Raw genomic sequence first — 124,180 nt, forward strand, 5'->3', positions numbered from 1 at the left:
GGAAAATTAAAAATCTCCAACTGCTGGACTTGAATGCAGTTGAATACACTAAATACAGTAATCATGATACAGAGTCAGATATTGATCCAGATAATAACTTTCTTTCCTCCACTAACACTAATTGTGGCTGTTATATCAATGAACAATATAATAATTTAGATACTTGTGATAAATTGTCAATTTTGCACTTGAACAGTAGAAGTATGTTCAAACATTTTGATGAAATTCAGAACTATTTACAGACGTTTAAAAATCCTTTTAGTATTATTGCTGTATCAGAAACTTGGTTTAAAGAAGAAAAGGGAATTTGTTTTGACATAGACAATTACAACCTCAGCTGTATAAATAGATGTAATAAAACAGGTGGTGGCACATGTGCATAAAACTATCAACTACTCAATTATTCAGAGTTTATCAAAAGTAGTGGATAATGTAATTGAATGTGAACAATTGAGATTAAAATTGAGAAGAAAAAGAATCTTATTATTAGCTGTGTTTATAGGTCGCCTGGATCTAGTGTGAACATTTTCAGGGATTTAATGGAGATTTTTTGGCATGAGATTAACAATAAACCCTTATTTATATGTGGGGATTTCAATATTGACCTTTTAAATCTAAAACATCATAAACCCACCAATGAATTCATTGACAGGATGTATAGTATGTCTTACCAACAATTACCAAGCCTAGTAGAATTACATCATGCAGAGCAAATTGACAATATTTTTACTAATAACTTGAAAAATAACGCAGTCAATGGTCTGCTTATTTCTGATATTAGTGACCACTTACCAGTCTTTACAATATATGACTGTAATGTCTACAAATTGAAAAATCCATGTAAAGTAAGTTATAAACGGTTACGTAATGATGAGACCATTAATGCCTTAAATGAAGAGTTAAAGTTACAAAACTGGAACACTATTTGTGGAGTAATAGATACAGAAAAAGCATGCAATAGTTTTTTTTTAGAAACTTTCATGGCACTTTATAATAAGCACTGTCCCAATAGAGTAGCAAAATAAATATTTATAATGCCCCTGATCTCCAAAGGGCTGCAAAATGCTTGCAAAAAGAAGAATAACCTATATAAATCATTTCTTAGACTAAAAACTAAAGAAGCAGAGGATAAATACAAGTTGTGCAAAAATAAGTTGACAGATATAATAAGAAATGCCAAAAAGTTTTATTATAAAAAACTGTTACTCAATAACAAATCAAACATGAAAAAGACATGGGACATATTGAACAATATTATTAAACAAGGGAAAGGAAAAGACAATTATCCAGATTATTTTGTTGATGCAAATGGAGAAAAATATGATATGAAAAAGTGTGGTTAATAACTTCAATAATTTCTTCACAAATATTGGCCCAGAATTTGCTGCAAAAATTCCAAAGCAAAATATGGAAATGAATTTTGAAAGAATCAATAATACAGTTCTACTTTCCGCAGTAAACAAGAGGGAAATACTATCTGTTGTTCAAAAATTTAAAAGCATTGCTGGTATTAATCTGTTTGCTGTAATCTACCCTTGTGGTATTCCCTTTACCATTGTTGGTATTTAAAATTGTATATCATTAATTATGAAATGCGTATGTAAATATTTAAAATATGTTTTTTTAAGTCCATGAATATATAATACCATTTCTGTTGTTAACGAGGATCTGTTTTATTGAGAAGATTCGTAGAAGCAGTTTTTGTTCAAAGTTTTTCCCTGAGAAAGTAGGGGTGGGGATAAATAAGGCTGTCGTCCCCGACTCCTTTTCAAACATTTTCTTTTTTCTTTTTTTCTTTGTTTGACAAATGCAGTAATATGTACAGTTCAAAATAAAGACAGACAAACAATTAAGCAATAACACCAAGTTATTTCACCCATTCTATAAATTCACCATAAATCAGCAAGTTTTCTTTTTTTTTTTTTTCTTTGTGCATGTAGTAAGTGCATAAACACACACATTTAAAGGCATTATCTCAGAGTTGGTGTGCAAAAGCTGATTTCCCACTTAGGTTATGAACTGGATCTGTTCAACATGAGGTCATTTTGTATTCATGGCCGATAAGAAAACTCAAGACATACATTTAATGTAAAGATTATACCGTGATTATCGTCCCTCCGTGATGTCCTGCTCAGTCGCTCCGGTGACATAAACTGTATATATCCAGATTCAATATTACTTATTTAACTTTATTCTGTCAATTGACATTTTAACTTATATGTACTGGTAGTGTTTTCCCATGATGCTTAGTGCCATGCCATGTCTCCTCTGCTGTGTGCAAATAATTCGGAGTGTGTCTGTTGTGTGTGTGTGTGTGTGTGTGTGTGTGTGTGTGTGTGCGCGCGCGCGTGTGCGTGCGTGCATGCGTGCATGCGTGTGTGTGTGTGTGTGTGTGTGTGTGTGTGTGTGCGTGCGTGTGCGTGTGCGTGTGTGTGGCATATACTGATTGATGGTGCGGTTTTTATTCTTTTGTTTTTACTGTTCAGCACTTTGCATTGTTTTTATAAATATGAAAAAGTGCTCTACAAATAAAGTTTGATTGATTGATTGATTGATTGATTGATTGATTGATTGATTGATTGATTGATGTTATTTATTCTGTGTTAATTTGTATGTTGAGCTACAGAATATTACAAGAATTCCCTCTGGGATTAATACTGTATTTCTGTTCTATAAGCTATAAAACAGCAAAGCAAATGTGCTGTCATCCTTCGTCTGTACACTAAAACTGATACATTTCATGTTGCTCACCTTTTACAAAAACATTGAAGCCATTTATGGCAGAATCCAAACTCCTCCAGAGTCTGAAACGACAACGTACCGGCTTCAACTGTTCAGGTGTGAATAAAGATGTGGGTCTATTTGAGAAAGAGCCTCCATCATTTTTTTAAGAGCCTCTCCTCCTTTGTTCCGCACCATGTCGATCAGTGCAGTTGCTGCACGGCTTGTCGGCGCCACGTCTCGAAGATCCTGGTATTCCCGGTCATTTATTACACACGTCTGCAGAAGTTCGTCCATCAGTTGATGTAAATTAGACATGCTGATTGATTCAATAAACCCATTCCGAAAAGATAACAGCTTCTTCTTTGAGGTTTGCAGATCTCGTGTTGTTGAATCAGGACCTTCAAAATAAGACATCAAATAATTAATGTATTCATCATTCATGAACAGGAACAATATCTTAACTTTGAACATTGCACAAATGGAGAAGGTTGAATCACATCAGAAATGTAAAATTGTATGTGATCATTGAAAGGAGTGGAACCTTTGCACATGTCCTTTAGGCTTGGTTCCCTCCTTGCAGTACTTTTTTAATGAGTGCTGAGTAAATAAAACTCAAACTCAAGTCATGTTGGCAACTTGTCCACTAAACAAAGAATACCCTGAAACTAAATTAAACATCAAAAGACCTCAAGCTCTTCTCCGCTGCTGATATTGAATCCTGTTTTAAGCTTCTTGTGAACCCAGAGCATGCAGAGTGATAACGTCAGTCTGGGCGGGCTGCACAGTAACCCCTGACCTGTCACGTCTCAGCATCACCATCGGGTCCAGTAACACCGGGGTCAGCCATACGTGCAATACATCCTGGAGGAATGTTGGAATCAGCAGTGAGTCCAGATTCTGCCTACAGAACATGGACTGTAGATGTGATGTGTGGAGAAGACAGGGAACACTCTGCAGGCTGCCGTCTGCAGGCGGATGAAGAGTGATGGCGTGGGAAAACACCTCGGCCACTGAACAACCAGGCTTCCTGCAGTCAGTCACAATGCAGAGAGATACTGAGAAAAAAAAAATCTCTGCAGCCACAGTCTGGGACCAAACCTAATCCTCTTCATATGGATGCTCTTCATAGATTTCAGCTCGGCCTTTAACACCATTATCCCGGACGTCCTTACATCTAAGCTGGCTGACCTGGGCTTACCCCCACCACAACCGCCTGGATCAAAGACTTCCTCACTGACCACCCACAATCGGTGAGAATTGGTAACAGTTCATCCGCCCCGTCGCTCAGTACCGGCTCTCCTCAGGGCGGCGTGCCGAGCCCTCTCCTGTACACCATCGGCACACACGACTGCTCACCCATACATCCATGCAACACCATTATCAAGTTCGCTGACGACACCACTCCGGTAGGGCTGATCACTGAGGACGATGACTCAGCCTACAGGGATGAGGTCCGGCGGCTAACTGAATGGTGTGACGCGAATAACCTCACCCTGAACACCTGCAAAACGAAGGAAATGGTCATGGATTTTCGCAGGCGCAAATCTGACCCTCCTCTCCTCCGCATCGAAGGTGTCAATGTGGAGAGGGTGCCCACCTTCAAGTTCCTCGGGGCCCACATCTCGAGGGACCTGTCCTGGGCGGCCAATACAACATCTCTGGTCAGAAAAGCCCAGCAGCGCCTCCACTTTCTGAGAGTCCTGAAGTGGACCAGGCTGCAGACGGACCTGCTGGTCTCTTTCTATGGGGCTACAATAGAGAGCGTGCTGGTGCATGCCATCTCTGTGTGGTCTGCTGGCAGCACAGTGGCTGACAGGAAAAGACTGCAGCGGGTCACAAGAACAGCTGAGACGGTGATCGGTTGTCCGCTGCCCCCCCCTGGACACGATCGCCAACTCCAGGTGCCTTACCAGAGCCAAGGCCATCATGAAGGATTTCCACCACCCCAACCACCACCTGCTCTGCTTGCTGCCTTCTGTTAGAAGGGTCAGATCCATCAAGAGCAGAACAAACAGGCTCAAAAACAGCTTCTTCCCCTGGGTAATTATAACACTGAACTCAACATGAACATCTACATAAATCACTGTGTATCATTTCCCACGTGCAACATTGACACCACCACCTATGCACCCATATTACCATGTGCAATACCTGCTATCTTATTTTCCAACTATTTATATTTCCTATGTGCAATGTGACATTATTACTCTGTATATAGTCCCTCTCCCTCCTCACCCATCATCGAATACTCTATTAAAGCTCGTGTCCGGAGTTTTGAAAGAGAGAGTTTTTTTTTAATCCAACGTCTGGAGGCTCCGCCCTCCCTCTGCTTTCATGAGCGACCAAGCCACGCCCCTTTAATTGTGCACGCTATTATCCGTCGGGTGAAAGTGAGAGCCTCCGAGTCCTACAGCATCCTCCATGTTCAGCTGTTTACGGTGGATGTTCAGCAGACAGTGGATATATCCGAGGTGAGCGCGGCGGCTGCTGCAGAGCTAACTCTCCTCTGCTGGGCGAGCGGCCGTGCGCTCTGGCTGCATCACATGTTGATTGACGGCACGACAAGGCGGAAGCTGGAAATCTATTGGCTGAAGCTGACCGGCGCTTTTTCGGACAACATGGGGGCCTATGAGACGAAGGCGGGGCTCATAAATAAATTTTTATATTGCTTTATGCTAATATTATATTGTAGTATCGAACCAGACTGACACATTTAAGCTCTGTTGAAAAATGATACATACAATGGAAACGAACGGAAACTCCGGACACGAGCTTTAACTATTGTCGATTTTTCTCACTCGTGTCTTATTTGCTTGTTATATTGTAGAACTTTTATGAATGTTATGCACTATAGTGGATCTGCTGTAATTTCGCTGGCCAATGACAAATAAAGAATCTTGAATCTTGAATCTTGAATATCCATGAAGAAAAGGCTCAGCGTCACAGAGCACAGTATTTTAAAGGCTTCTTTCATCGTATGAGGTTGAAGAGAATGGAGCCACAGTCTTTCAGACTGCAATCCACCTAACAAGACTCAGCAGTGGAAAAAGTTGTTTGGCAGTCAAAGAAAATATTAAAATGTGGCTATGCTGCTCATTCCACAAAAAAAAAAAAAAAAAATCCCAGTAGTGAAAGATTTATGGAAACGAAGCTCCGTCACAGCATTAAGATCACCTGGTTTAATTACAGGTTTGCACATACTGTTAGAAGTGAGAGCCACACAGGCGTTTTGCCATTTAAAGAAAAATGTGTCTTGCTCTGAACAGCGTTTTCTCACCTGAGACATCAGCTCGAAGAGGGGCCAAGGAGGGATCATTGGCTGGAGGTTGGGCTGACTGGGAGGTGGAGCTTGAGGCTGAAGTCCCTCCTGAGCCTGATGCAAAGGGTGAGATTCCAGACTTACCACGTACACTCAGACATTTTCACAAGTCATGCTGATGTAATGCTAACATAGTTTTTTATTACATCATTAGGAACAGTTAAACCAGAGAACGAAGATTTAAAAACCAACAGTAAGGGAGTCAAACTTTCTTTACCAGTGAGTGTCATGTAATATTCCCACGCAGTGGTCCCATCCTGGCCTTTAACCACCACAGTGCCGCCCTTGGTTGTCCGCTTTAGGTGAATTTCAAAGTTCGGGTGGTCTACTGTTTCAAAGCTTGAGTAAAATTTTGAATTCTGTCAATTGTAGCAGGGTGATAAATTAACTTTTGAGCTTACAAATAATTATGTACAAATAATGAAAAATAAAGAGGACTACACCCCTAATGATGCTTTTAGCATGTTACAGTCACACATCTTGGAGAATGTGTTATTACAGGTCAATTTATCATAATGAGTTCATCTACATTTGGAAAGAATTCATTCTTGAATTGTTTTGTGCCATACAGCCAGTGACTTAAAGCTATAGTGTGTAACTTTTAAATGTCTATGAGTGTCCGTTTTAGCCAAGCCACTAGTGGAGATGACAACATGCAGATTACTGTAAGCCGATCGGCTCCTCTAACATGTTGCGGGATTTTTCTATATATATAATTCTTGCTTTGCGTGTCGACCGGTGACATTCTCGCGCTGGCGCGCAGGAAATTACGCATTTTACGTCACAACAAGAAGGGAGGGGGAGGACGGGAGGGTCTCATAGCAACAGGCAGAGCTCAGGCAGAATGGGGAAGCGGCATGGCGGATAATCCAAAGAAACGGCCGAGAAAGAGTCCTGAAGTGGATCCTACCACCAAAATATAAAAAGCCTGGATGGTCGGCAGAAGAATTGCTGGTGAAGAGGGAAAGTGACCGACGGAGAAGGCAAACGAGGATTTGTATTGGCGTGGCTTTTCCTCGGTGGACAGCGTTGACAGCAGAAATTGGGCAGACACAGATGTGGCCTTGCTGCTGTTGGATAAGTAAGTGACTTGGTTTATAATTATATAAGTACTTTATTATTTTTTGTAAATGGTGCAATGAACATTATGTTGTAATGTTAGCAGCCTGCTAACATAATGTCACACGGTAATAATCACACATTCGCAAATCCACTAACCGTTACAAATTAGCAGGCACCTTGTCTCCTGTTTGTAATAAGCTCTCTGCTTGAACAGAAGCTTTCTGCGGCTTTATTGTTGTAAGAACGCACAATTCCGCTAGAGGGCGACCAAAGTTACGTACTATAGCTTTAAGTCACTGGCAGTCTGAGAGCACATCTGCCAGTGATGTGCTGCAAATACTCACCTTAGGTTGTACCAAGGTTGACTCAGGACAAGCCAGAGTGTAACAGTGGTTTTCAATCAGTTCACAGAGAGACGTGGCGTCAATGTACTCTGCATTTCTCTGTTGAGATTTTGCCTTCAAAAGTAAGACAATGCTTTAAACAGGATACTCCATTCAGAGTGTATAATCATCTTTAACTTACATTCACTTTTCAGTCATCAAACTCCACAGTAACCTTCTTATAATTCAAATGTGTTTGACAAGCAGCAGCAGCAAAAGGCAGAACAACAGCAAAATCTTCACAGCATGTGTGTGTGTTGAGCGCATCGAGAGACTGGAAATTGTTAAGCTGACTTGAGACACAGCAACTTGAATGACTTGAGTGTCGTTGATTTCCTGTTTCTTTTTTTGACATAAATCAAATTCATACCAAATATTACCTGATATGAGCGCAGGCTGAGAGGCGTTGTTATGACTAGCTCAATACCCTGTCTGTCAGTCCTCTGTCTATACTTACATCCCACACTCTGTCTGAGGAGAGGGGCTTTGTGGTACAGAAGCTAAAAATGTGGTTTAAACTAAGTAACCGCAGTCAATCAGGTTTTCAAAGTCGATTGAACAATATTTGAGATGGAATAAATGAAATACTGATTCAAATATGGAGTAGTTACAAGCTAAAATACTCCCGGTATTGCTTAAAAACAGATAACGGTGTAAACATGGCTTTAAAACTCAACAAAATTGAGCAGATACAATTTAAAATAGGATAACTATAAATAAAAACAGAAAATGAAAATAAGCTGACTTGACCGATCATGGGACTACACTTGCCTTCACTTGCACAAGAAAAAAATGACTTATGTCTTCTTTGAGACTTAAAGGGTTGGCAATCCTGTTAAACACGTTTTGTTAGACTGGGTGAAATGGTCTTTCCTACCTGAAAGTCATCAATCCATTATGTATTTATCAATAAAACAGAAAAGAAACACACTGCCGAGAGAGCAGCAAGCCTGTAAAAACTCTGACCAATCCTTGCCATTAGGTCTGAATGGAAAGACTCCTGCTACCCCCCCCAAAAAATCCATCCATCCATCCATCTTTAAAGGTTGAGACTTTCACATGTGTGATTTAGCCCATGTCTCAAGAGGGCAACGGGTCAATTATTACTTGACAGTAAAGAAACTTCTAAAAACAAATATAAGGAGCAGGAACACTTCCATATTCCTGTTGGGAAAAAGTTGCCAGATTCATTCTTATGAACTGACAGTGCTCTCTTACCTCCTCCAGAGGAATGTTTTTTGGCAGCAGGAAGACATTGACTTTTTGGAGGTCCTCAGTCCAGGTCGGATGGTGGAACAGCAGTACCTGGCTTCTTATTGGTCTTTTAATGATATCTCTGAAGAAATTTATAACCAGGCCAAAGGCAGAGAAGTGACTGACATCCACAACAACATGGGTATCGTTTATCTTCAGTGGTTCAAGGATGTTCATTCCCTCCTCGACCATGTGGGCCACAGACAGACCATTAGAACATGCTGCAAATACAAAGAGACCTGAAGTCCAAATCATGTGAAATCCCAAATGTTTTCACACCATGTCATTCAAATAATTCAAGGATGCAGGTTTTCTATCGCCAACCGAGACAGACTTACCGGGGTTTGGTTCACAGTGCAGGAGGTGCAGCTGGGAGACAGCGTTGGTCGTACCTTCAATCTTAAACAGGGGACCTGCAGGGACTTTTCCAGCCGCTTGGAGGAGTTCCTCGTCCCACTGGATGATCCTGAACAATAACTCTCCCTGTCGAGTCATTGTAAAGCCCAGTCCAGTCAGCTGACACAGGAATACACCGGGACCCAGGCCTGTGAACCTGTGCAGCACAAGCCAAGTGTTAAGCCTAGATCTGTGCGTTTGTTAGTTCGCCTGTCCTCGTCAGTGATAAGAACATTGTTGGGGACACATTAATGGAAATATTAATGGGAAAGATCCAGCTAAGACATGACCCGGAGTCATGTTGTCTGCGAATACTGTCCCCCGTCACAGAGGAGACATGACCCCCGCTGTAGTGGAGACGCAGCAGACTTTGAAGCTCTCGAGAACAAAACAGAGGAACTTCTTCCCCCAGCAGGAGGGCCAGCACCATTTGATGGTCCACAGAGCCTCAAAATGGCTGCCCATCTCCTCCACCATGTGCTCAGAACAAAGAAACCCTCAGGTAATGGCCGCTCATCTCTCCTCACAGTGGAAGAAAACCAGATAAGGGTGCAATACCACCGCCAACCTCACGAGGGCGCTTGTGAGGCTCCTCCCCAGAGCAGAGGACGGAGGACCCAGATCACCGTCTGATTGGCCAAGCAGACCCTGGGGGCGGGAGCTCCACCCGCCAGTCAAACAGAGTCACCAGATGCGCCATCTTTAGTTCAACTTAAGTTTCTGTCTCGGTAGGACATGCGCAACACGTCTCTCTCACGGACTAAACCCGGTACCGAACTGACCGCTGGCAGGGACTTCTTGGGCCCATCTTTCCTTCACCGGTGAACCCCTTTTCCCAGCGGAGCAGAACGGCAGGGACTCCCCTGGAGTGGACCGAAGACACCAGCAAGACTGCACCGCTACAGCTCCTCCATTCTCCTCCCACTGCAGCCGACCAAGAACCAACCAAGGGCCCGGACCGGAGAACCGGACGCCTCTTTTCCTCCACGTGGATGCCAGGGTTCTTCTGGACGCAGAGAACCCGATTGAGATCAGAGCGATGGGTTCTCTGCGTCCAGAAGAACCCTGGGCTCTTGGAGGGGTCCACGTGGAGGAAAAGAGGCGTCCGGTTCTCCGGTCCGGGCCCTCGGTACACGGAACCACAGCAGGCCCCACCGGGCCACGCTCCGAACGGGTTAACACTTCCTCCTCCTCCTCGTGCGTCTCCAGGCGCGCGCGCGCACACACACACACACACACACACACACACACACACACACACACACACACACACATACACACACACACACACACACTGCTTGCAAGTTGAATATGTTCTGTTTTGTTGATCATGTGTTAATTAGTAATAGACATTGTTAATAAACACTCATTAACTGAACTGGACAATTCATTCTTGTGTGTTTTGTGACAAATGTCCTGGTTGTATCAGCCTGAGCTCGATCTAACACCTTCTCTGATAATTTAACGGTGTTTATCCAAAGATTAACCACCAGCTTAAATTATTTTTCCATCTTTGAGACTGAAAATTGGTAATGAATGTTCCTCTGACGAGGTGGTGCCCCGGAATTATTAATTAAATAACCCACAGGTTTATATAATGCGTAATTCACAACTTCCCTCAGCTCATTTTCTGTAAATTACCCATTTCCAGTAAATAATAATTTGTGGCATTATCGATTAATTAATAGCACCTTGTTAATCAATAATTTGCTGATTATTTAACATTATTAATGAATAAATGACAGTTTATTCTGATTAATAATAATTGATGTTGGGTTAAATTACTTGGTGCTTCACTTTAAACAGTTTATTATGCTGTAAGTCATTGTTATTGGTGATCCACTGTTAATGACCTGCAATTATTAATTGGTAAATGAAAATTTACTCAAATTAATAAGTAACAAAATTACTTAAAGTAATCAATTACTTCCAGTAATCAATACTTTAGCAATTTATTCCCAATTACCAATCATAAACCCCAACAACGTGCTTCCTCTCATGGCACATTTTTTGGGCTCGTGATGATATGCATTCCATGCAAGCGCGCTGATCCACACATCCCCAGAGACAGACAAGCAATGTGTCGTGGTTGTTGATAAATTTGTAAGGCACGGCGATTCATCATTCTTCAATTTCAGTGTGTTGATAAAACAGACAGTGATGGGCGACCTTAAATTCACCCCAAATGGCAGCCATTAAATAATAGTTTAATTTCATATCATTCAGTAATTTCAATCAATGATTGGTTGTATTGCTACTAAGACCCGCCTCCTCGGGGCAACTATGTCTGGCTCCAGAGTGATCACGGAGATACTTCTACTTCTGTCGGGAGGCCTTCTCATCCCTGCATTGTCCGGTCTAATTTTTTTCACCATCTGGATGTCTTTGTAGTTCTTCAAACCAGGAGTATAAAGATGGGGGTATTGCCTGATGCTTCACAGTCGCTCTTCATGGTTGGCGTCCATCTTTGTTTGCCATGGTGCGTGCTACACGGAGGGATCTGCGCAGATACTGGTGGACAGGAGTTGATGACGATCTTTACCTCACATGGACCAATGTGGTCCGTGCACACACTCGGACATGGGAAGCATGAAGGAGCATAAGGAGGCTGACACAGTCTCTGCTTTTCAGGCTAAAAACTTTTCAATTTGATAAAGCTAACAGTTAAGACTGCTTCAGGACACCCTGGACCATTTTCTAGTGAGGCTGCTGTAGGTTTAGGGCCCTTTCACACCAACCCTGTGAAATCCAGATTTTAGACCAAATGAGGACGTTCTGGGAAAATCCTTATCATTTATGCATGTTTGAACGCTCCCCTGAACTCAGGTCAAGATCTTTCAGGCGAACCCCAGAGCCCCAGGATCGGCAGGCCTCGATCCAGATCTACAGACTGTCCAACCGCTGCAGTGAGAGGACGTCATGTGGAGCTCAATGCATTTGAACAGCAGAATAAACAAGATCAATGACGCCAGTCAGAAGAAACAGACGCATAAAGAAAGAGTTAGAAACTGTCGAGAGGTCAGAGGTCGGACATGGAGAAGTTAAGAAGAGCAAGTGCTTATTGATAGATGGTTAAATTATTATAAATCATGATTGTTTGTGGTTAGCCTTTAGCCGCTAACTGCTAGCTGGCAGCCGGGGCGGGACTTCCAGTTTCAGATTTCTTCTTCTGCCTGTCTGGTCAGTCTTCAGTTCGACCGACAGTGCCCCCAAATGAACAGCTGCTGTAATTGCATGATGTCGGTGTGTTTGGACCGTCGATGATCCGCTCTCAGAAGTGCAGTGTGTACACAAGCCCAACCAAATGAAGGTGGGATGATTCTTGCCCCCACACCTGCACAGGAGAGCCGAGTCCCAGACTTCCTGGGATGAAAGCAGCCTTAGACCGCTTGTGGACCTTCACTGAGCTTCTTCCTTTTCTCACTCAACATGTTTCACTATTACATGCTACTAACATTTGTCTCTCCTGTAGTCTGTGAGAAAACAATATTTGGATGAATGAAAGTGTCATTACCTGTAAGAGATCCTTCCATGCTCATCAAATTTATCCGACTGAAACTTTGAGGGGCCCTGAAGCTGAAATGTTCACGAAATCCCAAATTAGTTTTCAAAGAACGCAACATAACAGGTGTGTGTGTGTGTGTGTGTGTGTGTGTGTGTGTGTGTGTGTGTGTTTAATTTATTCTCAGATGACATTTTACAGGACTTTCCATTGCCAACAGGTTAGACAGGAAGCAGAATCATAGTTTGACATAGCACTCAACGGGTTCAACGGGTTCAGGAAGGCCATGAGAAGAGGATCATGAGGTGGCAGTCCAAGTTTTGAAAAAATAATGAATAAAAAGTGGGAGAGTGTCTGTAAATTTCAGAGCATTTCTTTTAAAAAAAACAAACACCTTAGAGTTCCACCTCAAGTTAAACCTTCAGCCTTTCAATTCCTCTCACATAAAAGAACAGACACTAACAGAAACTATCGGAAAAGGTGGAGACCATTGATCATGTCCTGAGATGTGCTGTAAGAAGAACTTCAGGAATAAAGGACTCCGCCAAAGGTTCGGGTTAGGGATTTTAAACACGTGAAAAATAGAGTCACAGAGGCTAGAAGAGTAGAACTCAGTATGAACACAATCTGGACACTCACCATGTTCACCTCTGTTTTCTCATCCTGTGTGTTTCCTCTGCTTGAAGCCAGTGTGAGGTGTGATTTGTCTGATGGAGGTTTATTAATGGGACCTGATAAAATAATTTCAAAATAATGAAAATCAGGGATGCAGTGATAGCTTTTTTTTAAAGGACGAGTACGAGTATTAACCTTTCGCCACTTCAGTATCGAAATGAGAACGTATTAATACAAAAGAGACTAATTCATACTCTATTTTACAAACAATACGTGAAGGCTATGCTTTGCTGCGAAGCACCTCACACAGGCTCTGCTACACACACCTCCAACAGCCATACAGTGGTCAGTCCCCCCGGCACGGAGCACAGCGTCTAGCGACACACTGCCTTGTGGGTACTGCAGACTGTAGACTGTAGACTCAGCTCGCTGTGTGAAGCACACACGCACCAGATCACTCCTGTGTGAGTGTATCAGTCACACCTAAATCATGTTCAGCATGCAGCATTGCTGAGTGTGAACCCCAAAACCCTTTAGCATGTAGCATGTAGCACAGTTCTCAGTTATGTACTTGAGCAGTTAAACTACTGAGAGTCATTCTGCTGGTCTACACGTCTCTGGTGACACTGGTGTTATAAGTTTTGTCTATAAAGCTGAATTGAATGGTCTGACTTTGTAGTGGGAAAACAGCTCTAAGAGAATCATTGCAAATCAATTCAAAAGCAAAACACATCTGAAGACAGAGGAAATGGAGAGACACCCAGGCACACCTGAGAGCAGCCAAGACCAGTCAGAGGAGGAGCGTGATACCGAGGTAAGAAGGAAGTACTTTACAGAAGTGTTTGCCCACCCTGGTCTTCTGGCCCTCCTGTACAACATGTTTGAGACGTTTCCCTCTTCCAACACATTCTGCAGAGCTTGATGATGGGCAGATCATTTGAATCAGGTGTGTTGGAAGAAGGAAACACGTAAAGCATGTTGGACAGAGGGGCTGAGGACCAGGATGGGGAAACACGGCACCAGAGCAGTGAGAGCACAGACTAAACCAGAGATACAGGTTCCTAGGATGGGGTAAGCAGTCTGCTGCTACTGTGCTCAGATGAGGAAAAACAAGCAGGAACGCCAAGGTCTTCTTGTGGGATTGCTGCACAGGGAGATCATGCAAACCGTACACAGAAAGGTCTGGCCTGGGTTCAACCCATAACCTAAGCATGTATGTTTTCAGTCAATACACACCTCTGAAATGGAGCTTGGTAGGAATCTTTATCTGCACAATGTGCCTGTGGGGTAAAAACTGTAAGTAAATACGCAAATGAACCAGCACAGCCACAAGCCAAGATAACAAAAAGCAAAAGAAGAAGAAAGATTAGACATCAACCACAACAAACATGCATCTGTCCATCACTCCCTCTGTCAGGCCTGTTTCAATATCAATTTCAACATTTCAAAATTAAAACTCTTCGTTATTTCTGTACCAATGCAGCTGACATTCACATCTCCCATTTTCTTCAGACATTAGCTTTTGCAGGTATTTAAATTTCACTGCAGCATTTTCAAAGAAACTTTCTGATCACAGTCAGCAGAACTTCTATTGTGTCCTCATCTTTGAAACCACAAATGAACGCTCCTGCACCAATCAGGGAGCTCACATAGCTTCACAATAAATTGCCAAAGGGATGATTATGCAAAGTACAGTTGTGCTGAATGCAGCTCACTTAAGCACTGTAGAAATAAATCTTGTTTACAAAGGGCCATGAAGGCAAATCATAGGGGCTCAATATAACACCATCAACATTTTGCATCTGTAAAAGACTTTTTGCATGTTACCAAGGGAAAATTAAACTAAAATGAGGGGTATGGGTCTATTCTACAATGCAAAACAAGAACTGCTTTGGGTGATGCTGTTTCTCCTGGTGGGGTTGGTGCTGTCACTTTAAGAGTACTGCAGGGCGAGACTCGGAGAGATCAGACTTCATGTGAGATTTTAAACTCACTGACAACAGGAGGGAAAAGAAAACGTGCGGATATCTGGAGACAGGAGGGGATTGAGGCGTGTGGGTTGTTATTTCACCAACAGGCTGAGGGAGCCTGAGCAACAGAACAGCGTGAGTGATGTCTATTAGTTTGTGGAGTTGAGACAATTTGTTCTGTATACCCTGTGATTGAAATGGTTGTGCATTGTGTTTTGTCAATTCAGAGGGGAGATTTGCTGTGTTGAGTTCCAGGAGTGTGTGTTCATGCACAGGTCAACCACAGGAGTGGAAGTAAGTTATTAATATTTTTGTTTTCACTATATTTGAAGACATGTTAATATGGTTACATTGTAGAGTTTGTGTTGTTTATGAAGTTATATTTCATGCATTTACTGAAATAGATGGATTATTTTGTTTGAAGACTCTCATTCTGTTGTATTATATCTGTGTTGTCTCTGTTTAGGAGAGGTAGTACTGCTGTCTATATTACTGCCACAGTCGCATGTGTTGGTTGGGTTTTACAACATTTCAGTAATTTGGCAGACAGGAGTTGATGACGATCTTTACCTCACATGGACCAATGTGGTCCGTGCACACACTCGGACATGGGAAGCATGAATGGGCCTTTTGAGGTGCAGAGAGCCAACCAGAGCTCCTCTCACTGGGACCAACTCCCACTCTCAATTAAGGAGGCTGACACAGTCTCTGCTTTTCAGGCTAAAATCTTTTCAATTTGATAAAGCTAACAGTTAAGACTGCTTCAGGACACCCTGGACCATTTTCTAGTGAGGCTGCTGTAGGTTTAGGGCTCTTTCACACCAACCCTGTGAAATCCAGATTTTAGACCAAATGAGGACATTCTGGGAAAATCCTCATCATTTATGCATGTTTGAACGCTCCCCTGAACTCAGGTCAAGATCTTTCAGGCGAACCCCAGAGCCCCAGGATCGGTGGGCCTCGATCCAGATCTACAGACTGTCCAACCGCTGCAGTGAGAGGACGTCATGTGGAGCTCAATGCATTTGAACATCAGAATAAACAAGACCAATGACGCCAGTCAGAAGAAACAGACACATAAAAGAAAGAGTTAGAAACTGTCAAGAGGTCAGAGGTCGGACATGGAGTGGTTAAGAAGAGCAAGTGCTTATTGATAGATGGTTAAATGACTATAAATCATGATTGTTTGTGGTTAGCCTTTAGCCGCTAACTGCTAGCTGGCAGCCGGGGCGGGACTTCCAGTTTCACATTTCTTCTTCTGCCTGTCTGGTCAGTCTTCATTTAGACCGACAGTGCCCCCAAATGAACAGCTGCTGTAATTGCATGATGTCGGTGTGTTTGGACCGTCGATGGTCCGCTCTCAGAAGTGCAGTGTGTACACAAGCCCAACCAAATGAAGGTGGGATGATTCTTGCCCCCACACCTGCACAGGAGAGCCGAGTCCCAGACTTCCTGGGATGAAAGCAGCCTTAGACCGCTTGTGGACCTTCACTGAGCTTCTTCCTTTTCTCACTCAACATGCTTCACTATTACATGCTACTAACATTTGTCTCTCCTGTAGTCTGTGAGAAAACAATATTTGGATGAATGAAAGTGTCATTACCTGTAAGAGATCCTTCCATGCTCATCAAATTTATCCGACTGAAACTTTGAGGGGCCCTGAAGCTGAAATGTTCACGAAATCCCAAATTAGTTTTCAAAGAACGCAACATAACAGGTGTGTGTGTGTGTGTGTGTGTGTGTGTGTGTGTGTGTGTGTGTGTGTGTGTGTGTGTGTGTGTCTGTGTCTGTGTCTGTGTCTGTGTCTGTGTCTGTGTGTTTAAATGATTCTCAGATTATATTTTTGAGGACTTTCCATTGCCAACAGGTTAGACAGGAAGCAGAATCATAGTTTGACATAGCACTCAATGGGATCAACGGGTTCAGGAAGGCCATGAGAAGAGGATCATGAGGTGGCAGTCCAAGTTTTGAAAAAATAATGAATAAAAAGTGGGAGAGTGTCTGTAAATTTCAGAGCATTTCTTTTAAAAAAAACAAACACCTTAGAGTTCCACCTCAAGTTAAACCTTCAGCCTTTCAATTCCTCTCACATAAAAGAACAGACACTGGAGTTAGCCAAGCCAATCCATCATGCATACCTGTACCGGAAAAGGTGGAGACCATTGATCATGTCCTGAGATGTGCTGTAAGAAGAACTTCAGGAATAAAGGACTCCGCCAAAGGTTCGGGTTAGGGATTTTAAACATGTGAAAAATAGAGTCACAGAGGCTAGAAGAGTAGAACTCAGTATGAACACAATCTGGACACTCACCATGTTCACCTCTGTTTTCTCATCCTGTGTGTTTCCTCTGCTTGAAGCCAGTGTGAGGTGTGATTTGTCTGATGGAGGTTTATTAATGGGACCTGATAAAAGAATTTCAAAATAATGAAAATCAGGGATGCAGTGATAGCTTTTTTTTTAAAGGACGAGTACGAGTATTAACCTTTCGCCACTTCAGTATCGAAATGAGAACGTATTAATACAAAAGAGACTAATTCATACTCTATTTTACAAACGATACGTGAAGGCTATGCTTTGCTGCGAAGCACCTCACACAGGCTCTGCTACACACACCTCCAACAGCCATACAGTGGTCAGTCCCCCCGGCACGGAGCACAGCGTGTAGCGACACACTGCCTTGTGGGTACTGCAGACTGTAGACTGTAGACTCAGCTCGCTGTGTGAAGCACACACGCACCAGATCACTCCTGTGTGAGTGTATCAGTCACACCTAAATCATGTTCAGCATGCAGCATCGCTGAGTGTGAACCCCAAAACCCTTTAGCATGTAGCATGTAGCACAGTTCTCAGTTATGTACTTGAGCAGTTAAACTACTGAGAGTCATTCTGCTGGTCTACACGTCTCTGGTGACACTGGTGTTATAAGTTTTGTCTGTAAAGCTGAATTGAATGGTCTGACTTTGTAGTGGGAAAACAGCTCTAAGAGAATCATTGCAAATCAATTTAAAAGCAAAACACATCTGAAGACAGAGGAAATGGAGAGACACCCAGGCACACCTGAGAGCAGCCAAGACCAGTCAGAGGAGGAGCGTGATACCGAGGTAAGAAGGAAGTACTTTAGAGAAGTGTCTGCCCACCCTGGTCTTCTGGACCTCCTGTACAACATGTTTGAGACGTTTCCCTCTTCCAACACATTCTGCAGAGCTTGATGACGGGCAGATCATTTGAATCAGGTGTGTTGGAAGAAGGAAACACGTAAAGCATGTTGGACAGAGGGGCTGAGGACCAGGATGGGGAAACACGGCACCAGAGCAGTGAGAGCACAGACTAAACCAGAGATACAGGTTCCTAGGATGGGGTAAGCAGTCTGCTGCTACTGTGCTCAGATGAGGAAAAACAAGCAGGAACGCCAAGGTCTTCTTGTGGGATTGCTGCACAGGGAGATCATGCAAACCGTACACAGAAAGGTCTGGCCTGGGTTCAACCCATAACCTAAGCATGTATGTTTTCAGTCAATACACACCTTGGTTTTGGGGCACGATAGGAATCTCGCTCCAGCGACTGGGCCTGTAGGGTAAAAACTGTAAGTAAATACGCAAATGAACCAGCACAGCCACAAGCCAAGATAACAAAAAGCAAAAGAAGAAGAAAGATTAGACATCAACCACAACAGACATGCATCTGTCCATCACTCCCTCTGTCAGGCCTGTTTCAATATCAATTTCAGCATTTCAAAATGAAAACTCTTCGTTATTTCTGTACCAGTGCAGCTGACATTCACATCTCCCATTTTCTTCAGACATTAGCTTTTGCAGGTATTTAAATTTCACTGCAGCATTTTCAAAGAAACTTTCTGATCACAGTCAGCAGAACTTCTATTGTGTCCTCATCTTTGAAACCACAAATGAACGCCCCTGCACCAATCAGGGAGCTCACATAGCTTCACAATAAATTGCCAAAGGGACGATTATGCAAAGTACAGTTGTGCTGAATGCAGCTCACTTAAGCACTCTTGAAATAAATCTTGTTTACAAAGGGCCATGAAGGCAAATCATATGGGCTCAATATAACACCATCAACATTTTGCATCTGTAAAAGACTTTTTGTATGTTACCAAGGGAAAATTAAACTAAAATGAGGGGTATGGGTCTATTCTACAATGCAAAACAAGAACTGCTTTGGGTGATGCTGTTTCTCCTGGTGGGGTTGGTGCTGTCACTTTAAGAGTACTGCAGGGCGAGACTCGGAGAGCTCAGACTTCATGTGAGATTTTAAACTCACTGACAACAGGAGGGAAAAGAAAACGTGCCAATATCTGGAGACAGGAGGTGATTGAGGCTTGTGGGTTGTTATTTCACCAACAGGCTGAGGGAGCCTGAGCAACAGAACAGCGTGAGTGGTGTCTATGAGTTTGTGGAGTTGAGACAATTTGTTCTGTATACCCTGTGATTGAAATGGTTGTGCATTGTGTTTTGTCAATTCAGAGGGGAGATTTGCTGTGTTGAGTTCCAGGAGTGTGTGTTCATGCACAGGTCAACCACAGGAGTGGAAGTAAGTTATTAATATTTTTGTTTTCACTATATTTGAAGACATGTTAATATGGTTACATTGTAGAGTTTGTGTTGTTTATGAAGTTATATTTCATGCATTTACTGAAATAGATGGATTATTTTGTTTGAAGACTCTCATTCTGTTGTATTATATCTGTGTTGTCTCTGTTTAGGAGAGGTAGTACTGTTGTCTATATTACTGCCACAGTCGCATGTATTGGTTGGGTTTTACGACATTTCAGTTATTTGGCAGACAGGAGTTGATGACGATCTTTACCTCACATGGACCAATGTGGTCCGTGCACACACTCGGACATGGGAAGCATGAATGCGCCTTTCGAGGTGCAGAGAGCCAACCAGAGCTCCTCTCACTGGGACCAACTCCCACTCTCAATTAAGGAGGCTGACACAGTCTCTGCTTTTCAGGCTAAAAACTTTTCAATTTGATAAAGCTAACAGTTAAGACTGCTTCAGGACACCCTGGACCATTTTCTAGTGAGGCTGCTGTAGGTTTAGGGCCCTTTCACACCAACCCTGTGAAATCCAGATTTTAGACCAAATGAGGACATTCTGGGAAAATCCTCATCATTTATGCATGTTTGAACGCTCCCCTGAACTCAGGTCAAGATCTTTCAGGCGAACCCTAGAGCCCCAGGATCGGTGGGCCTCGATCCAGATCTACAGGCTGTCCAACCGCTGCAGTGAGAGGACGTCATGTGGAGCTCAATGCATTTGAACAGCAGAATAAACAAGACCAATGACGCCAGTCAGAAAAAACAGACGCATAAAGAAAGAGTTAGAAACTGTCAAGAGGTCAGAGGTCGGACATGGAGTGTTTAAGAAGAGCAGGTGCTTATTGATAGATGGTTAAATTACTATAAATCATGATTGTTTGTGGTTAGCCTTTAGCCGCTAACTGCTAGCTGGCAGCCGGGGCGGGACTTCCATTTTCAGATTTCTTCTTCTGCCTGTCTGGTCAGCCTTCAGTTCGACCGACAGCGCCCCCAAATGAACAGCTGCTGTAATTGCATGACGTTGGTGCGTTTGGACTGTCGATGGTCCGCTCTCAGAAATGCAGTGTGTACGCAAGCCCAACCAAATGAAAGTGGGATGATTCTTGCCCCCACACCTGCACAGGAGAGCCGAGTCCCAGACTTCCTGGGATGAAAGCAGCCTTAGACCGCTTGTGGACCTTCACTGAGCTTCTTCCTTTTCTCACTCAACATGCTTCACTATTACATGCTACTAACATTTGTCTCTCCTGTAGTCTGTGAGAAAACAATATTTGGATGAATGCAAGTGTCATTACCTGTAAGAGATCCTTCCATGCTCATCAAATTTCTCCGACTGAAACTTTGAGGGACCCTGAAACTGAAATGTTCACAAAACCCCAAATTAGTTTTCAAAGAACGCAACATAACAGGTGTGTGTGTGTGTGTGTGTGTGTGTGTGTGTGTGTGTGTGTGTGTGTGTGTGTGTGTGTGTGTGTGTGTGTGTGTGTGTGTGTGTTTGAGGGGCGAGTCTCAGAATATAGGATTTCTGGTTGAGGCGGAAGATTATGGCCAATGACTCCGGTCAGAGAGTCGGGAAACAGGACAGAGAGATCAGAGTGTCTTCTTCTTCTTCTTTATTCTTATTCTCCTTTCTTTAACAGCAACACTATGCGTATTTATGCATGCTCACTGAGGTGATGGTTACTCCCCAGTAGGTGATCTAGTGCTAGCTTGAGCAGCGCAAAGTCGCTCTCCCGACCACTCTCGAACACTGGTAGGGAAGGCCGAGGGATTCCGAGGGCTGTGGCCATGAGTAACTCAGCTCCAGGTATTGGTGTGTACCCGAGGTAGGGAGCAGAGAAATCTGGACCAGTATGCTGCCCATGGTGAGTTGGGATGAGTGGTGGAGGTCTTTGGCTGGCATGCTGAGCACTGTATAGTGGCTCCACGGCTGGTTGACTGTAGCTGTAAGCGGGTTGGTACACCGTTGAAGATTGAGGCTCTGCAAGATTGGGAGGAGGTTGGATTAAGTCTGAACTCGCTGCCAGCGCTGGACTACTCGCTAGTTGTGAGTTAAGGGAAGATGCCACTTGAGGCGTTGTTTGGACCAGCAGTACTGAGGTGCTGACTTGCACTGAAGGGTGTGACACAGGTTGTATCACAGGAGGAGGTGCTGGGCCAGGTTGTGGTCTCATTGGTCTCGTGACCCTTGGTACCATGGGTATGACACCCTGAGAGTGTGTTGCCAGGTTTACTGGGAGTGCAGGTACTGCTGGGGTGGTTGTCGGCTGGAGAATTGGCTGTGCTCCAGCAGGAGGTGCTGTAGAGACTGGAGTGACCTGTTGCATCACTTGCGGAGGAGGAAGAGATGGGTGCACAGCAGAGGCAGGTCTCGGAGGTAACCGGGTTGAGGGAGAGGGCTGAAAGATGGATGAGAGCCCGCCAACCTGTCTGACCTGCACTGGGGTTGGTAAGTCCAGGAAGGGTCTGGATTCATCGGATTGGGCAGGTGAAGGTGGTCATGTCTCATTATTTGAGGAGAGCATCGAAGAGCGAAGCTTAGCAATCTCAAAGTCCTGTTCAGCCCTTGTTAGGCGCTGCTGTCTTTCCAGCCGCCGAGTGAGTGCTTCTCTAGCTTTGAGTGCCTCATCTTGGAGTCGCTGTGCTTCCTTGGCTTGTTCATCCAGCAATTTACATTCCAGGTCAGCTTGAGTCTCCTGCTCAATCTGGCGGCGGATGTCCTCCAGCTCCAACTGTCTTATTCTCTCTTCCATTACAGCAGCTTGTGCGGGTGAGAGATCCTGAGTGGGATACGTACCAACTGAGTAACATGTATGCTTACTGGATCTGCTAGTAGTATGTGAACTCCTCTTGGACAGCTTGCTCGGGTTGCCACTGTGGTGACTGTGAGAGCGGGACACAGTGGTAGGGGGAGCAGGGCGCATGGGTGGCCTGAATCCAATTTGGAAGTCCTCCAGGTAAGCCGGTAAGCGATGTTCTCTCTGTGGACGGCTCAGGAGCTCTGCGTCATCTGATGCTGCTTCAGCCATATCTTATTCATAGGTGCACTCAATCCGGCTCGAAGGACCAATGTTTGAGGGGCGAGTCTCAGAATATAGGATTTCTGGTTGAGGCGGAAGATTATGGCCAATGACTCCGGTCAGAGAGTCGGGAAACAGGACAAAGAGATCAGTAAAGGCAGCTCTCAGAGTCACCCTTAGAGAGCAGTCAGTGCCAGAGCCAGTCCTCTACACCCTTCTCGTCGAAGTGGAGGGGATTTTGAATGCTAAACCACTTGGATATGTCTCCGCTGATGCCGCCGATCCTGATCCAATAACACCACATGTTCTACTCATGGGACGTTGTGATTCCTCCCTGCCACAGGCGCTGTATGACTCCAGCAGCATTCTGGGGACACGACGATGGAGACACAGTCAGGTGCTAGCAGACAACTTTTGGACAACTTTCATCCGATGGTATCTGCCAAGCCTACAGGGGAGATCGAAATGGCAGACTGATGGAGACAAGCTGACCGTGGGCAAGGTGGTCCTCATCGTTGATCCACAACTCCCACGAGCACTATGGCCAGTGGGCAATGTTGTTATGATCCATCCTGGAGCAGACGGGAACATCAGAGCGGCCACTGTCCAGGTTAAAGACAAGATCTACGTGCGGCCTGTTGCCCGACTCATCCAGCTGCCCAAGATCAGTGACTCGGAGGATACCACAAGCTGAGGGACTTTCTCTTGGAGTTCAAATGTCCTCAAGACAGACATTTGGGGGCGGCTGTGTGAGAAAGCCCTAAAGATCCAACAGCACCGCCTTCTGGTGACTGGATAAATGCAGCCTGAACTAGTCTGGGCATGCCCAGTCACACTACAGCTGCAGGCCGATCCTGCAGGTGGACTTTATGGAGCTGTGTGGAGTTTTTGTGTGTTTTCCTGCCTTTTGTGTGCGTTCATGACGAAATACCACACACACATATATACACACATACACGCATGCATAAATATGCATAGTGTTGCTGTTAAAGAAAGAACAATAAAGAAGAAGAAGAAGACAATCTGATCTCTCTGTCCTGTTTCCCGACTCTCTGACCGGAGTCATTGGCCATAATCTTCCGCCTCAACCAGAAAACCTATATTCTGAGACTCGCCCCTCAAACAGTGTGTGTGTGTGTGTGTGTGTGTGTGTGTGTGTGTGTGTGTGTGTGTGTGTGTGTGTGTGTGTGTGTGTGTGTGTGTGTGTTTAATTTATTCTCAGATGACATTTTACAGGACTTTCCATTGCAAACAGGTGAGACAGGAAGCAGAATCATAGTTTGACATAGCACTCAATGGGTTCAACGGGTTCAGGAAGGCCATGAGAAGAGGATCATGAGGTGGCAGTCCAAGTTTTGAAAAATTAATGAATAAAAAGTGGGAGAGTGTCTGTAAATTTCAGAGTATATCTTTAAAAAAAACAACAAAAACAAACACCTTAGAGTTCCACCTCAAGTTAAACCTTCAGCCTTTCAATTCCTCTCACATAAATGAACAGACACTGGAGTTAGCCAAGCCAATCCATCATGCATACCTGTATCGGAAAAGGTGGAGACCATTGATCATGTCCTGAGATGTGCTGTAAGAAGAACTTCAGGAATAAAGGACTCCGCCAAAGGTTCGCGTTAGGGATTTTAAACATGTGAAAAATAGAGTCACAGAGGCTAGAAGAGTAGAACTCAGTATGAACACAATCTGGACACTCACCACGTTCACCTCTGTTTTCTCATCCTGTGTGTTTCCTCTGCTTGAAGCCAGTGTGAGGTGTGATTTGTCTGATGGAGGTTTATTAATGGGACCTGATAAAAGAATTTCAAAATAATGAAAATCAGGGATGCAGTGATAGCTTTTTTTTAAAGGACGAGTACGAGTATTAAAGCTCGTGTCCGGAGTTTCTGTTCGTTTCCAATGTATGTATCATTTTTTAACAGAGCTTAAATGTGTCAGTCTGGTTCAATACTACAATATAATATTAGCATAAAGCAATATAAAATTTTAGTTATGAGCCCCGCCTTCGTCTCATAGACCCCCATATTATCCGAAAAAGCGCAGGTCAGCGTCAGCCAATAGAGTTCCAGCTTCCGCATTCCCGTGTTGTCAATAAAAGTGTGCGCGCAGCGTCGCAGCCAGAGAGCACGCGCACTCACCCAGGCAGAGGTGAGTTAGCTACGCAGCAGCCGCCGCGCTTACCTCGGATATATCCACTGTCTGCTGAACATCCACCGTAAACAGCTAAACATGGAGGATGCTGTAGGACTCGGAGGCTCTCATTTTCACCCGACAGATAACTCGCGTGCACAATTAAAGGGGCGTGGCTTGGTCGCTCATGAAAGCAGAGGGAGGGCGGAACCTCCAGACTTTGGATTAAAAAAAAACCTCTCTCGTTCAAAACTCTGGACACGAGCTTTAACCTTTCGCCACTTCAGTATCGAAATGAGAACTTGTTAATACAAAAGAGACTAATTCATACTCTATTTTACAAATGATAGGTGAAGGCTATGCTTTGCTGCGAAGCACCTCACACAGGCTCTGCTACACACACCTCCAACAGCCATACAGTGGTCAGTCCCCCCGGCACGGAGCACAGCGTCTAGCGACACACTGCCTTGTGGGTACTGCAGACTGTAGACTGTAGACTCAGCTCGCTGTGTGAAGCACACACGCACCAGATCACTCCTGTGTGAGTGTATCAGTCACACCTAAATCATGTTCAGCATGCAGCATTGCTGAGTGTGAACCCCAAAACCCTTTAGCATGTAGCATGTAGCACAGTTCTCAGTTATGTACTTGAGCAGTTAAACTACTGAGAGTCATTCTGCTGGTCTACACGTCTCTGGTGACACTGGTGTTATAAGTTTTGTCTATAAAGCTGAATTGAATGGTCTGACTTTGTAGTGGGAAAACAGCTCTAAGAGAATCATTGCAAATCAATTCAAAAGCAAAACACATCTGAAGACAGAGGAAATGGAGAGACACCCAGGCACACCTGAGAGCAGCCAAGACCAGTCAGAGGAGGAGCGTGATACCGAGGTAAGAAGGAAGTACTTTAGAGAAGTGTCTGCCCACCCTGGTCTTCTGGACCTCCTGTACAACATGTTTGAGACGTTTCCCTCTTCCAACACATTCTGCAGAGCTTGATGATGGGCAGATCATTTGAATCAGGTGTGTTGGAAGAAGGAAACACGTAAAGCATGTTGGACAGAGGGGCTGAGGACCAGGATGGGGAAACACGGCACCAGAGCAGTGAGAGCACAGACTAAACCAGAGATACAGGTTCCTAGGATGGGGTAAGCAGTCTGCTGCTACTGTGCTCAGATGAGGAAAAACAAGCAGGAACGCCAAGGTCTTCTTGTGGGATTGCTGCACAGGGAGATCATGCAAACTGTACACAGAAAGGTCTGGCCTGGGTTCAACCCATAACCGAAGCATGTATGTTTTCAGTCAATACACACCTTGGTATTGGAGCACGATAGGAATCTCGCTCCAGCGACTGGGCCTGTAGGGTAAAAACTGTAAGTAAATACGCAAATGAACCAGCACAGCCACAAGCCAAGATAACAAAAAGCAAAAGAAGAAGAAAGATTAGACATCAACCACAACAGACATGCATCTGTCCATCACTCCCTCTGTCAGGCCTGTTTCAATATCAATTTCAGCATTTCAAAATGAAAACTCTTCGTTATTTCTGTACCAATGCAGCTGACATTCACATCTCCCATTTTCTTCAGACATTAGCTTTTGCAGGTATTTAAATTTCACTGCAGCATTTTCAAAGAAACTTTCTGATCACAGTCAGCAGAACTTCTATTGCATCCTCATCTTTGAAACCATGACTGAACGCTCCTGCACCAATCAGGGAGCTCACATAGCTTTACACTAAATAACCAAAGGGATGATTATGCAAAGTACAGTTGTAGTGATTTCAGCTCACTTAAGCACTGTAGAAATAAATCTTGTTTACAAAGGGCCATGAAGGCAAATCATAGGGGCTCAATATAACACCATCAACATTTTGCATCTGTAATAGAATGTTTGCACATACATTCAGTGTTTATATTTGTCAATTAAGTTTTGCTATTCCTTAAAAAAATTCTGCATCAAAAATCCAACTATGTGAATGTTCACAAACGATTTCCATTTGTGAAAAGAAATGGAAGTTCCTTTGCAATATCTTGTTTTGAGATGTGAACCTTTGGACCTGGTTGCAAGCTTCTGAAGTTGCGGATGTGAACTCTCAACTTTCAACATGAACCGAGGCAGTTGGATAATAAGACAATTGCACCATTCAGTTCACTTGTGATCATAAATATGAACTTTAATTCCCAGATCATCATAAAATAAAACCAATCTTCGACACAGGTCTTCGGTCCATGTTGAAACTCTAGCTCGTGTGTGTGTGTGTGTGTGTGTGTGTGTGTGTGTGTGTGTGTGTGTGTGTGTGTGTGTGTGTGTGTGTGTGAGTGTGTGTGTGTGTGTTCTTGTATTTCTATCCTTGTCGGGGCCAAATGTCCCCACAAGGATAGCAAAACGTGGAACGACGTGCCTTGTGGGGACCTTTTTCCGGTCCTAAGTAGGAGAAACAGTGTTTTCTTGACCATGTTGTTGTTACTGAAAAAAGTAAAAGTGCAAAAACATTTCTGTAGGGTTAGGCTTTGTTGTGGTGTGGGTTAGGGTTAGGGTAAGGGTCAGGGTTAGGGGCTAGACATGAATGGGAGTCAATGGACAGTCCCCACAAGGATAGAAATACAAGACTGTGCGTGTGTGTGTGTGTGTGTGTGTGTGTGTGTGTGTGTGTGTGTGTGTGTGTGTGTGTGTGTGTGTCTGTCTCTGTTCAGGTTGTCAGATCGTCTTCTCTCCTGCCATGTGTGCAGTGTGTCCATGTTCATGCTCTGCTCCTCGACCCTTTGGTGCAGCAGCTTTGTGAATTTTTGAATTTTTTTCAGCCTCTGAGTCCGTGGCAGAATCCTGCTTTGTTTTTTGTGGACTTTGGATTTTCAGGTTTTGGATTTTGATTTCTTTATAGACGATAAAATATAAATTCAACTTGCCTCCTTAAAGTCTGGATCGTTGGTTCCACCCCCATGTAACTTCCTTGGTATCTGACAACAGGATTCTTACTGTAACACAGGAAATGACCAGAATGCATCAGAAACATATCAGCAGAAACACCAATAATCTAAAAACACAAACCTTCCCATTAGCTCCATTCAGTTGAGCACGCTATTAGAAAAGAAACGTTCACCTGGTACTGACCTCAAACCTTCTCCAATCCCCAAACCCATCTTGTATTCATTCAGACTCTTCATTCCATCAAAGCTCAAGTCATTTCCCTGGAGGTCCAGCTCGTCGAGAGGAACGGACCTCTTCTTCAGAGCTTTGACCAGAGACGCCCAGCCTTCATCTGAGACCTCACAGTGAGTCAAACTATCAGGACACAGAGAGAAAAGGACACGGACATACTAAAACTGTTCTCCAAAAACATTCACCAAGCATTAAAACGAGCAATGTTACCTCAGACTGCTCAGTCTACAGTTTGGACTGCTCAGTCCAACAGACAGCTCCTTTATCCCGTCATCTTTTAGACTGTTGCAGCTCAGATCCAGGTTTTGAAGATGACAATGTTTGGACATCAACAGAGGCTTCAAATATGTACATCCCTTCCCTGACAAATGGCAAGACGTTAGCCTGAAAGAAAGAGAAAATTTAAATAATTCGCTACTACAGCCATTTGATGAACAAAAAACCTTTGAATAATTAAATGTTTCATTCTGCCATCAAAGCACACCAACACGAAGGTTGATTTTGGTTAAAACACACAAAAAGTACTAAACAGTAGCTTCATCACTTCCTCTGATGGGACACAAAAAGCCTGCTTCAAAAATGTGAAACTTTCACTGTTTCAGACAGGAAACTGGACGTCAGCTGGTGTTTCAGAATAAAGCTGCTCAGAGAGAGAAAGTTTTCCACTCGAGGGAAATTAGCTTAAATTTGATTTCTCATGCAGTGATAGCCCCTGACGATGAGCTTATGATACTAAAAATGAGATTATTACACTACACAGACATGATGGCAGATAAGAGGATTCTGAAAATGAAATTCTTTAATGATATGGAGTTTTGTTTATGAGTGCTGATTATTGCAACATCACAAGATAAAGAAGAAGCAGGCAGTTTTTTCACCTCCTGTCTGTTACTTGAAAAAAGAGAAGAAATAAATGGCATTATTAGTTATTCTAGAGGCTTTCAATGTTTTACATTGTGGGGTTTATATATATATATATTTTTTCCATATATATTTTAAATATATAGTGCAATTCTTTGGAAACCTGGGTGCTCTGCAAGCAGAGTTGGTGGCATTAATGGGATTTTGAAAGTGTGTTTTTAGTGGAGAGCCTGTTTCTTCCCCTTTACATTTTGCGAAACACTGGGCCATGCATTTGTGGGATGAGCAGCAAAGCGGAATATGAAAGGTGCACTTGTGAAAAATACACCATCGTCACCATGAAACTATTTTTTTTAGAGAGAGACAAAACACAAACTCACTTTAGCCTTTCCAGCATGCAGTTCTTCTTCATCAGTCCCCGACACAGGTGCTTCATTCCTACGTCCTCCAGCTGGTTTACGCTCAGGTCCAGCTCTTTCAGATGGGAGGGATTAGACATAATTGCACTGCTCAGATAGACACAACTGTCCCACCTTAAGTCACAGTCCACGAGCCTGGAATTGCAGACAAGAGGCGAGGATTCAACAGAGGCAGGCATGGTGGGAACTGGAATTTTAATCAGCACCAACCAACAGATTCAAAACACTCCAGCAGTTGGTGTTCATGGTCCTATCAGCTGGTAAAAGCCGGTCTAATGACAGCGTTCAGTCATATTACCATACAAGAACTATACAAATCTGTGATTCGGGGAGTTTTATGAAAGTAACAACTACTGCTCCCCAAAACTGAAATAATCGTGTTTTATATTCTGATTTTAGCTTATTCTGGGTGGTTCCAATGCCAGCAGAACATCAGAGACGAGATACACCCGGAAATGGAAGGTGTATGGCTGTTGTAGCTGCATGGAGAGGCCTCCTTGGGGGACGGTCCCTCAGCCTGACCAGTCCAGGAAAAGAGACTCCAGCTGGTGGTCAAACCTCAGATTGAGGAGGAACGATGTCAATATCATTCTGGCTGTGGCACAATGAATCAGCTTTTTACTTTGTAGAATATGTAGATGGCGTAAGAGGCTGACAATCATGTCCACTGTTGTTTTTTGTTTTGTTTTTTTTGGAAGGGCTTCTCCGTTTCTGTACTCTCCGTCTCTGCAGTCCTGGAGTCACAGATTTCTCTTCGTGGCTCCAGCCTGCACAGCAGTGCTTCATACCCTTACCGATAAAAGACGTCATGCCAGGTGTAATCAGCAGTGAGCAAACTTACCGTAGAGTCCGGATTCTGCAGTGCTGTCTTCCCAGTGCATCACATAGCAGCTTCAGTTGATCACCATTGTGGAATTTGACCCCGTTCAGGTGCAGCTCTCTCAGAGAGGACGGCTTTGCCTCCAGCGCTGAGGTCAATGCCAAACAGCATCTCTTTGATAAGCTTCCATCAATCAGTCTAAGTCAAGAAAAAAAAAATCCCCCAAATCCATCATATCTCTGGAGTAACAATTGTTTCAGATACTTTTTTCCTCTGCATCCTAACTGATGACTGGAATACACTACAGAAGAAAACAGCATGCTGCTCAAACCAACAACAAGAACAAACAGAGAATGAAGACAGTCTGACCTCAGAATCTCCACTGTCTGTTGTGGACTCTCCAGTTCAGCACAGAACCGCTCCAGTTCCTCCGACTCCGTCTCACTCAGATTGACAGAGATGTTCCTCGGTCCTGGTTTGAGGTCGTCTGCTTGTGAAGACCTGAAATTGCAGATGTTGGTGGTCTTGTAGGTAAAGAGACGTATTGGGATTTCCCCACCTAATATTCAGGAAACCCATCTGGAGAAGCAGCACTGCCTGTTGTATACAGTCCCTCTCCCATCTGCCACATGGAGACAGCGTCGCCATCTCTTCTCTCTGTGCTTTTTAATGAGTCGGTAAAAAATGGTCGTGTTTTCCAGATTTTGATTCCAATGAGTGCTTTACAGTTTGTTTGTTTTTTGTTTGTTTGTTTTGTTTTGTTTTTTGGTTTGTTTTTTCCAAACTACTATAATAAACATCTACTACTCCTTAATATTAAAGACTAAAAGATGTTTGTGTTTGAGTTTGTGGTGTGAATCTGTAGAACACACTGAACTTGGAGCTTAAAGAATGTGTGAATAAATTATTTTTCAAACAATTTGTAGGAGAATAACCTGTTACTCACACATGACAACTATGAGCATATTCAACAGTAGGTGTATAAAAATCAAAATGTAGTTGTATATATACGTCCAAAAATTCAAATTTGTGTTTGTTGTTTTTGTAATGTGTTTATTCAATTGATTTTCAAGACACTTTGATAAGAATGACTTTATATTCTGAAAACAGACTACAGAGATTCATTGTTTGTTTACATTTTCAGTTGGCGGTGTGCCTCATGATTCTTAGATTTAAAAAAAAAAGTACCCTGGCTCAAAAACGGCTGGAAAACACTGTTCCAAGGAACCAGGTTGGAAGCTGGAGTTTCAACATATTTGAAATGCCGTTTTAAGTGACACTGACTTGTTCCTGCAGCTCTCTGCGCTGCCTGTACAGATGACATCTTGAAAAACAACAGGATGAGTTCACCTTCGCCAGAACGGAGTAAGACGGTTTGAAAAGATTAGGATTCAAGGTTTTTCAGCTGATTTGAAACTAATATCAGTTGCAATTATGATTTAGATAATGAGAAATTACATTAATAAATGTTTGTATTTTGATTGAATTACCTTGATTTACAGTTGAGTTTTTTTTATGTTAAATCTCATCCATCATGAAGTAATCTGTTAGAATTTGGCCCTCTGGTATAAAAGATAACAGCGTTTTGTGGCTTCCTGCATAAAAAATGTAACCCGGTTCATAACGTGCGAGCAAGAGCAGCTTTCATGGACCCTCATTGTTTTCCAGCTTTTGATTCGAAATGATTTTCCAGATAAAGCAGCGTGACTTGGAGTTAGTCGTTTTGATGCAGCTGGAGGTCAAACTTTTGGGGAGGAGTTTGAACCAAACTCAGTAAAGTAACTAATGTGGGGGGTCAGCAGCGGTGTGAAAGTTTTGTCATTTTGGTGGAGTTCGTGTGTAAAACAAGAACTGATGAGCAAGTAGTTTGGTATGAAAAGACTTTGTTTGAAACACAGCGTGATCTTACTGTTCTTTACAGCTTCTGGTTTTGGAGATTGGAGGCGCCGCAGAGGAAGATCCTCCCTTTTTTTCGCTGTCACCATCACTCATCCTCCGCGTTTCAGTCGTCCAGTTGGATAATTAGTGACACTGCAATAAGCACATTATTAGGATTTAATCATGAAATTCGTTGACACGTTTCAAACCATCCTTCACCCCTGATAAACAGGAAGCATGTAAAGAAAGATTCTCTATTCCACAGTAGACTCCGCAGAACGTCAGCGCTTTAAAGACTCTCATTTTGTCCCAGTGCTTTAGTCTTTGTTTAGAAAATCAGCTTCCAGCCAGAAAAAACTGTGCATTTAACACTTTTGTTCCTTTTCTGTCAGTTATGCGGACAGCCAGTCTCAGCACCTTCCACTCCGTCATTGATCGATTCATTTTCTATTTATTACAATGCATGTGTACAGTATGCACATGAACAATATGGTACACATGTGTGTCTACAGCTCCTGAGGGAAATGTACAGCGTGACAGTGAGTGGTTGGTGGCGGGTGGAGGCGCCGATGGTGCAGATTGGCAGCCTGGCTTCAGCCAGTCTACCCCAGGACAGCTGGCGACACACCAAGCTGAGCGCCATCAAGTATGGAGTGAATTCATCGTGAGCGGCTTTGAGTTCCCTGAAAAAAAGTGCTATACTCAAATGAATGCATAGTCATCATCATCGTCATCCAAACTGTTTCATCAACACATCACGGCATTGAAAGGTAGCTAATTATTTGTTCTTCTAAGATGTGTGAGTTCATAAAGCTGTACTTCCTTAAACTCTTTTTCAATTATTGTTTCATGTATATTAGCCGCACGTATTCTTATTTATATTCTACCTAAAGTTCAGTCATTGAAAATCTCCCCTGTTCTTTCTGTACAGTACAGTGTGTTGAACAGGGAAAAAAAAACAGGAACAATGCAAATGTAGGTGTGGTGATTGACTTGTTCAGTCCTGTCTTTGCAGCTTCTTCCTACATCCCATCATCCCTCTACTGTCTGCAGAACCACAATCAGTTCTCTGACTTCCAGTGGAATTGACACTCAGAACACAAATAAACTAAATGTTGGAATTTCTATAATGTGGAGATTTCATATCAGGGCCACCGGACATTTCCATGGTCTGTTTATGTGACACACATACTTCACAAAGTAATCCCAAAACAAGCGTTTTCGTTACATCTGCAGTGAGGCTTTTCTCTACGATCCCTCTCAGTGGAGTCTGAAGTCAGAATTCCTCTGGAAATGTTTTGAATCGAAAGTGAAATGATCGAATTGAGAAAATCGATCAGTGACGTTACCAAGGTAGAAACCTTTCACTTTTACTTTCTGCTCTTTCGTTAAAAAGTCTCTTCTGGTGTTTTGTAAAGTGTGTTTTCCTTTATTCAGTCTGATGTAAAAAAAGAAATATGAAATAAATATTTACATTCGCTGCGTTCGACTTACCCGTCGAGCTGCACACTGCTGCTTCCGTGTGTGTGTGTGTGTGTGTGTGTGTGTGTGTGTGTGTGTGTGTGTGTGTGTGTGTGTGTGTGTGTGTGTGTGTGTGTGTGTGTGTTGTAGGGAGCTTGGGGAGGTGGGTGTCGGTCAGGACACAGGAAGGAGGGAAGGCTGGCTGCGCTTCAGGAAGAGTTTATTATGAAACGCTCATTTTCACAAATCAGCTCCGCAATAACAACAATAACAAACACAATTGACTTCCCAGTCTCTCTGTGTTCTCACGTCACATGAATTATACGCGACGAGCAGGGCCGGCCCGGGCTTCAGAGGCGCCCTAGGCGAGCCCGAGACGAGCGCCCCTTGGGAGCGTGTTTTTCGAGCGGTCCCGACATTTGTTGAGCGGGGGGGGGGGGGGGGGGGGTGGGGGGGGCGCTGAGGAGCGATGCCGAACAATACCGATCAGTGCCGGGCAGGGCCGAGGACGACGAGCGCAGTGCGTCGGACCGCTGCACAGCGGTGCACACGGAACACAGAGCGTTGTGGCGCCCCTTGTACGACCGCGGCGCCCCCCTCGGGATGTGGCGCCCTAGGCGGCCGCCTAGTTCGCCTATGCCTAGAGCCGGCCCTGGCGACGAGTACCGAAATGACATGAAGGTGTAACTAAATAAATACCGCCCGCCCTGAACGCGCGGGTGTCGGAAAGAGGCGCTCCCAAGAAACAGGAAGTAGCAAATGTCCGACACACAACGGGGTTTATAAATGAGAGCAGTACAGTGCTGACCGTCTCCACGCGAACAACCTAACGGCTGCAGGGACGAACAAGTGGCTGAGGACGACCGACATGTGAAGGCTGATAGCGGAACACACACTCTGTCCGCCATTCACTGCAGAAAACACACAGTCCCGTCAGGCAGAGCGATCAGCGACAAGCAGCTGAACGACGTGACTTAGAGGGTTAAACATGAACGTCTCAATAAACTTTATATAATGTTTTGTAGGCGGTAATAACCTCGTAACGTTTTATCTTACTTAAACTTTTAAACAGATCTCCAAATGTTTTCAACCAACTTATGAACCCATATGTTTCTGTAAATAAGACGAACTACATCAAGGAGCCAGTAGTTTGGAATTAGTTTTAAAACACTGCAGAGCTGAAACAGGAGGGAGAGGATGAGGGTGTGCGCCCTCTGAATCATCCACAGTCTCACAGCGCCTCCTACTGGCGCAAACACATAACTCCATGTTCTCCTTTTATTCGGCATACCTGGCAAACCAAATATCTAAAATCTAATTTCTTAAAGAGGGTACAACCAACGTATTACGATTTAAAAAATGTAGGAAATGGATCCAGTTTGGAGAACTTGTCTACTGCATGGATGGAGCCTCAATCGTCCCTGAAGTTAGAACAAAAGCTCATTATGAGAAATGTGTTTGGCTCTGGTCTGAAGAACAGTCTGCTTGTAATACGAGGGCACATCCAAGTCCCGCTCTACCAGGTTTATCCTCATGGATAGATAAATAAACGGGATTATCATGCATACCTAAATATTGGTAATGTTTTGTTCAGTAATTATGGTGTTCCCAACAAATACTGTTTATGCTGTTTTTGTTCACTTCTATTGTATTACTAGCTATATTCATGCAAACTTTTATTTAATTGTATTTTTTTTTTATTATTTTTGTATTTCATGTATTTTTTCATCTTTATTGATGGCATAATTTCACAGCAAATTTTAGTTTTGTATTCCCTGTATTAACCAAACTGTTCGCTTCATTTCATGTCAAACAGCTTGTCTTGGTCAAAAAAAGATCATTCAGAGATTATTCATAAATGGTGTAATAATGCATACACTGTCACTAAATATATTTGTCAACCATTAATGAACTTCTACCTTTTGTTTTGCCATTATAATACATGATTCTTTTAACAGTTGTGAAAAAGTCACATTTCTATAGCTTTAAAGAAACTTGCTTATTGGATTTGGCGCCACAAAATTAAAATGTCAGTTTTAATGTTATTGCAGTGCTTAAACTTAAACTATTGTGGTATGAAAATTATCCTCTTGTGCTGATGTTGTGTAAGAACTACTTAACTGAATCAACACATGAGTTATCACATTTTTTTATTGACAAAAATAGGCAATTGTGCGACTACAGTGTGGGTTCTGTGTCTCTGAGGGCCTGCAGGAGCAGAGCAATGCCCTGAAGAAATGTCAACCTGAGGAACAGGCCAGCTGTGCCAGCTCTCTGGCCAGATTCGCCTCATGCTGCCTTGCTTCACAGGAATCCTCCAGGAATAACTGAATTTGCCAACATTGCAGCTCCTGGAACTGTTGGTCCAGTCTTTGGTCTAAGGCCTGCCTCTGTCTCCGAGAGCCACCATGGGGAAGTGGCGTTCTATTCTCTTCCTGGCTAATCATCAAAACAGGAAGGGAGACATTAAGCTGCATTTATTCAGGACTTCCTTTCCAGACAACTTCAGATGACAGTTTGCAAGAGGAAAGAGGAGCTACACTCACAGCAGCAGCCAGCATTTGTGTGTAATGTAATTTATGAGTATTCAGTTACAGGAGTGGCAGCAGTGATGCACATTGTGCACTGAGCTTTCTGATTTCAAACCAGGACCTTCTTGCTGAGAGGCAAGAATTATTAATCACTGGGCCGCCGTGCGGTTCACCAAACAGTTCTTAACCAATGAGAAACGCTATACCAGAAGCCCCGCCCCTGTCTTCTCTTACGTCCTCAGATGTGTTTCAGATATCCGTCCCTCGCGCTCTGTGGCTCAGTCAGTGTTTCTATTCTAAGATCTGAAAATGAGCGGCAGAGGAAAGGGAGGGAAAGGTCTGGGCAAAGGAGGCGCCAAGCGCCACCGCAAAGTCCTCCGTGATAACATCCAGGGCATCACCAAGCCCGCCATCCGCCGCCTGGCCCGCCGCGGCGGAGTCAAGCGCATCTCCGGCCTCATCTACGAGGAGACCCGCGGCGTGCTCAAGGTCTTCCTGGAGAACGTCATCCGGGACGCCGTCACCTACACCGAGCACGCCAAGAGGAAGACCGTCACCGCCATGGACGTGGTCTACGCTCTCAAGAGGCAGGGACGCACTCTGTACGGCTTCGGAGGCTGAAGCTCCATCCAGCGACAAAACAAAACAAAGGCCCTTTTCAGGGCCGCTCACCACATCTGAAGTGCATGTCCTCGTAATATTTCATGAACGGCTACTAGACTTCACGGTCTACAGCTATAATGGCTGGATGGCAGGCTTGCATTCAAAATGGAAGCATGATTTTCACAACCACCACTCTGCTTCGACGCCTGTTTTCACTTCAGCGTTCGGTCTTACGTAAAGCGAGTACGCAAACGATTCTGCTGGTAATCCTCGTACTGTGTGCCTCAGGGGAAACACACTGACGCACCGTTTCACTGTTTTCATTCGTTTCTATAGTAAAGCTGAACGTGTGAACATCTACCTCAGAATGTCTGTCTGTCACTGAATCTACTAACCCACATGGACATGTGACCACCTGACCAAAATGCTAATGAAAATAGTCAACAACCTTTGGAGGCGAATAAAAATGCACATTTGGGGACATGAAATCCCGTTTGAAGCCATGAAAGACCCACATCACTCCACCCCTGAGAAGTTTCATCTCTTTAACATCAGAAATATCAGAAAGAATTGCGCTCCTCTTCTAGAGGAGAAGCTCGTGTCTCCAACAATAATATGGCTTTAGCCAGAACAGTCTTCTCATATGTGGCCATAAAACATTGGAATAAACTACCAATACAGATCTTGACTTGCACAGAATTTCCCACTTTTGCACGTCTGACAAAGAAATGGCTGCTCTCAAAACAAATGTGTCTACATTAGCGTTGTAGTGTTGTGAGTAACAGAGACTGGTGATCTGAAAGAGAGTGAATGAGGGAGTGATCAGTATGGCTGTGAAGAAAGACTGCTCAAAAACATGTTTTTATTTAACTATGTATTTATTTATTTTCTTTTGGTTATTGTAATCTAACTCTAAATGTCTCTCTGTTAAACATCAACCTGCCCAGGGACTAATGGTGGAAATTAGCATTCGGCTATAACCCAGCACCAAGCATTTCTCCTCTTTTGGTTAATGTTTTGTTGTGCACTGTCCCTGACAAATAAATGCATACCATACCATACCACATTCCTGCAAAGTAGCTCCACAGGCCCGGCTGGTCGGCTCACCAGGTTTCTGGTCAACTCTGGGTCTTGAGGAGTCATTCATTTAAAAGAGCTCTTCCAAAGAGTCGCTCCTTTCTTTTTGTAATTCAAATTTAAGTTTTCACTTTAATAATATATAGAATTAAAAAAACAATAACAGGTTTTTGAAGGAAAAAGAACAAAAAGAAAATGGGCAGGTCAGCAGGTGATTAAGCATATTTCAATATATGTACACACGAACATATGAAGAGCAGTCCACGATCCTGGGTGCAGCATATATATATATATAAAATCAGTGTTTCCTTGCATTCTGGCTTTCTATATCTAATATAACATCTACCAGCAACAAGGGAGTGAAAGAACCGCTCTGGTTTCTACACACTTCTCCGCTGGCGAGCTGCTGCGTTCAGGTGACTGGGACGAGCTGCGGAAAACTGAAACTCGCTCGTTCACATGAAGGCAGCGCTGACTGCTCGGACTCATTAGACACACAGAAGACATAAACGAAGCGTGGATGATTTGCACATCGACAGCCGCCACACATGAGCTCCATGTGCTCAAAACAGCGTCCAGCTCAACACGCTTCCCGTTTGAAGCTTAACGTCAGTGTTTGTGAGTTTTGATTCCACCCAGTGGAAACGAGAAAGACTCACTGAGTGAATCATCTCACTCACACACAATTCAACACTTCAGCCCCGCTTCACCGTGAAGAATTCACAATTTTAAGTCTCCATTCTGCTCACTTCACTTTCACTGCATTTCCGCATCACGTGAGTCTCAGTCACGTGGTGCTACTGCACAGCCCAACGGCCGAGAAGCACATGAGCCAATCACAGAGAAGAGACAGCACAGTCTCATTTACACGAAGCCTGTATAAGTACAGTCCCACCGCAGCAGCTCGACACCAGAAAGTGAACATGCCTGAACCCGGTAAGTCCGCGCCCAAGAAGGGCTCCAAGAAAGCCGTGACCAAGACCGCCGGCAAACCCGGCAGGAAGAAGAGGAGGCCCAGGAAGGAGAGCTACGCCATCTACGTGTACAAGGTGCTGAAGCAGGTCCACCCCGACACCGGCATCTCGTCCAAGGCCATGAGCATCATGAACTCGTTCGTCAACGACATCTTCGAGCGCATCGCCTCGGAGGCGTCTCGCCTGGCTCACTACAACAAGCGCTCCACCATCTCCTCCAGGGAGATCCAGACCGCCGTGCGTCTCCTGCTGCCCGGCGAGCTGGCCAAGCACGCCGTGTCCGAGGGCACCAAGGCCGTCACCAAGTACACCAGCTCCAAGTAAAGCGCTCTGCTGCTGCAGTCGAAACCCAAAGGCTCTTTTAAGAGCCACCCACTTAATCTAGAGACTCTCAGTACTTTGCGTAGGTATGACCTGAAGGGGAGTTGCTTCCTTCAGGTCAGACTCTTTATCTGTATTTTGAACCTATCATACTACGGTAATTTATGAATTAAATCATGGCGCATTAACCTTTAAGGCTGGGTTATCTGACTCTTCGAAGTGCACCATTTTTTGACAGTACCACTCAAAAGACTGGCTCTTTGAAAAGCATCACATGATCCTTTGTAGAAGTTGAGACGCCACCCTTATTTGTGCTTGAGTCAGTTGATTGTTTTCTGATTTGTTCTACGGTCACTGTCGGTGGCATAAGGTGGTTTGACCCAGATTTTAAAGTTTTTCTGCATTTTTCCTTAACCTTGCTGATCAACCCCAGAAAAGTGAATCTAAATGCTATGTTTGCTTTGAGCATTTCATACTGTCAGAGTTCGTTTCATTTTTTCTTGTTTAAAGTCATGGCTGATTCCAGACAAACGTGGTACAGTAATGAAGAAAAGGAGAAAAGTAAATCTTAAGATACATGGTCATGCTCTTGCCTCACAGGAAGAAGGTCCTTTGTTCAAATACCTGCCAGGGCCTTTCTTTTGAAGTCTGTACCCAAAAACATGCATGTTAGGTTAATCGGGGAACCCGCATTGGCCCCAGGTGTGAATGTGAGAGTGCATGGGTGCCTGTCTCTGTTGGCCCTGCCATGGACTGGGTAACTGTCCAGGGTGGACTCCGCCCTCGCCCATAAGCAGCTGGGACTGGCTCCAGTAACACAGGAGACAGGATTGCACCAATCCAAGCCAGACTTTTATCTGAGATGGCTGCCTCTGCAACTGTGGTTAGTCATGGTTACATAGATACAGAATTCAGTTTATAATAAATCAAAGATCTTAAATGGATTAAAATGTACTAAAGTACTGTCATCTGAATGTGGATGTTAAATATATTTCATCAGACATAATTGTTTTATTTAGTTCATGTATCATGTACTTTTCAAGGAGAAAGGCCCAACTGATCCATGTGGGGGCCCCCAGTGCATACAAAAAAAGACCTTGGGGAGCTTCTTCAAGGTCACTGGGTAAACCACAAGATCCTCTCGTCACCAGGAACAGCAGGCTGTGGCCACTGAGCTTCAGTCTTACCTACATTGTGTCAGATTTGACAGTGAAGAGAACCCACGGGACTGGTGGAAGGAGCACCAGAAACTCTACCCACGAGTTTAAAAGCTGTCAAAAAAAAAAACAAAAAAAAAAAAACTTGTGGATTCCAGCAGCAAGTTTCCTATCAGAGAATTTTTAGCTCTGGGGAAACGGTGACCTGCCTTCACTCATCACTCTAGCCAGAACATGTTGACAAACGTGTTTCTGGCTAAAAACCTGGAGGCCGAACAGCCTCAAGTGATTTCCTTTTCTGTATAAGCTGTTCAATCATTAGTTATTGAGATGCACTTTGAGATAGCACTCTGAAAAAGAAAATTTATTCAGTTATCCTTTGATAAACATTACATTCTTGGATACATTTAATTTTTTTTGCATTATAAAAGTTATTCTTATTTAAAGTTTAATTTTGCACTGAAAACTGTTCATATATTTGTTTGAAAGTTGTGTAATAAAGATAGAGATGTTTTCAGTAACATGAATAATCTTGATTGATAATCATGATCACAATATTGTCCATATTTGTGCTTATTATTTTGACTATAATCGTGCAGCCCTACATCAGTATTTTGTCTTTTTTTTTCATAGATCATTTCATAGTGACAATCATCCACTTCTCGGATTTTGACCCTTTGAGAAATATCCAGAATATGATGTAACTGCCTCATGCACAGCAGCATTACTGTAGCATGAAGCCATGAGGTATTACCGACCTGAGTAAACTCCCAGAGGTCCATGCAGCAATTACATTCACAAAGGCTGTATCATCATAGCAGGATGGTGAAAAAAAACTCAAACTGCCTGCTTCTGAATGTTATATTCACACTTTTGAATCATCATACATTACTGGTTACTTCATATTCAAGCTGTTGTCAGCATAGTTCCTTCCACATTGTATCCACTGCACCTTATAACTCCTGGTGGAGTAGGAATGCCAGAATTGTACAGGCTCAATAGTTTCAACTCAAATGTATCCTCTTCTTTCTTACATGTTGAACCAAATTCACACAATTTTGTCTGCAGAGTAACTATTGCAACAAATCAGTAAGATAAAACTAACATGTGTCAGTTAGTGCTGTGACGTTCAATGAACGAGCCGTTCATTTGAACGGCTCTTTCAAGTGAACGACGAGAGTCGTTCCTTTTTGCAAATTGTCCATACGTCCTTCACGTGTCTCCTGAGTGTCTCCTGAGTCCAGCTGTGATGCTGTCTTCATGTGAACGACTGAGTTTCAGTTTTCTGCCGCTCGCTCCAGTCATATGAACGCAGCAGCTAACTAGCGGAGGAAACCGGAGCTGAGCTGGTGTTTTGGAATAACTGGTTTCGTTATTAATTGGCCACTGGGTTTCTTTCTCGTCCCTTGTTGCTGATAGATGCTAAAAACCAGACAAAAAGCTGTGTTGGACCTTTTATGAGTCTGATTTCAATACCACTTCCTGCTGCTGCTGCTGCTAGTAGCAGCAGCAGCAGGAAGTGCTAAAGGAAGTCAGTCACCAGGTAACAAGGAAACCAGTTAAATTGTAACACTGTATATCACTTTATCAGAGGTTTTAGCAATGGAACACACACACACACACACACACACTGCTCAGTTCGAGGACAAATAGCAGCCACAATATGTGTATCAGAAAAAAATGTCTTAAATCTGTCATTAAACACATTAAAGCACCAGATAACTCATAACTGACAGTAACAGTGTCAGTTGTCAGAAAGTAATGGATTGCCTCTACACTATGAGGGGAGCCAGTCTTTTGAACGGCTCTTCAGGAGCCGGCTCCCTTCAAAGAGCCAGAAATCCCAGCTCGAGTGTCAGTCACTAAGGTCTAATCCCAGCTCATTCCCGTGAACTATGCTCTCTGCTTGCCATCCAGAAGGGACTATAACACCCCTCCACATGTGCAGTGTAGGCTGTGAGTTTGTGTCCCTGAAGGCTGGACCATTACAGATTTAGTATGTAATAGCATAGTTACAAAAATTAGACTGAGACCATTCAAATGTGTCCGTAAGACAAAAAGTAAACGCTCAACATGCTTTGCTGCTATAACACGATTTCCTACTGGGTGTAATGAAAGTATTAACCCCGTTTTCACCGACTCGCCTTTTGTGAAATACAGACTTGTCTTTATTCTCAATAAACAACTTTACTTAAACTGGCGAATCCTGGCGCTCACGATGCGTCAGCTTCTTAATTGCCGAGTTGCGCTCTTCGGTTTGTCAGAGTGGGCGGAATGTTCATGCCGACATGTTAGACAACCATAGTAGTTATAACAAACAAGACTCCTACACCTTAATTCTACAATAAGAAATTCAAAGCGCACATTTCGGGTAAACTCAGAGAGCGCTCTTCAGTGAGAAGGTGGGCGGCCCTGAAAAGGGCCTTTGTTTTGTTTGGTGCGGTCGCTGGATGGAGCTTCAGCCTCCAAAGCCGTACAGAGTGCGTCCCTGCCTCTTGAGAGCGTAGACCACGTCCATGGCGGTGACGGTCTTCCTCTTGGCGTGCTCGGTGTATGTGACGGCGTCCCGGATGACGTTCTCCAGGAAGACCTTGAGCACGCCGCGGGTCTCCTCGTAGATGAGGCCGGAGATGCGCTTGACTCCGCCGCGGCGGGCCAGGCGGCGGATGGCGGGCTTAGTGATGCCCTGGATGTTGTCCCGGAGGACTTTGCGGTGGCGCTTGGCGCCTCCTTTGCCCAGACCTTTCCCTCCCTTTCCTCTGCCGCTCATTTTCAGATCTCAGAGTAGAAACACTGAATGAGCTACAGAGCGCGAGGGACGGATATATGAAACACATCTGAGGACGTAAGAGAAGACAGGGGCGGGAATATAGTCTTTGGCGTTTCTTATTGGTTGAAAATTCTACGTGGCGGCAGAGACCAAAATATAATATTTGTCATTGAAGTGAGACAATCTTTCAGTAGATCAGACTTTACTTCACAAGAAGCACAAAAATAAAGAGTTCATTTTAAATAGGCAGACGGCTCAAATGTATATCAATGAATATTTTGGTTATGTTAAAATTTTCACAGATGCTTCAAAAGGTCAAAACGGGAAAATAGGAGTGGCTTTTACAGTTCCAGAGTTTGGAGTTAAAGTTGGGAAAAGAGTAAATGAAGAAGTGTCAGTTTATAAGGGGGAAATGCTGGCAATCCTACTTGCCCTTCACTGGGTGGAAGAGGTCAGGCCTTTAAAAGCGGTGATTTGCACAGACTCCAACTCGTCCATAGTCAGCCTTCAATACAGTCACTCAGACAGTAGGGAGGACACTTTATATGAGATTCAACAAGGACTGTTCAGGATTCAAATGATGGGGCTGAGTGTTGTGTTTATATGGGTACCAGCACATGTGGGGCTGCAAGGGAATGAGGAGGCGGATCGCATTGCTAAGATAGCAGTCCATAAGTTAGATATAGATATTCAAGTACGGGTGAACAAGGCAGAAGCAAAGAGTATAATAAAACAAAATCTGAAGCTAAAGTGGCAGAAAGACTGGGATCAAGGCACAACGGGGCGGTGGTTTTATAAAATAAAGAAACGAATTGGAGGGATGCTCGAGGAAACAGGGAATAAAAAGCGAGATGCAGTCATGACAAGATTAAGGATTGGGCACACTGGACTGAATGAATCACTTTTCAAAATAGGAAGACACTTGACGGGCAATTGAGACTTTTGCAGTCAGAAGGAATCAATAGAACATGTGATTTGCGTATGTCAAGAATATAATATCCATCGAAACAAGTTAGTACAGAGACTGGCTAGACTGAAACAAAAACTGGACCTGGTTAGTCTTTTACAAGAATCTGCTAACAGTGCAGGGAGGACAGCTTTATGGACATTTTTGATGGAGACTGAATTGTGTAATCGTATTTAGTTATTAGTAATTTTTTTTTTTTTTTTTTAAATCTAGGTTACGCGTCATCCTTGTCTAATCATACCAGTTGGTGGCGGTAATGCACCATTTCAGTTTGCCAACCGCCATTAAACCCTAAAGAAGAAGAAGAAGAAGAAGAGACAATCATCCTTTTAAAAAATACAAACGAAATTGTATTTGAAGTGAAGATATTTGCCGAAATTTGAACATCATCTTCGTAATATTTATGGATCTTCATTAATCCCAGGGACAACATGGCACATGTTTGTTTTGGTGTAAAAAAAAAAAATCCACAAAAAAAATCCATCATCTGACAGAGTCATGACAACTTAACCAATATTGATCTCATTTTGCTCTTTACTGTATTAAAACACAGATCTTCCAATGTTGTAAAATTGTCAACTGAAGATTTGGGAGGATTTACTTCGTCCATAAATAAAATATGTGTGATCTCTATTGATTTGCGTTTTGATTTATGTGACAGTAGGAAAACAAAGATTTAAGGAACATTAGTTGATTTAGAGATGTCACACTCCAGTGTGCTCTACATCAGGGCTACTCAACTTACCATTGCTCGAGGGCCACATAGAAAAACATTTCTGTTTGCGTGGGCCGCAACCTAGGTTTGCTAATTTATATGACTGAATTATGTAAAATACATTTAAATAATGTAATTAATATTCAATAATGAAATTTTAAATGCATTACAATAGAAAGACAACTACATTAGTCTTTTGTAAAACTAAAATAAGACTTTGTTGAAAATACATTACACTAAGCCTTATAGATCTATTTGTGGCTGTTTTCTGCATTTCCAATAAAAAGCAAAAAGGTGAAATGGCATGACATTTAAAAAAAGTCAGATATCAAATTATAAAATGAGGCTTTATTCACAAAATATGAATATACTTACTACACATATGAGCACTTTTTGTAACAAAACATAAGTATTTTAAATATTTTTCAAGCAATGCGTTTGAGAAATTCACTAAATTACAACAAAAAAGCAGGTCTTTTTCCACAAAAAAGTAAATAAATTAAGGGATTCTTTACAAAAATAATTGGCCTACTCCTGCAAAAAATAAATGAAGTAAAAATTAAATATTGTGCATCACAAAAAAGATCACCGGTGGAAAAAAAAAAAAAAAAAAAAAAAAACAATCATTGTAAAGCATACAAACATAGCTCTGCAGGTGACTTACTTTTTGGAGAACAATGACAGAAGAAAAACACACAGGTGTGTGTTACTCACAGAAATTGTGCACAACAGGCAGCCCTACAGAAGGTCACAGCTAAAACAATTACCCTCACCTGAAATCAGGACGATTTATCACATTTCTTAGCAAAGTCCAATACACGTAGGATTTATAATAAGAAAAACAAAACTTTCGGAAGTGTCTCAGTGACAGCACAGAGTCAGTGTTGTCACAGGTTGAGTGGTGCAGTCCTACTGTAATAAATTCCTGACAGCTGTCGTGGTGACGCTGAAGATTCGCTCCTTTAGGAATGGACGGTTTTTGGCAAAGAAGGCACACTGGCTTGTTATTTACCTCCAGAGAAGCAAATTCTTCCTCCCATGACGGTTGAACTTTCCTGTGTTCATCACATGACTTTAGTTTAACTTTACCGGCGGCAGCCATGAACTCCACTTCGATCAGTCTTCTTTGAGTCTTTTGTTTTCGGCAGTGAGCAAACAGCCTATTGGCGCATTACCGCCACCCACTGGTACAGCCCCACAATTGCAACACTTATCTGCCTGTTGTCAGGAGGTCAAACACACTGCCCTCTGGTGTCCGCATATCAGAAACGTTTTTTTCCTCATTAAAAGTCGATTTTTTTTTCACTGCTTACAATCAGCCGTGGGCCGCGCCGTTACAGCTTGCGGGCCGCATGCGGCCCGCGGGCCGCGGGTTGAGTAGCCCAGCTCTACATAGTGCCAGGCGGCAGGAAGCAGAAGTGCCCTGGTTTAAATCCCTGCTTCAGGACGCACACAGTCATGTGACGACCGAGAGCCGACCACGTGCTCTGAGGGAATTATGGAGGTTTGCACATTTCACTCTGTCTAGGGCCGATTGCACAAAAGTAGGATTCATTGATCCAGGAATAATAACTGATCCGAGCCCATCCAATCCAGAACCAGAGGGTTCAAGCCTACTTAGTTGTACAACAGACCAATCCGGGATCAGTTCACTTCTTTAAAGAGACCCCGTGATTGATCACAAAATCATGGATTCACCATGACAACCAGAGTGAAGTTCTTCTCTCCACCGGAGCAGGAAGTTCTTATGGAGGCAGACAAGGAGCACGGAGCTCTACAGTCTCCTCTGATTAAGCCCCCACCCACACCATCATGAAAGACTGGAGCAGACTGAATCCTGGACCCAGAGGTGGGGTGTGCCAACAGGCAAACCAGGCATTTTCCTGGGGCCCCAGCTTTTAGGGGACCCCGCTAGGTGCAAATTGTGTGCAAAAAAACTATTTCTTTCGGCGTGCACGGATGGGGTGGGGGCTCGATGAATTTCTTGCTTGGAGCCCCCAAGGACCCTTGCCCCACCACTGAGTAGACCCGGTCTTGGTCTGGAGCAGACCAGCTCTAAATCTCCATGGTAACTTATGTCAAAACTATCCTACTTTTTTGCAACCGGATCATGGATTTGTTCATCCAGGATATCCAAAATATCCTGGCTTAACCCCTTATCTTGGTATTGTGCAATCGGCCCAGTTTGGTAGCAAACATCTGTGCCATGTGATCGGTTCCTCTCTGAGGTCAACCACAGACTAAAACCATGCGCTGTCAAAATACTTCTTCTTCTTCTTCTTCTTCTTTTTTTTTTTAAATAAAATCTCCCTGCTTTACAACCCATTTTTATTGCCAATGACAATGTCGTAGAAGCAGGGGTGTTCCTAGACCCCCTGGGGGCCCTAGGCAAGAGGGTCTATGGGGCCTCACAGGCCCACAATTATGATGAATGAAGTCCAGGACGAAGGATCGGCAAAGAAATACTTTGATTAATAACAGTGAAAATGTGGTCATAATCCGTGCCACAGTTTGGAAGTTATGTTGTCAACAGACAGACAGACAGACAGAAGGACAGACAAACAAACCATGACGATTACATTACCTTTGCTGGCAGAGGTAAATATGTGCTCTAAGTTCGCCATACCACAGAAGTGTGTTGTTAAAGGAGCATAGCGCAGTTTTAAATATGAAATTATCAATTATTCACACCCACACACGTTTTCACCTCTGCCTGATGGGCAGCAAGAGCTATTTCTGCAAGATCGCAGTCGCTCCTGTTTTCCTGTGCAGGGCACTGAAGGCACAGCAATATGAGTGATTCGGGTACGAATCGCTCTGAGCCTGACGTAATGCGCCTCACGCTGGCCTGATATCCCTCAGTTTCGTTTTGTCCGCCATTACTCCACCAGCAACAACTGAGCAGTATTGAGGATGGAGCTTCCAGAAAGAAAAGACCAGCTTCTAGCACTGCCACAACTCCAGCACAGACCGCACCAGGTAAAAGAACCTTCAGTTTTACTTGAGCGCTACTAAAAGAGCGAGGAAGGAGTTCCCCTCTTCTGTGCACGTACAGTACTGCAGTTACGACCAAGACCTGCAGGGGTCGGTGTTAATCATAAAACGAGCAAACTGCTTAATGCACCTTTAACTACTCTGTCAAATAATGTGAATGACTATATACAGACTTTACTAATGTGTTTTGAAGAAAATGGTTGAAATCACTTTGCACGGACTCAGCTTACTTTTCTGGTGCTTGGTGGTGGATGACTGGGAGTTTGGGACAAAGTCCCTTGGACTAACTGGGACTAACTTTTTTTATATATATATAATGTAACACACATAGTTTACACATTCTCACTTACCACTATCATGTTTTTTTTTTCATCCTCTTCTTGATTTTTCTTCATAGCATGCCCTGAGGGATATGTCCGCTTCATTTTGTGTGTTTGACAACACTGACTGCACGTTGATGCAAGGGCTTACAGTCATGTCGGCCCCAAGCCCCATGCAAACTGGCAGGGCTCTCAAGTCTCACGCACCGAGCGTGACAGTCATGCATTATGGTCTTTTGTCATGCACTCATGCCACACATTGTATTTCCCACATTGTGAGGGTCTAAGATGATGGTTGCTTTGTTTTGTCTCGTTACTGTGAATTTGACATATTAACATTATGCTTATTCACTGTTTTTATTTTTACCAACCAATGTAACGTCTTGAAGCCTTCTGAGGCAGCTGTTGTTGTGATACTGGGCTACACAAAATAAATTGAAATTGAATTGAAATTTCTCATGCTGAAAAAAAATTCTGGGAAATTTGTCTGGTGCACCGCTGGAACTGGGAGGACTCAAACATGTCTGCAAACCTCTCACTTACCTGTCAATGAAAAAAGGAGGGGAGGGATGCAGTCATTCATTATCATCCATCATCCATTCAGCTCTGTGAAACTCCTGTGTATATTTTTCGTGGTTCTCATATTTTTTGATTATATTGTACATATGTGTCTGTCTTAACTGTATATTTAAATTATATTTAATTTCTATCTTTTATTATTATTATAGTCTATATATGTACCTGTTTGAAAGTATATTTGAATTATATTTAATTTATATGTCACTGTATATCTGTTATTTATTCAATTATAACTGTCTTAGATGTATATGTAAATTATTAATTTATATCTGTTAGTTTATATCTGTTATTTCATTATATCTGTCTTAAATTTCTATTTAAATTATATTTAATTATGTCAGTTAGCTTACATCTGTTATTTAATTATATCTATCCTAAATTTATATTTGAATTATATAAATTTTTTTTATTTATGTTTGGGCTTTGTAAATTTCACATTTCACATTTCTATTCCATTTATATTTCTTTTCTCTGTGCTGCTGGAACACTGCATTTCCCCCCTGTGGGACAAAAAAGGGACTTTCAATCAATTCAAATCAATCTAAATGATTCAAATTGTGCTGTGTGATAACATGAGACAAGGCACCAATCAAATTTGATTTCTAACTGTAGAAAGCATTTCTTCATTTGCAAAACCATCATGAAACACAATGTATGACAATAGATATCTGTACTTCCATTTAAAAGCTGTCTTTGAGTGATCAGGAGTCAGGACTCTGGCTGTAGCTCTGTTGCTACGTTCACACCGAAAGCGTCGCGGGCGTCGTGAGCGTCGCTTTTCTATGCAAAGTCGATGGTGGACGAGCGTCGTGGAGCGGCGGGCGGCGGGGCGGCGCATCAGGACCGTCATGAGCGTCGCTTTTCCAGCGTTTCGAGCGTCGACGCCCACGACGCTCATCCCCGGCGTCAGGAGCGTCGTGAGCGTCGCTTTTTGAGAGTTGGGAAAACTGAACTTTCGACGCGCTGCCGCTGAGCGTCAACCAATCAGAGACGATCCCTCCGGTACTACGTCACTACGAGTGGTCCGAGCACCGATGCGGGCCGGCCAGTGTTGCTAACTTGATGACTTTCTCGCTAAATCTGGCGACTTTCCAAAGCCTCTTGGCGACGTTTTTTTGTCAAAAGCAACTAGCGACAAATCTAGCAACTTTCTCCGGTGCTCTGGAGACGTGACAGGACGTCTCGTTGCTGTCGTCCATGAGCAGCGGGTGCTGCGTGAGCCCCTCCCCCGTCCCAAAGCGCTCACAAGCGGTCAGTCTCAGCAGCGCTCCCCGCTGCAGTCAGAGCAGAGAGGAGCAGAGCAGCCAATAGCGACTTTTCCGACAACGACGCGGCCTAGCTTTATTTAACAAATAAAGCCGAGCCGCTCTCCTGATGCGATCCGCCATAGCTGGAAACAGAAATCAGCCTCCAGCGCGCCAATTAACTGACGTGCATCAAGAGCGTCGCGAGCGTCGCGAGCTTTGTGACCACCCGGTGTCAAGCGTCGTGTTTAAAGCGTCACAAGCGTCAGCTTCGAGGCGTCGCAAGCGTCGACGACGCCCGCGACGCTTTCGGTGTGAACGTAGCATGACACTTCACGTGACTCACGTTGCACCAATATGGTTCCTTCTTTCTGTATGAAAATGTCATTTAGATCTTTCCTGACTGAGGAGTTTGCAACAATGTATCGTTTTAAATGACGTCATCATCTAATTTGACCTAGATATGCAAATGAGCCTTGATACAAATTACAAGATGACAGAACGTCACTAAGTGAGGAGTTGGCAACAATGTGTCACTTTTAAGGGTCTTTTGTTTGTTTTTTTCAAAACACAATAAAGTGCATCATATTTAATTTAACCATTTAATGTAAATATTAACATTTCACAATATGCACTTTTATTTAAATCATTTTGACATTGTAATATGTATAACACAACTCACCATTCAGTTCAATTCAGAATCAATAGTTTAGTTTATTGATTTATTTGACAGGGACCATGTACAAATGCATTAATCTTTCAATGGAAAAGATGCTTTGTACCAGATTTAGCAAATGCTAATTTCCATCTGCAATAAGGTTCCTTGTTTCTTTGCACAAACTTCATGTCATCTCAGGTGGACTTCGCAGGAGGAAAAACCAGGCTGAAAGCAGTGAATGACAGTTCCATAGCAGCAGCGCACAAGACAAATTTACTGGTATTTTTTTCAGCATGAGAAATACAATGTGTGGCGTGAGTGCGTGGCAAAAGGCCGAAATGCGTGACTGTAACGCTCAATGCGTGAGACTTGAGGCATGATAGATAGATAGATAGATAGATAGATAGATAGATAGATAGATAGATAGATAGATAGATAGATAGATAGATAGATAGAAACTTTATTAATCTCCCAAGGGAGAAATTCAGGTGTCCAGCAGCAAATACATAAGTCATTTGCACGCAAAAAAATAACAACAGTACAGTAAAGTAGTAATAAAGTCCTCATAGTGTACTCAGTTCGACTCAGGCACTTCTGTTGAACAGCCTGACTGGTGAGGGGATGAACGACCTCTTGAAGCCTCAGTTCTGCAGCGCAGTGACAGCAGCCTGTTATTCCGGTCACTCTTCTGAGCTGCGACTGTCCTGCAGTGGATGTTTGGGGTTCCTCCAGATACTCTGCATTAGAGCCTCATCCTCCTCTCCAGGACTGCTCCAGCAGAGTCCACCTTCCTCCCCGTCACAGAGGCACACCTCCTGATCAGTCTGTCCAGCCGACTGCTGTCTCTTTTTGTCATACTGCCGCCCCAACAGACAACCCCAAAGAAAACAGCACCTGCAACAACAGCCTGGTAGAAAATGTACAGCATGTCACCACACACGTCAAAGGATTTAAGTCTCCTCAGGAAAAACAGGCTGCTCTGACCTTTCTTATACAGGGCCCGAGCTGCTCTGACCAGTCCAGTCTGTGGTCAAGGTACACACCCAAGTATTTGTAGGTGTGAACAACCTCAATACTCTCTCCGTTGATGATGACAGGTTGATGAGAGGCTTCCTGCCAAAGTCAATGATCAACTCCTTCATCTTAGAGGAGTTCAGAATAAGACCATTGTCCCTGCTCCAGGTGGTAAATCCCGCAATGAGCTCCCTGTACTCTTTTTCATCCCTACCCTTCACACATACGACAATTGCAGTGTAATCTGAATACTTCTGCACATGACACGCAGCAGATCTATGAGCAAAGTCAGCAGTGTACAGTGTGCACTGTAAATTGTAATAAGTTCACTTTACTTAAAAAATGTTAGGAAACCGATTGCCTCAAAATTCCCATGTAAAGTAGATAATTAATTTTAAGTAGTTAAAGCTGACAGTTACAGTGTTGAGATTACTCAGATAATGACAGTAAATTTAAGTTAAGTTCACTCACTATCATTGGTGAGGTTAATTATAAAATATAAGTTCAGACAACTCATGCAATGGCAGAAACCTAAGTAAAGTTAACTCAAAATCATTAGTGAGGTGGACTGTAAAATATCAGTTTTTGCTACTTAAACTTTTAAGTTATGGTAATTAGGCAGTACTCATAAGAATAAGTTAACCTTACAGGTTAAAGCATTCACATTACTCGCAAGATATGAGGAAACCGATTGCCTTGATAGGTTCAAGTAAGCTGAACTTAAAGTGATAAACTAATTAAACAAAGAAGGACAACAGTTTGAATGGAAAACAAAGTTTAATAATTGAACTTTTTTCTTCCAAAACACATGAAAAACAGGGTCCAGACAGAAAACTATTGAAGTTCACCTTAGATATTCTTAAAATTCAGTGCCCAATGGTGTCCCACAGAGACGTTTCTGGTGACCCGAGTAAAAGTGGCATGAAATGTATGTATAATACAGTTTTAACCAACAATTGAAACAACATTTTTAGGCTTGTGACCCCACCGTATGTCACAAGTAACATTAAAACAATTCACAGAAAAATTCAGTGCAAAACTTGCTGCCAAAAAGTCATGAAACAATGTAAAATTATGAACAATGTTTCAAAAGACTAACTTTTCCAGAAAAAAATCATGCGTGACTTTTTTCTTGGGCAGTCTTCAATCGAGCGTCGAGTCCTTAAAAGCCTTTAATCTAGCATTGAGTCCTTAAAAGAGCCCCAAATCAGTAACACTTTGAGAATCCCTGAGAAACATCTCTGTTGATTATGGTATGAACAATACTCAAACTCAGAGGTCAATTTAAGAGCCAAACATTTATCTTAACATCAATAAAGTGAATAGCAAATATTGCTCAACTGTTTACAATCCAGTTAAATGACAGCAAAATAAAATCACAATTTCAACTGAATACGCAACTGTGATTCTTATGTTTGAGACAGCTCCCACTAAAAACAGCTTAGCTTTCTGATTTAAATTAGTGGATGAGTTTAGAAGTCAAAGACCGATAATAAGTCAGAGACAACTGGCTAAAGAACCTGGTGCTGGTATTCAATATAACAATTATGTCAGCATCAACACAAAAGGAAAAAAAAAAACCTAAACGGTAAGTAGTGTTTGTGTTTCTCCTTGAGAACATGAAAACATTCAGTAGTCTGACAGGGCAATGAGGCTCCCTCCCACAAAAACTGATCGAACGGGAAAGTAATGTCACTTTTCCAGTAAAGGTATCAATGTTGCTCAAAATGTCACCTCACAATAACACTGTGACAACATTCACTCATTGCATCAGAAGATTTTTGAGGGATTGTATTTTTGGTTTCAGCTATTTGTGTCCAAGTGAGAGAAAAATCCTTTGAATGAAGTCAAAGGTGTTTGTAGTGGCTATTTGTCTTAAATGCGACAAAATCAAAAATCAAAACTCAAACTTCAAACTGCCACCGGGTTGTGGTTCATAATCCAACAAAATTCCAGTAGGTTTTATCTTGGTTTATTTTCCCTGGCAAGCAAAGAATTGGGGCGATCACTTCCTGCTGCTTCTCTTGCTCTGGTAAAAAACCATAGCCTCACCCAGGTGCACACTGATCCTCTACCTGCAACCTCCCTAAATAACCTCCAAGTGCAGGTGGTACCAATTAACTCCACAAAATCAAGCCTAACAGAAAATAATGTGCCAATTACCCAAACCAAACATGCAAAATAAACAAACAATAAATCTAAACAAAATAAACACTATATGAAATAACACAAACAAAAAATAAATTAGGAAATATTCAGAAAATACTGAAAAACTAATAAATAGCTCTAACACTCCGGCCCCTAATTGTGTACAACCCACAATTACCATTACTTCTCAAAACGATCTATTACCCCAACTAAACTATTAGCATAGCTATTCTGTAAGTGATTTCTTCTTGGACGTCTCTGTTGGAAAAAACAAAAAGAGAGAGAGCAAGAAAGAGAAGAAGAAAAAGAGAGAGAGCAAGAAAGAGAAGAAGAAAAAGAGAGAGATAGAAAGAAAGAGAGAGAGAGGGAAGAGAGAGTTGGTCGATGATGCTAAGCTGCTGCCTCCAGCAGCAGACAGAGCTGTGTGGCAGGCCTCTCCAAGATGCTGGTCTTCGTTTGAAGGCGCACTGACCGAACCAGGCCCTGGGCATCTGTTTTCACGTCCAAAACTCTCCCCATCATCCACGATCCTCTTGGAGCTGTAGCATCTGCCACAAGAACTACATCTCCAGGAGTGAGATTTCTCCTTGGCCTAACCCACTTCTGTCTCTCCTGCATCAGCGGCAGGTATTCAGAAATCCATCTTTTCCAGAAGAGTTCAGCCAGGTACTGCACTTGTTTCCATCTTCTTCTGACGTACAGATCACCTGAGTCAAACAGACCTGGTGGCATGATGGGTTTGCCTTTCAACAGCAGGATGTGATTTGGACTGAGGGCTTCAAGGTCATCTGGATAATCTGAAGCCTTGATGATGGGTCTGTCATTTAATATTGCCTCGACTTCACAAAAAATGGTTTGGAATCCTTTATCATCCAGAACTTGCTGTCGAAGTACTGAGGTGAGAACAGTTTTAGTTGAACGGATCAAGCGCTCCCAAACACCCCCTTGATGAGAAGCTGACGGTGTATTAAAGCTCCATTTGATGCCATCCTGAGCCAAAACCTTCTGAAATTTGGCATGATTCAATGCAGCCAGACTCTCCTTCAGCTCCCGATTGGCGCTGACGAAATTTGTGCCATTGTCAGACCTCAGAGTCAAGACAGGGCCTCTTCTGCAAATGAACCTGCGAACTGCATTGATACAAGAATCAGTATCCAGTGTATATGCGACTTCCAAATGCACAGCACGGCTGGTCAAGCAGGTGAAAAGCACTCCATATCTTTTCAAAAGGCTTCTGCCCCTCTTGACTTCGATTGGGCCAAAGTAGTCAACACCAACATCTGTGAAAGGAGCTTTAACAGGCAACAATCTTTCCTCAGGTAAGTCTGCCATCTTCTGGTCAAGAAGTTTTCCTCTATGGCCTTTACACACAGCACAGTTGGATATGATCTTTCTGGCAGCAAAGTTTGCACTGATTGTCCAAAATTTCTGTCTCAATCTGGACAGCATGTGATTTCTTCCAGCATGTCCCAGCTGATGGTGGATATGGCGGAGAATCAGAGTGGATGCATGCAGGTCTTTGGATAATATGAGTGGATGTCTGCTCTCTGCTGGCAATGCTGCTTTATTCAGCCGACCTCCCACTCTGAGCATTCCTCTGTCCATTATTGGGTCCAGTTTGTACAGTGGACTTCGTTTAGGAACAGTTTTAAGTCCAGCCTTCAGGGAAGCAATTTCAGCTTTGAATCGCCGTCCTTGTTCATATTGCACAATTGCCTCCTCTGCTGTGACATAATCTTCAGGTGTCAAACTCTGTCCTTTAAGTGTGGCCTTGAAGGTCTGCATTCTTTGATCCAACTCATGCTTTTGAGCATCAGAAACATCTCTTTGAAGGCCTGCAGCAGCAGAAGACTCCTTCCTCTTCTTGCTCAACAACATTAGAATTTTCTTGATCCTCAGAAACCAAGCCACAGAGGTTTTTAGCTTCATCCAGTCCGAGAAGTAATGGATTAAGCTGCTGGTAGCATTTTCCATGCCCTTGACCATCACATTGACTTTCAGGTCCCTTTCTACCTCTGGATCATCTGCAGGGATCGTGTGAAGATGTTCATCCAGCTTAGGCCACTCCTCCTTTGGCCTCCAGAGAAACTCGGGTCCATTCATCCATCTCTGGGTTTTCAGGAACTCCTCAGCTCGCACTCCTCTGGATGCTTCATCTGCTGGATTCTCCTTTGAGCTCACATATCTCCACTGATCAACAGATGGCTTCTCTGATGTAAGCAGTTCTATTTGCCACGAAGGTGTGAAATCGCTTGGTTTCGTTGAAGATGTATTTCAGGACAGTTGTGCTGTCGGTCCAAAAAATGGATTCCTTCAACGGAAGTTGCAGCTCCTTTTGCAGCATCTTTGCAACTCTCACAGCAAGAACTGCAGCGGTGAGCTCCAAGCGAGGAATTGTTGTCTGCTTGAGTGGAGCAACTCTGCCTTTTCCCAAGAGAAACGAAACGTGAACCTCACCATCACTTTCCAGTCTCAAGTAGGAAGCTGTTCCATATCCAACTTCAGTTGCATCAGAAAAGTGGTGCAGCTGTGCAATAACACAGTCTGTGCAATAAAGTCTCTGGATTTAAAACAGCGATTAACCTCAAACTCCGCCACCCTGTGGAGGTCCTCAAGCCAGTCTGCCCACGTTTTTCCAAACAGCTCAGTTATAGCTTCATCCCAGCCCTGGTTTCTTCGACAGAGCTCCTGCAGGAGCAGCTTGGCTGGCATGATGAACGGAGCCAGAAATCCCAATGGATCATACAGTGAGCTGACCGCTGACAGAATGCCTCTTCTCGTCTAAGGCCGCTGCAATGCAGAGATTTTGAACTTGAACTTGTCAGTTTCCACACACCACTGTAGTCCCAGAGTTCGCTCCACTGGAAGTTGATCTATATCCAAGTCCAGCTCCATAACTTCCTTTGCTCTGCTGTCCTCTGGAACTGACACCAGCACTCTGCGGCTGTTGCTGATCCACTTGGTAAGCTTGAATCCTCCTTTGAGACAAAGTGCAGTCAAGTCCTTTATCATTTGCACCACCTCTTCTTCTGATGCCATGGACCTCAAACAATCATCCACATAAAAGTTATGTTTGACTGTATCCACCACTTCCATAGGAAAATGTTGTGCATTGTCATCTGCATTTCTCCGCAAAGCATAATTTGCACAGCTTGGTGAGGATACAGCTCCAAATACATGAACTCTCATTCGATGTTCTTCTGGAGACTGTGAGGTATCTCCATGTGACCACCAGAGGAAACGAAGGAAGTCAACATGGCAGTGGCAGACCGTGCATTTCACATTAAGGCCTTCAGAACAGATCCGCCTGAACCAATCCACCTCTCAATAACTATTTTGTCTACAAAAAAAAATCTTATTATGCAGATATGCACATAAAGAGTTGTTGCACAGCAGATAGATACTTGTGCAGCCAGAATAAATGCCTTTGCTGAAGTGCACAATTCTCCTACTACATCTGTGCACATACAATAAGCATCAACAACTTTATAAAACAGCAATATTATTTAGGAAAAGAGGAACATTTTACTCACCAAAATCCCAATTATTTGAAAACAAAATACATCCTCCTTTCCTTCCTCAAAAAGAGTTCAACTGCTCTGTCATATAGATTATCCGTGAGTTTCAGTTCCATAAAGCCAGGGCTGAAAGTCCAGCTGCCCTGTGGTATTTCTGGCATAAGTTTTATTTCTCTTCAGGTCTTCTTCTTCTTCTTCTTTGGAATAATTGCGGTAGGCGACCAACAACTTAGGTGCATACCGCCCCTACTGTATCTCTTGGTGAATGTAAATCAGAGGGCCTGGATATGCTGTTGTTAGAAGCTAGAAGGCGCTGAGTCGCCAACTCGAAAGCTGATTGGTTGAAGCAACTGTCTGATTGGTTGAAGCAACTGTCTGATTGGTTGAAGCAGCTGTCTGTTTGACGTTTCACTTTACTTCACTGCGCCATCGGGAACGGATAGCGAAGGCCTCGGGCAGATTTCTTTGACCCTAGCAACAGATGATGCCTGAAATCTGATTGGTTAAATGATTTAATATGAAAAAAACATGTCTGGAAGCAGCGCAACCACGGGAGAACTATGAAAGGAACTGGAACATACCGTTTGGAATTATTTATTAATTACTTATGGACAAAATATAATTTACATCAGTCTGTAACTCAGATAATTTTTAGGCCAGCAGAGAAGGCTTTGCAGGCCCTGACGGCCCACCACTGCAACATGGTGATCTGAGACTCGAACTTGATGAAACATGGCTTGGATCTCTGCCATTACAGCCACTGGTTCCTGGTGGAATCGAAGGAGGACTCCAATGAGAGAGTTGGCGAGATCAGGGCCCTGTAAGAATTGGCTGTTCAACGATGTTCCTTTATACGCAGCTCCACAGTCGAAAACAACTTTTAATTTGCCCATTCTTGGATGATAGACACCGTGATGAGGGATATACCACACCTTTCCATCACCCTTTTTTGTTTGGTCAGCAGGCACTCTCTCTGCATATCCTTGAATTATCATATCATCAAGAAATGTGACATATTCCCTTTTGAAATGTTCATTTTTGTCAAACTTTCTTTTCAAGCACTGCAGGCACTGTTCTGCAACACAGTGATTATTTGGGAAAACAGGGTTTTCTTCTCTGAAAGGTAAGTCAATGCAATAATGATCTTTGACTAATGCTGCTGTACTGTTCATAATGTCCATGAACTTTACGTCTTCTCTGGGCATTTCAAGCTTCTCCTCTGATGATCTCTCATTAAAGTCATGGTTGAACTGTTTAACCAGCATTTCTTGCAGATGTTCAACAGAGATCCAGTTGGTTGTTACAGTAAGGCAGCCACTCTTGCTCTTACTGTCAGCGGTCCGTTAAAGACCCAACCAATCTTGGTCCTGACAGCATAGGGTCCCTCGCCCTGGCTATTTATCACCTCCCAAGGTTCCATCACTTTTGGAGCGTCTGTACCAATAAGTAAGTCGATGTTTGCATCAATATCATGAAGCTTAACAACATCCGTTAGATAAGACCACCGGTCTACATCCTCTTGATGTGGGACATTTAACTCAGAAACAGGCATGGTCCTCTGCGTCAACACATCTGGGAGCTCAATGAAATCATCCACATCCAGACCAGACACTTCGAGTCCCGACAACACCCGAGTATCAACAACCTTCTTCTGACCCATTGTTCTCAGCAGAATACTCATGCTTTTACCCTTCAAGTTCAACTTTTTTGCCAGTGTTTCTGTACAAAATGTGCCTGAGCTTCCTGGATCCAAAAAAGCATATGTTTGCACAGTTTTATTACTCTTCTGGCTCTTGACTTTAACTGCCACAACAGAAAAGATAGAATTATCTTCACAACCGGCCCCAATATGGCCACAGGTCCGAGTCATAGTAGTGGAAACACTTGGAGAGCTCGCAGAACTTTGACTATGCGCCGAGGATGTACCTTTATCCTGTCGCTCTATGTGAAGGACTCCCGGGTGCTTCTGGTGACACACACTGCAATCCAAACCACTCCTGCAGTCTTTGCTCATGTGGCCTACTTTCAAGCAACCAAAACAAATTCCTTTTCTTTTATGAAATTAATCTTATCCCGGTGAGCTTTCACTTTAAACTGTGAGCATTTATCCAACAAATGACTCCTTTGTGAGTAGAACAGACAATTCTGAACAGAGGGTGATTTCAGTTTAACTCCTGTCTGCTGAGATAAAACTGCATCTTGCACTTCTGTGACACTGGTAGCAAAACTTCCCTTCTTTCTTTGCCTGATGGAATTAGCATTGGAAGCTTTGGGTTGATGGATTGTCCTGGATGTTACCAAAAAGTGGATCAGAGTGGATCAACTTGCTTCTCAATTAAAAGTAACAAGATTGGTGAAAACTGCTCTCTGACCACGTCGCTCATGCAAATCACAAGCAACACTTCTCCATTTTTCCCCTAATTTGTAAGGAAATTTAAAAATGATGCTTCTCATGTTAGATGGTAAGTCGAGCTCTTTCATGTGCATCATTTGCTCTGTTAAGTTTGAGCATCCTCTCAGAAACAGTGAAAATGACTGTAGTGCTTTAACATCTTCACTTTTAATAGGTGTCCAGTTAAGAATCTTCTCCATATAAGCAGAAGCAGCTCTGTACTCATTCCCAAAGTGTTCTGCTAGAAGATCTTTGGCTCTGCAATATCCCTGCTCTGTAGGTAAATGCTGACAACTTTGCACCAGGTCTCTCGGCTGCCCCCTGGTGTATTGTTCGAGGAAGTGCAAACAATCATTCCAATTAGTTGTTTTCTCCTCCACTCCATTCTCAAATGCTCTAATAAAGGACCTGTATTAAAACGGGTCTCCATCAAACACCAGAATGTTTCTAGATGGAAGGGTAGATGATTGATTTTGCTGCACCAACAGAGCAGTGATCTCATTTTGCCTTTGCATTATAGTGACAACGTCTTCTGGATGATTTTCAGCTTGACCGTGATGTGTTGTTTCATTTTCATCCCTTGTTCGTACCGATGGAGCCGGGACCTCAGCATTAGATGTCACTTCATTCATTTGAGTTTCTGCTCTTTGTTGAGACCCGCCAGTCTTTATTTGAGGTACAGAATCAGGAACGGACACAACGCGATTTTCATCTTTAGTTGGAACGAATGTGTCTGCATCAGGATTCTGCTTTTCTGTGTTTTGACAGTTTCTTTCAAAATAAGAGTTCATGCTGTCTGATCTCTGTGAGCCACACTGAGATGTGTTGGTTTCTAGGACATGAAGCTTTGCGTTAGTTACTGCCAGCTCCGTTTCAAGCTCCAGCTGCTCCTTTTGTCTCCTCAGCTGTTGCTCTTGTCTCTTCAGCTGCTCCTCCTGAGCTTCGAGCTGATGTTTCTTCTTCAGCGCAGCGACACGCTCCGTCAGCGCTGCTTTCTCAGCTTCAGCTTTGATGCGTGCAGATGATGTGGAGGAAGTCCGTGTGACCCGCGATTGCAACTTTGAAATGTGTGATTTTCCACGCGATATATTGGAAACACTGTCTTCAGGATTTATTTCCTCACAATCTGCAACACTTTGCGCATCAGGAGTTTCTTTATTCGGCTGCACAGACAGATGTCCTTTCTCCGTTAACCAGGCTTTTACTTCACCGGTGAAATCACAGAAAACAGTCATTTTTGATTGGAAATAATCCTTCTGCTTTGCAACTTCATCGTCTGGCAACGGTAGGCTTATGAAGCTTTCATGCATTTCACTTGTGTCTTGATAACAGGAAATAAACTTGCAAAGTTCAGAGTTCACCAACTGGATGTTTTCATTTGATTCCATTAATTTACGGACTTTTTCCATGTACCTTTTGGCTTGTCAACATTTGGAACTTCTCTTTTCTTGACACACTTTGATGTAAAATTCCAAGCCTTTAGGAGTCATTGTAATGCTTCTCCTGGCTGACGGCCCTTCGGCGTCACTCTTCGACGGCGCAGCATCAGACATTCTGATCTCCTGAACTGCTGCAGCTCCACAATCAAAGTCCAGTCATTCTGCAATCTCTGAACTGCAAACATCTTCTTCTTCTTCTTTGGAGCAGGTGGTGACCAACAACTTTGGTGCACAGCGCCACCTACTGTGTCTCTTGGTGAATGTACTTCAGTTTACCTCCTGATCACTGTATTCAATTCAGAGATCTGTAAAACCAACAGCAGGTATTTTGAGACACCGGGCTGTGGTGGAGGAGTGGCGTGAGTGGACCATGAGGAAATATTGGTGAAACTAATGAGTTTTTGGACGATTAAAGCTGTTTTGAGAGCCGGCGCCACACATGCCCCATTAGCTAACAGTATATGGAGGTTTGCAGCTTGACTATGGATCTAAATTTCTCCCGAACCACTGTTTGGATCAGAAAACCCTTGGGTGAGTATATTGTTCTACTTCATTCTATAAACAACGTGAAAATTGTTTAAACCGAACTTGTCCTTTAATCCCATAATTTGTATTTGAGAAACTTACCTCTGGTGCAACTTGTTGAAGATACTTCTGAAGTTTCTGGCCAACACTTCCACACTTTGTTTTGAAAATTTCAAAGAAGTGAGGAGTGAGTCTGGAGTTTAACTGAGTTCCCCGGTGAAATCAGGAAAGCCACCGGGCTCCATGAGCAGGTCCGGCGGAGTGACGAGCCACTGAGGCGGCAACAGGAGCTAACTGGAGGTACAGGTCCAGGCTTACTGCCACATTCCACATAAAGTGTGTCGTTCCGCTCTGCTGTCCGCAGTAAATACGTTGCTTTTTTAATCAGTCAGCATCGTTACACATCCTCCGCGCTGCGCTTTCTGAATGAACCGCGCAGCCGCTGTAGTCAGGAGCCTGCAGTGTGGTGTGTTCCGGTCGATGGTAACATAAAGAGGCTGTAGTGCAACCACTGGAACACAAGTTGCCGAAAAACAACAAAGGAGGAGGATCCCACAATGGCGTTGCTTAATTCGCCTTATTATTTAATTACGGACTTACTTTCTTAGCATCTTTGCTGTAGTGCTTATTTTTTGCAAGTTCCTATGTTTTCAAGTAACCTGAATGCACCGCTGTGGCGTGAGTGGCTTAGAGGGAGCAGGGGGTGGGGCCAGGAAGCCAGCATGTGTGCACGTGTTGGAAAAACGGAGAGAGCTGCCTCTCAACTGTTCTTTCTTAAGACTGTTGTTTTGAGACCCGGTCCAGAAGTGGTGGATGGATGGATGGATGGATGGATGGATGGATGGATGGATGTTTTGCTGTAGTGTTGCCGTGGTTACAACCACAGTAAGTTCTGAAGCTTAATAAACTAGCATTAAGAATCCAACTCATCTTCCTTTCATGCTGCTGGATGTTACATTATCATATTCCAGTGCGTCTTGGGGCCCAAAAATACGGTATGTAGTAAATGGGGAGAATAGAAACAAGGAGAAGGAGGAAAAACAGCAACACTGCCCCCACGTAGTGGCCAAGGCAGAGGAGTGACAGTTCCTGACAATTAGAAGAAGAGTGGTATCGGCAGGGTATCGGTATCGGCCGATGCTACACAGCCAGGTATCGGAATTGGTATCGGCGACCAAAAAATGGTATCGGTGCAACCCTACTTCCCAGTTACCCTGGCCTGAATGATCTACTATATTCCTCCGTTTTTCAATACATATGTAACCCAAGCAAGTGTGAAGGAATATAATGTGTATTGTGGAATATAATGAGTTATGTAAATGAGTGAAATTTATGTTCATTGATTAAAAATGTTAACCATCTGAAAGAGATGAGGAATGACATATTATGAATGAAATGGGTTTTGATGTATTTTATTTTTGTTTTATTTTGAAGGGCGACAGACAGGAAGTTCTGTGTCTATGTTCACTTATTGGCCACCATAGTGTATATTGGCTTGACTGAGTAAACCCGGAAGTGGAGGTGTGTCAGATGCGTACACTTCTGGGGGGATGCTGCGGTCGGGTTAATTAAGTGTTTTTTCCCTGGATCGCTAGTCCAGCGGTTGTCGGGGAACACTGATTCCTGTTTTGTAGACCGGCGGTAGTCTGGAGCCACCTTGGACCGGCTGGTCACAGTCCCTTTTGAGGGCAATCAGCACCATAGCATGCTGGCACAGCGGATGCAGAGGAAGAGTTTGCTGCAGATTCGTCACTGGTCTGGTATTTTGAGTATAAATGTGAGTGAAGTTTTTGCAATAAAATTTGTTTAAAAAGAACTGGATTGTTATTGTAGTCTTTTTCCAGAAGACAGGAAAGAGTTTCACTGTACCTTGGCTTGTCAGCAGGTTGGATGCTGTCTTTATGCATTTAGAGTTAGCTGCTGGTGATTGATTCAAATGAAGCAATAGGAAAATAACTTGTCACCTTCTACAATGGGACTTTATGCATAGTAAGTAGTATAAAACTATCTAAACTGAGTGGAAATTTGAAATAAAAAAGACGTCCACAAGGACCACATTTAGATGTAAAAAAGATGTAAAAAAAGACCACATTTGGACGTAAAAGAGATGTCCCACAAAGACCGCATCAGGACAAGAAATAGCCCTCATATAGACGTACTGTGGACGTCACAAACAGAGGTGTCAAGAAAGTACTTGGAAAATTTTGTTAAATAGAAAAATTAACCCCATCTGCTCTCTAGCGCCACCTGGAAAAACTAAAATGGTCACCACAGCCCGCAGGAGTGTCGTAGAAAGATCAAACCAACGCTCACGCATTCGTATCATTAAGGTTTAAAAGGTTTCTGGAGTGTCAAAATAAGAACCTCAAACCCTTTCAAAATAAAAGTCAAAATTTTGTGAAAAATGACATTTCAAACAAAACACATTGACAATTTTGGGTTAACCAGTGTTAATGACAGCATATACTACCTTTCCAAAATAAAAGCCCCAAATTCTATCAAAATAAAAGCCCTTTTACAACAGAAAATGAGCTAAAATTGAGAAAATGGATGTTTACAGAGAAGAAAAATTCCCAGTGAGCTGGATATCGGCCAGCAAGGTACGAGGACGTCTCAGTCGTGGACCAGCGGGGAGGCTCGGTCCCGACCAATGCCACTTGCGGCTTTAATTTCTAATAACCCACACAGAAATACTAAACACAATGCATTGTAATACTGTTCACTTATCCACAGATGTAATACTACATTAGCATCCTTTATTTTATGTTCACACATAGTGCAACATCTTTTTATTTATTTATTTATATAGGCTTTACATAGTGTATTCTTTTTCCCATAATTTACTAGTGCAAGTAAATGGGTCATTCCCTCCCCGCTTCCTATTTGCTGTCATTTGGTGCAATGCGGATGTGTAATGATTGTGATTGATTGTTGCCGGTTGGGGGCGGGGCTTGGGTGTGGTAACAGTGTGTTGCGTAGTCTGGTTATTTTTGGGTGAGAGCTGCCGCTCTTGGTGTGTTTGTGTTACGCTGCCCGCGGATGTTGCGCTTTGGAACCTGCTAAACTAACGGTATGTTGTTTGGCTAAACTTTGGTTACCTCTGGAACTTGTGGATCGTACTTTTGTGGGATCTCTGCTCTTGTGAACTGTTCGGTGGGTGCCGTGTTCCCACGAACCAACGTTTCCTCTGGCGCCGCCGCTGCGGCCTGGATGTTTATTGATTGCTTCCACTCGCCGAGGACGTGGGTGGATGTTGTTTTCATTTGTTTCACTCGCTGAGGACATCGTGGGACTTCTTCAAAAGCCGTTTTGTCCCCCCCCCCGAGTCGTTTACACGCCACCTTCTTCGTCCGCCCGCACGCTGGTATAGGGGTGAGTACATGCTCCGTTCCCGGTGTGGTTAGTGGTGGCCACCATTTTGAAGCAACCAATAGGTGGCGCTCCAGGATAAACACAGGCCTGCACCGTCTGAGATTCCAGTAGCACTCAGTACCGAGTAGGGACAAATTAGCTCATTAAATATGCCGGCTTTGGTTTCTTTTTTTTTTTTGAGCGCTCTTTGTTTTGTGGATCCACTGATGATGTGAGTTATTTTCTGTCCACTTTTAAGCATTTTCAGCTGTATTATTTTCCTCTGTTGTGTGTTTAATATTTGAAGTATTGATATTTGCAGTTTTCTGCATAGCTACTGCTATTTTGTGTAGTTACAGCTCTTGGTTCTTTTGCTGACCAGTTTGTTAATAAATACTAGCTATTTGGAATGTACACATTTGTGTTCATTGTAACATGTTTAAGGGCATACCTCCATACAGGTGAAAGGTGCCATATGCAACTTTCACACACTTTGGGCTTGCTTAAAGTAGCTTATCACGCACTCTGGCGGTCACTAGGCTAGTTAGTTGGGTTAGGGTTAGGTTAGGGTTGGTTTAGTCTGGCCCAGCCTAGGACTTTAGAGTGTAAGTACACGAACTGGGGCGCTGTTCATAGCAGTAAAGCAGAATAGCGTTACATACGTGTGTGTGTGTATATATATATATATATATATATATATATATATATATATATATATATACACACAGTATATCTATGATGTAAGGATTTGCTCTTTCAGAGTAAATACATGCTGAGTTGAAAAGACAACTTTAAAGATCCGGGAAAGCTTAATTTCACTTTTATTTAGTGGCCAAAGTACTAAAATGGAGTTAGTTTTACATACACAGGTATACAGAGTATGATGAAACAAATAATACTATAACTGGCAAATAAATGAAGCAGATGTAAAGTGTAGGAGTGCGCTGTATAATTAATAAGCTGAAAAACTGACAAAATTTGAAGATGGCGTCACTCTGTATTTTTAGTCTTTATGTCCACACCTTTCCTAATCAGATGAATAATCTTTTATTCAACACAATCAAACTCAATTCGGGAGGATAATGTTTTATTTCCTTGTCAAAAGCAATCCTGTTGTCAGCGCTAAGATCAGCACCAAGGACTGATTTGAATCATCCTAGGCTCAAGTTGGAAATGAGAATCTCACATTCATGACTATTGCTCACACAGGTTTGAGATCATCTAATGGCTATTTATTATAGAAAATATGGGGTTTAGTTCTCAGATTGCATTTGTTGATACTGTAACACATCTTGATGAACTGAAACATGTTATGGTGACAAGACGTTACTTGTAGTCAGACATGCACAGCAGAGGATTTGAGAGGGTAAAAGGTCTTACACCAAACACGTCCAAGCTTCATTTAAGTTATCCGTTTTCATTTAGAAAATATAATTTGATAAATTAAAGCATGAAGTCTGAGAAAGTTGCGCTCTTCGTGAGAGGTGGGTGGCTCTTAAAAGAGCCGTTTTGTTTGAAGGCTGAAGGGTCTTCGGACGTTTACTTGGCCTTGGCCGGCTTCTCGGTCTTCTTGGGCAGCAGCACCGCCTGGATGTTGGGCAGGACGCCGCCCTGAGCGATGGTGACTCCACCCAGCAGCTTGTTGAGCTCCTCGTCGTTGCGCACAGCCAGCTGCAGGTGACGCGGGATGATGCGGGTCTTCTTGTTGTCGCGGGCGGCGTTTCCAGCCAGCTCCAGGATCTCAGCGGTCAGGTACTCCAGCACGGCCGCCAGGTACACGGGGGCTCCGGCTCCCACGCGCTCCGCGTAGTTGCCTTTGCGCAGCAGCCTGTGAACACGGCCCACCGGGAACTGGAGGCCCGCACGGGACGAGCGGGTCTTGGCCTTGGCTCTGGCCTTACCGCCGGTCTTTCCTCTGCCGCTCATTTTCTCTTCTTGTTCTCTGAAGTTGATTCTCTGAGAAAGTGAGGCGCTTCGTGACCAAGTGTCCTTTATAAGAGGGCAGAGAGCGCGAGGCAGTCCGGGACGCACCAATGAGACGCTTTGAATCAACCGTCCTCCAATCAGCAGCTCAGCCTGAGGAGCGGCTCCACTCAGACCTTCTGACCAATCAGAACAAAGCCCGCCGTGGTTTCTCAAGTGGATTTACAGTTTTTAATATGTTCATTCTTTCTTTGTTAAAAAAGGCGCGCAGTCTGGAGACCGGTGACAAAGAGAAGAGAATTTATATCATGAAGACTGAAGCTCATCTCTTGACAGCTTCACAAGATCATTTTACTGCCTATTGTCGTCCATTTCAACACAAAATATCTTTTAAATATATTTTCTGATATACATTTTCTTATATATATATATATATATATATATTTTTTTTCAATATCCACCCTGAGTTTTCTAAAATAATCAAACAGAAGAAATCAGCCCTTAACACAACCCATCTTCAACCATATCTCCCCAAAATTTCTTTTTGAATCGTTATTTTATGATTTATCTTTGAGCATTTTTTTACTTCCCTCACCAGACCTGTTCAATAAATCCACACCAACAACTGAAACACAAACTTTTTCTTTTTGCACAAACACAATGTTCATTTTATAAACAAGTTTTCTTCTGAAGTTATAACCCTCCGTGTTACAAAACAATTTCTGAATTGGTTGTTGCTTTAAATCGATTCTGTAAAACTTGGAATTTGACCAGATCCCAGAGTTTCCCTGCATGTGACTCTATATTGAGATCTCCACAAAATGAAAATAGTCCTCTGACAAGCAAATGTGACAGGCAAATATTCCCTCCATGCTTTCTTTAAAGGTTTCAGATGCAGGGGCTCTGAATACAACTGGAATTGTTTTTCCATGTAAAACTCTATACTGCAATGCATCAACAGCAGCTGACATCCCCCCCACCACCTTATAGTTAAGGTTCTTGTTTATTAGAGAGACCTCCTTTTTGGTTCCACCTGTTCATTGAATTTTTATCCTTTTCGTTCCAAATCTGCTCTCTTGTCAGAGTTGATCCAGGTTTCATGTATTGCCATGACATAGAATGGTTTATTGAAATAAATATTTATTTTGCAGTTTGTACCAGTTTGTTCAAGTCGGTGAAAAAAATGCAGCAGTCCAGACAGATGACAAGTCTGGATTGTAATTGTAACGTTTCCCAGGCTGTGACCTTCTGAGGTCATGTGATGTATCCTTAGCTCCACATGTTCATTTGGTGTGAAATAAAATTTTGCTCCTTAATCCAACCGATGCTCAATAAGTGGTTTAAGCGCTGTTCACCGGTGTGCAATGTAGCCCATTTTAGGAAATACCGTATATTTGATATAATTATATTAATATAAAATTTAGCGAAATATACACTGAAAAAATGTGATTTAGGGTCATTAACTGTAACCGATAGTTATGCCGACATGTTAATCAACCACAGTAGTAATAGACAAGACTCCGAAACTGTTGAGGCGTAATACTATAATAGGACATTCAAAACGCATATGCGGAGAAATTGAGAATGAGCTCTTAAGTTTGAAGGTGGGTGGCCCTGAAAAGGGCCTTTGTTTTGTTTTGTTTGGTCGCTGGATGGAGCTTCAGCCTCCGAAGCCGTACAGAGTGCGTCCCTGCCTCTTGAGAGCGTAGACCACGTCCATGGCGGTGACGGTCTTCCTCTTGGCGTGCTCGGTGTAGGTGACGGCGTCCCGGATGACGTTCTCCAGGAAGACCTTGAGCACGCCGCGGGTCTCCTCGTAGATGAGGCCGGAGATGCGCTTGACTCCGCCGCGGCGGGCCAGGCGGCGGATGGCGGGCTTGGTGATGCCCTGGATGTTATCACGGAGGACTTTGCGGTGGCGCTTGGCGCCTCCTTTGCCCAGACCTTTCCCTCCTTTTCCTCTGCCGCTCATTGTTATTTGTCAGAGTCGAATCGCTGAATGTTCCGCCCAGCGCTGTCACGGTGCTTTACATTTCATCTGAGGACGTGGTGGAAGACAAAGGCGGAGCCTATACTGCTCATCTTTTCTGATTGGCCGCCACTGTTTGCTGTGCCTGACATGGGTTCGCGGCTGGAGTTATTCTGTTGGTTCTTTACACTCTAAGGAAACCTTGATGTTTTTCTTCTCCACTGAACGCTGCTGTTGATAGATTATCGTGTCTCGTCGGTAAAAGAACAACCTCTTTTCACTTTAACCCCATTGGCAGCCTTTCAGAGTGCTGTGTTCGTGCAACTTTAGTGTTGTTTCTGAGCCAATATGGCTAAAACCTCCAAAGGTGGGCCGCGGCCCTGTAGTTGAGACACACTGTAGCTCCTTTCACACTGGCCAAAAAAAACGTTTGAACCCGCTAAAAATTGGCTCCTCAAGGCAGTGTGAAAGGGTTTAATCGGCATTTTGACCCTGCAGTGACGGGTTTTTAAGGCTAGGCTTCTATCAGCTTTTGTGGGAGGGACACGCCAAGGAATTTACGAGATGACGTCACGCAGCGTGGCTACGTTGGACCAACGTCACAAATGTCTGCAGGTAACTGGGGCAATAAATCCTGCCGGAGGAGAGGAGAACCTCTTTCTTGCCTGTGGACTCAGCCTGAGACATTTTTTGTGAAGATGGCCCAGCACTGCCAGGACACTGAAATCAGAGAGCTCCTCATGTTGCCTGCAGAAGAAGAGAAGAAACAATGTGTGTTGATAACAGACCAGAGGAATAGAAGCGGGATGGGACGGGTGGAATGGAAATCCTCTGACCTCTGCCAAAACGGAAATTCTGCCCTGGCCAACCCCGTTACGCTGTCCGACTCCATGTTGGCGTCCACAACCCCCGCGTCGTCCTCAACTTCAAACAACAGCAGAGAGGCTGAGTCGGAGAGGGAAACAGATCACACACAGTTGATCCAGGAAGAGCACACAAAGGGTTTGAGGCCAGCAGATATGGTGACACAGACAGAAAATGTGCCCAAGACCTCGAGGCAGGAAACGAGCGGTAATTTTTCACCCCCATTGTTTTCTGAAATGATGACAAAAAAGCTCTACGTGTGTATGTATTGTTTGTGTCTTGTGATTAGTGTCTTACACAGTTGTTTTTGTTGTCAGGCTCTTCTGTCCCACCCCGAAAACGCAGGAGGACCAGAATTGATCAAGTGTCCACCATGCTTGCTTCTGCCATGGCGGAGCTGAGGCAGATGGACTGGGAGGCAGCCGCGAAGGAGGACTCTCGCGTCCAAGCCTTCATGGAAATCCAGAGACAGATGCTTGAGAGCCAGGAGAGAGTTTTGAGGGAGGATAGAGAGAGCCACCATGTTCTCTTGAACATGCTTCTCTCCAGGCTCTCGGGCCCTGCACCACTGGCTGCCCATTCACAACCGCCCATGCCTCAGTATGGGCCGGGTGGATACGACAACTCCTTTTACCGGGATGGTCCAGCTTGGGCCAGCACACCCACAAAGCCAGACGAGAACCCCACGTACAGGCAGCTGTGACATAGCACGAGTGTAATTGTGTGTGCAGTGTTTTCTTTTTCTGTTTTTTTTTTTTTTTCAGGTGTGTGTTAACTTGCATGTTGTGCAGTGATTGATTAACAAATAAACCTTTTCAAGACACAAGTTGTTGTGCACTTTTACTTAACAAATCCCAGTAAAACACAAATAGAACATGGAAGTTCTATCCTATGCAATAATAGCCCCATTCTCCTCACTAGACAATGTCATTATGAATTTACATGGTCCTCCTATACAACACTCTTACATGGTACACATAGGCAACAATAATCTAGTGATAAACCTGTGTAGAGTATGGAGTATGGGCTTATGTTATTTTGCTTTTGTTTTTTTGTTTTTTGCATAGGAGTCAAAAGGGGACAGTAAACATTCACATCACAAAGTATAAATCCAAGTGTAGGCTTATGTGCCAACATCAGCTAAGAGCACAGATGAAATTTTAAAGGAAATTGGTATTTGGGCATGGTCTCTTCACTTAACTCTGATCACCTGGCTTTGTAGAGGTGCACTGATAAAGTAAATGTCTGTCTATTCTGTCGGCATTCCTGAGTATATTTATAATGAAAAATCAATCATGAACTTCAATGTGTTTATTACTGCTGAAACAAACTAATACAAACTTGTCCATTGAGAGGGGCCAGGTCATGGCTATAATGTGCCATCAAATCGTCAAGCGATTAGTCTGATAGCATGGCTGTGAAATTGCCATCTGCCCTCTTTTCATCAGCGCACGAATTTCGTTCAGTCTGCGTTGAGTCCCAAGACAGTTTGGACATTTTTTTAAGAACAAAAAAAGAACATTGTTGATCACCGTGTCCACGGCAGCCATGCTTTGCGCCATTGTTGACATCTCTGGAGCGGTTGCGCTGATGATGTCATCAAAATGGTTACATCGTCAATGCAGGAAAACGCAGCCAGGCAGCTCCTGCAGGGCTTAAGACCCAGGTCTAGGCAATGGGCAAGGACTCAAATGCCGATTGTTGGCAGGTCGACCCAATAATTGCAGTGGGAAAGGGGTATGTGATAGGGTGACATGATGCCAATTGGATGAATCACTAGATGAACCATACAACACTGCTGCTATCAAAGCAACAATGTTCATTTTCCCCCAAATAACAGAGAAAACCATTATAGGTGATTCACATACATGTGTGGAACACTGTATCCCTACACACTGTATCAAACAAATCATTCTGACAGTAAATACTGAACGGCTTTTCCATTGACAAGTCAGTAGTGTCATTCAGAATAGACTTTGTTTCATTTGAGCTGTGACAGGATATAAGGACACTATTTTTTTGTTTCTTTTTATTTCGAAACAGAATTTCATTCAGACTGCTCAGCAGTAAGCAAAGAATCAGTACAATCCAATATAACACAATACAATATTGAGAAACATTTATATTCGCTAAAAAAGGGAGTGGAATGAAGTAAACCCTATTATCTCCCACCCCTCCTCACTTAACCTCTTTAACTAAAGATATAACAACTTCCATTATTACATAATTATGTTCACAGTACAGTTAATAACACACTTACTTTTTTTATAAACAAAAATCATTCTCCTTAATATATTTTTCAAAAATCATTTCTTTAAGTTGCTTTTTAAATAATTTCCTATTTGGACATTCCTTGAGCTGTCTTCCCAGTTTGTTCCACAATTTCACTCCTTGAAATGAAGGACGTAATCTTTTCCGTTTAATATTTTCACATCTAACTTTAAAATTATGTGTATGTCGTAAATTATACCCTACGGACACTATAGTTTGGTGGACAGCTCTGCCACTGAGAGGACAGTATATGCAGAGTCGTCCAAGAACCAAAGAAAGCTTGGTATTTGTCCATGCTGTTTCATATGTGGAAATAAGTAATTAACTTTATGGTACTAAAAAGTATACTATGCTACCTGCCATTTTTTTGCACTGTTTTCTAACTTTATACTTGTTTATATTCATATTATGACACTTCTATTTTGGAGCAGCTGTAACAATAGATTTTATCTTAGACAGACCCTGAATTTGAGGTCAAAGATTCCACTGCAGTCTGAATGGACAAAATTATGGTACCTTATTCAAACAAATATATCTTAAGAATATTGAAAACTGGCCTAATGACCTGTGCAAGGACAACTCTGAAGTGTTTGGGTTAGAGTTATTGTTAGAGAGACCCCCAAACCCTCAGGCTGAATATGTGGACGACTCAGACAGAAGCAGTAACATGTGAGAGGATGTTGAGATTGAACTGTCAAACTGATGTTATCAACCAACAACGGCATAGTTTTGGCAGATTAGACACAAAGTGGGATGCATAAAGAAAATACTGATTTGATAAATATGTGTATGTGTACAAGAATGTGTAATATTCTGAAGTGTTTAAGGATAGCTGACCTGTTTTATCTATAAAGCCCACTTATGATTTTATTCAATAATATATTTATATATGTATATGTAACAAGCACTTAAAACATACTATAACAGAAAGAGACCCATCTTGTAACGGTTTCTTCAAATGAACAGCGGTTCATGATCAAGCTCCCCAGCATAGAGGCGGAAACCCCAGCTTTACTCATTACCCTCAGCCCGTGAGGTGCATAGACAGGTGGACTGAAACTAATTCAACTCTTTGATTACAACACCATTTAATGTACCAACACTCATTTTCAAACTGAACGCAGACCACTGGACATGATCTTCAGAGAAAGTGGGTGGCTCTTAGAAGAGCCTTTGGGTTTCGACTGCAGCAGCAGAGCGCTTCACTTGGAACTGGTGTACTTGGTGACGGCCTTGGTGCCCTCGGACACGGCGTGCTTGGCCAGCTCGCCAGGCAGCAGCAGACGCACGGCGGTCTGGATCTCCCTGGAAGTGATGGTAGAGCGCTTGTTGTAGTGAGCCAGGCGAGACGCCTCCGAGGCGATGCGCTCGAAGATGTCGTTGACGAACGAGTTCATGATGCTCATGGCCTTGGACGAGATGCCAGTGTCGGGGTGGACCTGCTTCAGCACCTTGTACACGTAGATGGCGTAGCTCTCCTTCCTGGTCCTCCTCTTCTTCTTGCCTCCTTTGCCGGCGGTCTTGCTCACGGCTTTCTTTGAGCCCTTCTTGGGCGCAGACTTTGCGGGTTCAGGCATCCTGACGCTCCGATACTTCACAGCAACGAATGAGATCCTGTCGTCAGAGAGACTGTTCTTATAGAGGCTGCATGTAAAGTAGACTGCGTGGTCTCTCGTCGCTGATTGGTCCAGCTGGTCAGACGGTGGGAAAGGATGGGGGAGGGGGACTCCCTTGTTTCCAGGGGAAACTGATCTTTGTCTGTTAGACTGCGCGCCAGTCGCAAGTGGCGGTTTTCTCTACAACAAATTCAAATAGGATCCATTGAGGCGGAAGGCAACGTGAGCAGAATGAGGATGGATTCAGGGAGATTTTCTGAAAGAGTTCATCAAACAGCAGTGAGTTGGTTCCTCACATCCACTTAAAGCCCACGTATTATCCATATAGCCCAAGAAGTTCCTGAATTTTAAAGAGAAAAACAATTATATGTGAAATTTGAGCCAGTTGTTCATATGCCAATAAGTAAATCAATAGATGTTCAAAATGAACAGGATTAACTGAAATCTGGAGTCAGAATAGGTCAAGACTTATACAATAGTTTAAAAATTGCGTGATGATACAAAACACACTGGTCTTTTGTCAATCGACTCCCAAGAGAAAACGTGTTTATTAAACTCCAGATAAATATATTAGGTACTGACAAAACAATATCCAAGGATACGGCATAGATGAGTCTAATTTCAGTGTGTACATGATTTTTTTTTATTTTATGAATGGCCATGTCAATTTAAGAACTGAAATGCACAGGAAGCTGACCTTTTTTCAAAGTATTGTTCCTCTTGGAATCTTCTGCAACCCTAAGTAGTAATGTATTGACCTTCTTTCACGTTATCTTCGATATGTTTGTAGTTCTTAGAGAACTGAAAGGGGTTTAACACGTTTAAGAACTGCAATGCGCGTGGATGTGCATTTCAGTTGATTTGCGCTGCACAAAAGTTAAAAACAAAGTAAAGTTGAAACGATGCACTTACATTTTGCTGCCCGCAGTCTCTCAGAGAGATTTTCCATGAGCGGAATCAGTGACATGATGATCAGCACCATGGACAGCTCCCAGTCATCCAGCGGAGCTCGCTGATACAAAGCTGCATCTTTCACGGTTGTGTTGACAAAACAACAGATAAGTGTCGCTATTGCTCCGGAGGTAACTTGACTCGAAGAACTGGAGTTCTCATTGAAGTCACTTTAGTGACGAGAGACGCTTTTTTGGAGATCCGGCCCTTTTTGTCCTGTAAGCCGATAAACATTTAAACTGTGCATTACGTGCAATTAACCAACATATTTTGCAAGTCGCGTTAAAAAGCAGCTCTTAGTGCATGTAGTTGGCTCTTAAAAGAGCCGTTGGTGTGGGTTTGAGGCGCAGTCAGCCTGCAGAGAGTTTAAGCTCTCTCTCCGCGGATGCGGCGGGCCAGCTGGATGTCTTTGGGCATGATGGTGACCCTCTTGGCGTGGATGGCGCACAGGTTGGTGTCCTCGAACAGGCCCACCAGGTAAGCCTCGCTGGCCTCCTGCAGGGCCATGACGGCCGAGCTCTGGAAACGCAGATCGGTCTTGAAGTCCTGAGCGATCTCTCGCACCAGGCGCTGGAAGGGCAGCTTGCGGATGAGCAGCTCGGTGGACTTCTGGTAGCGACGGATCTCCCGCAGAGCCACGGTGCCGGGCCTGTAGCGGTGAGGCTTCTTGACTCCGCCAGTGGCCGGGGCGCTCTTGCGGGCGGCCTTGGTGGCCAGCTGCTTCCTGGGAGCTTTGCCTCCGGTGGATTTACGGGCGGTCTGCTTGGTACGAGCCATTTCTGGAGCTGTTTTCTTCACGGATTGAGAAGAGAAGTGCAGACGGAGCGGAGAGTCGCTGCTCTTAAGCAGGAGGAGCAGCGGCGACGCGGTGACGTCTCTTCTTCTCATTGGTCACCAGGAGGAGGAGAAACCCCGCCCACCTGAGAGCGAGCTGCTGATTGGAGGACAGTCTGTCTCCCCCTCTGCTGTGCGATGAGCGCCAAGTTTCACTAAATTAAACTGCGTTCATTATTTTTACCCCAGAGAATTATCTCAGGGCAGAAACTGAAATACACCAAGCTTTTCTGTGGCAACTTCAGAAAAAAAGGAAGAACAATGTTCTGTGATCTGTGACTCTGTAGTGTAAATCATGTTCATAGAAAAAATTTGTTCATTGAGGAAACATATAAATGTTGTTTGGGCCTTTGAAGTTTTCGCCTTGAGTTATTCCTAAATTATATGATGTGGTGATTGAATAGAGTTGAGGAAGGATTACAATGAAACAAAGGGTTTAAATAAATACTTCCTGAAATAACTTCTGGGTGCAGTTTGACTTCCATCTATATAAAAACTACACGAATGCAAGTTGCCCTCATCCTATTTTCTTAGGCCGAACTGTCTTGTAACAGACTTCAAAGAAACTTGGTTAATTGTAAAGATCTATAAAGATAATAAACGTGAGTCCCGTTAAGAGCAGTGTTCAGTTGGCTCGTCATGCTTGTGTGACAGTGTTTGGTGGGGAGGACTGGTGTCTCTAGAGGAGCTGTGGTGGCTCTTAGAAGAGCCTTTGCTGAGGTTGGACGTTGGACAGTGAGAGCTCACTTCTTCTTGGCCGCGGTCTTCTTGGCTTTGGGCTTGACGGCCTTCTTTGCTGGAGCTTTCTTGGCTGCTGGAGCCTTCTTGGCTGCGGGGGCCTTCTTCTTGGGGCTCTTGGCGGGCTTCTTGGGGCTCTTGACTGCCTTCTTGGCCGCGGGCTTCTTGGGCTTTTTGGGAGACTTCTTAGCAGCTACGGTCTTCTTGGCTGCGGCCGCTTTGGGCTTTTTAGCCGCTTTGGGCTTCTTGGCAGCGGCGGCAGGCTTCTTGGCTTTGGGAGCCGTTTTCTTGGCGGGCTTCTTGGCCTTGGGCTCAGCCTTCTTGCTCATCTTGAAGGAGCCGGAGGCCCCGGTGCCCTTGGTCTGGACCAGGGTCCCCTTGGCCACCAGGCCCTTGACGGTGGTCTTGACGCGGGCCTTGTTCTTGTCCACATCGTAGCCTTCGGCAGCCAGGTTTTTCTTGAGGGCGGCCAGCGACACGCCGTTCCGCTCCTTGGAAGCGGCCACAGCTTTGACGATGAGCTCGCTCACGCTGGGGCCGGTCCGAGGCTTCTTCGGGGCGGACTTCTTCTTGGCGGCCTTGGGCTTTGCCGGAGAGGCGGCGGGGGCGGCGGCCGGAGCTTCTTCTGCCATTCTTCCAAAATAACACGCTGGTCAGATTTCGAGTCGCGGAGCAACGGGAGTCCGAGCACAGATGAGAATCTCCGAGCAGCGGGCGGGACTTAAACACACAATGAGAACCGTGGAGACTCAGCCCGGCGCCCGGCTCCGGCGCGCAGGCTGAACAGGCTTCACTTGTGTTTTCTGTCGGGAGAATAAAGAGCTCCAGACGGCTTTGTGAGCATCGCTGAGGGCTGAAAGTGGACGAGTCCACAGCGGACTGCTGTCTCTTCACCTTCAGCTCACATTCTCTTCTCAGGATCTCTGCGATTCGTTCCTGGAGCCTTCAGAAGTCACTCATTCAGTCCGGAGCTCAGCGCTTCACAGCGGCTTTTCTCTCTCTTTCCTGTCACAAAATACATTCGGACACTACAATCATCCACGGAAACACATCCCACAGCTTCAGCACATGTTTGTTCACAGAGTGTGAGTAGAAAGCCTCCACCGCTGATCACCATTTTATAATAAAATTATCATTTTGTCGGAGCAGCAAACACAGTGATGGAGGCGGAAGCAGAGCGCAGCAGCTCCTTTCTGACTTCAGCTGGGAGCACATCTCACTAATACTACTTTAAACTGCTGAAATATAAGATTTCCAGAGGAAAACACTTGAACATGAGACCATAAATAAAACATAGGTCTGTATTTGTGATTTAAGTCATACTTACGGTTTTACTTCGTTGAGAAGATGGAGTTGAGGATTTACAGTCAACTTTAGTTCATTTCTTTCCTTTGACATGTCTTTCACAACATTCCTCTTCTTTTCTATTACTTATAAAACACATTTAAGATTCTGAAGCTTTAATCTTCTAGTAAGTGATGGAATATCCTGATTTTAAACTGGAATTGATAAGTTGCTCAACAAAGGATTTTGCTATATGAAATGCCAGTTTGAATTTCTACTTCATTGTTTTTTTTAGTTTCCTTTTTAAATTTGCTGAAACAAATCTCTTGATTTTATTGACAAAAACATAGAATGTCAAAATTAACTGCACTAAAACCTCAGTTTACTGATCTTGTAGAGTTCAAAATCATTCAAATTATGCATAAAGCAAAACATAGTCTCTTGCTCGGCAACATCCAGTAAAAGCTTTGTGCAAGAGAAGGTTACAATTTTAGAGAAACCAAAAATGAAAGGTTCACAAAGTTCAAGGCTCATTTAAAACATTCTGCATTCCATCCGTGGGTTAGATTGTAAAATAACCTGTGTGAGGATATTAAATATCAAACATGATACAAAGAATTAAGCCTAGGAAGGTATTTAATTCATAAATAGTAATGAGGGACTATTCTTTCGTGAATATATTAAAATTGAAACTTGTACACCTGAATATGTGAAATTGAGTGAGTGTGGTGACATAGAAATACTTTTGACTTATACTAATTCCACTCAATTAAATACTGTCACCTTCCAAAAAAAAAAAAAAAAGAAATAGATCAATGAAAACGGTCAAAGTCATTTTCTGACAAGAATGATTATGATGCTGGACACCTCTGGAAAACTTGCCTAAATTAAAACTTGAAATCATGTAGTTCCACCACTTTGTGTAGCTGTAAATAAAGATGTTCTATTCCATGTTTTGGGTTTTATGAAAAAGCTGGAAGAATGACTGAGGACAAGCTTTTAAGGGCGTTGTCACATTTTATTATTAAACTAGTAACTTACCTTGTGTAGTAACTTCAGTTATTCCAAAATACAGGTGTTCCACTGTATTGGAGAGAATGTGTGTGCATCTTCCCTTTGATTACTTACAATAAAACAGTCTGTGCTGAATGACATTTCAATCAAGTCATGTTACTGACAGAATTTTTAACTTCTCCCTTGCCAAAAAGTCACCCAGAATTATGATTAAAGAATGATTCAACGACATTAAACCAAGTACAGTTCTAAATCATCTCAATCAGGGTAAAAATGAATTGGTGAGTTAAGGTGATGTGGGAGACATGATTGACATGCAGAGAGGGGATCCATGAGGTAGTGAGTGTTTGACTCATCATACTACTTAAGCTTTTTAACACGTAAGGACACCGACTGCTCCTCGTGAGAGGTGGGTGGCTCTTAAAAGAGCCGTTGAGTTTGAAGGTCCTGTAGTCTTGAGGCGTTTACTTGGCCTTGGCCGGCTTCTCGGTCTTCTTGGGCAGCAGCACCGCCTGGATGTTGGGCAGGACGCCGCCCTGAGCGATGGTGACTCCACCCAGCAGCTTGTTGAGCTCCTCGTCGTTGCGCACAGCCAGCTGCAGGTGACGCGGGATGATGCGGGTCTTCTTGTTGTCGCGAGCGGCGTTTCCAGCCAGCTCCAGGATCTCAGCGGTCAGGTACTCTAGCACGGCCGCCAGGTATACGGGGGCTCCGGCTCCCACGCGCTCCGCGTAGTTGCCTTTGCGCAGCAGCCTGTGAACACGGCCCACCGGGAACTGGAGGCCCGCACGGGACGAGCGGGTCTTGGCCTTGGCTCTGGCTTTACCGCCGGTCTTTCCTCTGCCGCTCATTTTCTCTTCTTGTTCTCTGGAGTTGATTCTCTGAGAAAGTGGCGCTTCGTGACCAAGTGTCCTTTATAAGAGGGCAGAGAGCGCGAGGCAGTCCGGGACGCACCAATGAGACGCTTTGAATCAACCGTCCTCCAATCAGCAGCTCAGCCTGCGGAGCGGCTCCACTCAGACCTTCTGACCAATCAGAACAAAGCCCGCCGTGGTTTCTCAAGTGGATTTTAATATGTTCATTCTTTCTTTGTTAAAAAAAAGGCGCGCAGCCTGGAGACCGGTGACAAAGAGAAGCGAATTTATATAATGAAGACTAAAACTAATCTCTTGACAGCTTCACAAGATCATTTGACTGCCTATTGTCATCCATTTCAACACAAAATATATTTTAAATAAACATTTTCTGAAGCGTGTGCAAGTCACAGTCGATCAGGGATATTTCTCTGGGATGAATCAAGCATTCCATGAACCATGAAGATCAGTGGACAAAGTTGAATGAAAGAAATTAGACGCTTTTGTTTGTTAACTGAGTCTTCTCTACAATTTCTCTCGAATTTGAATGTGGGATTTTGAATTTAAATTTGTTTTGAAAAATTTAGAAATATATTAAAGACAAATTATAGATGACAAACAAAACAGAACAGCGTCTGAATAGGAGCAGGGTGAAGTAAAAGTTATAAGAAACCCTGACTGCCCCATTTTTTACTTGTCTGAAACTGAATTAAACAGTGTTTAAATGAGTTTACATACAAAAATAAACATGCAAGCAGCAATCCCCAAATTAAATATATACACATTCATTAATTTCTTCAATGTCCACTCCGAGTTTTCTAAAATAATAGTCAAACAGATAAAATCAGCCCTTCACACAACCCATCCTCAGCCATGTATCTCCCCAAAATGTATTTTTGTATCGTTTTTTAATTATCTTTGAGCATTTTTTACTTCCCTCACCAGACCCATTCAATAAATCCACACCAACAACTGAAACACACATACTTTCCCTTTTTGAACAAACACAATTTCATTTTATAAACAAGTTTTCTTCTGAAGTTATAACCCTCTGTGTTACAAAACAATTTCTGAATTGGTTGTTGCTTTAAATCGATTCTGTGAAACTTTGAATTTGACCAGATCCCAGAGTTTCCCTGCATGTGACTCTATATTGAGATCTCCACAAAATGAAAATAGTGCTCTGACAAGCTTTGACAGGCAAATATTCCCTCCATGCTTTCTTTAAAGGTTTCAGATGCAGGGGCTCTGAATACAGCTGGAATTGTTTTTCCATGTAAAACTCTACTGCAATGCATCAACAGCACCTGACATCCCCCCCACCACCTTATAGTTAAGGTTCTTGTTTATTAGAGAGACCTCCTTTTTGTTCATTGAATTGAATTTTTATCCTTTTCATTCAAAATCTGCTCTCTTGTGAGAGTTGATCCAGGTTTGATGTATTGCTGTGGCATAGAATGGTTTTTTGAAATAAATGTTATTTTACATCTTGGTAGTGGCATTTAAGATTCAGCTGTCAAACTGAGTAATCAACAGTACCTTGTCTGTATTAACATACTGCACATTAATATAGTTGGTTTTTGTTTGTGAAATGTTCACATTACAGCTTCCTTTCTTGTCGCCCAACAAGAGTTTTTAGTGTTCTCGGTAATTCAATCAGACTGATACAGTCAGACAATACTAAACTAATTATATTCTAAGTTCATTGTAGATACTTTCTTTATAACATGCAGCAAGTCATGATTAACTGAAGGTGCTCTTCAGAGGAAGTGGGTGGCTCTTAAAAGAGCCTTTGGGTTTCGACTGCAGCAGCAGAGCGCTTTACTTGGAGCTGGTGTACTTGGTGACGGCCTTGGTGCCCTCGGACACGGCGTGCTTGGCCAGCTCGCCGGGCAGCAGGAGACGCACGGCGGTCTGGATCTCCCTGGAGGAGATGGTGGAGCGCTTGTTGTAGTGAGCCAGGCGAGACGCCTCCGAGGCGATGCGCTCGAAGATGTCGTTGACGAACGAGTTCATGATGCTCATGGCCTTGGACGAGATGCCGGTGTCGGGGTGGACCTGCTTCAGTACCTTGTACACGTAGATGGCGTAGCTCTCCTTCCTGGTCTTTCTCCTCTTCTTCCCTCCTTTGCCGGCGGTCTTGCTCACGGCTTTCTTGGAGCCCTTCTTGGGCGCGGGTTTGGATGGTTCAGGCATTTTCTCTCTCTCTCTCCTCACAGCAGAATGCGGATCCCGCTGGAGCGGTCCTCTTTATACAGGCTGCATGGAGATGCTGCTGCGCTGTCCCCTGGCTGTGATTGGTTCCAGTCCTCGCTGCTTGAAGGGTGGGGGTCGAGCTACTGAGGGGAACTGGTCTGACCGTCAGACTGCGCGCCAACTGCAGTCATTTGTGCAAAGAAGCGGGAAAATCAGTTAACGCCGGCTAAAAGAAACATTTATAAGAGTAATATTGATGTTTGTGAAGCTTCAGTGGACTGACTGTGAACTAAGCAGGTGTCTGAAGTCAGGAGGGAGCTGGGATCTGGGTTGGGGTTTTCATTCTGTTCACATTTTGAGAAAAACTGGAATCTAATAAAGGCACAGACAGAAGAGGATGAGTTCAACATGATCACATCATGTGGAAAGGAGTTCAACCTGTTAGTGACCAACTCTGAAGAGTCTGACTGCAGGTCATTTACTATGATTAAATACATTTACTGCACCTGGACAAATTGGAATTGTGCTTTCAAACACTGATGTGGATTAAAGACCAGTTATTCAATCTTTATTAGACTAAACTGATTTGATATTTGTTGAAGTTCACACATGTATGAGATCAGAAGGTGAAATGTGAGTGTGTGTTTGTATCAGACAGACTGGTCAAATATCCTGGACTCTGCCTATTAGAATCAGCTCCATGCCAAAGTGAATCAATACATACGACTGAAAAACCAGCGGTTGGATGAACTTCACTCATGTACCGAGTAAGATTTTTAAAAACAGTAAATATTGATCAGTTGAAATGCGTTACCTTCTATAAATTGCAGTCAGATATTGTATGCTCAGTTTTGGAACACATAATCATTTGTGCTTGATTATGACAAGTTCACTGCTCAAGCTTGATTGAGAGGAATCAAATTTTATACCTGAGGTTAGTGAGATGTCTTTATCAAACTTTTACTGTTTATTTTAATTAGATGGAGATATCCCCACCTGTTCCTGACCTAGCGTCGGTTCTACACGGATGCTTTCATGGTATCACTTTTGATGTAATCCTAACCCAAAGTGGACTTCAGTCGAACTGATATTACGGCTTAAAATTAGAATGAGCTCTTCAGTGAGAAAGTGGGCGGCCCTGAAAAGGGCCTTTGTTTTGTTTGGTCGCTGGATGGAGCTTCAGCCTCCGAAGCCGTACAGAGTGCGTCCCTGCCTCTTGAGAGCGTAGACCACGTCCATGGCGGTGACGGTCTTCCTCTTGGCGTGCTCGGTGTAGGTGACGGCGTCCCGGATGACGTTCTCCAGGAAGACCTTGAGCACGCCGCGGGTCTCCTCGTAGATGAGGCCGGAGATGCGCTTGACTCCGCCGCGGCGGGCCAGGCGGCGGATGGCGGGCTTGGTGATGCCCTGGATGTTATCACGGAGGACTTTGCGGTGGCGCTTGGCGCCTCCTTTGCCCAGACCTTTCCCTCCCTTTCCTCTGCCGCTCATTGTTATTTGTCAGTCGAATCGCTGAATGTTCCGTCCAGCGCAGTCACGGTGCTTTACATTCCATCTGAGGACGTGGTGGAAGACAAAGGCGGAGCCTGTACTGCTCATCTTTTCTGATTGGCCGCCACTGTTTGCTGTGCCTTACATGGGTTCGCGGCTGGAGTTATTCTGTTGGTTCTTTACACTCTAAGGAAACGTTGATGGTTTTCTTCTCCACTGAACGCTGCTGTTGATAGATTATCGTGTCTCCTCGGTAAAAGAACAACCTCTTTTCCCTTTAACCCCACTGGCAGCCTTTCAGAGCAATATGTTTGTGCAACTTTAATGCTGTTTGAGCCAATATGGCTAAAACCTCCTGGCCAATGGTGGGCCGCGGCCCTGTGGTTGAGACACACTGTGATAGGGTAACATGATGCCATGGGATGAATCACTAGATGAACAATAGACACAGCTGTTATCACAGCAACAATGTGCATTTTCCCCCAAATAACAGAGAAAAGGTTTGTAGGTGAATCACATACGTGTGTGGAACACTGTATCCCTACACACTGGATCAAACAAACCATTCCTCATTCCCAACGGCTGCTCCACCTCTGCTGACGCGCTGGCCTTCACTGTGGAGGAGGTGCGTGTGGAGCTGAGGAGGCTCCATGGACGGAAAGCTGCAGGGCCTTATGGGATATCACCATGGCTGCTGAGGGAGTGTGCGTCAGAGTTGGCTGTGCCTCTCCAAACCATCTTCAATCGGAGTCTTCAGACTGGAAGTGTCCCTGCGCTGTGGAAGACCTCATGCCTTGTCCCAGTGCCCAGGGGGGCCAGGCCTGCAGGGATGAAGGACTACAGACCAGTGGCCCTGACATCCGTGGTGATGAAGACTTTTGAGAGGCTGCTGCTCCGGCTGATCAAACCTCAATGGAGGGGGCGCTGGACCCCCTTCAGTCGGCCTATCAGGACGGCATGGGAGTGGACGATGAGGTCTTGTTTATGGTCCAGCGGGCGCTCTCCTTTCTGGAGGGAGCTGGAGGCTATGTGAGGTTGATGTTTTTTGACTTTACAAGCGCCTTCGATACCATCCAGCCTCAGCTACTGAAGGGGAAGCTTGAGAGGAGGGAAGGGAACCTCTCTTTGTTTGCTGGATCCACAACTACCTGACTCTGAGGTCACAATATGTCCGGCTCGGGGGGTGTGCATCTGGGACCCTGATGAGCAACACTGGTGGGATGCAGGGGACTGTACTATCTCCCTTTCTCTTCACACTGTACACTGCTGACTCTGCTCATAGATCTGCTGCGTGTCGTGTGCAGAAGTATTCAGATGACACTACAATTGTCGCATGTGTGAAGGGTAGGGATGAAAGAGTACAGGGAGCTCATCGCGGGGTTCACCACCTGGAGCAGGGACAATGGTCTTATTCTGAACTCCTCTAAGATGAAGGAGTTGATCATTGACTTTGGCAGGAAGCCTCTCATCAACCTGTCATCATCAACGGAGAGAGTATCGAAGTTGTTCACACCTACAAATACTTGGGTGTGCACCTTGACCACAGACTGGACTGGTCAGAGCAGGCTCGGGCCCTGTATAAGAAAGGTCAGAGCAGGCTGTTTTTCCTGAGGAGACTTAAATCCTTTGACGTGTGTGGTGACATGCTGTACATTTTCTACCAGGCTGTTGTTGCAAGTGCTGTTTTCTTTGTGGTTGTCTGTTGGGGTGGCGGTATGACAAAAAGAGACAGCAATCGGCTGGACAGACTGATCAGGAAGTGTGCATCTGTGATGGGGAGGAAGGTGGACTCTGCTGGAGCAGTCCTGGAGAGGAGGATGAGGCTCTTATGCAGAGTATCTGGAGAAACCCCAAACATCCACTGCACAACAGTCGCAGCTCAGAAGAGTGACCGGAGTAACAGGCTCCTGTCACTGCGCTGCAGAACTGAGCGCTTGAAGAGCGCTCAGCAATCAGGCTGTATAACAGATGTGCCTGAGTCGAACTGAGTACACTATCAGCACTTTATTGTACTGTTGTTATTTATTTATTTGCGTGCGAATGATTTGTGTGTGCTGCTGGACACCTGAATTTCTCCCTTGGGAGATTAATACAGTTTTTATCTGTCTATCTTATCTATCATTCTGACAGTAAATACTGAACGGCTTTTCCATTGACAACTAAGACAGTCAGGTCGTTCAGAATTAAATATTGTTTGATTTCAGTTGTAACAAGATATATGGACACTATTGTTTGATAGCGTATTCTTTCTTTTCAGTGGCAAAGCTGTCAACCAGAGTATTCCAAGAGCCAAAGAAAGCTCAGTACATTTGACCATGTCTTTTAATATGTGAAAATCAACAATGATAAAGATCCTGAATGTTTTACCATTAATGGTATGGAATGAATGAATGAATAATGCAATTGTAAAGGGCCTTTCATTGTCCAGAAAAGGTCTATGAAAAACATTGTTATTGTTGTTGTTATTATTATTGAATGCTAAACACAGATTTGCACCTTCATGCCACTCCGCAGTGCCTTCCACAGGTATTCCTCCACCCATCATGATATAGCCCACCACACACAGCTGGCTGTCCTGCCGGGGATGACACCTTTCACTATTTCGTTGAATGGCCACACTACAACACACCTGTGTCCCCTCACTCTCCCATGGTGCCCTTCACTCACCTGTTGAGTCTCCACTTTCTTTGAACCCACCATGCCTCTGCACCACCACAGCCCTCTGATCAGCAGTGATGAGGCCCACCTGCTTTGCCTTCTTTTTTTTTTTTTTGGGGGGGGGGGATGTTTTCAGTTTGCAGTTTATTTCTAAACATCAAAGTTTTGTGGAAAAGCTCCTTTGATCTGGCTGTCTTTACCAAGTATCACTGGGCACCGTCAGTATGTGCGATGCTGTCTTAACATAAAGATATTCTTTGTGTGAGAACATTAATACACATGAATCTTTCAGAAAGATGAGCAAAGCTGTGATGGAAGCAACAAATTACAAGTACCTCACTGTCGTCAAGTACATTTGTCCAATACTTGAAGAGGGATTTTTTTTTCAGGCATGTAAAAGTAGTCCACTTCTTTTAAAAATCAACAGTTGCTGAGTAGAGACAGAATCTCACTTTATTTTCCAAACTTTTCATAGCACTAATTAATTTGACTTGAGAGCCTTACTCCGGACATGTCAAAAGTAATTGAACAATGACAAAAAGAAAAACAGACTTCCAGTTACATAAACAATGTAGGGAGCAAGGATGGATCTCTTATTATTTTCATTTGTTCAGGATTTGACATTTTCTGCTCTCTTTGTTGCCCATTTCGTTTATTGGTGTCAGCCACGTTAATTGGGTAGCTGGCCCTTTAAGAACGGGCACCGCCGTACTTCCGGTTCGCTTGGCTGTGAGCTGCAAGAGGTAGACGTTTCACCAGCTGTGGAGTCGCACGGTTTCTTACCGTGTCCTTTTTGTGTTTTGTTCATCATCCCGTGGATCTTGTGACAATTGTGGAATAAACATTGCTTTTGTTTTTCAACTATACAACGGCTGTGACAGTGGATGATTACAACTAACTTGGGGGGAGATGCGTACGCCAGGACAACCAGCATGTCACAGTTTAGTCAGAAACAAACAATATGAGAGAGTCATCACCATGTGCGCCCAAGTCTTTCACATGAATGAAAAGGAATAATAAGAAGAAACACTTATTTAATCCTACCCCTTCACATCATTGCTGTTATCTTAAAGCTCGTGTCTGGAGTTTTGAAAGAGAGAGGTTTTTTTTTTTTAATCCAACATCTCGAGGCTCCGCCCTCCCTCTGCTTTCATGAGCGACCAAACCACGCCCCTTTAATTGTGCACGCTATTATCCGTCAGGTGAAAATGAGAGCCTCCGCATCCTCCATGTTGAGCTGTTTACGGTGGATGTTCAGCAGACAGTGGATATATCCAAGGTGAGCGGTCCGGCTGCTGCGGAGCTAACTCTCCTCTGCACACTTTGATTGACAACACGAGAATGCGGAAGCTCGAAATCTATTGGCTGAAGCTGACCAGCGTTTATTCGGATAACATGGGGGTCTATGAGACGAAGGTGGAGCTCAAAAATAAATTTTTAGATTGCTTTATGCTAATATTGTAGTATCGAACTAGACTGACACATTTAAGCTCTGTTGAACTCTGTTGAATACATAAGTTAGAAATGAATGGAAACTCCGGACACGAGCTTTAAAGGGCCTGTATCCTGCTTTTTTAGCTCGTCCAAATCCTAGAAATGGCATTAACATGGTAATAGTTTATTTTTGGCACTAAGGAAAAGTCATTTTGTGTGAAATAAAAGATTTTCTGGGGCTAATTCTGAAACCCGGAAGAGAAAACGCTCTGTTTCACTGAAAATCCCGCCTCTCCCTCTGTGGACTTTGACTGACAGCTACTTCAACCAATCAGCGCTTCAAAACAAATACGCTAGCTAGCTTTAGCTCTTTAGCTCTAACTTCTTTACACACAAAGACACGCGAAAACGTCTTTTCCTGTTAGAAACTCACCAAGCGCAGACCCTTCAGAATCTTGCTCTTGTTTGACTGTTGCTTTCAGACGATGGTTAAAGTTTATCCTCGAAATCGGAGATACAAAAAGCAGCAACGCTGATTGCCGAGGGCCTGCGGGAGGGGGGCTCAGGGGAGCCATCTTCACCGTGTGACATGAACATGGGAAACAGAGCGTTTTCACGGGTGCGGGAGGGGCTGCCTCTCCGAGCAGCAGAAACACCAGGAAAGCTCCAACACGCAGGCACGAAGGAAAAAAATGTTTTGGGGGTGTTTTTGATTTGATTTGATTTATTTGGATCCCCATTAGCATGGCAATGCCAAAGCTATTCTTCCTGGGGTCCATACAACATCTTCACAATGTGTCAAAGCAGCCACATTATCTACAAAACAATCCATATACAAATTCCAAAAACAAAAACACAAAAAACTACATAACACAACAACAAACAATACAAGACCGCTCCCAGGTCAGCAGAGATACACAACATTCACATATCATATCTATGTAGATCCACACATATTATGCACATTGGTCACACAAAAACTCAAATCTCTTTTGCCCTTTCATCTTACACTTAAACACCCTTGAAGCAAAAACCCTGATGTAACAATTAAAATTCAAATCAGATTTGACAGTCACCCATTCATTTACTGTTTATGCCAGGAACCATATCCGTTTCAAAGGTGCAATTTTAAGTAATACTTGTAATTCCAGTTGACCCATATTAAGTCTCTATTATACACAGATGTTTTTTGACCAACTTCTTGAAAATTATTTTGCTGTTTTCTTGTGTAATATTTTCTGGTAGTTTATTCCATTCTTGCATAGCTCTATACATAATCATTCATTTAACTGTATTTGTTTTTGATTTAGGTAATGTAAAATTTCCTCTGGTAGCATGTCTGGTTGCATAGCTATGTGTAACTGAACTAAAATATACATTTTTATACAAGATTGATGGGGTTTTTTTGTGATTAAAATGTTTCTAAAGAAAACCAGTAACGAATACAATAATCTTTCCTTTACCAATAACCAGTCCAAACACTTGTGCATAGCTATGATATTTGTTCTGTAACCACAATGCAAAGCTATTCTTGCTGCTCCATTTTGTACAATTTGCAACTTTTTTATATTTTCTTGTGACGTACTAGACCAGATTACTGGACAGTAGTCTAGAACTGATAATACTAGAGATTGCAAGACTAGTTTAATTACACTTAGTGACATGAAAGCTGCACACCTTTTCACAACAGAAACAGCACTTCCCATCTTGGATACCATCTTATCAATATGTCTAGTCCATGATAATCTATTATCTAACACAACACCAAGTAATTTTGTTTCTTGTACTTGTTTTACAGGCACATTATTTATAAAAAGATTCAATTCAGGCTGTTCTTGTAAAGTATATGTTGTACCAAATATAATACTGTTTGTCTTCAATACATTAAGTATCAACTTATTTTTCCTTATCCATTCCACCACAGATAGCAATTCCTGCTGTAGGGACGTATTTAGCTCTGAGCATTTAGGAGCCGACAACCAAATTGTAGAGTCATCTGCATACATTGATACAGTAGCCTTATCTAGTACTAGTGGTAAATCATTTGTATAGATTGTATATAATAACGGCCCCAAACAACTCCCTTGAGGCACTCCACAGCTGACCTCCCTCTCATCAGAGTAACTGCCGTTGAAAAAAACCTGTTGTTTTCTATTTGTTAAATAACTTTCCAACCATAACATTGATGACTGTGAAAACCCAGAACATTCTAACTTTTTAATCAATATTTCATGGTCAATAATATCAAAAGCAGCTGTAAAGTCCAGCATAACTGCTCCTACTAATTTCTTTTGTTCTATATCCATTAACCAATCATCTGCCATCTGAGCTAGGGCAGTCGCTGTGGAGTGGCCTTTCCTGTATGCATGTTGGTAATCCGTGGTTAAATTATTTAAGGAAAAATAAGTTCTAATTTGCTCACAGACCACAGTCTCCATTATTTTACTTAACACAGGCAGTAGACTTTTTGGTGAGTACATAACTATATAACAAGGTTAAAACATACAAAAAGTGAATTTTGCATGATACAGCCCCTTTAATGTATATTGTCATAACTTTCAGTTCATTAGAATACTATAATATCAACACTTAAAACACACTCCTCACTTAAATATCACCATGAACAAACAATCCTCAAGTCATCATTGAACTGTGAAGCTTGCCTGAATCAACTATTTGAATTTTAAATTGAACTTTATTTCAAACGTATCAATACAGTTAAACCATGAATAATTTGAAAACAGAATTTGAAGAAAAGAAATACCCGAAATACACAAAAGAAAACAACATCCAAATACGAGATAAGTCCTCTTGTTATACATGTCCGAAAGAAAGTAGGAAGGCGTCAAAAGCTTATTGAATCCCACTGGCATTCCATCTTTGTCGATTCGATAATTTCAGTGGATCAATGAACCAAAAGTCAACAGTTAAAGGTGTAATACAGGATTTTCTATTTGCTTTGATTTCTGGGTGGATCACCTAAATAATTGGTGGGTCTGTTTGTCAATCATTCTGATGAGCTGCTTTCATAAGGCGGTTCTACATGCTTGCGCCCAATAAGCTTCTCCCTTTTGCACGTGTGCATTCAGAGTGTTTATGTAGCCGGTGAGCTTCTGAGCTAGTACTTACCGATGGCGAGTCTGACATCATGAAACTGGAACTGTTTTGGAAAACAAGTTTTATGTATGAGCGAGGCCAATCGCAGAAACTGTAAACAGAGCCGTGCACACCCGGAGAAGAGGAGATCGCGCTCGCACGATTCCGCGTTTCCTGGGAGAAGCAGGAGAGCCGGGCGGATGGTCTGGCGCAGAGGTCTCCAACCCTGTTCCTGGGGAGCCCCTATCCAGCATGTTTTTGTTCTTTCTCTGTTTCAACACACCTGCTGGCATCAACAGGCTCATTCCTGGGCTTTGCTCTTTGCTTGGCGATTAGAGAATAAATAGATTCAGGTGTGTTAACTGACTCCATTAATCCAGGGTTTGGACTAGCTAAAAAAGCATGATACAGCCCCTTTAACATTCTTGCTCCTTTTTATTTAACCAATCTGTTTTTAAGGTATGGCCTACTGTGTGTCCCAAAAGCCATAACCAAGACCCACAGTGAGGCCGCCTTTTGCCACTACGGCCCCCGCCTGTGGAACAGCCTGCTGGAGAACCTCTTGACCGCAGAGACTGTCCACATATTTAAAGGAAAATTAAAAACACATTTTTAATCAGGATTTTTGCTGACCTTTTTCATTTTCTTACTTAGTTATTTCATAATGTAGGTGCTTTGTATCTTTTTAAATGCATTTTATTTATTGTACTTCAAGCATTATACATTCCTGTCTTCTCTTTTATATATATATATATATATATATATATATATATATATATATATATATATATATATATATATATATATATAATTTTTTTTTTTTTTACCCCAGTGTTTCCTCAGAGGGGTCCTTCACACTGGGGACTACCTCAGGTTTGCTGCTGGCAGTGCTGCACGGGTCCCTTTGGCCCCGGTTGGTTGGAGGGTGCCCCACTCTGATGTGGGCTGACCCTTGTCTGCCGGCACCCTCAGTGGTCCTGGCCTGTGACTCCTCCCGGTGTGAATGGCCCCAATGGTAGCATCTTCTCTGATCCAAAGTGCAATGCCATGCCTCCCTAATGTAACTCCTGTGAGTGTGCATATGTGTGCACGTGTGTGTGGTGTGTAAATATGTATATATTGTGGGTGAGAGGGATGGATTTATTTTGTAATGTTTTTCTTCTTTTTAAATGTTGTAAAGCACTTTGTGTTGCTTTTATGTTTGAAATATGCTTCATAAATTAAGATTGATTTGATTTGATTTGATTTGACAAACATTAATAACAAAGGATTCACAACACCACAGCAGTAAATCTTAACACTACTGACATAGGCAACCATGCATCCAAAACTTCATCTCCATTCTGTGAACACATGAGCAGAATACAGCAGCAGCTGACAATAGTGCAAGGTGCTCAATCCATCCCCTGGGAGCAGTTTGGGGTTCAGTGACACTCAGGGTCACTTCAGCACATGGACAGGGGGAGTTGGAGAATTGAACCAACCAAATGAGCAATGCTTTTGCACTGTTATAAAATTTAATTAGTCAGAAACTGATGACATAACTGTTTCATTTCTTGATTTCTTGTCGTTCACTTGTTTCCATGGGAAACTACTACTGAAAAAACTTCTGAAACTTTACAATGAGATGCTAATATGTAACATTAACAAATATTCAAAAGTAGTTCCGATTATTTGAATCTGGAGTCAGAAAAGGTCAGGAGTTGAAGAATCATCTCAAAATAGAGTAAGAAAAAATACAAAATTGTTTTTTTTCTCAATCCACATCCAAGAGAAAATGTTCAACTAGCTGTAAAATATTTATTCAATGATGAAAACATTAAAAGATGCTGAGTCTTAGAGTTTATGTTCACAAATTTCCATTTCATTCATGGTAATGATAATTTAACAATTAAACTGGACATTAAGGTGATTATTTTTAAGACTATTGTTCTTTGTCGAATCTTTTCTAACCCTCAAAATTAAAAATATTCATCCATCAATGATCCATCCATCCATTTTCCACCACTTATCCGGACCGGGTTGCAGGGTCAGCAGTTAAGCAGAGATGCCGAGACTTCCCTGTCTCCAGACACTTCCTCCAGCTCTTCCTCCCAGAAATTAAAAATATAAACCGATAAATTGCATGTATGTTTCCACACTACCCTCTGTCGTGTTTTAATTTTTTAAGAAATGAAAATGCTTTGAAACATATTTATCACATGCAGTTGATATGCAAATTCTAAGGTCTGTATTTACAAAAAATTCATTATAAATGCATACATTGAAACTAACCACCTTCTGACAGTTGTCTCGTTACTCAACATGAGTTGCTGATCAGAAATATTGGCATCAGTTAAAATTCACGGGCCTCCACGAAACAGCGAAAGACCAACTTTCCATGAGCGAAACCAGAGACATGAAGATCAGGACCATGGACAGCTCCCAGTCATCCAGCGGAGCGCGCTGATACAAAGCTGCGTTTTTAACGGTTGTCTTGACACAAACAACAGTTCAGGTTGGCGACTGTGCAGCCACCAGGTGACGCTATTGCTCCAGACGTAGCAAGATCCGTAAACAAGCTGTTTTTGTGTCGGATGGACTTTGACAACTTTGCGTTTCCTGTGCATCCAGCCACTTACTTATTCATGTTGATAGACACGTCAGCACAGTTCGTTGATTAAACTAGCACACCCGAGTGTGACAAGTCACGTGGGGACGCAGCTCTTAGTGCGTGTGGTTGGCTCTTAAAAGAGCCGTTGTTGCGTTTTGTGGCGCAGGCAGCCAGTACAGTTTAAGCTCTCTCTCCGCGGATGCGGCGGGCCAGCTGGATGTCTTTGGGCATGATGGTGACCCTCTTGGCGTGGATTGCGCACAGGTTGGTGTCCTCGAACAGGCCCACCAGGTAAGCCTCGCTAGCCTCCTGCAGGGCCATGACGGCCGAGCTCTGGAAGCGCAGGTCGGTCTTGAAGTCCTGAGCGATCTCTCGCACCAGGCGCTGGAAAGGCAGCTTGCGGATGAGCAGCTCGGTGGACTTCTGGTAGCGACGGATCTCCCGCAGAGCCACGGTGCCGGGCCTGTAGCGGTGAGGCTTCTTGACTCCGCCGGTGGCCGGGGCGCTCTTGCGGGCGGCCTTGGTGGCCAGCTGCTTCCTGGGAGCTTTGCCTCCGGTGGATTTACGCGCGGTCTGCTTGGTACGAGCCATTTCTGGAGCTGTTTTCTTCACGGATTGAGAAGAGAAGTGCAGATGGAGCGGAGAGTCGCTGCTCTTAAGCAGGAGGAGCAGCGGCGACGCGGTGACGTCTCGTCTTCTCATTGGTCACAAGGAGGAGGAGAAGCCCCGCCCACCTGAGAGCGAGCTGCTGATTGGAGGACAGTCTGTCTCCCCCTCTGCTGTGCGATGAGCGCCAAGTTTCACTAAATTAAACTGCGTTCATTATTTTTACCCCAGAGAATTATCTCAGGGCAGAAACTGAAATACACCAAGCTTTTCTGTGGCAACTTCAGAAAAAAAGGAAGAACAATGTTCTGTGATCTGTGACTCTGTAGTGTAAATCATGTTCATAGAAAAAATGTGTTCATTGAGGAAACATATAAATGTTGATTGGGCCTTTGAAGTTTTCGCCTTGAGTTATTCCTAAATTATATGATGTGGTGATTGAATAGAGTTGAGGAAGGATTACAATGAAACAAAGGGTATAAATAAATAATTCCTGAAATAACTTCTGGGTGCAGTTTGACTTCCATCTATATAAAAACTACACGAATGCAAGTTGCCCTTTCTTATCCTATTTTCTTAGGTCGAACTGTCTTGTAACAGACTTGGAAGAAACTTGTTTAATTGTAAAGATCTATAAAGATAATAAACGTGAGTCCCGTTCAGAGAAGTGTTCAGTTGGCTCGTCATGCTTGTGTGACAGTGTTTGGCGGGGAGGACTGGTGTCTGTAGAGGAGCTGTGGTGGCTCTTAGAAGAGCCTTTGCTGAGGTTGGACGTTGGACAGTGAGAGCTCACTTCTTCTTGGCCGCGGTCTTCTTGGCTTTGGGCTTGACGGCCTTCTTTGCTGGAGCTTTCTTGGCTGCTGGAGCCTTCTTGGCTGCGGGGGCCTTCTTCTTGGGGCTCTTGGCGGGCTTCTTGGGGCTCTTGACTGCCTTCTTGGCCGCGGGCTTCTTGGGCTTCTTGGGAGACTTCTTAGCAGCTGCGGTCTTCTTGGCTGCGGCCGCTTTGGGCTTTTTAGCCGCTTTGGGCTTCTTGGCGGCGGCGGCGGGCTTCTTGGCTTTGGCAGCCGCTTTCTTGGCGGGCTTCTTGGCCTTGGGCTCAGCCTTCTTGCTCATCTTGAAGGAGCCGGAGGCCCCGGTGCCCTTGGTCTGGACCAGGGTCCCCTTGGCCACCAGGCCCTTGACGGTGGTCTTGACGCGGGCCTTGTTCTTGTCCACATCGTAGCCTTCGGCAGCCAGGCTCTTCTTGAGGGCGGCCAGCGACACGCCGTTCCGCTCCTTGGAAGCGGCCACAGCTTTGACGATGAGCTCGCTCACGCTGGGGCCGGTCCGAGGCTTCTTCGGGGCGGACTTCTTCTTGGCGGCCTTGGGCTTTGCCGGAGAGGCGGCGGGGGCGGCGGCTGGAGCTTCTTCTGCCATTCTTCCAAAATAACACGCTGGTCAGATTTCGAGTCGCGGAGCAACGAGAGTCCGAGCACAGATGAGAATCTCCGAGCAGCGGGCGGGACTTAAACACACCATGAGAACCGTGGAGACTCAGCCCGGCGCCCGGCTCCGGCGCGCAGGCTGAACAGGCTTCACTTGTGTTTTCTGTCGGGAGAATAAAGAGCTCCAGACGGCTTTGTGAGCATCGCTGAGGGCTGAAAGTGGACGAGTCCACAGCGGACTGCTGTCTCTTCACCTTCAGCTCACATTCTCTTCTCAGGATCTCTGCGATTCGTTCCTGGAGCCTTCAGAAGTCACTCATTCAGTCCGGAGCTCAGCGCTTCGCAGCGGCTTTTCTCTCTCTTTCCTGTCAGAAAATACATTCGGACACTACAATCATCCACGGAAACACATCCCACAGCTTCAGCACATGTTTGTTCATAGAGTGTGAGTAGAAAGCCTCCACCGCTGATCACCACTTTATGATAAAATGGTCATTTTGTCGGAGCAGCAAACACAGTGATGGAGGCGGAAGCAGAGCGCAGCAGCTCCTTTCTGACTTCAGCTGGGAGCACATCTCACTAACACTACTTTAAACTGCTCAAATATTAGGTATCCAGAGGAAAACAGTTGAACATAAAGCCATAAACAAGAAATAGGGTTGTTTTTGTGATTAAAGTCATAAGTTTAGTGGCCTTAGTTTTTACTTTGTTGAGAGGATGGAGTTGAGGGTTTACAGTCCCCATTTCCCTCTGACATGTCTTTCACAGTATTCAGATACTTTTTTTTTCAATTATAAAACAGATAACAACCATAAATCCCCTGAGGAAACGATGGAATGTCTTGATTTTAAACTGTGGAATTGATAAGTTGCGCCACAAAACATTTTGACATATCAAATCATTTGAATCTCTAACTTGTTTTCCTTTCTTTTTTGCATTTTTAAGGCAAATATCTGGATTTTATTGACAATTGCAGCATGTCAAATGAACTAAACTTAAAAATCAATTTACTGATCTTACAGAGTTTAAAACCATTGAAATTATGCATAAGGCAAAATATAGCCTATTATAACATACCAGAAAAGTTTTGTGCAAGAGAAGATTACAATTTTAAAAGAAAACCAAAACTTTAAGGTTCACAAAGTTTAGACTGCATTAAAAACAATTAACTTCATTAAACTTCTTTAAAAAAAAACATTCTGCATTGTGATGTGTGGGGTTAACTCGTGTGAGAAAATAAAACAAAATCAAACATCAAAACAACAAAAATCAAACATGATTCATCATAAATAATTAAAAAAAATACAAATAATTAAGCCTTGGAAGGTATTTGATTCATAAATGAGGGATTCTTCTGTTGTAAATTTACTAAAATGGAAACTTGTACATCTGAATATTTGTCAAATGGAATGATTGTGGTGATTGATTCCAATCAATTCAAAATCGTTTTCTTCTGAAAGGAAAATAAGTAAAGATGCCCAAAGTAATTTCTTGACATAAACGATACTGATGCTGGCCACCTCTGGAAAAATCACCTCATCACTTGAAATCATGTAGTTCCACCACTTTGTGTAACTGTGAATAAATATGTTTGGGGTTTTATAAATAAGCTGAAAGAATGACTATGGATTTTAATGTTAGTGTCCAAACATGTTGTTGTGCTGCATTTTGTAATCATGGTGCAATATGTGACAATTTTGTACATTTTCACCTCATTGTGTAATAATGTTTTATTTTATAATACAATTCTTGAACACTACTTTAATCACTTACATTGTCCAATAACTTCTTAGTTATTCCAAAATGCAGGTGTTCCACTTTTTTTGAGAAAAATGTGCCAGTTATAGATGAAAGTTTGATTACTTATTAAACAGGCATGTCATTTCAGCACGATCAAACCAATTCATGTGAATTTCTTCCTGCCTAAAGTAACCCAGACTGATGGATTATAAACTAACGATTCCACTCCACAAACCAGCACCAAAGAGAGTTCTAAATTATCTCAAATCAAGTTTAAATTTAGTGTGTGTGTTGAGATGATGTGGGAGACATTATGGAAATGCGGGGCAGAGGAGACCCAGGAGACGAGTGAAATGTTTTTCATTATTAATTATGTTTCTCTTGCTTTATAATAGTAAAGTTGTAGGACACTGACTGCTCCTCGTGAGAAGTGGGTGGCTCTTAAAAGAGCCGTTTCGTTTGAAGGCTGAAGGGTCTTCGGACGTTTACTTGGCCTTGGCCGGCTTCTCGGTCTTCTTGGGCAGCAGCACCGCCTGGATGTTGGGCAGGACGCCGCCCTGAGCGATGGTGACTCCACCCAGCAGCTTGTTGAGCTCCTCGTCGTTGCGCACAGCCAGCTGCAGGTGACGCGGGATGATGCGGGTCTTCTTGTTGTCGCGGGCGGCGTTTCCAGCCAGCTCCAGGATCTCAGCGGTCAGGTACTCCAGCACGGCCGCCAGGTACACGGGGGCTCCGGCTCCCACGCGCTCCGCGTAGTTGCCTTTACGGAGCAGCCTGTGAACACGGCCCACCGGGAACTGGAGGCCCGCACGGGACGAGCGGGTCTTGGCCTTGGCTCTGGCCTTACCGCCGGTCTTTCCTCTGCCGCTCATTTTCTCTTCTTGTTCTCTGGAGTTGATTCTCTGAGAAAGTGAGGCGCTTCGTGACCAAGTGTCCTTTATAAGAGGGCAGAGAGCGCGAGGCAGTCCGGGACGCACCAATGAGACGCTTTGAATCAACCGTCCTCCAATCAGCAGCTCAGCCTGAGGAGCGGCTCCACTCAGACCATCTGACCAATCAGAACAAAGCCCGCCGTGGTTTCTCAAGTGGATTTTAATATGTTCATTCTTTCTTTGTTAAAAAAGGCGCGCAGCCTGGAGACCGATGACAAAGAGAAGCGAATTTATATAATGAAGACTAAAACTCATCTCTTGACAGCTTCACAAGATCATTTGACTGCCTATTGTCATCCATTTCAACACAAAATATATTTTAAATAAAAGTGGTTTTCATTGCAATTGTCCATATCATCTGTAACATTTGAAGTTACAAATTGTTCACATTGTTAGAAGTGTTTTATTCCGATGTTCTTTTGCTCAGTTTTCAGCTGTGTGGGTCACATTCAGTGTTCAAATCCATCCATTGATGTGTTTAAGCTGTACCTGTGATTTTCAGGTCCGATCAGGACATTTTCTGAAGTGTGTGCAAGTCACAGTCGATCAGGGATATTTCTCTGGGATGAATCAAGTATTTCCGTGAACCATGAAGATCAGTGGACAAAGTTGAATGAAAGAAATTTGACGCTTTTGCTTGATGACTAAGTCTTCTCTACAATTTCTCTCGAATTTGAATGTGGGATTTTGAATTTAAATTTGTTTTGAAAATAAAAAAAAATATAAAAAACAAATTATCGATTACAAGCAAAAAAGAACAGCGTCTGAAAAGGAGCAGGACGAAGTGAAAGTGACACTAACACTGACTGCCCCATTTTTTAATTGAAACTGAATTAAACAGCGTTCAAAACACTTTACATACAAAAATAAACATGTAAGCAGCAATCCCCAAATTAAATATATACACATTCATTAAATTATTATCCACTCTGAGTTTTCTAAAATAATAAACAGATAAAATCAGCCCTTCACACAACCCATCCTCAACCATATCTCCCCAACAGTTTTTGTATCTTTTTTTTTTAACAATTTATCTTTGAGCATTTTTTACTTCCCTCACCAGACCCATTCAATAAATCCACACCAACAACTGGAACACACATACTTTCCCTTTTTGAACAAACACAATGTCATTTTATAAATAGGTTTTCTTCTGAAGTTATAATCCTCTGTGTTACAAAACAATTTCTGAATTGGTTGTTGCTTTAAATCCATTCTGTAAAACTTTGAATTTGACCAGATCCCAGAGTTTCCCTGCATGTGACTCTATATTGAGATCTCCACAAAAGGAAAATAGTCCTCTGACAAGCTTTGACAGGAAAATATTCCCTCCATGCTTTCTTTAAAGGTTTCAGATGCAGGGGCTCTGAATACAGCTGGAATTGTTTTTCCATGTTGAACTACTGCACTCCTTTCCATCTCTTCATCAACAGCAGCTGACATCCTCTCCACCACCGTATCGTTAAGGTTCGTCTTAATTATATACAGTGACAACTTTTCGGTTCCACCTATTCATTTCATTGATACAGGTTTAAGATATTGCTGGGACATGGAATGGTTTATTGAACTGACCTAAAGTTGGCTCTCATATCTCTGCAATTGGCATACGATTTTCCGCCGTGTTTTGTAGTTTGACATAGTCAGATGCTCTTCAGAGGAAGTGGGTGGCTCTTGAAAGAGCCTTTGGGTTTCGACTGCAGCAGCAGAGCGCTTTACTTGGAGCTGGTGTACTTGGTGACGGCCTTGGTGCCCTCGGACACGGCGTGCTTGGCCAGCTCGCCGGGCAGCAGGAGACGCACGGCGGTCTGGATCTCCCTGGAGGAGATGGTGGAGCGCTTGTTGTAGTGAGCCAGGCGAGACGCCTCCGAGGCGATGCGCTCGAAGATGTCGTTGACGAACGAGTTCATGATGCTCATGGCCTTGGACGAGATGCCGGTGTCGGGGTGGACCTGCTTCAGCACCTTGTACACGTAGATGGCGTAGCTCTCCTTCCTGGTCTTTCTCCTCTTCTTCCCTCCTTTGCCGGCGGTCTTGCTCACGGCTTTCTTGGAGCCCTTCTTGGGCGCGGGTTTGGATGGTTCAGGCATTTTCTCTCTCTCTCTCCTCACAGCAGAATGCGGATCCCGCTGGAGCGGTCCTCTTTATACAGGCTGCATGGAGATGCTGCTGCGCTGTCCCCTGGCTGTGATTGGTTCCAGTCCTCGCTGCTTGAAGGGTGGGGGTCGAGTTTCTGAGGGGAACTGGTCTGACCGTCAGACTGCGCGCCAACTGCAGTCATTTGTGCAAAGAAGCGGGAAAATCAGTTAACGCCGGCTAAAAGAAACATATGAAAGAGTAATATTGATGTTTATGAAGCTTCAGTGGACTGACTGTGAACTAAGCAGGTGTCTGAAGTCAGGAGGGAGCTGGGATCTGGGCTGGGGTTTTCATTCTGTTCACATTTTGAGGAAAAACAAGAGTCTAATGAAGGAGAGTCTACAGATCAATCAGTGATGGGACTGCAGTTCATTTGCTGTGATTATTGATGTTTGAATTAATGGAATCAATGTTTTCAATCATGCAAAAGCCTAATCAGACATTTAAATACTCACTCTTGATCTCTTTAAAAGTGTAAACTGAAGTGATCATTAAATTGTCTGGTTTAACGTTTAATCGATTGTAGGTATTGAACATTCATTTTATCTCAGTTTTGTCAGACCTGGATAAACCGAACAGAACCAGTCATGGTTTTACTTGGCATCAAACTTAACTCTCTCCAGCTGCACCTCCCGAGAAGACCAGTGTTCGGTAGACTTTTGAAGTTTGGCAGCTAAGGAAGTGTTTTCTGATGACTACGGGTGTTCGATACCACTTTTTTTTAAACAATACCAAGTATTAATACCAAGAGTACTCCATCTTCAGTACTCACCGATACCAAATACTCATACCAATACTTTATATACATAAAATTTAAAATAATGCAATGACAAATTATTTTTGAAAAAGAAATTTCTAATAAAAAGGCAGCCCAGCCATCCAAAAATAATAGTCTGAAAAAGAAAACAAAGAACTCTGAGTTTACACTTATTTAAATGAAATTAAGTGCAAGATAAAACAATTTCTCTGAATTTTAATTTTTTTTTTTTTTAAATGAACTGAATTACAAGACGTAAACAACCAACTCTCAGTTATACACTTTTTAAAATGAACTTATTTTAACGGTTTTTAAATGAAATTAAGTGCAAGATAAAACACTTTTCTCTGAGTTTTACACTTTACATAAACTAAGGTTTTTAAATATACTAATTTTAATGATTTTTTTATGAACTAAAGTCAAAGATAGAAAAACTCCTTAGTTTAAAGAGTTGCTGGTGTTCTCTGTGCTGCTCTCGGATCTCTGCTCTTCAGTTTCTCGGTCTTCTGCAGAGTTTGCCATCGAGTTGATGCAGGAGTTTTCTTTTTTTCCAGCACAACAGCGTCAGACTCTCGTCCACAAGCTTCGCCCTGAGGTGTTTAAACATATTACTAGTGGTAAATGAACAACATCGCGCACCTCCTTTAGCAATTTTAGCATTGCAGAGTTTGCGTTCTGCAAAGCTCGGCTCGTTTTCACTTATATAACAGAATTTCCACACCGGTGAAGTTTTGGTGAGACGAGCAGCCGTTCTGGATTCATCCTGTTGTCTCTGCTCTGGATGAGACTCATGGAGAATCAGCCCGCTGCAGTGTAGCCCTGCGCCTGTCAGCGCTCCAGAGAGGAGCTTCTTCCTCTTTCATGTATGTCGGCAGCCTGCATCCCATTTGGTTGCACTACCGCCACCTGCTGGCGAGGAGGGCTTACTACGTGTGGGGTTTTCTTGCCGTGAGTATCGGCGGCTGGTATCGGTAGCCTTCACGAGTACCCGATACTTTGAAATAAGGCCAGTATCGGCCCGATACCTGGTATCGGTACTCGCACATCCCTACATAAAATTTCAAATAATGCAATGACAGATCATTTTTGAAAAATGACTTTTATTTGTAAAAAAAAAAAAAAAAAAACGCAGCACAGCCGCTATGTTTATGTCCCAAACGATAACAGTCTGAGTTTAAGATATAACAAAAGTGAAAAATAAACCAAACAACTCTTTGAGTTTTACAGTTTTCTAAATGAAATTAAGTGCCAGATAAAACAATTTCTCTAAGTTTTAAGGTTTATTTTCAAATGAACTGAAGTACAAGACATAAGCAAACAACTCTGAGTTATATACTTTTTTTAAATGAACTCATTTTAACATTTTTCAAATGAACTAGATAAAACAGCCTTCTGAGTTTTAAGGTTTTGTTAAACCGACGCTAAGGAACTTTTCAACCTTAAGAAAACATTTTAATATCTTTTGTGATGATACATCGACTTACAACTAGTTGAATGACCCTCTGTCACGGGCTGAGGGCGTCAGTAGGTGCGTTCGACATGAGAAAAGGTGCGTTCACGATGACAAAGCCAGAGGCAGACGGAGCTCGACGAAGCAGACGGCGCCGTGGGGCGGAGTTATAAGTCTGCCTCCAACTCGGACAACCCTATGTTCTCCATGTTTGTGTTTCTCATGACTCCCACCATGGGGGGTGTTTACAGGCCTGTCTTCCGGGGTGTCAATTAGGAGGGAACCCCCGCACTGTGCCTCCTTCCCCCCCTGGCTGTCAGAGGGGTATTTTTTTTTCTTATTAAAAACAGAAGATTTCATAATTTCTTTCGTGTGTCATCTAGTATTGCTTTCACTTGGACTGAGCAGCTGTGAGGAGGGTGGTAGGAACCCTGCACACTAAAAAACTCCACATGTGCGAACTGCTTTACGGCATGCGTCACATCATGACGTAACATCGTTTAGCCACCATTAGATTCATGACCTCGTCGCTATCCGTCCTTCACACAGCCTCTGGAAACAAATAGGTGCGTTCACGATGGCAAAGCCAGAGGTAGGCGGAGCTAGACGAAGCAGACAGTGCAGCTGTGGGGCGGAGTTATCAGTCTGCCTCCAACTCAGACAACCCTATGTTCTCCATGTTTGTGTTCCTCATGACTCCCACAGTAGGGGGTGTTTACAGGCCTGTCATCCGGGGTGTCAATTAGGAGGGCAATGCCCCCCGCCTGTGCCTCCTTGCCCTGGCTGTCAGAGGGGTAATTTTTTTTTCTTATTAAAAGCAAAAGAATTCATAATTTCTTTCGTGTGTCACATTGTGTTAATTCTAGTGCTGTCAGTTTTAATCGCAATGATCGCAATTTAATCGCATTGATCGCAATTAATTCATTAATTCATGAATTAATTCATGGTGAACTGTCAACAATTAACTTTTTTAAAGTTCAGATTAATTGCAATGAAGAATCTAATCCTCATAAATCAGTCCCAGTGTCAGGAAAAACCACTATTATCCTCTAGTTCTTTTCTTTGACCCAATTGGCAGACCTCAATGGATTAATCGCGATTAAAATTGACAGCACTAGTTAATTCATATTCAGTTAACTGAAATAAATAAAATTTAAAAAAACTAAATAATTTTAAGTTACGTTTCGGCTTCTTTCATGTGACGCGTGCGTGCAGCTGGACCAGGCGTCAAGGGGGGGCAGACTGCCTCTCCCCCTCAGTCAAAAAAAATAAATAAATAAAGTTTTCAGTCTATTATGTGCTTTAAAAACAGCAGCAAACTCTGCTGGCTGGGTCAAATCAATATGAAGTGTTGTGTTATTCAAAATTCAAAATTCCAAAAAACAAAAGAGGAGGCTCCAGCTCTACTAAAGATGAGAGCTGGTTATTTTATCATTTGTTTTTTTACTATTTGTGCTTTTTAGCAATGTGATTAATGATCATACGTTGTTGGACATGATAGAACAGGCTTCTGGTCTGTGGATTCTGTTTTTCTGTTGCTCCGTTACTTTTTCGCCACCTTTGCGCCCCCCCCCCCCCCCCCCCCCCCCAACATTGGGCTGGAGCCGGGACTGGGTGTTTATTTATGCAAATGAAGCGTGTTGTCATCAAACTGATGAGGAGTGGGCTCGGGTCCAATCCCCTGCCTGTATGAACCAGAGAGGTGGGCCAGGTAGCCGCGGTGAGTTGCTCTGGAGCAGCTCACAGCGGCTCCTCTGTGACCGATCTCGCGAGTTTTCGATGCCCTACGTAGGTCCTACGTATCAGTGACGCCGGGCCAAATCTGGGCGGGGCGGCTCAAAAGTCTTAAAGGTGCATTAAGGAGTTTTTCAACCTTAAAAATACTTATTTTCCACCATAAATATGTTACACATTTTTAATGATGTGTACAATGTGCCCTGACATATTCATTACAAGTACCTCTAACAGCGCTAAACTGTCACTTGAAAGTCACAGTGCCGGTCCGGCAATTTGTATTTCTTGGGGAGAATTTGAAAGGAATGACGTAATGGCTGGTTAGGTTTCATTATGTCCGCCATTACTCCGCCAGATGCTTAGTGAGCAACAACTGAGCAGGATCTTCCAGAAAGTCAGAACAGACTGGCTTCTAGCACTGCCACAGCTCCACACAGACTCCAACAGGTAGAAGAAACTTAAATCTTACTTGAGCGCTACTAAACGAGCGAGGAAGGAGTCCCCCTCTTCCGTGCACGGGAGCCACAGGGACGAGTTTTTCACTAAGCTGCGTTACGCCCAAGGCCTGCAGGGGGCGCTGTTTCGCATAAAACGTGCAAACTCCTTAAGGCACCTTTAAAGGTCTGCCTCTGGCTTTCTCATGTCGAACGCACCTAATGTAGGCGAGTTCAGTCCGACAGCATGCCACCGGGAGCAGCATTTTACGACGTCACGCGCTAGGCCTCATGGGAACTGAAGTATTCCTTCAGGCGAAACACTACCGCTTTTGTCCACTTGCGTCGCCAAAATCAACGAAAACTGAAAGTTCCTTAGTGTTGCTTTAATGAACTAAAGTGCAAGATAAAACTTCTTTCTCTGAGTTTTACACTTCACATAAACTAAAGTTTTTAAATGTACTCATTCTAATGCTTTTGTATGAACTAAAGTGAAAGAATTGCTCGTGTTATTTCTACTGCTCTCGGATCTCTGCTCTTCAGTTTCTCGGTCTTCTGCAGAGTTTGCTGTCGAGTTGCTGCAGGAATTTTCTTTTTTCCAACGCAACAGCGTCAGCCTGTCATCAGACTCTCGTCCACATGCTTCGCCCTGAGGTGTTTCAACAAATTACTGGTGGTAAACGAACATGATCACGCACCTCCTCTAGCAATTTTTGCGTTGCAGAGTTTGCATTCTGCAAAGCTCAGCTCGTTTTCACCTATATAAAAGAATTTCCACACCGGCAAAGTTTTGGTGAGACGAGCAGCCGTTCTCGCAGATTCATTCATGTAGTCAATGCGTAGGATGTGACGCTCATGGAGAAGTCAACCTGCGGCAGTGTAGTGCCAACTCCCGGCGACAAGGGTTTACTACGCATGGGATTTTCTTGCCTTGAGTATCGGCAGCTGGCATCGGCAGCCTTCAAAAGTACTCAATACTTTGAAATAAGGCCAGTATCGGCCTGATACTGATACCTGGTATCGGTACTCGCCCATCCCGATTGCCAACAAACTTTTCAAAGATGGCAGACTTCCAAAACATTAGGGACTGTCAGCCAACAGCTCTGTTGAAATCCCTCCCTATCATATCTGGGACATGGTGCCAGGTATCGCATACGGAGGGGCAGCAAGAAATCGGGGGGTCACAGATGGTAATGGATGGTAACAGTTGTTGCAAAGAAGGTTGTTGTGTACCATGGTCGGTGGAAACACACTCCAACCCGACCAGACCCGACCCGTACTGGAGCTGTGGAAGCGAGGCTTTAGGCCTCGTTCTCACCTTGTATCAAAATGTGTCTCAGGTGATCTGACCGTATCAGTGTCAAGCCTTAAGGACAGGTGAGAGCAGGCATCACTACGTATTCATGTGGCTTCACTCACACCATTTCCCGAGGTTGTCTGGTATGCAACTGCTCACAAATATGTGGAAGTGAGAAAAATATGCATCTTGAACCCGCTTGTGACAGCAGCGCAGCATGTACGGCCACGCGCCCCCCCACCCCCTGTACACTGCGCCCTAGGCAGCTGCCTAGCTCGCCTATGCCTGGAGCCGGCCCTGACCACCGAAGAAGATGAAAAAATTTTTTAATGGCTGTTCAAAAAAATTAAGAGGTTTTTAAAAATGTTTGAAAAGCTGAATGTGTTAAAAGTTGATGGGTTTTGGTTAAGGTTTGAAGGAGCTATATATACTGAAGAATTTAAAAACAAAAAATTGCTGTCCATATACTGCTGCTTGTGGTTTTAGAGTCTGATGTGATTAAGAAGCGAACCATTAACATGATTTTTTCTCTGTTAAATATTATTAGGTGGCCAGCGATGAACATGATTGTGCTCTTCTCACCTGCATGTCCACCACCAGTGGCTTCATTTCTCAAAATATTTCATCATTATTGTACAAATCCGCATTGTGACACTTGAAATATATGGTCATATATTGTTTTTGGGTTTTTTTTTTTCTGAAGGGTTTTTGTGTAATTTTGGGTTCATTGTCGTTCATTTTTAGAACAGCTTCTGAACCAATCCGACTTTGAGCGTAATGACCTATTTGCGCCAGCAGGAGGCAGTGTGATGCCCTACCCGCTCCATACCTTCGAGGTTTTTTTCAGTTGGACCGTTAACATCATAATATAATAAAAAAAAAAAAATGTTCACTGACATGAATCCCAATCTCCTTATTCAAAATCCGACACCCCTGTAGTGCAAGATATTGTTGCCAAAATACAGTTTGTTGTTTTGAATAAGTATTGTATTTATCAATAAAGTCAAAAATTATTGTTGTTGATAATGTTTTGTTGGTTAAGTTAACTAAAGAATAGAAATACAGTTGTATAATATGAAATAAAATCTGACTCCCCCATTATAGCAGAGTGACAGCCTCCAAGCCTTCTCAGCAGGCGCATCTGGATCTCTGCTGCCACTGTACAACGTATGAAGTCATTACAGGAGGAAATCTGTGGAGGGAGTCAGATTTTGATGGCTGGTTAGCAATATCTGACTTTAATTTGTACAGCGTTTAAAAATGTTATTGTAAATGTTGCTCTTTCCTGTTCTTTCCTTCTTTTCTTTAAAATTCTCATACAATTTTAAATATTGTAATTTATTTTTACAGAATTGTTATATTTATTTATATTGCCTTTACCTAAAAGTACGTCTCTTTGTTCTGTTCTATCCTGGCTACTGTTTGTTTTTTATCGTTTCTCTTCAGGTGAGGAGTGAAAAAAAGCCAGAGTCAAATCCCTTGCTTTTGATGCACAAATTTGGCTATTAAAGCGGATTCTTTTTCAAATTCTGATTTTATTTACTAGTTTTATTTTAAACTACGAATAACAGTAGTAGTAGTAATACTTAATAATAATTATTGTTATCGTGTGGTTACAGTTATCCTCACTGTTGTTCTTGTGCTGTATTGTTAATAAAGCTTTTTACAAATAGGCGGGATACGTGATGACGTTTAATTCCTGCGCCTGCTCCGCGCGGTGTTTGGAGGAGCGCGTGAGAATCGCTTCGTTTTCCTCGCGCTGTCAACAGGGAAGCCCAGCCGTTTCTTTCCCCCCCCCGCTGTCCGTGAAGCCGGGCCTCCAGTGCTGCCATGTTCAGCCCCCGCGGCGCCCCGAGCCCGGTCCGGCGGCAGCAGGGCCGGACGCCCGGGAGGAAGAACTCCGGGTCGGCCGGCGGCCTGCTGTTCTCCCCGCGGAGGACGCCTCTGGCGGCGGGGTGAGTGTGAAGCTCCAGCCGGTGGTATAACGGATACATGCGGCTTATGACTGTTTGTAGCGGTGAGGTTACAGTGATGTTTGTTTGGGTTTGGCAAGTTAAGCGGTGCATGGAGTGTAAATATGAGACAAGTCTGTCTGCTCTTCTTCCTCTTCTCATTCCAACCTGAACGTCCCAGTCTGGTTCTGCAGAAAGTCTCCTCCGAGTCTGGTTCTGCAGGGGGTTTTTTTCTCTCTGTGACAGTGTCTTCAATTTCAATTTGGCTTTATTTCTACAGCACCAAGTGTAACACAGTCATTTTTAGGCACTTTTCCAGAGAAACCCGAACAAATAGACATGAGCAGGCATCAGTGACAGTGGGTCGGAATCCTGCAGAACCAGGCTCAGAGGAGACGGCTTTTTGCTAGTCCGTCTGGGGTGCGGGGACAGAAGGAGAGGACCTCCTTATTTGGTGGTATATTAAACAAAGTGTAGTGAAATGAGTAGATATGTCAGATTGACCCAGTGTGAAGAAAGCATTGAGACGGCCCTGAACACCTTCACGAGTCTCATATTAGCCAGAAGGAGACGCAGCTTCGCCTGCCATAATATGAAGCAAAAAGACCAGTCAGCTATTTAGGAAGACGAAAATCAGTTTCAGGCTGAAGTCACAGTCAAGGGAGACCTTTAAAACTCACCTCAGTATGTAATTCAACACAAAGTACTGCGCTGAAACACCCGGTCGGTCAAGGGCAGAAATCTGACATTCGCGTAGCAAGAAAACTCGGTCCTGACGTTGTAAATGCTGGTTTTAGCAACATTGTGATGTGTGTCTCCAGTAGGTCGACTCCGTCCCGAGTGCAGAGTCACGCAGCTGTGGACACCATCAACTTCGATGTGCAGACCTTCGGCTCGTCGCTGCCCGTCAAAGTGATGGAGGCTCTGACGATGGCGGACGGTGAGCAGAACGTCACCTTGTCTGGGAAAAGATGGCCTGTCTGGTTATTGTCCACTGACTGTGTGTGTGTGTGTGTGTGTGTGTGTGTGTGTGTGTGTGTGTGTGTGTGTGTGTGTGTGTGTGTGTGTGTGTGTGTGTGTGTTCTGCTGCTCCAGCTGATGATCACATCTCGGTGAAGGTGAATGAGAGTGGCTGGGCCTGGATGGTTTGTGGAGAGAAACTGATCATCTGGAAGATCTGCCAGACTGCTGTGGCCAAGGTACGATGCACTCATGAGTGTGTTCCTGGAGGGCTCACTTGTCCACCGAGAGCTTCGTGTTGAAGCAATTTAGCAGAAACACAAATATGTATTCCAATATCACTCCAAGTAGCTGCGCGTGGATTGGACACAGGAGGAGGAAATGCCTTCAAACGATGCAGCAGTCGTCGGATATTTCACAGCACGTCTTTTTCCTTCCAGCTGTCGGTCTGCAAAGAGCTGCAGCTGCCCAGCAGTGAGTATAACTACACGGCAGACCTCATGGCCATGGCGTCCGCCGCTCCTCTGGAAGTCGCCGCTGTTCAGTCCATCTCCGTCTTGGCTGTAAATGTGGAGGGAACAGCTCGTTTCTGGCCCAGCCTGGCCCAGGAGGGCAACTACACGGAGACCGAGACGGACCTCGGTGACCTCTGCAACTTCGTCGTTGCTGTCAGAGTGAGCTGACTTTCTGAGATTTTTCAAAATCAACCCTGACAACCTGAGGATGCAGAGAGAACGCAGCGGAGACGGACTGCCTGGATGTGAAGGTTGGGTTTCCGTCCCTCTGTCCTCTCAGGGTGGGAGCTTCGTCCTGTCTTCAGAGAAGAATCACCTGTGGAGAGCGTGTGCCGACTCTTCGGGGAAGCTGCAGTACCGAGCTCTACAGCAGGGGCACGGCGTGCTCTCCGGCATCGGACGCCGCGTCTCCAGCTTGTTCGGGATCCTCTCCCCTCCCGCCAACGACACGGTGAGTCACGACTGGAGGCGGCGCCGTCCGTCTCTGGTTCCCGGCCGCGGCGTCTTCTCATCTTTTCTGCGGCTGTGCCTCCGCTGCAGCTGCACAGCGTGCTGTGGACGGGCGCCACCGGCTGCCTCTACACGCTCACCTCCTCCAGCCTCAGCAAGTGGGAGCTGGACGACGGCTCCGAGCAGCAGGTCCTCAGCTGGGACGTCCGCAGGGCGCTGGCCGAGAGCATCGCGGACGCCATCTGGGTGAGCCCACACTGATATCCTGGAAATGTATGTTTTGGTTTTCAGTTAGCGGCTCCGCCTCCTAAAGCTTTCCCCACAGTGAGCTTCCTCAGAGGCTGTGGTGGCTCCACTGAAGTGATTTTCACCTGCAGGGCTCAGAGAGCAACTACGAGGACATGAAGGAGGGCGTGAACGTGGCTTACCTGGATATGAAGCTCAGCCAGTGAGTGCTGCGTCTTCAGACTGTTTAGAATATAATGACAGGGACCGACGGAGGGCAGGAGGAAACCTGTCGTGTTAAGATTCTACAATTCTGGTTGAATTTTCTGTTTACTCATTTTATTGACCACCAGTCGACGGCACAGACACTGGAATAGTTGTGTTCTTCTGTTAAACGTGGCTGCTCTGTTGGGCTCTCCCTCTCCTCGCCGCACCGTGACGCTCCCGCTGTGCTTCCAGAGCCGGCCTGGTGGTCCTGGCCGCCGCCTGGCACCCCTCCGACAGTCCCTGCATGGCCTACTTCTGCCTGGTCACTCTGCAGGACGGCGGCGCCGCCATCTCGGACCAGTTCACCGTGGAGGTCACCAAGCACAGCGCCCCCTTCCAGGTAGGGCTGGTCCGAATGGCTGTTTTTGCCCTTCAGGCCCAAGTAGTGACTATGATCTGAAGATAGATCTTTTAGTTGTTCTTCTTGCTCGTCTACACTCTGGAAAAAAACATCAGACTCTTTGTTTTTAATACATGTGTCATTAAAATGTAAAGTTGTAGGCCAAAATGAAATGTTACTCATTTTATCTGATACTTTCCTCCCTCTGGAGTTTGACTCTTGGGTTCGGTATTTGAAATGAGGTGGAATTCAGCTGGCAGACCCGGAAACCTTCGGTGATCCTGTGATTCTGGTGGAAGTGGCGTGTTCTCTCTGTTCTGGTTTGTTCAGAGCGAGGAGGCCCTGCAGGAGACCAAGCTGGTGCTGCCGCCCGCCCCCGGCTCCGCCGCCTTCCTGTACAGCGAGGAGCTGGTGTTCGCCTGCTCCACGGGGACCAGCAGGGCGGCGCTGCCCGACGAGAAAATCAGCTTCAACTCGCCGGGTGCTGCACACGTTCAGAAACGATCCAGCGGTCCGAACGTTTGAAGGAGAGTCCTGCTCTGACTGGTGTGTGTGGCCGGCTGTGTTCAGGTGACGGCGTCCGGGGCGGAGGCTGCTGCGCAAACCTGCCCGTGTTCTTCTCCCTGAACAGCGGCCTGGTGGCGGTGGTGGCCAGAGAGACCGCCTCCATCCTGCCCGAGATGATGGAGGACTCGCTGTGCTCCTCGCTGGCCGCCGCCCCGGAGGTAACGCCGCCGATCGCGGTCTTCCGTCCGTACGGCGGCGTCTCGAACCAGTAACCCATTTCCGCTTGCGTTCGAGAGCGAGGCCGGACAGAACTCCCCGATCTGGATTGCTTGAGGCTGACGAGTGTGTCGCGTTTCGAAGGTTTCGTCGATGGAGACTCCCAGCAGAGCGGAAACTGTCGCTCAGGAGGACAAAACCAAACTGCTGAAGGCCGCTTTCCTGCAGTTCTGTCGGTACGTTCAGAAGCTCCGCCTCCGCTGCAGCCAAACCTCCTGTGGTTTTAACGCCGTTTGATCTTTGTGTCGGGATATTTACAGTTTTCCTGTCTGGAGGGGAAAAAAAGCTCAGATTGATTTGATTTCAGAAGGAAATCAGACTGAAGGCGCTTCAGTAAATCTTTCTTCAATAATGAAGAAAGTCGGTCGTCCCGTGGTTCCAGTGTTTCTGTAGATGTGAACAGTTTTTGTTTTGGCACACCTCCGGCTGCTCTTGTAGGATCAGCTCTGCGTAGCGCCTCGGCTGTGTGAACGAAGCCCGTTACAGCGACCGCGCGTCTCCTGTCTCCTCAGTAACGATCTGGTCGGAGCTCAGACGGTCACGGACGAGCTCTTCGCCGCGGACGGCGACGGAGAGGACAGCGCCGAGCTGGACGGCCTGGTGACGCAGATCGACCTGGACCTGGTGGACGACTACCCGGCCTCAGACCCGCGCTGGGCCGAGTCGGTCCCTGACGGTGAGGAGGAGGGGCCACGTGGTCCGAAGATTTCACGAGACCAGGAACAGTTTTTACTGGTCGGTGTTTCTCCCTTCCAGAGAGCGCCGGGTTCCCCCTCACCTCCCTCATCATCCTCCACCAGCTGGAGGACAAGATGAAGGCTCACGGCTGCTTCATGGACTTCCTGCTGCAGGTGGGTCGTCTCACGGCCACGGTCGGTGAAGCGTGCAGTTGAGGGTTTCCTGGCGTTGCTCGTCACGGCATCTTCTCGCCCCGCCCCCCCCCCCCTCTGTGCTCAGGTGGGTCTGCTGGACCGGCTGGGTCAGGTGACGGTCCGCTCGTCTCCCATGGCGACGCGCCTGCTGCTGTGCGAGCACGCCGAGAAGCTGCAGGCCGCCATGGTGCTGAAGAACCACCACACCAAACACGCCGAGCTGGTGAACCGGGCCATCGCGGCGGCGCTGCGGCGCCGCGGCGACGGCGTGCCCCCCAGCCTCACCGCCGCCGACGTCTTCTTCAGAGAGGTGGGGGTCCCGTCCGGCGGCCGGGGGTCCGGGGTCTGGTTTGCGACGCGTTGCTGGACGGTTGCCGTCGCTCTCGCAGGTGTCGCAGATCTCCTCGCTGTTCGACTGTCTGCTGGAGGAGGAGGAGCGAAGCCTGAAGGACAATCCGGTGGAGTCGGCGCAGTGGGCCGAGGGGGTCCTCACCGTCAACAGCATCATCAAGGTGAACGCCCCAGCTCCCAGGATTCCCTGCTCCAGAGCGGCGCGGCTGAGACGAGTTGTCCCATCTGTGTGTGGTGTGTGTGCAGGACATGCTGCAGGCTGCTGGGCAGTACAGAGAGACCAAGGCCTCCATGTACCGAGCGTCTGAGTCGGCCGCCGCGGAGCCGGAGTTCATCCCGTGGACAGGTAACAGAATCCCCCTCCACCGCCCGCTGAGCTGCTGCCCGCTGGACCGGAGGGTCAGGAGGATCGCTCAGAGAGAGCCGTGGACGCACGGCGCCCAAACCAGTCCAACGCTCCTCTGCACTTTACGAGGAAGGACAACGGCAATATTTCAGCCGCAAATGCATGTTTTGGCGTTGCGGCCGGAAAGTGTAGAATCTGGAGGAAGCTCCCAGAGAACATTCAAACTTTTACATTCATCAGGCCCGAATTCGTTTCCTTGATGCACATAAACGCTCCTGGAGTTTGTGGCGTTGCCGGACGTCCTTCAGGCTGGTCTGGTTGTTCTTCAGTGAGTCCAGCAGAGGGCGGTACACCATGTTGAATTCATCAGGACCTGGGTTCTGCAGCCTCTATGACAGGGGTGGGGAACCCTGGTCCTGGAGGGCCGCAAACTTGCATGTTTTCCATGTCTCCCTGCTTCAACACAGCTGATTGCAATGAGGCTCGTTATCTGGCTTTCTGCTGGACTTGGCCATGAATCTTGATTCGATTCAGGTGTGTTGAAGCAGGGAGACGTGGAAAACATGCAGGTTTGCGGCCCTCCAGGACCAGGGTTCCCCACCCCTGCTCTATGACCTAAAGAGCCATTTTCAGTGACTTCCCGTCAGGTCCGGCTGTTCTGGAGCCATAAAGAACATTTAACCTTTAAAACGAGGCGAACGCAGCTCAGGAAGCTTCACAAAGAAACTAGATCTAAAGGCCCGTCCATGCTTCACATGTACGCGTTTCCGCGTCCGCTTTGGAAGGTCCGCGCACCACCGATGCGGACGCGCTTTCTCCCATGCTACATTTTGAGCTCAGCTGTGCGCGTCCCGTCCAGGCGGTGATCCACGCAGCCTCGAGAAGCTTTTCCGGCTCTACAGACTGTCTATCCGCTCCTTATTACGGATTATTTAGAGAAAATTAAGCACATACATTGTCAGTACATTATCTTTAAGTATTAAAGTTTATTTAGCCTTTTTTTTCTGTTCCTGAATCGCGGAGCGGCGCTGGAGCAATTAGTTACTTTTTCACTTCTGTTTGCAGACCTTCTCCTCCCTCCAGACAGTCTCTCTCTCTTTCCACGAGTTTTTCACTCTTTCGGTGTCTTTAAGTGGAGCCATCAGGCTGGAGCTCCGTCTACTTTCACGTTTACCGTCATGTTTTGTTTGCTATGGCGCTCTGGCGCAGGCGCACACTTCCGCGACCTGCGCGCAATGCGCAACGCGGTCTCAATTTCTGGCTGCTGCGCGGACGTCCGCGGATCGGTCCGCGCGGACCCTAGCGGACAGGAATTCATGACGATTTTTACGTCACGCGGACCAATGCGCAACGCGCACCCACGCGGACATGTGAAGCATGGACGGGCCTTTATGATGCATTCATGAAGTTTAACTACAGTTCAGAATAGTGAACGTTTTATTACACTGAACCTGTTTTTGTATCTTATTTTATTTTAACAGTTTTGTTCATTTCAAGCTTTTTTTCTCAACAGTTTAAAAAATTTTAGTCTTTTTTTTAGCCATTTTGCCTCTTTTTAAACAGTTTTGTTTGCTTTATTCCTGCAATATTTCATTTTCTTGTTAGAAATTTTAGACATTTCAGGTTTTTTAAGCTGTTCTTTCATTTTTTCCCATTTCTTGTGGTTTTTGCTGTTTTCCCCAATTTTACTTGAACCTTTTTTGAATCCCTTTTGAACCAAGAGCAACAAATCATATAGTAATTTAAAAATAAGTTAAATGTTTATTCACCTATCATGTGGTGAAGGCTTCATGGAGCCGCTACAGAGGGACTGAAGAGCCACATGTGGCTCCAGAACCGCAGGTTGAACACCCCTGATCTGGAGCAACTTTTCTAATCCATACGTCCATGAAATAGGTTCAGACTACTAAAAGAAAACGACATTTCTGTCCTGGCAGTATTTATTATTTGGTCTGAAGTTGCACATGAGCGATGCTGATCAGCAATGGCACAAATGGTGCTGCTCACTTTTCTAAGTATCTGTAAACCAAATTATTATTAATTAAAGCAAATTACCCACAAAATGAAGGCAGAAGATGGACAAAAAGTCTTAAAGCTGTTGCATATTTAGGCCTTTATCCCCCCGACACAGCCTCGGAAGTCTTCAGGCGCCATTACCAGCGCAGACATGAAGAATGAGCTTTAGGACTCTGCAGAGCTGAACTGCTGAGATCTTCTCCTCCGTTCCTCCTCCAGCGTCCGGAGGCGTCGGCGGGATTCGCACCGTCCTGTCCCGCCAGCACGACCTCATCCTGCGCTCGGTGTACCCGCACGCCGACTCGGAGCTGCGCGCCGCCGTGTGCGAGCAGCTGGTGGCGCTGCTGGACCTGTACCTGGGCGGCTACGTGGCCCAGCTGGCCTCGCTGCAGCAGCAGAGGCCCCCCGGGGCCCAGCAGGAGCGCTACGACAGCCTGGAGATGGAGTACGTGCAGCGGCGCTCGGAGCTGCTGACCCCGCTGTGTGAGTGAGCGAGCCGCGAGCGATTCTCGCCGTGGACCGGACCGGCGACGATGACCGGCCGCGCCGTGCTGTGTGTTGCAGTGGAGCTGGGTCAGTACCAGTGGGTGGCGGCGTTGGCTGAGAAATACTGCGACTTCGACATCCTGGTCCAGATGTGCGAGCAGACGGACAACCAGAGCCGCCTGCAGCACTACATGGCCAAGTTCGCCGAGCAGGTACGCAGGAGGCAGCCGACGCGCTGCAGGGCACCAGCAGGCAAAAAGTAATGAGTGTTGGTTTTATTTTATATATGAAGGAAGTTTGGCATCAGCATGATGCAGCGTTCAAGCAGCAGCAGCGCCGCACAGTTCCACACTTTAATGGTGCGTCTGTGAGGTTTGTGTCAAAGTTAAAGAAATGAAGCAGAATTGAACAAATTCAGTCTCTTAGACAGGGACCCACCTCCACCTTGTTTCTTCTGTCTGAAACACTGCATACAGCTCCGGGGGTGTTGGTGCCACCGTCACCCTGAAGCAGAAGGTTTTTAAGCCATTTCTGTCGTTATTGGTGCAAGAACAAAATAACAAAACCTGGAATAAATCTTGCAGCGTCAGCGATAAACTACTTGCATTCTTACTGTAATCTGTAGAGAATACTTAAAGTGTGATGTTTTCTGAAGGTTTCTGGACCACTAGGATTGGGGGAGCCAGAGTTAATGACGCTGAATGTTTTGGCGTTGTCTGGCGGAGCTCCTTCATCTTTTTTTCCCCTCACTGTGACGCTTCCTCCTCGCCACTCTCAGCTAAATGTGACGCCTTTGTTAATATCCGACACAGGTTCTTCTGGTTTTTGTGTTTAAAAACTTCAGATTTCAATGGAAAGTGTTGCTAACAGTCTCAAATCCAACGAGCCGTTCGCAATATGGCTGACAGAGTGAAATGAAACGGGCATGCTCATTGGTCGAAATCGTTCATTCTCACCCAATCAACAATCATTTATATCGGACACGAATCGCGTCCTGTTGTTTTCGAGACAGTCGCAGAACATTTGGTTCTAACCTTAACCCCGATGATGGCAATTCAAGTTAGTTACCCCCCCACACTCACACACACACACACACACACACACACACACTTGGTTTTTTTTACAGATTTTCATGTTTCATGAAAATGAACAGTTTGAACGATAATCCAAGCTGCTGAAGAAGAAAGTATAAAAAACTTTCTCTGAATCAGGAATCTTTCATTCTTACTGTGTTTTTCAGATGGCAGGGAGCTGAATTGATTTTTATCTTAATGTGGGTGTTGACAAGATGAGTGCCGCTGACCTTTAACCTTTCTTCTTTGGAGACCAAAAATAGTAACCTCCATTCTCTCTGAGTTTAGTAGGAAACCTTTCTAGCACCCCCACTGGTCAGCTCGGCGGTTATGAGGGACTGTGGTCCTCCAGGGACACCGACTCGTAGAGCCCAGTGTCGTCTGCAAAAACAGAGACTTGTGTTTTCTGATTCAGCGTTCGCTCGATTTAAGCCAAATGTCACGTTTTTGATCTCCCGATACGAGTACATGATGCGCACCAGTGCAGAAACTTCACGCTGACGTCCTCCCGGTCCCCGGTGTCTCCTCCCGTCCCAGAACTTCGCCGACTTCCTGTTCCGCTGGTACATGGAGAAGGGGAAGAGGGGGAAGCTGCTGTCCCAGCCGGCCACCCAGCACCAGCAGCTGGCCAGCTTCCTGCAGGCGCATCAGCATCTGAGCTGGCTGCACCACATCCACGTCCAGGACTACCCCAGCGTACGCCCCACACACACACACACACACACACACACACACACACAGGGGCTGTGGTAGCTTGTCCCTCCTGTCTGCGTTGTCCCTGAGGTTCCGCCTGGCGTCTCCACAGGCCCACAGGACTCTCTACAACCAGGCCAACGCCGAGACTCGATATTTTGTGAAGAAGAAGACGCTGCTGGCTCTCAGCAAGCTGACGGTGTTGGCCTCCGACCTGCCCGAGGACGAGATCAGCAGACACGTCGACGGTAAAGACGCCGCAAGCTTGGCTTCGTTAAATATAACGAAATCTAAATAATAAGAGAGGAACCAGTGTATTAGCAGGACGGCCTGCTGTGATCTTTACTCTCCTTTACTGTTCTTCAGTTTTATTTAGACAGGTTTTAGTCTGCATTGAATTATATTAAATTCAGATCATCTATAAAGAGCTCTTTAAAAAAACTTCATTCAGTTTAATTCCTGTGGTGTCACTTCACGACAGAGGAAAACCCAACAATCACACAGACGTTAGGAAGGAGAAACTTCCTTTCAGCAGGACGAGACATGAGGAGATGAGTGGGCGGAGCAGTCTGACAGATTGTGGGAGGAGGGATTCAAACCCTGGTTCTAGTAGGGGGTTAGGGACACTGCTGATGAGATAAGTCACAGTTAATGGCGGCCAGATGCCGGGCTCTTATCCGTTGGGGATTATTGAACCACTGGTCAGCTGGCGCGCTCGTTTCCTCATTTCCCCCGTCGTGGACATGCGCGGCCGTCACGCGTCTCGCAGCCTGTCCCGGGTTTCATGAAGTCTTCGTCCCTCCAGACATCGTGGAGCAGGAGCGCTTCCTGCTGCATCAGGAGACTCTGCCCCGGCAGCTTCTGGAGGAGAAGCAGCAGAACCCCGACACCATGCCTCTGCTCAGCGCTCACAACCTCATACAGGTGGGAGCACGCACACACACACACACACACACACACACACACATGCACACACACACACACACTCCATCCAAAGCAGCAGTTTGTCCCCTGAAGTCTGCATGGAGCAAAACGCCCTGCCAGCAGGTTAGCATGGTGGGGGAACCATAATGCCGCAGGGCTGCGTCTCGTACTGCAGGTTTTGACTCGGAATCATGAAATCGGAGAATGATCAAGAGACCTCAGGAAGCGCTGTGATGCTTCAGTTTGTATTTTTGTGTTTCCTGGATCATTTAGTGTGTCGTGTTCATGGTTGATGCTCAGATTAAAGAAGCGCCGCCGCCGGCAGGTTCGCAGACTCGCCGGTAGCGCAGCTCTGAACTGAGTGAGGGAACCAGAGGAGCCTTCCAGACATCCGGCCTCAGATCGTTTCTGCTTTAAACACATCTGCCCCCCTGGAATTAACGCTGACGCTGCTCACGCCTCGTTTCCAGCTGTACATCTGTGACGACAACAGGCGAGCCAACGAGTACGACTTCAAGAAGGCCCTGGACCTGCTGGAGTACCTGCACCAGGTAACCTCACGGACACGCCGCACTTCTCGGCTCCAACACTAGGTGGAGCTGAGACTCGGGCCGTTCACACAGCAGGGTTTTCAAGTGAAAACCCAAAACTCCCTCTGTGTTTCGGTTGTTTGGTTGACATGGCGACGGTGGTCGGACCCACAGAAACCGTTTTTGGAAAGGAGTCCCGGCGTGGAACTTTTTGAAAATACTCACCACTCCGTTATGGTGGAAGCGCTGCTGCTGAATAAGAGCACCACCGCTGTGTTTCCTCCAGAGTGTCAGGACTCGGTCCAGACCAGGGTTCTGCAGCCTTCATGACCCAAAGAGACGTTTCAGTGACTTTCAGTCAGGTCCAGCAGTTCTGGAGCCATGAAGAAGATTTAACCTTTAAAACGAGACGAACGCAGCTCAGGAAGCTTCACAAACGAAAACCTGTGTCTTATGAAGAATTCATGAAGTTTAAACTGCAGTTCAGAATAGTGAACATTTTATTACACTGAACCTATTTTTGTCCCCGATAAGATTTTTGTCTTTTCGAGGTTTTTGTTGACAGTTCTAAAATTTTAGCCTTTTTTTTTTTTTTTTTTTTTTGCCATTTTACCTCTTTTTAAGGAGTTTTCCCTGCTTTTTCCAGCCATATTTCATTTATTTATTTTAGAAATTGGAGACATTTCACGTTTTTTAAGCTGTTCTATCATTTTTTCTCCCCATTTCTTGTGGTTTTCCTATTTTTATTTTTGCTGTTTTGCTCCCAGTTGTACTTGAACCTTTTTTGAATCCCCTTTGAACCAAGAGTGACGAATCGTACAATAATATGAAAATAAGTTAAATGTTTATTCAGGTATGATGTTGTTAAGGCTTCATGGAGCCGCTACAGAGGGACTGAAGAGCCACAGGTGGCAGACCCCTGGCCCAGACTCTCCTGGTCCTGGTTCCAGTCCAGATCCTCCTGGACAGTCTCCCTAACAACAATCCAGCGTGGCGCTCTGTCCATATGAATGACGGAGTTCTCCATTGTTAATGTTTAGAGTTTGTGTCGTGAAGCTTCAACGAAAGCAAAATGTAAAAACATTGAAACGCTGGCGTCTGAACGGAGCCTGAACCACAAACTCCTCAATTAATCTGTTTGGCGTCATGTCATAGTTGAGAAAACTAAACTAAAAGTTCTCCTAAAACTACTGGAAGATTGTTTCAGGTTTGAGTTCTTCTTCCGTCACACGAGCATCGACGCCATAAATTGTATTGAAAAGAAAAGTTTATATTTTAAAGTTTACAGGGTTTTTATTACATATTCAAAGAAACGGAGCAGGTCGCTCTGAACTCTCCCCGGCCGTCGACTCTGCTGTGTCTCAGTTTTTCTCGCTGCAGCACAGAAACTGTTTCCTCAGTCCAGCTGTTAGAAGCAGGGCGGTTTGTCTGATTTCCATCGGAAAAGGATCCGTCTCCGGCCGTGAATGAGGCGCCGGCTGCTGCCTGCGCCTGTGGTGCGGAGACGGTGACCTCTGGGGGAGGAATAAATGCGGAGGGGGTTATCAGTGTTTCACACATGGAAGAAAGGATTTCTGGGTTGAACCGGGTGTTTCTGTTTCAGGAGGACGACGTGAACATCGACGCTCTCAAGTGTGAGATCCTGGGAAAAGCGCTCCGGAGAGACGAGTGAGTGAAAACCTGGAGTTTATTATCCATCTGCAGCGTCTTCAACCCAACGGCTTCATGGAGAGACGGAGAGAAAAGGCCTCTTACTGCATCAGATCGTTAGAAAGTCTGTTCGTCACACCAGACGGAAGAAAACCAGGAAACCAGTCAAATTCAAGCCGACTGGCAGCATTTAGAGCAACCTGAACATTTCTGATCGTCTCCTGTTCAGAGGAAAGTAAAGCTTAGTGAGGATCGTAACTGCTCAGCTTTGATTTGACTCAGCTCTCTCAAACAGTCCGGGGTTATGTACTGATTCCCAGAACAGACATGATCGAGCATTTTATATATATCTGAACCGAGAAGAGAGCACTCAGAGCTACGACCTCCACCTGGTCTGATCCAGAATCGCTTCCGTCTGCCAGTTTTCATCAGAATCAGTCCCCAGGTCTCTGATCTCTGCTATGAACGGACCGGCAGAGGTGAAAGCGAGGTTTGCTTCCCGTGTTGAAGATGCAGTGAGACTGTAGGTGTTGAGTGTGTGAACGGCAGTCTCTCACCCTCTCTCACCCCGAGTGTTTCGCCCTCAGCTGGTCCTCCGCCGACGGCAGCGACGACCCGCTGGAGGCGGCCAAGGACAGCGTCTTCGTCAAGGTCCTCCTCAAACTCATTCAGGAAGGTGGGAGACACTTTCACAGGAAGTGCTGCTGAAATGATTCCTGTTTGTATTTGATATTCGTAAGTTCAGCTGTTGTTAGAAATCCCAGAGAGGCATTATGAAGACGTTACAGTGAATTTAATATTTTCTGAAGAGAAGATGTAAAAACGCTGCTTCAGACTTCACAGTAAAGCTTCGTGTTCAGACAGTTAGAAAATGAAACGACAGAAACAGTAAAAAACGGTGCAGTTTTCATGCTGGGCCACCGGGGGGTGCTGATGTTTGCTCGGTTCTGGTTGTGGGTTTGTCTTCAGCCTGGACTGTTCAGATAACTCGGATGAACGCGTCGTCTCCTCCTCAGGCGTTCCGCTGCAGACGTACCTGCCGGATGTCAAGGACCTGCTGGAGCTGGACGAGCTGAGCGCGTTGAAAAACAAGCCCTACTTCGAGTTCGTGCTTCGAGCCAACTACGAGCATTACCTCCAGATCCAGATGTGACGGCCGTTTCCCTCCGCCTCCGCTCCTCAGCTTCCTCACGATTCCTAAGATCTGTTCCTAATTTTTTTCTAAATAAATTTTTCAATAAGTTAAATATGTAACTTCTGATTGTTCGTTAACGCGACACATCTGCTCCTATTCATCGAGACGAGCTATTACTCCTACACAATGACAATACATTGTATTTATAATGCACTTTCCATTTCAAAAACGGATCTCAAAACCAAAAAAAAAAAAAAACGACACAGGAAGCATTAAGTTCTGAGCTGCTGTTTGGAACGCAGCTCTTCGTGGAGGAACCGGCCTCTACAGGGTTCTGACAGCAGGTCCAGCCCGCTGGTCCAGGTAAGACCATGCAGACCCCGTCTACCTTTATCTGCCCACAGATAACTCCTGAAAATGCTGCAGGAGGAGTTTTTGAACCACGTCCGAGTTCAATGTCCATTACACTCCATTAAATACTGAAGTCTGTGTGTGTTTTAGTCATTTACAGCCATTCATTTCACTCTTAATGTCAAATTAGTAGCTTTCAACAAGTGGCTGTGATTTAGTCCAGGAGGGCTCCTGTCATGACCCCACCGCGTCACTTCCTGCTGTCGAATCTTTTTTATTTGAGAAGTAACAAGCGCCGGATTCACCGTCTTGACCTGTTCCTCCTGCGTTCACTCAGATCCAGATGAATTTCTGAGGATATCAACCATCAGGTTGTCAATGAGAGACTTAAAAGAATATAAAAAGAAAACCCCAAACAGATTTAAGAGAACATTCCAGACATGAGTGTTTTTCATGTTTTTCTGTTTGAGTCTTTACCGTTTTCTGGGGAAACAAATCGACTGTTTCTAAACGCCGAGTCTCTCAGGATTCCAATCAGTAGTGAAGTTACTACATTTCAATACTCTCTAAAAGTTAAGAGGATATTCATATGGACAGAACACCAGGCCGGATTGTTATTATGGTGACTGTCAACTTTAAAAATACCAAGTCCAGGAGGATCTGGACTAGGACCAGGACCAGGGTCATGGTTTGTAGAGGTCCTGAGCTCCTTCGTCGTGGTGTAAACGGAGCCTGCGCTCACCACTGTGAGCTAAAACCCTCCGTCCCGATTCCCGGCCCGTCTTCACACTCGCACTGCAGTTCCTGACTGACGAGGCGGAATTCTGGCCGTTTGGCTTTGAAATGTTGTCCTCTGGTGCTCCATGATGCGAGTTACTGGACTGAACAGGGACTGTCCAGACCCTGGACCAGTCAGGACGTCCTCCTGCGGGCCGGCGGAGGACAGACCTGGGTTTGGAGGTCCTCCGCTGCGATCCAGTTTCCCAGCTTCACAGGCTGCTGATTCTTCAGACGCCTTAAAAACGAAGAAAGTGGGTCGGAGCTGTGAGGAGTGAGCGTCAAGCATTGTATATTTTACACATCTGGCCTGATTTTTTTTTATTCCTTATTATAGATTGCAGAGCTGCGACTGGTGGCTTTTTTTTTTTTTTTTTTTTTAAGGAAACATTTAGACCCTCAGTGCTGCATTTTCAGAGCAGTCTGGAAGTTGTTAAGTAATCAAACTATTTTTTGATGTGATCACACATTCGGTTACTACAGCAGCTGCTTCCTACTAAAAATCTTAATTTAAAATTGATTCATCTGCCAAAACGTGCGATCTGAGGTGACTTCTTCTGTGGGTCTGTAGTCATCTGCTTCTTTAGATCTGTGAGTGCAGTCTGATGCCATAGGTCAAAGGTCACAGCCCTGCATCTGGATCCTGGATAAACCCTGCTGGCCCCTCCAGAGGAATGTGGGCCCAGTCTGCAGCTGTCTGATGTTTTCCAGGTCAGATGTGGATTCCTCTCTCTCTCTCTCTCTCTCTCTCTCTCTCTCTCTCTCTCTCTCTCTCTCTCTCTCTCTCTCTCTCTCTCTCTCTCTCTCTCTCTCTCTCTCTCTCTCTCTCTCTCTCTCTCAGTACGCTGTTATTTTACTGTAATTCTCCCAGTTTAACTTGGTTATGATGTTGTCTGTAGTAAAATATTATTTAAGGTGTTTAAACCCTCAACGGGTCAGGTAGGGTCACAGGATCCGTGACAGGGACCGGCCCCCTCAAATAAATGTTGTGCCCCCTCAAACTAAATCCCCCAAAATATATTAGCAAGAGCATGCACCGCACCATCCTCACTCCGACGCTACATGCGGACCCCACCCCCCCCCCCCCCTGGCTGAACGCACATTTGTGACCCCCCCAAACACTTGATATGCCCCCCCGAGACGAATGTCTGGCGGCGGGTCTGCAGTGACCAACTGCTACTCTGCACGTCAATGGTGGATTGACTATTTCAGCACCATGGACAGCGCCTTGGTTTTATTGGTAGACAGCAACCCGCTGTGACTTCACAACAGTCAACTGGCTATATCAGCATGTAACGACCACGGAGGTCCCTACATGTTTCACCCAGCAGGGGTGATAAAATGTGTTCCTGTGCTGTCATCTTCATATGCTAAACTTGGGTCACTGTGGGCTATTTAATCTGGGGCACGGTTTTGTGTTTGGAAACCGTGACAAGCTACGTTGATGCATATCAAGAGTCAGAGGTGTCAAGAAAGTACTTTCCCATGCCATGTTTTTGTTGTGCCCAGTCAGTTAACAAAGGGCTGGGCTGATTTGAATCACCTGCAACAAACAGTTCTGGGCCCAGGTGATCACAATCAGCCCAGCTCTTCGAGAACTGACTGGGTACATGGAAAACATGGCATGGGAAAGTACTTTCTTGACACCTCTGTCAAGAGTGCATTTTTGAATGAAGCCCTTTCCGCAAATAGGGCATCGATATGGCTTCTCCCCTGTGTGTGTGCGCTGGTGGGTGTACAAGTGCCCTTTCTGAGCGTATCGCTTTCCGCACAGCGTGCATCTGAAAGGCTTCTCACCCATGTGACTTCTCTGGTGTATTTCAAGTTGGCTAAAACATCTGAAGCTTTTTCCACATTGCAGGCAGCCAAATCTTTTAGCAGCTGAATTCTTCAAGTTATGAAGCTTCATGTTCCGGAGCACACTCAGGCTCTGGGAGGCCACGTGTTGCACAATGTTCTTGGTTTGGTTGCGGGGTTGTTTATTTAAGGAAGGCAGTGCACCTGCTGCAGGAGGAGTGACGTCACACGCCGTCCTGGAACTGATCGACCGGAGGAGCGAGGCCATGGAGCGCTGGCCAGGGTGGATCTGCCCCAGTGGGATTATAATTCCGGGAGTGTTGTGAACCCTCTGGATTTACAGGCTGTTTGCCACGGAGCCACCGGGCTGGAAAGGAGGAGCATCGGGGATGAGAGGACTGAGGATTTGGGCAGGGGGCGTGAGTAGTTTTCGGCCGCTGGCCTCTCAGTCCGTCCCTGTGCAGAGACGTGCGCCTCAAATTTTGGGGAACATTGGGTGGGGGGGAACTTTGGGGAGATTTTGAATTTTTTTGGGCTTCCCGCT

The 124,180-nt window shown here is 44.5% G+C and overlaps 14 protein-coding genes, 1 long non-coding RNA gene and 1 pseudogene across 27 annotated transcripts; 4 read left to right on the plus strand and 12 right to left on the minus strand.

The window, feature by feature from the left end:
• Positions 1-2,440: 2,440 nt before the first annotated feature.
• On the minus strand, positions 2,441-33,662 carry LOC115389900 (ribonuclease inhibitor-like). Of its 12 annotated transcripts, XM_030093473.1 has the most exons (25): positions 33,584-33,662; positions 32,121-32,242; positions 30,581-30,712; positions 30,233-30,409; positions 29,353-29,526; positions 28,322-28,495; positions 28,064-28,234; positions 27,859-27,927; positions 26,263-26,306; positions 24,518-24,609; positions 24,345-24,389; positions 21,086-21,147; positions 18,750-18,793; positions 17,537-17,628; positions 17,364-17,408; positions 16,829-16,890; positions 14,492-14,535; positions 13,280-13,371; positions 12,653-12,714; positions 9,081-9,295; positions 8,707-8,963; positions 7,450-7,563; positions 6,261-6,402; positions 6,002-6,097; positions 2,441-3,122 (listed from the first exon to the last, which is right to left on the minus strand). In XM_030093473.1, the coding sequence occupies exons 2-25, from the start codon at positions 32,201-32,203 to the stop codon at positions 2,827-2,829; spliced, it is 2,784 nt and encodes a 927-aa protein (XP_029949333.1). In that variant the 5' UTR covers positions 32,204-32,242; positions 33,584-33,662; the 3' UTR covers positions 2,441-2,826. The 12 variants fall into 12 exon arrangements, with proteins under 12 accessions (XP_029949333.1, XP_029949334.1, XP_029949335.1 ...); XM_030093474.1 differs by lacking the exon at positions 24,345-24,389; XM_030093475.1 differs by lacking the exon at positions 17,364-17,408.
• LOC115389959 (uncharacterized) lies at positions 15,162-19,761 on the plus strand. Its single transcript, XR_003931633.1, has 3 exons — positions 15,162-15,360; positions 15,453-15,519; positions 19,711-19,761. It is a non-coding gene; the product is annotated as an uncharacterized LOC115389959 (long non-coding RNA).
• Positions 33,663-36,382: 2,720 nt separating the features above from the next.
• Positions 36,383-36,909, plus strand: LOC115389955 (histone H4). Its single transcript, XM_030093545.1, has one exon. The coding sequence runs from the start codon at positions 36,391-36,393 to the stop codon at positions 36,700-36,702; it is 312 nt and encodes a 103-aa protein (XP_029949405.1). The 5' UTR covers positions 36,383-36,390; the 3' UTR covers positions 36,703-36,909.
• Positions 36,910-38,680: 1,771 nt separating this feature from the next.
• LOC115389939 (histone H2B-like) lies at positions 38,681-40,556 on the plus strand. Its single transcript, XM_030093527.1, has one exon. The coding sequence runs from the start codon at positions 38,685-38,687 to the stop codon at positions 39,057-39,059; it is 375 nt and encodes a 124-aa protein (XP_029949387.1). The 5' UTR covers positions 38,681-38,684; the 3' UTR covers positions 39,060-40,556.
• Positions 40,557-42,671: 2,115 nt separating this feature from the next.
• Positions 42,672-42,983, minus strand: LOC115389945 (histone H4). The gene has a single exon (XM_030093534.1). The coding sequence runs from the start codon at positions 42,981-42,983 to the stop codon at positions 42,672-42,674; it is 312 nt and encodes a 103-aa protein (XP_029949394.1).
• Positions 42,984-66,366: 23,383 nt separating this feature from the next.
• On the minus strand, positions 66,367-66,773 carry LOC115389929 (histone H2A). The gene has a single exon (XM_030093518.1). It carries the CDS (start codon positions 66,771-66,773, stop codon positions 66,387-66,389), a length of 387 nt encoding a protein of 128 aa, XP_029949378.1. The 3' UTR covers positions 66,367-66,386.
• Positions 66,774-68,429: 1,656 nt separating this feature from the next.
• LOC115389956 (histone H3-like) lies at positions 68,430-75,229 on the minus strand (annotated as a pseudogene).
• LOC115389934 (histone H2B 1/2-like) lies at positions 73,019-73,458 on the minus strand. Its single transcript, XM_030093523.1, has one exon. The coding sequence runs from the start codon at positions 73,449-73,451 to the stop codon at positions 73,077-73,079; it is 375 nt and encodes a 124-aa protein (XP_029949383.1). The 5' UTR covers positions 73,452-73,458; the 3' UTR covers positions 73,019-73,076.
• LOC115389937 (histone H2B 1/2-like) lies at positions 73,093-81,361 on the minus strand. The gene is made up of 2 exons (XM_030093525.1): positions 80,970-81,361; positions 73,093-73,115 (listed from the first exon to the last, which is right to left on the minus strand). The coding sequence occupies exon 1, from the start codon at positions 81,359-81,361 to the stop codon at positions 80,987-80,989; it is 375 nt and encodes a 124-aa protein (XP_029949385.1). The 3' UTR covers positions 73,093-73,115; positions 80,970-80,986.
• Positions 76,019-76,678, minus strand: LOC115389951 (histone H1-like). The gene has a single exon (XM_030093541.1). The coding sequence runs from the start codon at positions 76,643-76,645 to the stop codon at positions 76,019-76,021; it is 627 nt and encodes a 208-aa protein (XP_029949401.1). The 5' UTR covers positions 76,646-76,678.
• Positions 78,776-79,180, minus strand: LOC115389932 (histone H2A). The gene has a single exon (XM_030093521.1). It carries the CDS (start codon positions 79,160-79,162, stop codon positions 78,776-78,778), a length of 387 nt encoding a protein of 128 aa, XP_029949381.1. The 5' UTR covers positions 79,163-79,180.
• A 1,129-nt stretch (positions 81,362-82,490) lies between the features above and the next one.
• Positions 82,491-93,224, minus strand: LOC115389496 (histone H3-like). The gene is made up of 2 exons (XM_030092895.1): positions 92,820-93,224; positions 82,491-82,855 (listed from the first exon to the last, which is right to left on the minus strand). The coding sequence occupies exons 1-2, from the start codon at positions 93,222-93,224 to the stop codon at positions 82,541-82,543; spliced, it is 720 nt and encodes a 239-aa protein (XP_029948755.1). The 3' UTR covers positions 82,491-82,540.
• An 804-nt stretch (positions 93,225-94,028) lies between these two features.
• Positions 94,029-94,697, minus strand: LOC115391077 (histone H1-like). The gene has a single exon (XM_030095174.1). The coding sequence runs from the start codon at positions 94,653-94,655 to the stop codon at positions 94,029-94,031; it is 627 nt and encodes a 208-aa protein (XP_029951034.1). The 5' UTR covers positions 94,656-94,697.
• Positions 94,698-96,885: 2,188 nt separating this feature from the next.
• On the minus strand, positions 96,886-97,275 carry LOC115391078 (histone H2A). Its single transcript, XM_030095176.1, has one exon. The coding sequence runs from the start codon at positions 97,273-97,275 to the stop codon at positions 96,889-96,891; it is 387 nt and encodes a 128-aa protein (XP_029951036.1). The 3' UTR covers positions 96,886-96,888.
• A 1,711-nt stretch (positions 97,276-98,986) lies between these two features.
• Positions 98,987-109,283, minus strand: LOC115391079 (histone H2B 1/2-like). The gene is made up of 2 exons (XM_030095177.1): positions 109,279-109,283; positions 98,987-99,427 (listed from the first exon to the last, which is right to left on the minus strand). The coding sequence occupies exon 2, from the start codon at positions 99,420-99,422 to the stop codon at positions 99,048-99,050; it is 375 nt and encodes a 124-aa protein (XP_029951037.1). The 5' UTR covers positions 99,423-99,427; positions 109,279-109,283; the 3' UTR covers positions 98,987-99,047.
• Positions 106,861-120,817, plus strand: nup133 (nucleoporin 133). 2 transcript variants are annotated; one of them, XM_030095172.1, is made up of 25 exons: positions 106,861-107,098; positions 107,917-108,035; positions 108,191-108,294; positions 108,496-108,729; positions 108,851-109,021; positions 109,111-109,266; positions 109,398-109,468; positions 109,705-109,852; positions 110,183-110,333; positions 110,423-110,577; positions 110,720-110,811; positions 111,148-111,311; positions 111,392-111,486; positions 111,593-111,817; positions 111,897-112,019; positions 112,105-112,204; positions 114,440-114,703; positions 114,785-114,918; positions 116,317-116,475; positions 116,585-116,720; positions 117,278-117,396; positions 117,867-117,947; positions 119,530-119,594; positions 120,164-120,252; positions 120,593-120,817. In XM_030095172.1, the coding sequence occupies exons 1-25, from the start codon at positions 106,974-106,976 to the stop codon at positions 120,727-120,729; spliced, it is 3,417 nt and encodes a 1,138-aa protein (XP_029951032.1). In that variant the 5' UTR covers positions 106,861-106,973; the 3' UTR covers positions 120,730-120,817. The 2 variants fall into 2 exon arrangements, with proteins under 2 accessions (XP_029951032.1, XP_029951033.1); XM_030095173.1 differs by having other exon boundaries at positions 107,920-108,035.
• The last annotated feature ends 3,363 nt before the right edge of the window (positions 120,818-124,180 follow it).

The sequence above is a fragment of the Salarias fasciatus genome, chromosome 6, assembly GCF_902148845.1.
Source record: "Salarias fasciatus chromosome 6, fSalaFa1.1, whole genome shotgun sequence".
Lineage (NCBI taxonomy): Eukaryota > Metazoa > Chordata > Actinopteri > Blenniiformes > Blenniidae > Salarias > Salarias fasciatus.

Excerpts from the sequence above, each read along its gene's own strand:
- LOC115391077 (XM_030095174.1), bottom strand. The coding sequence starts at position 94,655 with ATGGCAGAAGAAGCTCCAGCCGCCGCCCCCGCCGCCTCTCCGGCAAAG.
- LOC115389955 (XM_030093545.1), top strand. The coding sequence starts at position 36,391 with ATGAGCGGCAGAGGAAAGGGAGGGAAAGGTCTGGGCAAAGGAGGCGCC.
- LOC115389900 (XM_030093473.1), bottom strand. The coding sequence starts at position 32,203 with ATGAGTGATGGTGACAGCGAAAAAAAGGGAGGATCTTCCTCTGCGGCG. Across the intron at positions 30,713-32,120 it reads ACCAGAAGCTGTAAAGAACA|GTCTTCACAAGCAGACGACC; the intron begins GTAAGATCACGC and ends CTGCAATTTCAG. Across the intron at positions 13,372-14,491 it reads TACCAAGCTCCATTTCAGAG|GTCCCATTAATAAACCTCCA; the intron begins GTGTGTATTGAC and ends TTATTTTATCAG.
- LOC115389939 (XM_030093527.1), top strand. The coding sequence starts at position 38,685 with ATGCCTGAACCCGGTAAGTCCGCGCCCAAGAAGGGCTCCAAGAAAGCC.
- LOC115391078 (XM_030095176.1), bottom strand. The coding sequence starts at position 97,275 with ATGAGCGGCAGAGGAAAGACCGGCGGTAAGGCCAGAGCCAAGGCCAAG.
- LOC115389934 (XM_030093523.1), bottom strand. The coding sequence starts at position 73,451 with ATGCCTGAACCCGCAAAGTCTGCGCCCAAGAAGGGCTCAAAGAAAGCC.
- nup133 (XM_030095172.1), top strand. The coding sequence starts at position 106,974 with ATGTTCAGCCCCCGCGGCGCCCCGAGCCCGGTCCGGCGGCAGCAGGGC. Across the intron at positions 114,704-114,784 it reads GGAGCTGCTGACCCCGCTGT|TGGAGCTGGGTCAGTACCAG; the intron begins GTGAGTGAGCGA and ends TGTGTGTTGCAG. Across the intron at positions 120,253-120,592 it reads CCTCAAACTCATTCAGGAAG|GCGTTCCGCTGCAGACGTAC; the intron begins GTGGGAGACACT and ends TCTCCTCCTCAG.
- LOC115389929 (XM_030093518.1), bottom strand. The coding sequence starts at position 66,773 with ATGAGCGGCAGAGGAAAGACCGGCGGTAAGGCCAGAGCCAAGGCCAAG.
- LOC115389932 (XM_030093521.1), bottom strand. The coding sequence starts at position 79,162 with ATGAGCGGCAGAGGAAAGACCGGCGGTAAAGCCAGAGCCAAGGCCAAG.
- LOC115389951 (XM_030093541.1), bottom strand. The coding sequence starts at position 76,645 with ATGGCAGAAGAAGCTCCGGCCGCCGCCCCCGCCGCCTCTCCGGCAAAG.
- LOC115389945 (XM_030093534.1), bottom strand. The coding sequence starts at position 42,983 with ATGAGCGGCAGAGGAAAGGGAGGGAAAGGTCTGGGCAAAGGAGGCGCC.
- LOC115389937 (XM_030093525.1), bottom strand. The coding sequence starts at position 81,361 with ATGCCTGAACCATCCAAACCCGCGCCCAAGAAGGGCTCCAAGAAAGCC.
- LOC115391079 (XM_030095177.1), bottom strand. The coding sequence starts at position 99,422 with ATGCCTGAACCATCCAAACCCGCGCCCAAGAAGGGCTCCAAGAAAGCC.
- LOC115389496 (XM_030092895.1), bottom strand. The coding sequence starts at position 93,224 with ATGGCTCGTACCAAGCAGACCGCGCGTAAATCCACCGGAGGCAAAGCT. Across the intron at positions 82,856-92,819 it reads GCCGCATCCGCGGAGAGAGA|ACAATGAGCGGCAGAGGAAA; the intron begins GCTTAAACTGTA and ends GACTGACAAATA.